This window comes from Psittacula echo (assembly GCF_963264785.1).
Source record: "Psittacula echo genome assembly, chromosome: 4".
Classification (NCBI taxonomy): domain Eukaryota; kingdom Metazoa; phylum Chordata; class Aves; order Psittaciformes; family Psittacidae; genus Psittacula; species Psittacula echo.
Window position 1 is genome coordinate 70423031 of NC_137738.1, and position 107318 is coordinate 70530348.

The following is a 107318-nucleotide window of genomic DNA, read 5'->3' on the forward strand; positions in this document are numbered from 1 at the left end:
CTACTCGCTGGTGGAGCGGTGTGAGAAGCAAAAAAGGCCTTGACTCTGTGTAAGCACTGCTCAGCAGTAACTAAAACATCCCTGAATTATCAAAACTGTTTCCAGCCCAAATCCCAAATGGAGCCCCTTACTAACTGCTCTGAAGAAAATTAACTCTATCCCAGCCAAACCCAGCACAAGATGTAAAAAATTCAGTTCCACCATAAATTTGCTGTTGCCATCTTCTATTACAAAACAACTGCAAGGACCTCCTGGGTCACTCAAGATAGTCTCATGCCACTGAGAGCAACTATACCATACAATACTTCTTAAAATATTAAGCCTTATTTAAAGACCATCTAAACCTCATCTAAAGATTTGGGGTTGATTTTGTTGATTTTCACCTATACTATTGCTACTAGAAGAGTGCTCTTGAAACACATTCCTTTGGTAGTTATAAATTTTCCTCTTATTTCCAGTTTGGGTCAGGTAACTGACAGTTCCTGTATCAACACAGTCTGCATTGCTAAAATGGATCTTAAAAATCTCCTGAACTTATCTCCTTGCACTTTAAGAGAAAAATCATAGACTTCAACAGTTATTTGATTGGGCCAATCACCTTTAATGATCCTTTAACTTCTTGTAATAGGTAAATTTTCCATTTCTATTCTCCTAATCAGTTCAGTTACCTTTTTCTAGACATGTTTTGGTTTTAATTAATCTTTCCTGAATATATATGAGTGGAAGTATACACAGTATTTGAGAGGAAATAGGTGTTTCGAATGTCTCTTGTACTGGCAAATATACTTCTGTACTTCTGCTGGAAATAGCTTAGGCCTACAAAACATATATGTCCTATTGAAGGTCACTGTATTTTGCAGGTTCAGATCAAAATTTTTCATACAGTTTACCAGCGTAAGTCAGCACCTGGAGAAGCAGAGCTGACCTTCACTGACCTCTGCCTTTCTTTTCTCTTCTGTGTACCTCTCCCTTTTGCCAGTACTACTATACAATTTGCTTTGTATAGCAAAGCAGATTGAAAAAATTATTCCATTTTTCTTTTGGGTGATTTTCCCACCTTACAATTCCTGCTCTAACCTCTATTTTTTCAACATAAAGAATCCTTTTTCACTTGGCACCACACAAACGCTTCACTGACACCCTCACAGATAACCTCTACTGCATTTTGACCTCAAAATCTGCAACCACAATGTGCACCTGATACATTGGTAAGAAATCTTCAGCATGCACGGCCAAATTCAAGTGGAAAGACACTTTAGTGACTTTCGCTCACTTGGGATGAGGTGAAACAAGCCTAGAAAACAGTTAAGCTCTAGTGGTCCCATTTTGGCAAGCACAATTTGTTAATGAGAAATGAGCCACTGTGTGACGTGGGAGGAATATGGTTAGATGGCACAAAAGAAAAGGATTGTGATGTGGACCCTGCACCAAATGAGTAGGATGTCTCAAGGAAAAGGAAGAGGAAACAGAGTCAAGATGGTAGAGAAAGAGAATGAGGGGAAGACATAAAAAAAACAAAAAACAAAAAAACAAAAAACAATGGGGAAATGGAGCAATGGCAGGAGGAAAAGGAAGAAAAGAGAATGCATAAAGACTAACCTTCAGTCAACTGGGACATTTCCATCACAGCAACACACATCCCAAAGCAACACACTGAAAGGGTTGCTTTCTCACCCCATTAACAGCCGTACAGAGGTTAAAATGGTGCTCTATGTCCGGACTTGTCTTTTTAACAGGTGTCATGCTTGAAGTGCAGATCTAATGAAAACTAGCATGATACCAGTTATAAGTTCTCCCATTCCCAGTATTAATAAAATTTGTGGATACTATTTATTTTAAAAATATGCTTATAATATATAATTTCAATGGCACCCCACATAGCACATAATGGGACACTGCAAATTGGTTATATAATAACTAAGTGGAAGAAAGAACAATATAAACAGTGGTTTGCAGCCTTGACCTTATGGTGTTTCCTGCCACAATGAAAGTAAAAACACATGCTCCCCAAGAACCATCAAGCAGTTTGTCACTCCTGTTGGACACATGAATGCCTTTGGGCTTGTCTACATGCAAGGCTACATTGGTTTAGCTGGGTCTAATTTGCTGCAAAGGGCTGTGTGAAATCTTCATTTGACTTAAATCAGTTTAACTCAACAAATTAAAGGTCCGATAAAGCCTGAGTAACTGTTGATTAGGACAATTGTGGTTCTAATCAATTGCTTACAATTATAGTGCTGCGTGAGCTGGCAAAATCTTCTTTTCTAGTAGCTTATCTTGATGAAGTTTTGCCCGATTCCTCAGACTGTTTTAATCAACTTAAATTGTGCCTGAATACTCCTTAGGATCTGGTGTCACATGAGTTAACATAACCGAATTTTCTCTGCTGCTGAAAGCAGAATATATATAGATATAAAATACTAAGTTCAGCAGGACAAATATTAAGTTCAGTGAGAAAGCGCTGGTTATTCTAAAATTTAGTACCTTTTTTTTTTATATTGCACCCGAACGCAGGCACTTCTCAGCTTACAGACGATGGCAGAAGTGGCTGTCTCCATCCTGTGTGGGCACATGGCATTCCAAACTAAACAAGTGCATCATACGCATGCTGAGAGAAACACCCATGGTTTCCTTACTTCAAAGCCTACAAGAACAATTTTGCCTCAGTCTTCCTGGGTGAAGTGCTTGGTAAGAATACTTAAGACTGTTGCATGAACACTTATCTGCTTAGGGAAATGTCATGGAAATGAAGAATTAAATGAATGGAAAACCAGCCATCATTATTCCACAGAAGAATGTCCACAGAAGGAATTATACCAGTATAGTAATAGTAAGACAATTATAACATTTTAATAACACCAGCACATTTCCTGAGCCTTGTTATGGAGAACCAGAACTTGTCTTAGTTTTAGAAAGGCTTGTCAGCATCCTCCTTACCAGGGAAACACTCCAAGCTCTTCCTCTACAGAGGAAAAGGCAACAGCAGAGGATTCATTTTGCTATTTTCTGTAACTGGTTTTAGACTAAGGAAAGTCAGGCAAACCTAGGTGAATTTCACTTAATTGTTCTGACATTGTCAGGAGCACCTAATTGTTCCGACATTGTCAGAAAGCAAATAATATATTAATTACTATTTCTACTTTTGTTGGGCAGAAAGGCTCAGCTAGGTTTAGCTAACTCCACCACCCAAAACCCCAGTTACGCTAAGAGTATCATAACCATATTGCCAGCACAAACATCAGGTTAGTGTTTAGACTGACAGGGTGCTGTTGTTACAGCTTATTTAACAATGCACACCACAAACCGAACACATGAAGTAAAAACTTGCTTCCAAATGATAGAAACGTTTATTTTTGGTTTAGCTGTCATTTGAGAAAGGCTAGCTTCTATTTCACAAGACAATTAAAAAAAAAAAATCACTGAAGTGTTAAAATTTTATGAGGGCATATTTCTTTTTATCCTCCAAAGACAACCTGTCTTTATGTTCATAGTTAACAGGATTTGATACAGAAAAGCTTGAAAGATACAGATATTTCAGGGCCTATTGACATCTGTTAACTTTTCCACTGGGGTGAACTGCGACCCAGTTTATTTCAATCCAGAAGCTGAACAGGAAAGAGTTCCGCTCTTCCCAGAAGCAGCTGTGGCACTTTGAACCTCTTCCCCCGCCGCCCTCCTTAAAGCAAGAAAGCCCTTTACACAACTGCGAGGAAACCGGCTGGTTAGAGAGACACAACTTTCGACACCACGAGCCCTTCTCTCGCATGTCCTTAGCTGCCACCTCCACCCACTTCATATCTCTGACTCCTGGCTGCTCCTCGCACTGCCCTCCCTTAGCACGGAAGCCACTGAACGCACTTTGCCCTTATTTCACAGCCAGCCAGTCTCCCGGCGTACACACAGCCGGCGGCAGACCCACTCAGCACCGCGGTCACAGGAGGCCCCACGCCACAGGGCCTAGCACAGGCGGCTGGGTTTCGCTAGCCCCCTTTGTGCATCCGGGACCGGACGGTAACCCTCCCGCACTTCCCCAGGGCCGCGCCGGCCCCCCAGGACGATGACGGCGGCAGCCGCCCCGCAGGCTGAATCCTGCGCCCCACCGCCCGCAGCCGTCACCACATCACCCCGTCCTTTAACCCACACCACAACCTCCGAAGGGGGATTTAAATCAGACCCCGGAAGCCGAGGCGGCCGGCGCAGAGCGCGCCGGGATTTGTAGTCCCCAGGCCCCTCTGGGCGCTCAGGCCTTGAGCGCGAGGAAGGGGCGGAGAAACCACAACTCCCCTGAGCCTCCGCGACCGCCACCGCCCCAGCAACGCAGGCGCAGTGGGGAGGGCTGGTTTTTGAATCCGCGGCGTTGTTATTGACGCCATATTGCTGGTGTGGGAGTCACGGAGGGAAGCACCGCTGCCGCCCGGGCCCTACCGCCATCGCTCGTCATCGGCGGCCCCGGACCTGGTAACAGGACCCGGCCCCGCGCCCCTCGGCCCAGCTTCTAGCCCGCTACCAGCTGCGGGCGGAATTGGCCTGGCTAGGGCAGAGAAGGCGGCGAGAGCGGGGATCCAGCCAGTCGAGCCGGAGCCGCTGGCGGAGCTGGGACCGCTCCCCAGAGAGAGGCCGACAGGGAGGCGGTGGAGGCCCTGACGCAGCTGCCCCCTCCTTTCCCTGCCGCCCTCCTTTCCCTCCCCCCCCTGCCCGCCCCAGACAGCGGGGAAGGCGCGTCTGGGCAGGGCCGGCTGCTGCCACCGCCGTTGCCGTCGTCTCCCTTGCCTCTCGCTCTGAGCCCCCTTCCTCCGCCCCGCCGCCGCCCTGCGCCATGGCTTGCGGCGCCACTTTGAAAAGGACTCTGGATTTCGACCCGCTGCTGAGCCCGGCGTCTCCGAAGCGGAGGCGATGTGCGCCATTGTCAGCCCCGGCCTCGGCCGCTGCCTCCTCCTCTTTCGCCGCCGCCTCCCCGCAGAAATACCTGCGCATGGAACCCTCGCCCTTCGGAGAGGTGTCGTCCCGGCTCACCACAGGTGAGGGACGCGGCCCCGCTGTACGCGGCAGCCACCCGGGGCGGTGGGTGGTGAAGGGCTGAGGATGAGGGAGCGATGGGGAGGGGGGCGGCGGGTGCGCAGGGCAGGGGGCCGGGAAGGCGACCGGGATGGGGGGGAAGTGGAAGAAGAAGAAAAGGCGAAGGTTGGGTGGGTCTCGCGTTCCTCTCCAGCCATTTTCTGTCGGGTTACACGGCTGGCAGCGGCGGGGGCAGGGGCGATCCCCACTCTGCTTGGCACCGCCGCGACGGAGACACAATAGAAATGGCCGTTTGCAGCAGGAGAGGGGGAGGAGGGACTTGGAGGAAGGAGGGGGGGGCGGGTTGAGCCGATGCGGGCGGGTGGCCATAGGAAAGGGGTCGGGGGGGGGGAAAGACTAGAGAAAGGGACCGGAGCAGAAGAAGGGGGGGGATCGTTGGGGGGGGGGGCTTGATCCAGTGCCTGGAAAGTGGGGGCTAGCCTTTCTCGCGTCGGGGACGGGCACGGAGGATTTTTTTCCTCTTTATCACGAGTGCCTGGATGTGGCAAGGAGAGCCGCAGGGGCGAGTCAGGCTGCGGAAACGCTGGGGGTGGCGGGGGAGCAGATGACCGTGGTGTCGGCGCGGCTGAGGCTCGCTTCCAGGAGGCGCCCGGAGCCCCTCTCGGTGGGGCCCCCATCGATCCGTTGCAGCCATTATCGGTGGGTCGAACGTTGCCCGAGCCGAGGCGGCGGCACCTCCTCCCGTTGCTCAGACATCGGGGGGGTGAGGGAGGAGGGAAGCGGGGGGAGGGCGGGGAGCGCGGCCTGTCATCAATCACCCGCAAAACGCCAGTGGGAAAAAGCAAAAGCAGATAAAACAAAGGGGTAATTCCGCTTCCAGTCCCTTAATGCGTGCCTCCGTCCCGGATCACCCATTCTGTGGCATCCTTAAAGTTTGGTAGGAAAACCGAGAGATGAAAGCGATTGTGTGCAAGGGTGAGAGTTGCCTTCGGGGCAGATAAAATGGAATCGGGCAGTCTCCTCGTCCCGGAGACGTCCGGCGAGAGCAGAATCTTCTTACATTCTTAACGAGTGAGAGATGAGTCTACCAGTGCCCCTAAAAGCTCTGTGTCTGCTTGTGTAAGTGTTGTCAAGCAAAGAATTATCCGAGTTTGTTTTACCAGCGAGCAGAGAGAGAAGAAAGGAATGAATCTTGGCCGGGCACGCAGGATTGATTGGCCCTTCCTTGCGATTAGTCTAGTGGGTAGCTTCCAGTAATGCACTTAAGAACGGCTAAGCTCGCAGCCATGAGTGGCTGTGGCGCTGAGGTATGGATCTGTGTCCTTTGTGTGCAGGAAAAAAAAGCCCTCTGCGGTTGTTGCAGCTGAATTCCTCCTGCTGCTGCTGCGTTTGGTACTCCCTTTAAACAAAAGTTAGCTCCGGATTACTGCTGGTTATTACTGAGTTTGAATTAAGTTTGAATATGTTTTCAAATTACCACCTCCTCCCTGTAGGACAGTGCCTTGTTTTGATATTCTCGATTCAGAAAACTATACAGTAGAATATGTTTTTTACAGGTTTTAATCAAATAATAAATTGCTATGGAAGAAACACATAGAAGGCATACAGACTACTTAAACTTGGCATCAGTGCCTCGGTATTTTTTTGAACCTCTAGGAAAAGATCTTGAATGAGTCAGCAGTCTGAGCTGTGATGGATGGCACTCCCTGGTACAGTGAGGCATTACATGTACTTTGAGATAGATGCTTAAAATGACAATTGATTTGATTCTTTTTAGAAGGTAAGTGTGGCTTCATTGCAAGGTTTACTTTTGGCTTGTTTCCTTGGGATTTGGAGAGCTTAGGTTTTGAATATTTAATATAAATATTGTCTGGCCAGTAAATGTGTATTGCTGAAAGGAGATAATAAAATTTTCCGTAGAGATAACCCACAGCAGTATTTGAGGCAATACCTAAACTTGTGTGTTAATGATTCTAAAGGCCTTGTAACTGAAAATGTTACTGAAGTTAAGCAAATACAGGCTTCATCTTACCTTGAGAAAATCAGAGGTGCAGGTGGTAATTCATGTGAGAAGGTGATTCTGTACTGACAAGGGTTATTTCATGTAAGCCATTTGTATAATACAATGAAAAGTGAAGGACAGTAAATCATAATGTCTTTTACAGCACTTGAATGCTCCTGAGCAAAACTTGAAACATTTAGAAATTGCTTGCGTTTACACATTTTGCTTAAAAGCTCCCTCTGTGGGGTCTGTTACAAGGAGAAATATCTTTGTATGGTGGGAGTGCAAATGTGACTGTTAAGCAGCTTGCTTAGGTTTTACTTGCAGTTGAATTCATAGGTATTACCACATTGTGTGGGGTTAATTTCGACCAGCAAACAAAACAGAGCTTGTAATTTTAAAGGGGCTACTTGAAAGATTGTGTGGAATTCATCTCATCCAATTTTGTAAATGTACATATGTCCTAATAATTTGTAGCTTTCATGATAGTAGGAAGAAACAGCCCATTTATTCTAAAGCTCTGGCTTAGGATGAGGCAGAGTTTGCTATAGAAAAATGTGTTGCTTTCCATTGACTGCACAATGAATTTACATGACCATTTCTGATGTAGATGTCTACATTTGAATCAGATAAATCTTGCTCTGTGCGTGAAAGGAGTTCCAGCCTGACTTCAAAAAGTGCTGCCAGCTGAGTCACTGTTTAGTTCAGTTTTTATATTGGGAAATTTAGTAACAATAGCCAGAATTCAGTTGACTTCAGTTATGGTTTTCTCAGTGTGTTACTGCAATGATTAGGGTTCCAGCACTTAAAAAGTGTCTGTTTGAATTTTATTTAATGAAGGTTAATGGTTATACAAAATCAGAGCTCTGGATATAAAACCTGAGGCTGCCACTTCATTTTAAGTTCACACTTCAGCATTTTTCTTCTGTCTGGTACTCTGTCCTGGTAGTGTTTAACTGTACCCAGTGGAGACTATATCAGCACCAGAACTTCTTACCACATAGTGAATCGTTTAGAACGATGAATTATTTGGAAGCAGCATATGGGTTGGTGGAAAGTGGTGGTGAGAACTAAGGGTACAGTGTGGTAGTCAGATGAGAAAACAGCTGTCTTCAGAGTGGTCATAGACAAATAAACGTTATGTCTGTTTGAGAGAGGGCAGGCTTATTCAAGATAAAATTTATCTCTAACAAGAGTGTTTCAATATTTTGTGATTATTTGAACAGCTGTTAGGTTTCTTCCAGTTTCTCAGTGAATTTGGCAGCTAGACTGCAGTTGTGGCTTTACCTTCTGTGGAACTGTGCTTACTGGCTTCAGCATGCTCGTGTGTGTGCTGGCTAATTTTTGGATACCATTGTTTGCATCTAGAACGAACATTTTTAGAACAGTGTTCACTGTAAGTGGTGCAGACCATACCTGCCTGGCATAAGACAGGTTCGATTTTGAAAAAGTGGCTCTAAGAAGTTTTCTACTGCTTGAATACTACAGTTGAGTTTTATTTTCATGTAAGTTCTAGCTATAAATGAATCTGTTGTGTATGATCAGAGTAACTGCACTTCAGTCTGGATGCCTGCTTGTAATGCACTGTACATGTTTGATTTCCTCTGAAGCCCTAAGTGCTGTTCTGTTTCAAAGCTGTTAAATGAATTCTAGAGAGTGAAAGGAGGAAGCAGTGGCAGTATTATTTTTCTGTTTTGCTGGATGTTTTAGAACCATTATTTTCAGCTTTACCCTGATGAAAGATTATGTTGGGGTGGGAGAGGAGAAGAGAGAAAGAAAGAAAAGGAAGAATAAATTATCCTGAAGTTTTTTAAATTCAGAGGCAGGTCAGTGTAGAAAGCCTGAATGTCTGAGTATTCCTGAGTCTGAAACAGCAGTGGGAAATACAGTCCGAAGAAATGGAAGGGTGGGAAGAAGGGAGATGGAATGTTGACCGTAGGGATTTAAATCTAATTCGTGCTACATAGTAACTGAGAAGACACACTGAGACCAGCAGCTTGCTTCCATACTCCTTGTCTGAAATCTGGGGTTAACTTGCAGCTAGAACTTTGTGGAATCAGAATGTTACATTTAAAAACAGTTTGTGAAATTATTTAAAAATCCACAAACTTTTGCATTTGTACATGCAGTTTTTCCTCCATCTGAAATATTCATTTGCCTTCCCCAGCAGCTAATTAATGTTGCAAACCAAAAATTGTATTGGGTTGAGTTACTGAGAACAGTCTTTCGACTCAGAACACTGGTTGAAATCCAAGCAGAGATAATGTCAAATGTTTGAGGGAATATGGAAACTACAAAATTTATGCAGTATTTAGTAATGAGTGTGCATAAGTGCGTATTTGTGCATATTTGCTGCTCAAACACAGTCATAAGGCAAATGTCTGGTTAAAGACGGCAAATGGAGTTGTTTCTAAGAGTCCTTCACGAGGGACTCTTTACAAACAGAAGGGAGCTAAATTTCTCTTTAATGTATACCTTGTTCTTTCACAGAATAATCTGAGGGAAAAAAACCCAGGATCTAATTAACACAAATTTTCAAAATTACTGCAAGAAAATGACCTTTCTGAATAGGAAGAACTGTTAGTCTTCCCATCAGGCTGTCCTCCTGTGACCTTTCAGTTGCCCTGTTGAGCAAACTGACTGTTTCTGACTGAAACTTGGTCAGACAATGGCCAAGTGCAGGTTTGGCTTTAAAATGAACATATTTAGCAGCTTAGGAATGTGACATATTAGTAGTGCTGTATCTCCTTCTGCTTAATTTCTGTTTTGTTAACATTTATCTGCATGTGTATTTATTGCTAAATTACCCTGGCAAGATGCCAAGTTTCTCATTGTGCTCCAGTATTGCAGAAATCATTGGGATTTAAAAAACAAAATGTTCCCACCCCTTAAAAAAAAAAAAAAGGCAGTAAAGAATGTCTGCGTCTGGAGTTGATAATTTAATTTTTATGAGAAATTTCTATAGGTGCCTGTGGTACCTATAAATGTTAAATACCCTTGGTTGTAGATGTCATAAAACGTTGAAACAGTTTTTTGTTTCAGTGGCAAGTCTGATAAATGCAATGTGACATACTTTTTTTTATGTGAAGAGAAAGATCTAATTGCTGTGTCTAATACATTTTGCATTGCTTGATTTATTTTTCATTCCTCAACCCCTTGATCAGGAGAACTGGGATTTCCTGAAATAACACATTGACAGAATGAGCTAATGCATATGTGAGCATCCAGCTTGTTGTGGAGGAACCAGAACTTTCATTAGCCTTAGACCTTGAGTAATTGGATCTGGTGGGGTGGCCAGCTCTGTGCCACAGAGTCCCATTACAAGCTCCTTCTGGCCATTTGTTAGCTATAGACACTGGCTGTGAAGTGTCAGCATGTTATCAGTGTGCTCTCTGGCTTAGAGCATGCTCCTCTGAGGTGAGCATTTTTTTCCAGAAGTATACATTCTATTACTGAAGTCTAACAGTCCATGCCTAATTAAGAAACATAACTGGAACAGTTGATGTCTGTGACCAGAACAGAAGAATAAGAGGAGTATCTGGATTATTTTAGTTTCTGTCTGTGCCTGTGGATACCCTGGTTAAGTAGACGGATACCCTGGTTAGGTAGATAGAAAAGTGAAGAATAGTTACCCATTGCCATGTTGCAGTGCTGCCCTTAGTGAAAGCTAGCTGCTTAAAATTAATATTGTCAGTACTCTGGTGGGAAGACCAAAGCTAGGAATGTGGTAGCATCAACTAGATGTTGAGTAAGTGTGATGGCCTAATGGAAAAGTTATAAATTTGAACTAGGACAGTGAAACAGTTTTGCTTTGACAGGAGCTGAAGTCCCAGAAAATATATGCGATTGACGTCAGGATAGCATTTGCTTGATTCGCTTAGAAGAAATCTCAGGCATGGTTCAAGTTTGAATGCATATGTTGAATGGTGACATTGCAGACTGAAACCTGAGCTTTAAGTTCCATTTCAGGCCAGGAAAACTGCTACTCTGATTTCAGCCTATTGAGTCACCTTCCTATGTATTTTGCCAAAGTTTCCTTCAGCTAAAAGGGAGAAGCCAGGAACTAAGATGAGAGATTGCTGGTTTAAAAATCAAGGCAAAAGAAAAAAAATCCTTCAGGGGAAGCAATCAGCACTTTCATAGTTGATAAGCAGTTATTAAACTGGGGAAGAAAATTGTTGCCTTGTTACATTTTCAAGTTGAACTGCCGTTTCTCTTGTACATAATTTCTAGGTAATTACAGGTCAGGATGAAGTAATTAGATGACAGAACTTTGAAAAAAGAACAACTTGCCTTCTGTCATGTATTAAAGGAAGTTAGAAGACAACATCACTCCTTGGAAATGAATATTTGGCTTTGTAATCCATTAGTATGACGTATCATATTGTGATTTGCCCTTTCACGTTTTATTCTCTCCTCATTGAGCGTTAAAGCAGCTGAGATATGAAACATTGTTTCCCCAAGTCACATCTCTTATTCTGTAAGAAGACTGGTGTGAATGTTGTACTTCATCTAGTGTGATCTCTCATGAACCTGTGTACTCAACTTTATGCTCTACATTGTGCTCTAGATAAAACAAAGAGTGTATCAGTGTATTTCATTATTTTCAGGTGTATTTGACTGAATCCTCTATACCTTTAGTGGTCATGGTGAGAAAATAGCAGTCTTTGTTTGCCATTCTTTATCTTAGCCTTGAGCTTGGAGGAGAAAGGGCAATATAATACAGGCTTGCATAACAGGCTGGGATTCATAATCATCCTGAAATTGTAACATCATTTATGAAGTACTAATTCATTTCAGTATGTTAGCAGTGTGGCTTTTTCTTGCTACTACCTTGAGATAGAGGTATCCTTAACCAGTAAGGAACACTGAGCAAAAAGGGTAACGTGAAATTAGAAAGAAACTGAGGGTGGGCCTCAGTGATACATGCTTTATCATATTAAATATATTCCTTTTGTAATCTCATAAATTAAATTATTGCCTGACGTACAATGTCTCATTTGAACTTCAGCACGCATGAGATGTCATTGTTGAAAAAGGCAATTTGGGCCTCCACATTGAGGAGCACACAAAAAAAACGCTCTCCTGTGCTTGACGCCAGTTAAATGCACATTTTAATTCAGTTGTTAGCTGCAGAGTTAATAGCTAATTGGAAGTAAGAAAGGTTAAGAAAATGATCTTGAAAAGGCAGGAGGGTTTTCTGGAAATAAAACTAGGTTGGAGAATGAGATCTACTAATGCTAAGCTTTGTTTAACTGGGCCAGAGGTTTAGAGGGCTTTCCAGTTAGCTGTCTGTCATATAAGTATTGTTCAAAAGTTGTCTGGTTTGAGCTGCCTTAATATTTCATGGTTTCGTTCAAGTGTTGAGATGTTATAGAAATTGTTTTGAACAGAATCTGCCTGTTCATCAAATAGTTTTGTGGATTTATTAAGCAAAACTGTAAATGCCAGAACTTGGGTGAACTTGAACAGCTTATTCTGTTAGATTGTTTAAAAAAAAAAAAAAAAAAAGACAAAATAATTCAATTTGACATTCAGATTTTCATTTAAAATGAGTCATAAATATTTGCAAGCTTACATTTCACTTCACAGTGAAGTAGTTGTTTAAAGTCAGAGATTTTATGCCACTGTATGTTAATTAAAGTGCCTGTTCAGTTTTTGCTGCTGCAAAAATGTGCTTGCTTAGTTTGAAGCATTACTAGTCTGATCATTCATGTGTGAAGTTTTTGAACAGTTTGGTGCCACATTAAACTTGTGTTTCTTGATTATTAATCTTCATTTTACCAGTGGTGGAAGTTGGGAAGTAGGAGGTGAGTAATTTTTATAGTCATCTTGCCTACGAACAGCATAGAACTGAGCAGAGCTTGTGCTCTAGTTCTCTGTGCTGAGCCGTAGTACCTTAAGTCTCATAAATTAGATTAAGTAGAGGAATACCGTTTACCAGAGCAAGTTATGTACATGTTCTGCAAGTATGTTCAGTTAGGACTTCATGCTTTTCTCTTCCTGCCAGTGGTTGTTTGCAGTGTGGACAGTGTATTGTCACGTTTAAATAGTCCCCTGCTCTGTTCCACTTTGCTTAGTTTTATTCCTTTACCTGAAGTTATAGTAAAGCAGACTATCAAAGTGGTTTTCTCAGGACTGGGAACTCCCAGTGGTGTATCTTGAGATTTTTTTTTTTTTATTTTCAGAGCAAGATTTGAAGATGGCAAGTTTAAAAGTGTTGTCAAATTAGAAGTAGATTAGAAATTACTGCAATATCATTGAGACTTCTGTGTTCACCATTCAGTATAATTGGGATTAGAACCATGTATCGTTGGTGTAAAGATCTTAATTTTCTATCCATATTCTTCCCCCACCCCCCAGTTGCTCTCACTCCTTCTATTCTGGCTGCTGTTTTATCATCGTCTCTGAATTACTCCATATTTAATTTGCAGGAGTTGATAGGACTGGAGGAAACCTGGCTGATGATTGTTATTTTAACTCTTGCAGTTTTATCCATTGACCAGAGTCTGTTTGGGTTTTGGGTTTTTGTTTGTTTGTTTGTTTGTTTGTTTTTTAATGATTTTGGTGGTTAATGTGGTTTGAGAATGTGTCTGCAAAAAGGTAATAGAAAGGGGAGCTGTAGAGAAGATTATTATCAAAGTTGTTGTGCCCAAAACTTGGCTGATGCTGTTGCAGTTCATATGAAATTTGGAAAGTATGTCCAAGACCAGGTAGTCATAGTGAAGGTTGCAGATGGTCCATTACATTTTTCTGTTGACCTGAATACAGTGTGAATGTTTCTCATAGTGTAGACACTTCAGGACAGATGTTCTCTTACGAGCTAATTCGGTTTCCACTCAAAATTATGCACTATCACTTTAGCTAGAACAGCATTTGATTCTGAGGAAAAGTATTGTTTTATAACCATAATGCCGTTGAGTAGAGCTGTTGCAGGGCCATTTTCCCACCGCTGCAGTGCGTATGCATGTGACTAATTCTACATGGGATTCTGCTAAATTTTGGAAGCCTGACTGCATCTTCATTTAACCTGATTTTTTATTTTTGTACCATGCTGGAGTATAGTATGTATCTTGTCCTACAAAAAGTATGAATCCTCCAGGTATCCTTGAGTGCTTCCCCCCCCCCTTCTAGTTTCCTTCTCTTCATTTCTCTACTGAGCTGCTTTATTGTGTCTTCTGCATTTGCTTCTGCTTTGAACCGAGTTATTGATCTCCGTTTACAGAGTTGGAAATTGTACAAGCGCTGTAGGCATGGGACTGAAAAGGTGTAAACTTTAATCAGAGAACAAAATCCAAGGAAGAAGCTCTTTCACTGACAAAAGCTGGTATTCCTGTTGACTATGGAAACAGTTTCCTCTTTTTTTATATATTGGGAGCTCCTGGACTGACTTACAGAGTTGAAACACCACAACAGTTAAACCTCTGAAATAGAAATTGGCAAATGTTTGCTTCTGCTTGGCCTAGCATAGGCTTACTTCACTGACTGACCAAGCTTGTAGCTGAAGTTACTTGTTCACATCACATGGTTGCTTACTAGAAAATGTCCAGATAAGGAAACTCAATAGCATACTGTTAACAAACCTGAAAACTAGTTGAAGAATTTTTCATGGTATTGTGTTGGCAAAATGCTGAGCAGAAGTAGGAAGGTACCGAGTGGAGTGCTTTGCAGCTCTGGCATGATCACATGGATTTATATGTACCTGAGTTTCGGAAAGCTGACTTTGCCAAAAGTCTGGAAGTGTCAGTGGAAGCTGATTCTGTAGGAAATTTTTCAGAAAAGGCATGCAGGATTGATAATTTTACTGCAAGGATTACCTCTCTCTTGTAATTCTACAGTGAAAATGAGATTATTAAAAACACTTGCTGTATTCAGTGTGATCAAATGCTGAGCTACATTGTTGTACTCCTTTAAAAGAGGATATTGAGTCATCCATTGTCTTTATTTGGATAGATCTGAGGTTGTCAGAAATGTTGTGGAATGCTTTTGTATTTTGCCTGTGGGTTTGCCATTTTTTTGAGATTTTAAGCAGTAGTTGCTTTGTGCATGGTACTTCATGTACATATTTTATTCTGGAGTCTTTTGTTACCCATAACAGTATGAATGATAAATGCTGTCTGGGGGAGAAAGATGACTGCAAATTAAATGCATGAAGGGAAGATTATAAATACCAGTAGAAGTTCTACAGACTATTTTTCATCCATGTATGTTGTATTGTTGATAGTTCCTAAATTTTAACCTTATGCTGTTTATTTTTGTTAGCAGCACTCTGGCACTGATACCTGACCTTAACTAACAGCATTTTTGTTAGTGTTCTGGTGCAAACAGTCTGGAGTTACTTTCAGTTAGAGTCATTCTTTGTGTCTTGGGTAGAACATGGTGGGTTTTGCAGGCCATGTTTGAAGAATCTATCATCTGTTAATTACCTGCAGTGTTTGGTACTTGACTGGAAACCAAGTCAAGTGAAACCTTGGATTGTAATTATTTTAGGCTTATTTTTTGTATTGTTTTTCTTTCTAGAACAAATTCTGTACAACATAAAACAGGAGTACAAACGCATGCAGAAGAGGAGACACTTAGAAAATAGCTTCCAGCAGACAGATCCTTGTTGTTCTACTGATGCACAGCCACATGCATTTCTCCTTACTGGACCAGCTTTGCCAGGTACCTGGAAAATTCTTTGTAATTCTGCTTTGTCTTTTTAGACTCTGTTATGTAAATAATTTTTCCTAGTTATCTTTATAGGACCTTCTCTCCAGGTACTGTTGCTTTTTTTTGGCAATGAATGCTGTGTAATTCTGCTATATGCTGTTAGACTCCTGCTTGAGTAAATAATTTTCCCCAGTTATCTGGTGTTTTATGGCACATTCTCACCAGTTACTGTTGGTTTTTTTGGCAATATTAGCATTGATGTGGAGGATTGTAGCTTCTTGTTTTAAGAACCAGTAGGACACAAAGCTTGCATTGTTTTCAAGAGATCATCCTGCATACCATGCCACTGATACTGTAATAGGCTTTTGCAAAGCGTCTGTCTTTGCACAGATGTACTGTACTGCCAGTTTTACATGAAATAGAAGCTTAAATTTGTAAATGGCATTCACGGTGTTTGTGTAAGATGCCTGTGCATATTGCTCATTGTAGACTTCTTCCTTTTGAGGGTCCAGTTTTAATAGTAACTAGAAGCTTTCAAATGGCAGAGAAAGACTTCTCCAAATTCTTTGTAAAGCTCGTAATACCACAGTTATGAAGAAAATTGATTTTAAAGTGGTTCTGAACTACTTTTAAGTGTAAATTTGTGTGCCTGAATATTTAATCTTAGGTACTTCATCTGCAGCCTCATCACCATTGAAAAAAGAACAGCCCCTGTTTACTCTCAGACAAGTTGGAATGATCTGTGAACGCTTGCTGAAAGAACGTGAAGAGAAAATCCGTGAAGAGTATGAAGAAATTCTGACCACAAAACTTGCAGGTATATTATAGTTCAAAATAATGTGTTAGGATGAGTTTGAAAGCTTAAAACTTTTCATTTTGTTTGTTACGCTGTACTTTTTTTCTGACCTAACATGATCAAGATTGCATACAGGACAGAAAAAATGGTGTGTAGTCTCTTTGATAGGTTTTTTTCTTCTATGCTGTTTTGGGGAGAAACTGACTGCTGGGTATTACTAATCAATTGAAACAGTGGATTTATTTCACATGGAAATTTTTCTTGCTATGATGTCTGAATTGATGATTTCCTCCTTTTTTTTTTTGTTTTTAGTGGTTTGGTTTTGTTTTGTTTGCTAGAAAGCCCTTCTCTTCTACTGGCTTAAGAGACCTTTGTGAAGGGGCTTTATTTTTTTCTTCCTGCTTAGGAACTGACTTCCTTTTTCTGGAATTTGGCAAGATGACAGCACCTAAGATTTCCCTTTCTCTTCTCAGTACTTGCCATTACATTGCTGCCAGCAGCGTTTGCTTTCTGTCCGAGTGTCAGTCATTCAGCTGATGCTCTTTGTTGAATTGTATTTCACACCATTTAGCTCATATTTTTGGTGCCTGATGCCAACTTACCTTTCTGTAAGGGTCATGTTAATGTCAGCATTATAAATAGGACCTTTCTTTACTTGAAGTCCTCTACTTTCTAAGAATTTTGCTAGCATTTGAGCATCTAAATTATGGTGCATTCAGAGGTAGGTGCCTTCACAGTATGATTCAGTGTCTAATTTAATATTTATAGTGATTATAACGGACATCTGAGTGCACTTTTGGGCAGCAAACCTGCTTTTGAATCCCTGCAGCTGTTCTGCCTCCCACCTCAAAACACATCAGAATTAAAGTTTGCAGATCTCTTCTGGTGTGGTAGGAGTGGTGTGGCCATGCAGAGTGTCAGCAGACTTGAGTAACCCTTGTGGCTTGCCTTTGACAGTGTGGTCTCTGCACCTGAGCCTGTGTTCACTTTCTGTATTGCTGACGTGCCATTGCTGTGTAAGAAATAGCTACAGTTCTGAGTCCCTCTTAAATCTACATCTATTTACAACTGGAACTAGAGCTCTAAATACTTTTGTTGCTTTGGATCTAACACTCCATTTCTGTGCTTATAACCTGCTTCAGACTGATGAATTATGACCCTTTAGAGTGTTATTCTTCTAATTTGTGTATGTTAGGAATTGGGTCTCTTCTTGCGTTCTCTTAAATACATTTCGGTTAGCAGTGATCATAATAACCATTTGAAGACCAGATACATTTACATTTGTTCCAGACACTTTCTGAGTACAAACTTGTAGTTCTTTACAAGCAGGAAACCCTCTGGCAGGTTCCTTATGTGTGCTCCATCTGTTAGTCCCAAAGGGAACATTTTCTTTTGCCTTTTTTTTTGGAAGGGAGGGGGCTTCTTTACAGTGAGATGGGTTAGGTTAGGTTCTTGTTGTTAGGATGGCGGTCATCAAAAGAGTGAGAAAGATCATGTTACTGCATGCCGTATATCAGTCCAGTATTACATTTTCAGCATTACATGGAGATTTTAGAAAGAGACTGCCAAAAGAATTTAGAAATTCGTTACGTAGGCCAGTCATATTTTTCTGACAAGAGATGATTATATCCTTTTCTAAACTTCATACTGTAAGCTGATACTCATTCTTACAATCTAGTGAAGTCAATGGAAATGTAACTGGGAATTCTGTAGTAAATCTCAATTGAATAGCTTCTCTCAAATGACTTAACTAAATGTTTGGATCTGGGATATTTTCCTGATTCCTTTCTGAATCACGATTTTCTTGTAGGTAGGTAACCAGATGCTTAATTTTTTTTTTCTTCTCCCATGTTCTTTGTGAGCGGAGTTGTCTTTCACACAGAGTGAGTGTTTGATAAATGGAAAACTCAGATCGTGCTAATGCCCCGATTTCCCTTCCTGCCTGTTACCTGAAACTGTTGTGTTAGCGTAAACTTGGGTTTGCAAGATCCTGTGCAGATTTTAAAACCAGAGGAGTTCAAGGGACTAAGTGAAGCTTTCGCTTGAAAGGTTTTCTAGAATCCAGTTGTGAAAAACAGCTTTTTGTACCAAAGGTCAGGTCGCATAGTAATCGTGTTTGTACTTGTGTTTTCAGCCTCCTTCTGATTGAAAACAGATAGTTAGAACATATATGATACAGAATGCCAGTGGTGTGTCTTTACAAGTATTTTCACTTAAATTTTCAAACAGCTCATTGTAGGTTGCTTAACTTTCCATATCTGAATGTCACGAGAAAAGGGATTTTTAGTAACACTGGATTCTTTAAATTTCCAAAGTCATAGTTTTTAACAAAGATGATGCTAAAAGGCAGCTGTATATGTTGACTTAAACCTTTAAACAAGAAAGCTTGCAAGTTAGTTTCTGGCCTTTAATACATACTTTGAGGAAAAGTTCTAGTTGCTGTTATTTTTGGAAGTGGTTTCTGGGCAACAGATCCTTCAATCTGCTCTTTGTGCTATTTTGTTGTTTGGCTAAGATCCTCGCATGGCTGCTGAAAAGCCGTCAGTCAGAACTGCAGTGAACAGAGGTCCTGCTTGTGGGCAGAGGGGAACTGGCTGCCATGGCCCTGGGCCCCTTTAGGCAGGGATGGATGTCCTTAGGTCTTGGGGTCAGATCCAAACTTTGGGCTGCTGCTGAAGTACTTGCTGATTACTGATACCCTGTTTACTTCAAAGGTGAAGCTCACCCCTGCAAGAGGATGGGGACTTTAAGGGGGCAAACCTGTGGGACTAGGAACCACTACAAATCTTAACTGCATTTTTGGTTGAAGATTGCCTTCTTTGACCTTGACCCTTTCTCAGAACACCCCACATTGCTGCACATGTATTTTTCCACAAGGGAGGAAGGGGAATGGAGAGGAGCGGCATCTGGTAGATATTACTCTCCTTGTTCAATTTCCTAACTCTGAAAGGTGATATCCTGCTGATGAGTGCAATATTAAACTGAATAAAATACTGCAAATGTATTTGTGTGTATGTGCATAGAAAGAATAATCTTTCAGGAAAATAGCAATACTTAGTTCAAAGTCAAATTGATACAGTTGAAACTAAATTTCATTTCGGATTGCACAGTAGCTGTTTTCATGAAGTGCACAGTCAACTACATGTCTCTATTGTGGCTACTGTGATTGGAGTTAGTCAAGTGCTAGTCACTTGGTGTTTCCTTCTTTTAGTTTGTTACTTGCTTTTGATTTTCTGGTGGTCAACAAAAAGAATTTCTTAATTCCATAGCAAGTGCCTTTCCTCTACTTTTGTGTTTCCATTTCATTAAATAGACTGACTTGCTTCTGGTACTGATAAAAGCAGAGAGAGATTGCATTTCCAGCCCTAGCACTGACTTTAATGCTATGTTTGCTTAACTACTCTGCCCCCATTATGGATTTGTGAAATGAATACTTTCCATTACTTCAAAATACAGTGTCTGATGCTTAGCACAGGCAGTAGGTATGTTGAGATCTGTGTGTGTGTGCAGCACAGTTCTCCTTGAGCATACTACCATCGTTCCCATTACAGATGTTTATATGGGAAAGTTTCTTAATTACGGGGACGTTGTTTTGGGGATGGTCAGGAATGGGGATTTTGGACATTGCTGCATTGTTATTCTGGGGGGTGAAAAGGTATGAACTGTGTGAAGTCACTTAAAACTACTGTTAATGGATGTGCGTTTAACTTGTATGTATAAAAAGGTAGCCTTCAGTATGTTCCAGCTTGAGTTAATGTACTCACATTTCTGCTTCATGCTTGCAGAACAATACGACGCATTTGTGAAGTTCACGCATGATCAAATCATGCGACGATATGGAGAACAGCCTGCCAGTTGTGAGTATTGATTCCTTTGGGTTCCTCTTGCACCATTACATTACCGAATATTCAGGAATTGAAATGGCCAGACTTTGTTGTTAAGCTACAGCTAGGCCCCAAGTTAAAGTATCTTAAATTGATAATAAGAAAGGCCAACCAAGGTCGAAAGGAAGACATGGGATAAAATGCAGCTTTTGTTTAAAAAATCTGGGACTGTCTCCCATAACAGGCTGGTGTTGTATTTCTGAAGCAGAGTTTGATGTAGCCATGGCAGATTTGTGATGGAGCTGGCATGTATTAACTCCATTATTAACTCCTGCTTTTTTTTCTCTTTCCAGACGTTTCATGAATCACACTTTCTGCATATGTGGGCTGCCCTATACACCCCGTTTTATTGTTGCAAGCTGTCCCAGTAAAGACTTGCAGCAATGCCATATTTTTTCCCCCTGTGAACACAGGTTATTTCAAGCTTTTGTCAGTGGCAACCACTCTTATGCAGCAACTGGTTTTGGAGTGCTCCCTGATGTCAGTACCACCTGGATGTGGACCTTTGCTACCTGTAATAATACCAGTGGCCTCATTTGCTGTATCATTACAATTTGGCTTCTTATGTTAATAAGTTTGAAAAAGTTAAAGGATTAAAGCTGGTGTTCTAGAAGTTGCCCTTCACTGGTTGTGTAAATAAAATTGTAGAATGACACTTCTGACTGAAGTTAGTGTGATTTTCATAACTGTGCACTACAACAAAGCTGTAATCACAGTTAAGTTAGAATGTAATCCCAGGACAATTTTAAGCAAATAGCCCACAGTACTGCCTGTGAAATAGTGAAGGAGGGCATTTCTGTATTCCATGACTTTTTTGGGGGTTAAGAATGGGTTTATATGATTTCTCATTTTTGTAGTTTTTATTTATTCTATCAGTCTTTAACAAATGTTTATTGCTGCAATTTTTCAGTGTATCATTGTTTTACTGCCCTTGTAGTACTGGAATTTAGTTGGAAGAATAAAACATTTACTTCTAATCTGTTTGTTTTTAATATGCAGGTGGAACTTTTGCTGTGTATGAATAAACTTAAATCTGAGTGTTTAAATGAAAACTTTATTCACTGGCAGTAACGGGTGGGTCAGAGTTTTAGATCAGGAGAAGGAGGTGGGTGAAAATCTTTGGTAATTCTTCAGAGGCAAAGTCTTTCTTAGATTGGCTGTGGTGTTTTCCTGTTGTGGAAGCATGTTTGGTACAGAACTGATAAGAAACTGTTGATTTAACTTGCTGCATCTTACTCAAACCAGCTGTGTTTGTCCTCCTTCAGATTGAAATGACGCACTAAAGGAAGTCTGTTTGTAAGATAGGGCAGGCGCTTGACACCACAAGCTGCAACTGTGTAGGTATTGGAAGAGCTAAAGGTGTGTAATCTCTGTGTTCAGGGTCGAGGAGTTTGTTGTTGGATGCATTCGCCTTTTTCCAGACTGCTGTATCAGTGCTGGCTGCTGCTGTCTGTGCAGTTCTGAGTCCCAGAGTGAATTGCTGCAAAGTTACTACATGGCAAGTCCAGATCTGTGTGCTGTGGGGTAGAGGTATTGCTTACCAAAGGACTCGGGGTATCTGCTTTGGGAACTTGAAAGCAATTCCAAAGTAATCCTTCAATTATAAACTGTCTTCTCTAACTTGCTTCCAGCTTCTGGTTAAGTGCAAGTCTGTTGTGTAATAGGTCTTTGTACCATTTGAAATTAACAGGAGAGTTTTAGTTGAAATGGAATTGAAACCTCGGTAGATGCAGGCATTTATTGGCTCATGCTGATGCTTTTGGTATCATAGAAGCCCATGTGATGAATTCTGGTTCTTTGTGAAGGGTTATACACTCAGTAGGGAGGTTGCAGGTTCAGAATTGGGCACATTGCCACTGTATCACAGTATTTTCTGCTCACTTTCCTGAGACTCGGCTTACCTAAATATTTGGATTCTTACTGTATTTTCAAAGTCTCAGAAGTGGGAAATGTATCCTAGGCTCCCTTCTCAGGTTCTATCTGAAGGTAAACCCAAGATTTTCAAGGGCTGTAATTCCTGGGTGTCTGCTTTGGAGTTCTCAGTCCCTCTCCTTCCTGCTCCTCATTTTTTGCCCTCTTTTTATTGTTAACTTGCCCAGGGTAGGAAAGCCACTACTTCTAGGTGGACCACTACTCAAGCTCCAACGTCCTGATACATCTCCTCTATCTCCTGTGTTCTTATCTTTTCCTTTGGGATATTAAGAGTTATAAATAAGAAGTGATGTCATGTTAGCACCCAGCCACTCCTGTGCTGCTCCAAATTAATGCATAATGAGCAGTCTTCTGGCAGGTGAAATACAATGCCACCATGGGTGCTCGTGCATCACAGTTGTGGTATGCTTAATTTCTGCCTGGTTTGGAAATGAGGTTGCATTCTTTGAAATACTCCGTATTTACTTAACCTGCTGCTTGTTCTGTCATGGACCTGAAACTGGCTCCTTTTCCTAATCTCGGTGCCAGTGTCTGATGGTGAATTTCACGTGAAAGGCTTGTTCTAACTGGTGACTTACTCTGTTGTAGGAAAAGTATTTGGTGCTTGGTTACTTTTGAACAAATCAGGAAAGTTGGGGTGCTGTGGGGAGCAGGCTGGTGCTTAGAAAGAAACCTGCTTTCAAGTCAAGTAGAAATGGGTGAGATTCTGTAACTGCTCGATTCGTGGTGCTACATTTTTGTGGTGGCCACATGGAGAGTATTTGTGTGTAACTGCAGTCTGCCCAAAAGCCAGGCAAGCTGAGGACAGTTAATGGCAACCTCACAGAGTGAAACCGAAGATCTGGGTTAACCTGTTTCTAAGACAATAGTATGTAAATTCTTTTCAAGCAACTATCTGTTACTGTCTACTTAAAAAGCGGCATGTACATCCTGACTGTTGTTTTTTGTGCCTAGATGTGAAAGCATGTAACCATAAGATGATTCAGCATTTTTCAAGGTTGAAAAGGAAAATTGCTTCAATCTTGTGTGCTGATGCTTGCAGTCTGCATGTGTACCCTTGAACAGCAAGGCCATTAGTACAGTCTGGTTAGAAGCTGTGTTTTGTGAAAGCTCTCTCCCTTCCCCAGCTGGGAATTGGGAAGGATTTAGCTCTGTGATTGCAAAGTGGGGAGGAAAAAAGGGAGTATTAAAGAGTTTATGCTCTTGTTGTGAACCAGTGCTCATGGCCTTTGTACTGGAAGCCAGATGAAAAATGTGGGGATGAATGTTTGTCTCATACGGGCACCTGGCTGATTGTTGTATTTTACTGCTGTTGTGGCCTTCAAGATAAAAGTTACCAAGTTTGTGTTTGAAACCACAGTGTGGTAGTGGTGTCGGAGAACAGCATCTGCAGTGGTAAAGAAAAATGGCAAACTATTCAAACGAATTAACTTACTTTGAGGTCTGAGTTTTGGCAGTAGCACTGTTGAACGGTGTGGCTACTGTAGAACACGGTATTGGTTATCCATCCTGAGGTGAGGCTTTACACTGTGTCACGGTTTGAGAGCCAGTACCGCAATACAAACAGTGGCTTTTTTTTGGGTGTGTGTATATCCTCTTTGCGGACAGGTTCCCTGGAGTACCAGCAGAACGTGGTGTTACTATGCAGGCAGTTGTGGAAACGAACATTTTAAAATTGCATGGTATTTGCAGTTGAAGTCTGTATGTATTTCAGCTGGGGTATGTGTGGGTGAGTTTGCAGTATTTGCAGCAAAAAGTAGTAAAATAAATTACATGAAAGGAGCCAAATGTAAAATTGATACTGTATTGCCACATAAAACCCTGGTATTACTAGACCCCCTAGTAGTAACCACAAGGTGCTTTTTCATGGCTGGAGTGTCTCATCTATTCCTGATGGGTGCTGGTTCAGAATGCAGTGATGTTAAGCTCTTTTCCAGGCAGGTGGGACTGCAAAGAAAGGCAAACTAAATTAAATTTATGACCAGTTTTGTTCCGTTTGTAACTGTCCAACCTTCCTACCCTCCTTGCTGAAGACAAGTCACACAGTAATTCTAGTTGTTTCTCCTTTATACATCTTAGGGTCAGAAGTGCCAAGTACTGAAATTAAAACTTTGATCCTGAGAAACCATTATCTAGCATAGCAAACGTGACTGTAAGCTTCAAGATTGATTAGTAGCTTAAGAGAAGAAACAAGCATTATTAATTTTTCTGTTTTAATGTCATCTTGCTTATGCATTTGGGGATTAAAAGCACACACTGTTGAGGCTGGCTTCTCTTTATTTCCAAATACTTTGCCCTCCAGAGGTGTGAGTTAGATGATGTGGGCTTATTTTGCATAGGGTGATGTGAAGGGAGGGGGATGCAGTAGTTGGCTCTGTCCTCATGCAGATAGGTGAGAAGTTTGTTCTGCTGCTCCCTTTCATTTGTCAGGTGCGTTTGCAAGATAAATAGGTGCAGTTCAGGATGGAGCTGATCAGCATTTCCCTCCTGAAATTCCTCCCTTTCCACTGTTTGAAAGCCTTGCATACAAAGGCCACTAGGATACAGGGCCTCTGGGTTGCCCTCAGAAGTGAGGAACAGCGGAATTTGTTTACCCCTGAGACTTGGTGGAGCAGCTGCAAAAGCTGTTCTGCCGAGATCCTTGTTCTTGCTGATCATGATGTTTCCCATGTTGTATGTTTAGGCAGCATAAAGGCAGATAAACTACTTGTCATCCTGATTGCCTGGCAACGTTTAGAACCAGGCCCTCCCTTAAGTACAGCAGGAGGTGTGACTGTGGCTCTGCGATTAGAGCAATTGGAAAATGCATGACTCTACCCTCTCTGAGGGTATTTAAAGCAAGCCTAACCCATCCTGTGCACATTCCTGGGTAACAGCCTGGTAAGTTACAGGTTCCTGTAATAGCACTTCTCTCCTAGTAGGGATCTGGTTTATGCAAGTGATTTAATCTCCAGTGCCCCAGGCTGTCCTTTTCAGTTGTTTGTGTAGGCTGAAGTGCCAGTGCAACCAAGTGGGAGCATCTGGATTCTACTGACAGGTCAAAGAACAGGAAAGTGAAGCCTGTAATCCTCTCTAAGGAACCTGAGGAAGGCTGGAAGTTTTCTGAGGTAAATACAGTCTCTTTTTCCACAAACTTAAGTAATCACCATTCAACTTTTAAGTGGGCTGGGAGGGACAACACTTTTCTCTAACTGCAGCCTCTTTCTAGGTGGTAGAACTGACCTGAAGTCTCCACTGAAACTGCTGAAATGCATGTGTCAGGGCCCTCAGGAGAGTTTACCAAGGCATGGTAGGCATGCATGCTCTCCTGCAGGGAAACACGACTTTCTCCCTTTGGTTTATAAGACTTTTTCCACAGTTGGAAAACATGGGGTGCTGACATTAGCATGAACACATTTGTTCCCCAGCGTCCGAGGGAAGTTGATGCTTAATGCTGTAAGAACTGCAGTGTGTCTTTTGAGTTCCAAAGACTGGTCTGGTTAGACACCCCCATGCTGCTCTGGTATCTGGCATTGGGTGTAGGTTTTTCTTAAACCTCTGCTTCCTTGGGGACCACAATTCCAGCACTGACCATGGTTTCCCAGTGCTTCAGCACAGCACTTATGGCTTTTGTTACAGTATCAGGCACTGATCTGCAGCTTACTCTAGGCAGAGAACATCAGCTCTCTTGTCTCCCTTGACCAAATCATCAGCAGATTTGAGCTACTCCAGTCCTGTTCCACAAAGGGGGCAGCATTAGCAACCCATACCCTGCTGTAGGCTCTGCTCTGTGTGGGCAGAAGCTCAGAGGGGGCATCTTGGGCTTGATACTGCACAGGGCCTAGTGGCTGGGAAAGTTCTTTGAAGATCAGTTGGATTAGCAGTGCTTTCACACTCTCAGCCAATAGCTGTTATTTTTCATATAGCTGTTTCCTTTGCCTTCCTACAGTACACATCCTCAGCAAAGGGACATGTTACACCATGTAGTTCAGGTGTGGATTTTACTACCTTCCTCTGAGGTGCATGAGTGCCGTGGTCTCATTTAGTCTGTGCTGACACGCGCTTCCCTTACAGCAAGTCACCCATTACGAATCAACTTCAGTAGAAGAAGGGAATGGTTCAGACAGTTTGCTTTTGATATTCTCAAAGAGCAAAAACTTATACCTTCAAAATAATTCCATCCCTTTCTCCTCATGAAGGAGCTTTCCGGGTGTTATAAGCAGTTGTGATTTGACGAACATGCAGCAGAACATGGAAGGCTACTGTCTTTTTAGCATACTGGCTTTATTTATTTTTGAATGTGTAGTTCAAGGATCTGGAAGGCATTTTATAATGACAACTCAATTCCTATCAGCTTATGAGCAAATTACTTAATACTGCTTCATCAGTTCTGGAGCTTACACAGCCAGTGTTGTCCTTTTGGCTTGCTAGCCCAAATTACATCAGTATAGCGTTAAATATCAGACATCAAAGATGAAAACTGGCACAGCAACAGTATTTGGAACATGAGCATTATGAGAGCAGTACATCACACAGGGAGGGTGAGCGTTAAAAACCAACAGTGCTATTCAAGCCTACCCAGGCACTCAGAATGTATCTCACAACATTCGCTCATCACTGACTCGGTATCCAAAGTTACAAGGACTGGGTTAGTGGGAACGCAGCTGTTGCACGGTGGGAGAAAGAACAGGTTTACTAAGATCCTCGTGGCACATTAACAGCCACCCCATGTCAGCCGTGCCACGTGGTCTGTTTTCTGCTTGCTGGGCTTTATGAAGCCCAAGAGTTCCAGTTCAGAAACAGCACGAATAAAACGAGCGCTGGATGTTTCAGTTAAGGAAATTGCACTTTTTATGACATGTATTGATGGAGACAGCACTCGCTGTAGGAGGGCAAGATCTCTTAAGTCATGGTAAGCACCAATTACACTAAAATTGTTGGGGAAAAGGACAAAGCAGGATTTGCCTACAGAAGCACAGATCTTCAATCTGGTCAGTACTTCTTTTGCTACGTGCACACTGTGGCAACAAAGGGAGAGAGTTCCTTTCCCCACTGTTGAAACACATTTAAAGCCTACAAAGATAGTAATTTTGTAGTCTCTGAGAAGAAGAAAGAATTTTTATTTCTATGTCTCCTGACAAAAGAATGGGAAGTTAGATAATTACAGAGAGATTTTTTGAGTTTCATAAAACAGCGCCACCTTTTCTATACTCTTTGCTATACCTTTCTTGCTGCCTTCCTGACATGCAACTATATATCCTTCAGTTAAACACAGAATTTAGTTTTGTGTTCATTATCAGCAGAACTGTAAAAAAAGGAAAGGCCTTATACTAAAGGAAAGCTTGGTGAAGTTTTACAGCATAGAAGTATTCTTCCTGTAGTTAAACCTCCTTTTGTACAGCTAGGGTTTAAATTTTGGTTCTAATGCTCATCCTTTCGACATTTTTCAGATCTCAGTTAAGAATCAGTACAAAGTGAGAAGCAAAATGTGTGTTTTGAGGGAACTAAAATTTTTAAGTCTCAGGTGCTAGAACTCATGGCTTCTACTGAGGACACTACTTGTGTAAGCATTTCTTCTGCTAAGGTTCCATCTTCCTCATCATAAACTCCCACCTCTGTTTCTCCATCTGCTCTCTAGGTCACAGCTATCTTACCCTCTGTTCCCCAGCAATGCTCCCTCCCATATAGCAGCTGTACCAACTGTTAGATGATTTAATCAACTAGGACAGCTTCAACTTGGTTTACAGTCTGCTGGTTCTGTTTCAGACCCAAACAGCTCCTATGGTCAGAAGCTGCTCTCTTTACCTCGACCCACCCAGCCCAACTGCTGATCAGCTGATGTAATTCTGTGACATTTCCAGTACATTAAGGCTGCTTAAACCAGCCTTATTTTTCTGGAATTAGTTATCAGCAAACATGAAGCTGAATTTTGAAAATACTGGTTCATTAATCCTGTGATTAACAAATGTCAAGCTTGAGAGCAATGAGAAAGGATACTGGATGATATCATCCACCTGGTCTGAGGAAGCTGCATCTGCATTTGGTTCGTCAACTGCTGTCACCACTGTTGAGAAAGCCTGGAAAGGGAAAAGCAGCACAGATTTAACACGTTTCATAAACAGAGCTACGTAAAACAATGAGCTCTGAGTTGATGACTATCACTCAGGAGGAATGAGATCTTGGAATGGCAATTCCATGAGAATGTCAGTTCAGCAGCCATCAAAAGAGCAAGCAAGGTTACACATTAGCATGGCAGGAATACAGAATGAAAGACCTCATTCTCTGACCTTACGTGCCTGCATTTTAAATCCCAGTGCAATTCTGGTCCCTGGCCTGTTCTCAGAAACAATACAGAACTGAAAAACATTCTCAAAGCGAGACTGCTTAAACATGGAAAAATGAAGGAGATAGATACCTTAGCTATGAAGAAACTTGTGAGTGAGGGACAGCAAGAGGCTTCTATCCATTTGTATTTCTAGTACACAAACAAGGCAGCAGCAAACAAAACAGATAAAGGAATGTCCTCAGCACTGCCTGTAGTTAAGCTACAGCATTTCTTGCCAGAGGATGCTGTGGTGTCTAAAAATGTACATTGGTAATATAATCCAGATAGGCTTATGAAATACAGTCTAGGAAACATCAGAACTAAAACACAGAATCACAGAATGGTTTAGGTTGGAAGGGACCTTAAAGCTCATTCAGTTCCAACCCCCTGCCATGCGCAGGGGCACTTTCCACTAGGCCAGGTTGCTCAAAGCTCCATCCAACCTGGCCTTGAACTCTGCCAGGGATGGGGCAGCCACAGCTGCTCTGGGCAACCTGTGCCAGTGCCTCAGCACCCTCACAGGGAAGAACTTCTTCCTTACCCTTTCAGCTTAAAGCCATTCCCCCTTGTCCTGTCAGTACATGCCCTTGTAAAAACTGCCTCTCTAGCTTTCATGTAGGCCCCTTTTAGGTACTGGAAGGCTGCTGTAAGGTCTCCCCCAAAAATGACTATTATTAATGTATGTTCTCGTTATACTCCACCCCGCTCTTGGTCACACCACAGATGGGATATCAGGCTAGAAGGACCTTTGCTCTCCCTTAGCACAAGCATTCTCTCTAAGAGCCCCACACTTGGCAAGCAGCAGCATTTGCCTGAAAGTTTCCACAGAAGCATCACAGAAGACTTAAAAGGGAATAATAATAATAAAAAAGGTAACTTTGTGAAGCATAAGATCTGATCTGTGCCGCGCATAAAACAGAAGCAGAACATTTTCAGCACAATCTGTAAATAAGTGATTCACAGTAGTCAGAGGAAGTCTGTGGGCTGGCGATTGGATTCTTGCACAGGAGGAACTGAGGTGTGCAATGATTTAAGCTGTCAAAAAAGGCACTGAAAAAAGCAGACATGCAGCCAAAGGATAAATCAGAACACTGAGAGCAGGTGAAGACCCTGTTTGCGCTGTCACATACCTCTAACCAATCAACAAGGTTAATCAATCTGCCACACTCCAAATGAAGCTTATACACGATGCATATGTCAGGGGCTTTATTAGAAATGCTGCCGCCGTCACTCTTCAAAGCTTGATTCTGATGAAAAGAATGCAGTAACTTTGATCAGTTCTGAATCCTGGAACAGTTCTAAGGGCTACGTAGAACATTATTTGAGGAAATTCACATGGTAGGTATTCTAATCAAATGTTTACTGTTTGTGTGGTTAATGGCAAGTGGAGGGTACAAAGAAATAAAGAACAAATCAGGAAAGTAAGCAAGCACACCATTAAAAACAAACACCAATAAAAAACCACGCAGCTACTTCACTCCTGGCGTTCCTTCTATAGTTTGTACACTTAGAGAGTTTCTAATGAGCGATTATCTGATTAGGCTTTTCCCCCAATTCTTCTGCAAGTTCTATTTACATATCAGAGGGAAATACTCTGTTCTATGGATTCAGGAAAAGAAACTAGTCAGGATTTGCCTCAGAATGTAGTATGTAGAAAAGTGTCTCCTCCTCCCCACCCCACTAAAGGAAAAAGGAAATCTTAGTATAGATCTATCAGATATACTAGAAAGCAAAATCACTTATCTCAAGACTTTTGTCCTTGAAATGTAATGATCATTTCTCTCTGGCTTGAAACTCAGCTGCCATAAAGGCAAAAGTCTCATTGCTCACAAACTGTTCTGTATGTCAGGAAATTTACGTCATCAGCAGTGAACCATTTACTTGAGAAGTGAAAAAGCCCTTTGAGCCAGAAGCAGGAGCTGCAGCAACATTTTGTTATCAGTTCATGGGGTTCATTCCAGTTTTCAGTTTCATGCACTCTTAAGAACGAAAACACCCACTGACCATTCCTGTCAGTTCACAGAAATTTTGGCTAAAATGCTTTTACATGCTAGTAAAATATGGAAGTTGCTTTTGGGAAGCCTGTGAAGCCATAGCAAGATGCCTCCATAAATAAATGCTTTTCATGATAGAAAAGAAGGTTGAGCAAAGAATGTGACTTTGCTCAAGAATCTCTGGCTTACCTTTCACAGCTGTCAAACCCTGCAATTTGTGAGACTCAGGTTCAGCTTGCACTCCAGCACTTAGGAGGCATCTCACTATATCCAGAAAGCCTGACAACTGTCAAACTCAGTTATTCTGTACAAGGACCACAAAAGCTGCAGAGCTCAGGTTAACATGTGTCAGTTCAGTCTGAATGGTCTCCAGATAATTCACAGTCACATGGCTGAGCCCTCAAAATGTGACAATCCAGACAGTAATTTACCAGACTGTAATTTGTGAGTGTACCGTAGTAGTTTCAAATACTACTGTGTTAGTAACCAGCACAGGTGAAGTTACACCTTCTGATTGATCTAGTGGCCCAGAAGGATAACCCCAGGCCCTTCTCTTTTCCCTTCTGCTACTTCAACATAAGTCACTGGCTTCCTGCCACTCACCTTGTGCCAATGCTGGCATTGCTGGGCACTTTGCACTGATTATCACTATCATGAAAGGATGCAACTTCTAAAGTAGCTGCACTCTCCTGGAACAGGTTCACCTATAGAAATTAGTATCTAACTGGACCACACGTAAGTGCTGAGAACGATCCAGGAAAGGTAGTATTTTGGCACTGCAGAGGCTCTGCCAGCACCTGGAAGAGTTCAGCCTCACTCATGGTAACAAGGCCAAGTCTTTACAGCATCGCGCAAGGGACTGCATGCAGGGAAACCTCAGCTTCCTGAGGTGGCAGCAGCACAGGCGCTGTGCTGAGAGGAAATAACTACACACACAGGCAGGAAGCTGCCCCAGAATGAGCAGCAGTTGTGAAACCACCAGTACAGCACCACAGAGGGGCTGCTTCAGAAAGAGTGAGGCAGTGGGCACAACCCAGAATGCTGTTGATGAAGGGCTCCTCTTGCTTGACCCTGTGCCCAGAACCCAGAAGCCAGACAGAGGACAGATGCATCCCTTGCTCTGGAATTAGTGTTACTCTCTTTCCAAAGCATCAAATGCATATGGTATCTCCTTTCCCCGATAAGAGAGCTTAATTGCAACTTGAGGATTTTCATTTCATAGCAATCAAAGTGCTATGAATTAGTGGGTAACAGGGCTCATTCCTTGAGATCAGTGTGAAAATTGCCCTTCCTACCCAAGGTCATGATCAAAACTTGCATGACTATCTAAACTCCAGGAAGATCCAAGATCAGATTTCCACATGCAGTGCCATGCTGCTATTCCAAGTTACAACTTGCTGCATTTTCAAGGGGTCAGTGAAAACAGAATTGCACTTATTTTTGGTTTGGGGTTTTTTTGGCAGTGTTTTTTGTTTGTTTCTGGATAAGCATGATTCTTGGCTCATGTTTTGCTAAATAAATAACTGGACTGGATTCCTGTAAGAATGGCATCACATATTAATCATTTGCTGGTACTCCACTCAAGCAGATCCTTTTCTGTCAGTGCCCCACGGAAGGAACAGCTCTAGAGAACTTTGCTCTCATTATGGCCTAGGAAAGTACAAGCCATGCAGAAGTCATGGATACAAACAAGAAAACATATTTCTTTTAGTCACATGGATTAAAATGCAAAGCAAGATACTCAGCCAGTACTGCTGCTGTTAGAAACTATGCCAAACCTTCACAATCTACTCGGAAAACATTCAGAAATATGTTAAGGCATGTCAAATAACAAAGTACAGGATGACAGAAGGCTTTAAACCCTGTCAACTCATCAAAGAGAATACTTATTAAACACATCTGTAGGCAGATTTTGCTAGCTTTCCTGATCTGTACTTTTACAGGTTTTCAAAAACTATAAATGACTGAGGTTCACATTAGGTCTCTTTAATGGTACCCACTTGCTAACTACTGTTTTCACAAATAAGCTCTTAAGTGGTTTTAGAAATAGCTCCTGCACACAGCAAAACTGACAGCCATCGTTCCAATAGAGGCACGGTGCCAACAAACCCAGTATGAATCGGGTTGTAGATTTCAAAGACTGATCTTTATCAAGTATGACTCCCTGTAAGTGCTGGCTTCGATTCAAGTAACATATAATCACTCAGCTCCAGCTACAACCAATTGTTTTCATTTCAAAATTGTGATCACATTTTTAAGTGAAATATTAGGGCACAAGGATAACTCCAGTAGTATCTATAATTAAGGACAAAACAAAGAAATGTATGGTGTCCTGGGTTCAGCAGTAGCAGTCATTTTTCTCCTTCTTAGTAGCTGGTGCAGTGCTGTGTTTTTGACTTTCAGCCTGGGAACAGCGCTGATAACACTGATGTTTTTAGTTGCTGCTCAGTAATGTTTACTCTGACCAAGGACTTTGTGAGTCTCATGCTCTGCCAGGGAGGAGGGGAAGCAGTACATAAACTGGGGGCAGTTACCCAGAAGGGCTAGATCAGTGCTTGGGTTGGGCTGGGTATCGGTCGGCGGGTGGTGAGCGGTTGTATTCTCTTCCCTTATTATTTCCCTTATCATTATTGTTATTGGTGGTAGCAGTAATGATTTGTGTTACACCTTAGTTACTGGACTGTTCTTATCTCAACCCATGGGAGTTACATTCTTTTGATTCTCCTCCCTATGCCTCCGGGAGCTGGGGTGGGGGGAGGAAGAGGGGAGGAGTGAGGGAACAGGCTGCTTACTCGGCTTAAACCACAACATATGGTCACTCCTTTTCTAAACCCTGCTCTAGTTCTTTCTTTTGGTCATCCTGGGAATTTGATTTCAGAAAGAAATGGAAAAAGGGCTGGTTTTCTTCTCTAGAAAAGGGCAGGGTTAAGTAACAGAACCAATGACAATCCTTTTCTTGGATTTTGAAAAGACATAATGCCAATACTCAATAGATATTATAGTAAATAGAAAATCAACATACTCCTTTAAATATGCTCTATTTAAGCTATTATTAATGTCATCACTGCACCTGAACAAAGCCTTCACCTTACACCGAGTCTACACAGTGGGGACTAAGCACCAGCCCTCTAAAGGAAGTCCCTGGAAAGAGCTGCAGACACTGTATTTTTCCCCATGGACAGTCATCCCATTTATAATGGGGTACAAAATGACTTTTCTGCTACATCAACAGGAGAAAGAAAAGATCATGACTAGAACAGGCTCTGGAAAAGTGGATTCCCCACATAGAACCCTTTCCATAACTGGTGCTTTATTTCAGCCAGCCAGATTCCCCAGCTCTTTGCAAACTCCCCAGTTGCTTATCAACACTAACTTGCTGCTTCTCTGCAAAACAGCTGAATGTGTGCCAAGCTTCATGAAACAGCAAAACTCAGCCTTACACATCATCCTTCCGTGTAGCCTTCAGAAACCACTCCAGCACCACAAACAACTCACTTGTTTCTTACCTTCAGGTAGTTGTATGGGTTATTTAAAGCTGTATGAAGTGCAATCCTCGGGGCAGCATTCAAGTGCCCACGGAGAACACTGGCTGTGTTGAAATACACTATCTCATGCAAAGTTTTGTGGTCTGCTGGAACAAGGTAATTCCTGAAAAAACAACATGAGGTATGGGGGAAGGAAGGAGATACAAAGCTTTACGTTATGGGAAACAACAGAAGTCTACTGTAGTTAGAGACTACAACAATGTATGTTTCCCAACCAGTACTGACAAATCTCTGAAAAACCAACGAACAGCACTGAAATCAACTTTTTAGCAGGGAAGTTTGTTTTTAGCAACTCTACATCTAATGGATTTAGCATAGCTGGGCCACTGAAGGGCAGCAGCTGAAATGCTAACATCAGTCATGTACTCCACAGATCTTGCTTAGCCATCTCAAAGCTTTGTGCTGAGTCTCTGCTCATCATTGTCTTTATATGTGAAGCTTTTCTCTCAGCACAGTCATACTTCTGTTAACTTCTCTGCCCCCTCCCCCCCCAGCTCTATAATTAACAAGTGCCTTCATCTCTTCCCCCATGCCAAGCCTTTCACATTTTCTGCTACCGAGCTGTCTCCAAACCCCTCTCTGCTTTGCCTTGCTCCCGAAATGCACAGGATATCTCACTTGACATCTATAATTTTGTAAGTAGAACATATCAGCAAAGATCAGGGTAAAACCTCTCAACTCTACTTTGCCACATACACTCAGTCCTCCCTCAGCTTTCTTCTGTAGCCAATTACTTCTACTGATCTATGGAAAAGAGATTATATCTTTTTTTAATTATTATTTTTAGAACCCTCAACAAAGAAAGAAGAGGAAGGGGAAAAAACACATGTTTCACGCTGCAGGGACCAAACCACAGTTCTGGCAAGGTTAACATGTTAGCAAGATTTCTGTTGCAAGTTATGGTGCAAGCTAATGCAGGAATATAAACCAGGAAGGCTCACCTTACAAGACTGTCTATATAGTCAACAACTTCAAAACGAAGCATTTCAAACTTTGTCAGTTTCTTAGATCGCCTTGAATCCTTCAACTCCAACAAGGTCTTTAAAAAAAGAGTGGTGCATAAAACTACATGGGAGGTAGTTATTCTCTGCAGAACACAATCTATATGCTTAACACGTATAATTAATCTTTGCTGGCATGTCTTCACTGGTGATGTCTGAAAGTGTGATCGTGCAGTTATTTTTATTTAGGCCAGTGTATTCAGTTCCCAAAGTGGTAGGAGTTTGGAAAATTCAAAGAAATACGTGTTAGGCAGAAAGTGTCATTTACAAGTTAAATAAGAAGAAACCCCCTAATTTGCACTTTAAAACCCTAGTTTATGACAGATATTTTCTATAATTGTCTTTGTGCCAGGTGGGCCTGACATACACAGTTGGTACTTATTCATTCATTTTTAAGAAGAGTTACTTATACAAAACCTCCACTCAGAGCTCCAGCAAGCTGGGAAGAACTAACCATGGACAAGTACATCTCAAAAGATTTAGTTAAGGAACTAGTCAGTAAAGCCTACACAGGCCTAACCTTCTGAAGATGATAAAGGTCTGTCTTCTTCTGGAGCTCCTTTTGTGACGATACGGACACATCTTGTTCTTGGAAAGCTTCTGCTACTAGAACAAAACTAATGTTTGATATGTGGGGTAAACTTTTCCTGACTACGTATATAGCCCCCTTGCCCCTAGAAGCAATCTGAGAAGTGTTCAGCTAACACAGACCCGAACACAGGCAGCTTTTGAGTCTTGCACCTTGTAACAGATAGTTAAACAAGGACTCTGCAGTGCAGCTTAATCAATGGTAAGTAACTGAAGCAATTCAGCCCTGAGCAAAGATCCAGCACAAGCCTTGCACAGCACTTGAATTCTGCTTATGTCATCCTAGGTCATACTCTTAATATCTGTAAATTGAGCAGATTAGTACTAGATACCACTGATGCTTTAGGAGTGTTCAAAAACCCAATCACTGCATACATATCTCTTCTCATGCACAAAAAACACAATGTCAGAAATGAGTTCTCTGTACTTAACCCAGAAACTGCAACCAGAGCAGCAAACCAAAATCATGCTAAGGTATTTCATTGTTCAGTGTTATTCTCATCTTAATTTATAACAAAGCTTTGTTTTCACAGCCATGTAGTTTGTTGATCGACTGCACCAACAAGTAGTAATTTTTAGGTAAAAACAAAGAAGCAAAAACTCCGGAATCACAATCAATAGCAGGATGAGTGATAACCAGAATCAAAATAAAAGGTAACTAGATTTCTTGTCTTACTTATGAAGATGGTAATAACATGGAGATTCCACCTACAGATCACAGGTAGAGCTCCAGTCAGCTGTGACAGTCATTATATATAAAAGCTTTCTGGTGACCTACATAAAATGAGTTGGTATTTTCCAGTGCCCTGTGGACATTTGCATTTGTGTTGAAGACTCCAAAACAGAGAAATTCCTCTCTCCACTACTGTACCAATACATTTTAAGATACTTTTTATCAAATCCTTCAGCTCAAAATAGACTGAGCACAAAGGTATTTTGTTTCCTCAAGCTTCATGTTTTCATTTTTTTCCAGTTCACGAGGCAGTTGGGAAGATGGACTTTGTTGTTAACAATGGAAAAGAAAGAATTTTGGACTATCCTTTCACTCCAAGAGCTCTGTGGGAGATGTGGGTATATAACATTTTTGGCAGACTTCTGAAAACTCCCGCTAAAGATCAACACAGTCACAGAAACGTATTAGAAGTCACCTAACTCAGCAACCTTTTAATGTAGAGTTTATCCGAACTTCCCCTTTTCACTTTTTCATTACAGCTGAAGTCCATTTTGAAAACGAAGACCCTTCATGGATTCATTAGATCATCTCTGCTTTAAAAATATCTTCAAATCCTACGTGAAAATAAATACTGCCTTTTTTTATTTTATAGTTCTGCATGTCCCTGAATTCCCAGAGTTGTTCTCTTTTATTTATTGCCCCAATGTAAATCAAGCTACTTAAAAGCCTTTTGCTTCAATTCTTTTTTCTAAACTAGACCAAACTTTAGGTTTTCCATCATAGTTCAGATCCTTCAGTGCTGCTGTCCTCAGTGACATACACAGCTTTTTCAAAGTGATCACCTGTATCCTGTACCACAGCCCTGCTGTCACTACATCTATTCAAAAATACATGGTACAGACAAGAGCAAATTCTTCTAAACAAGCCTCAGTTAACCCCAGAGCACTACATGACTACTTCGATTAATATTAGACTGCACTTCGTGGGGCTTATTGCCTGCTTGTCCAAATGCTGGGTAGCAAGCAATCACCCTGATAATGAACTTGATAAGCATAAAGTAGAACAAATAACCACTTCACCTTTAAAAGGGAATCACAGAGGAGCACTCCTGTAGTTCAGGGGAAGCAATGAAATTCCTATACCAGAAGAATGCTGGAATATGTCATACTCCTATTTCAGAAACAATATGGCACTAATCTGCCTCTGAAAGATGGAAGGCGGCTACTCATTTGCCTTACTAAACTTTCAGATACCATGAACAATATGAACAATCAAATATATGGGCCTGACAAGTTACACCCTGTCAGCAGAGCCCTGACAACTGGCACTTGGTGTCCTGGCTCTTATATCAATCTAACTGAACATGCAGGTGAAAAAAACTTTATATATATTTGGACTAAATACCGTGTCGTAAGGAAGTCTGCTCCTATATATCTCTCAATATCTGGTTTTATTTGTTAAATGTTTTAAACAATTGCAACATCTGGTAAAATGCTCAAGATCTACATATGACAGATTTAGTGAGTAATGTGTGCTGATCTGTCCAATTTCTTACCTCACATTGCTTTTCTGTATTACAAAAAGCATGAACCACATACCAATAAAGAATCTAAGCACTTCCTAATTTTGTGCATATGTTTAAAACAATCCTGAAAACTCCAATGGTTTAATATGATGACAGGATATCACCAGGTAAAATTACACCCATTGGTCAGATTATAAACCAGCTTTTCCTATAATCTGCAATGGAATGTTTGATGGTACACACCCACCTTCCAGTTTCTGAAACTGGGTCAAGAACTCCTTCAACTTCTCCACTGCCTTATCAAACTCGTTTCCAGAAGATGACACAAGTATCTCCACACATTGTTGAAGCATGGTTTCCAAATCAGACTTATTCAGCATCCTAAAAGACACAATCGTTGGCTGAAGTTGAAACACAGAATGATGAAACAGCTTTCAATGTTCTTAGCTGGAAAAATGCTAAAAAATAATTGGGGAAACTCCTTTCAAAAGAGAAAACTTTCAAGATTTCAAGCATTCAGTCTTTCTTCCCAGTCTTTCTTTAGTTATTTCGTTCCTTGCTGTCATCAACAGAAGGAAGCAAAGCAACTTGGACAGATGCCCTTTACAGTTTCCTGCAGAACTGACAATGAAAACTTTTCTGATATGCTACCTAAAAACACTCCCTGCATACAGAGTTAAATGTTTGAGACTGTGACTCTGATTAAAAGGAAGTATGGTGGGGTTTGTAACCCATTCCCAATATGGTTCATGAAATGGTAGAAAATCAGGTAAGTATGTGTTCACACAGCCCCAAAATTCATTACTCTGTATCCAAAATGACTGGCAAGCAAAACCCTATTTGCAGTTTTCTGTATTTGGTCACTATAAACCTAAAGCCTAACCACCACTAGAATCATTAAGGTTGGAAGTGACCCCTTGAGATTATCTAGCCCAACATCCAGCCATTTACTTATATTTAATTATGCATTTTATAAGTGTCACCAAGCACTGCTCAGTCTCAAAATCTTCATTTAAAAGATACCAAAGCAAGTCCTTGCAAACATCCATAAATTAAATCCAGAATTGCAACCATTGCATCAAGCCAGTACCATTACACAGGCATGGAACTTTCTTCACATAGCGTGAGAGGCTCCCATTGCTAAACACTCTGGTTCTGAACAACCACACATCTGTAATATCCGCTGTCACTAGAAGCCTTTCCCAGCCTTATTCTTGTGGTTTTGCTTTGTCTTATTGAAAGCAAAGGTGCTAATATAAAAATACAAACCAAAGCTGCTAATGGTCTGAAGACTTTAGTTTAGAAGATACAAAACCCACAGCTACGCAAAAGAGGGAGCCTGACAAAAGAATGAAGTGATGGTGATCAGTGCGTCAGAGAGTTCGTCTTCATTATCAGTCACCTAAACATTGACTAAGAGAGATTTAAGGAAGAATTTAGAAGAGGCTGGGGAAGCTTTATGGATGTCTGGAAGAGCAATTGCAAACTGATCTCTAGTTTCTAACTGGCAGTTGATGCTAAATGCTTGTAAAAGCTGGAATTTGAAACTTCAGTTTATCTGATTCAGGGTTATGGATTTTTGCAAGTCTGGTGGTGCCTTCGGATACACTTATCGTGTACAGAAAAGCCTTAGGAGTTAACAACAGAAGGAGTGACCCTGAGCACACAAAAGGCTAGAAAACATTTTGAAACTGTCTTGTAAAAACTAATGGGTAAACAAGATAGCCTTTTTCCAGGCCAGACAAAACACTGCAATAATTAAACACCTCAGATGAGGAGAGGTTAACCAGATTTGGAGATCTGTGAATGGAAAGAACAGATTCATTTTAGTAACATTATTCAAAAAGAAGCTTCAAGTTCTAGCAAAATAAGTATTTACAACAACAATGGGATTACAGGGTCCAAAGAGCAAGCAAGAGGATGGTTATCGCCTATCAGAAACAGGAAAGGATCCTTTTAAACCTTTTGGTCTTGAGGTTACTGCAAGGTATGCCAGGTATCAGAGAGTGGGGTTAAGATTTTAGTTCAGTTAGCAGACAGGCTTAAAGCAGAAAGGAAGATCTCAGATGATCCAAAGACAGTAAATAAATCTGTCTCTGATTATTCAGATATGAGTTACGAAAGAGAAGAAAGGAAGACAGGATGAAGTCCATAGAAACTCTTTCTGAATGCTGAAGTGGGCAATCATCTGAAGAAGTGGTTACAGAGATTGGTCAACAACAAAATGACAACAGTCATAGAAGTGCAGGACTGTGATAAGCAGTATGTGATGAATGGCCTCGATGACTGACATACAAAAGCATCAGTACAGTATCTAGACAGAATAGGTCAGACACTCCTCAAAGTTTTGCCACCTAAAAGCTTGCCCAGATGTTGCAGCCAGTCAGCTCCCCATAACCAGGTGAGACAGGTGTTGGAGAGTGTCAGGTGAGATACTTTCCAACATCTCCTAATGTTATCTGATTAGATTAATCCAATGTGAACTACTGTTCACACACACTCTCTGTCTCCCCATTATATATTTTAAGACTCTAGACAACTGAAGTAGAATAACTATTGTCTAGATTGCTAAACTTCGATAACCTGAAACACCAGCTTTGGAGAGAGCACTTTTAGCAGAAAGGATAAAATCCAGTCCAAGGAAAGGCTGTAGTATAAACCAACCAAACAACCACAAAAGGAAGTCAATGCAACAACTGAAAACCCCACATTCAAACATAATTCATGAAGGGTGAAAGAGAGACTTTGTTAGAAATTCAGAAATAAGCTGATCAAAAGCTTCTCTGTTTTTTCCTTTCTAAATACATGGGAAAAAAGATGGACTCCAGAAAAACACTGACAAGAAGAATAAGGGATGGGAAAAGGCAATCATAAGGATATCAACAGGTGATGCGTCCTCTCAGAAGACAGAGATATTAAGGAACCATGACTAACTTCCATACCTGAGCAAAGGAGAGAAAAAAGAAGATTGTTAGTAGAAAGGGAAAGATCACATTTTATCATTTTCTTATAAAAGACAACAGCAAGATTCTATGCAGAAAAAGCAGAGACAAGTATGTGTAAAATGGAAAAGAGAGTTAAAGCTGAAAGAAGAAAAAGTAATAATCACAGCATCCCAAGTATTTGAAGAAATTGGGTTGAAGCAGTTTTGCTGAAAAAAAAAAAGAAGAAATGAAAGAGTACCTGGATTTAAAAAAAAAAAAAAATGAATTAAACAGATAAGAATAAATGAGGAGCAAGCCAGAACCTGACGGCACCATCAACTCTGAGATAGGAGAAGAGACAGATGAATTAAAAGTGCAAGAAAGCAAACTAAACATAGGGGAGAAAAAGGAGAGGAAAAAATGGCAGAGTTACTAGACATTACAGAACAGACTACAGGAAAGCAAAATGACACACCGGTGGGCAAGGGTTGATAGGTGATTGAGTGTTGTCAATATTCAGTGAGTCAGAGAAGGATTAAGGAGGAAATACTGTAGAAATGACAAATCAAGAATGTAATCCTTTCAAAGAGATGAAGGCAAACAATATGGCACAGTGGTAATGTATAAGAGTATGTTTCCTTCTGTATATGAGCCCAGATATATTCTTCCATGCAATTTTAGTGTCAGACACATAAAACCTCGCAAGCCTGGAGGCTCTGGAAGAAGCAGTTAAAGTAACGGTGTTGCATCAGAACTGATGTATTACTGGAATGAATGCAGCTATCAGGAAACAGCCCTTTGCTATAATAAAGCACATTTAAAAGTCTGTAGATGCAGCATTGCAATTGAATGATCTTCTATTAAGAAAAATGGCTTGGACAACTTCTCCATTTTCAACACTGACAGCCAGACAACACAGGTGTAAGCTCTCCTGAAGTCCTAAGCTTACAATAAACACAAAAATTTAACTGAGCCCCTGTACAAACTGTCAGACAAAGGAGGCAGGAAGAAAGCAGTAAATTAAAGAGATAAGAAAGGCCTCAGCTATTAATTTGGAAGAGATTCTAATTTTCACAACAGATTAAAATTTAGGCCAACTAAAAGTAATAGTAATAAGAGACTAAACCCAACTGATGTTCTCATTCACACACAGTAATTTCTGTGGTTTCAGCATAATCACTCAGGGCAGAAGAGATACTAGAAGCTGGTTGAGTTTCACGGAAAACAGTTGAAAGACAAAATGAAAACAGCACACAATTATACTTGCAAACAATCCTACAAGTAGCTGCGAACAGGTAACATCCTCAGCTTCAAGTTCCAGAATAACTGATGACTGATATTCTCCATGTGCACAACGGTATTGAAACAAAATGGAAAGAGAAAAACTCACCTTGCTAGCTGAAGAGATGACTCATAATCTTCTGTCTCCCACACTTGGTTTTCCAAACATGCACAATGCAGCTCCCTGATCTGTTATGCAGAAGGTGAAGAAAAGATAAAGTGTTTTACAAACAAAGTAATGCGAAACTCTGACAAGAAGCTGGTCAAAGCGCTAGGTAATTCCTTTGGAGCTTGTTTTTGCAAAGATGCAGAAAGAATGCAAAAGAAATCAAAGCATTTAGTATCTTGGAATCTATGTGTTGCTATGTACCACGTTTCAAACATCTAACATTCAGATTAAGATAACTGCAGAGAACAGAGAGGAACTCCAACCAAATGCCACAGCTAAAACACATTTTTATTTTCAAATACTAGGGCAGTTCATGCTGATATTGTAGTTAGGAACAAATTCTAATAACTGTGTGTAATACATTGAGAACAAAGAGATGTGCCTGGCAAACTCTTGGAGCAGATTCTCCTGGAAGGCATGCTAAGGCACATGAAAAACAAGGAGGTGGTTGGTGACAGCCAGCATGGCTTCACTAAGGGGAAATCCTGCCTGACCAATTTGGTGGCCTTCTATGATGGGGCTACGAAACTGTTGAACAGGGGCAGAGCAGTTGACGTCATCTACCTGGACTTGTGCAAAGCCTTTGACACTGTCCCACATGACATCCTTGTCTCTAAATTGGAGAGACATCAATTTGATGGGTGGACCACTCGGTGGATAAAGAACTGGCTGGATGGCCGCATGCAAAGAGTTGTGGTCAATGGCTCGATGTCCGGCTGGAGACTGGTAATGAGTGGTGTCCCTCAGGGATCGGTGTTGGGACTGGTCTTGTTCAACATCTTTGTCGGTGACATGGACAGGGGGATTGAGTGCGCCCTCAGCAAGTTTGCCGATGACACCAAGCTGTGTGGTTTGGTTGATACGCTGGAGGGAAGGGATGCCATCCAGAGGGACCTCGACACGCTTGTGAGGTGGGCTGATGCCAACCTGATGAAGTTTAACCATGCCAAGTGCAAGGTCCTACACCTGGGTTGGAGCAATCCCAGGCACAGCTACAGGTTGGGCAGAGAAGAGATTCAGAGCAGCCCTGCAGAGAAGGACTTGGGGGTGTTGGTCGATGAAAAAATGAACATGAGCCAGCAGTGTGCACCCACAGCCCAGAAAGCCAACCGTATCCTGGTCTGCATCAAGAGGAGCGTGACCAGCAGGTCAAAGGAGGTGATCCTGCCCCTCTACTCTGCTCTCATGAGACCTCACTTGGAGTATTGTGTGCAGTTCTGGTGTCCTCAACATAAAAAGGACATGGAATTGTTGGAACAAGTCCAGAGGAGGGCCACGAAGATGATCAGGGGACTGGAGCACCTCCCGTATGGAGACAGGCTGAGAAAGTTGGGGCTGTTCAGCCTGGAGAAGAGAAGGCTGCGTGGAGACCTCATAGCAGCCTTCCTGTATCTGAAGGGGGCCTACAAGGATGCTGGGGAGGGACTCTTCATCAGGGACTGTAGTGACAGGACAAGGGGTAACGGGTTCAAACTTAAACAGGGGAAGTTTAGATTGGATCTAAGGAAGAAATTCTTTACTGTGAGGGTGGTGAGGCACTGGAATGGGTTGCCCAGGGAAGTTGTGAATGCTCCATCCTTGGCGGTGTTCAAGGCCAGGCTGGATGAGGCCTTGGGTGATATGGTTTAGTGTGGGGTGTCCCTGCCCATGGCAGGGAGGTTGGAACTAGATGATCTCAAGGTCCTTTCCAACCCTAACTATTCTATGATTCTATGAACATGCACAGAATAGATTGCTCTATTAGTGGAAGAAGAAATTGCTTAGCATGAGAATGTGTATTTAATGACATTAGAGCAATATGGCTATTAAGAGCCATTATCATTGTTCCCTTACTATCATTTTATTCTGTACAGAACGTTGCTAAAACTCAGTCTCTCCAAGTAATTTTGACTAGTGAGCTAATAGGTGGCAGAAGCGTGTACATTGTCTGCAGTGCATACAGATAATCCCAGATGTGGGAAAGTCCATGTGTGCATTCTATTGCTGATCTGCACATCTGCCTCTTCCTGGAAACTCCTTCATTTTGATTGACAAGGTATCATCCACGCCACTAAAGACATCACATGCTGTTGTCCTCTGCCCATAGCAAGAAAGCATCTGTCTCCATTTTAAGCAGGGAGCAAAGCAGCAGAATAGTAAGCAAAAAGAAAGAAAAAATACTTATTCAGATGCCATACAAACAAACAAACAAAACATATTTCACTGAAATGGAATAACAGTACATCACCTGCTTGCCCAAAGGATACTTTGGAAGAGAACATGTGAAAACATGAAGACATCTCAGAACTGAAACGTAATTTTCATGGTAAACATGCAAGTCCTCCAGCAACTTCTGTGTTGTTTCCTACAGTGACAAAATAATTGCTTTGTAAGTCATTCTGACATACAGATATTTAAAACTCTCACAAAGTACTACAAATAACTTTGAAGATTTGACATTGTGGTGTGCTATGATTTAAAACACCAGTGTTAAATTAGGACCACTATGCAAAAAAGCTGTATTTCAACAGATCACTGCAATCACATTGCATGTTGGTAAATCTCATTTTCTTCCTCCATCTCACTGGAGATTTTTCATTGATTAGCATTATTATTTTACCATTTTCAACGACATTTCACTTTAGATTTGGTATGTCATCTAGCATAAAGGAGACTGTACACTATATCTTTAGCAGGCAATGAGAAAGTATACAGCTACTTTTACTCAAATCCTTATCTGCATTTTTATTCTACAAATAATTTACAATAATTGTAAATTAAACATATTTATAAATATATTATAATATATATTATAAATTTATTATTAAGAAATAATTATAAATAATTTAAATAATTAATAATTAATACAAATGCATTTAAAATTTTATTTCTTATATTGCAGGTGGCTGCTGTTTTATTAGTTAGGTATATGTAAAATGACCAGTTCACAGAAAATAAATATGCAGTTGCTGTTCCTATATGCTCTTAATTTGACTTCCATTTATTCATAGAGAACTGGAAGGAAAAAGAAATCATGCATTCAGAAAAAGAAATTATTAACTGTTGCTACTGAATTTACTGGATGGTATCTCATTATCACCAGCCTCCCACAGAAGCATATGTAACACTTCTGAAAATTTCTGGTAGCTGTATTAAAGTACTTCGAGCTCATTCCATTTAAGTCTGTGAATCAGATCTTCTCTCATCTGTCCTTAGTCAGATAAAAGAGGAAAAAAGACCCAACAGAATTTGTTTTTCCTTTTATCTTTGGGTTTTCCAACAGGATTCTCTATATATTTTATTGCCATTTTGCTCAACTCTGAGAAAACTATTCCAAATGGAAAGGGAAAACCAAAACAAGCCACTGAAGTTCTGTACAGTTAAACTGAAACAAAGGGGATCAAAGATTAATAAAAAAAAAAAAAAGCAAAACCTTATCTGTAGACAATATGAGGAAGTACTAACACGTGTAAAGATTAAGTATCATACTTCAAAGACTGAAAGTAACAGACAGTGCTGCACAGAGCTTTCTGATGTTACAATAAGTTTGAGATGATTAAGAACATTAAAGACATTTCTCCCCACAGAGTTTTATCTATTAAAGTTTGAGTGTCACTGATACAACAATTGTTTAAATGTCTTCTAAGATCTTAGGGGAGTTTGTATTGTAATTCTAAGCAGGATCATTAAAAAAAACATATCCTCACCACAAAAAAAAAGCTGAGAAAACAAGTTCTCTTTAATGCTGCTACATCAGTCTTACTCCCCCAAACCCAGAGCATTACAGCACCTATTAGAGCATCAGAGCACCTACTAGAGCAGCTATATTTCCTCATCTTGTTTCCCAGATCAACTTTGAAAACACGTCCTGGTTATTAGAAGACTATGCATTATTATTTCAATAAATATAGCTTGCCACATTTACATAATTTCAAATTAAATTTGCCATGAAAACTTTCAGAGTTGTAAGTAATCAGGATGTACGATTGCTTTTTAAACCGATTATTCTAAATAGGTGGAACTCTACCCATAGTTATTAAACAAAAAGCAGCAACAACATGGAATATAAACTGCAGCTGACAAAGAGTATTGCAGGTTTAGGTGCTAAGCTTGAAAGGCAAGTTCACCTGGTCCTGAACATGAACAGTCACCATAGTGACTTTGAAAGCATTTCCAAAGCTCAGAACGATACTGTAGATTACTACGATATATAGAATAACCAGCACCTCATTAATACAGCAGTAGGGCCTTGTGTCCTCAAGCAGACTACATTGCCAGCTTGGCAGTACAGTGATAGTCCTAACCCTGCTGCAGAGATTAGCACGTCAGAAGCATCACACACACATAAGCAAAAAATTCTGGCTTCCTTCCCAAACTCACAGGGTGAGGCTTGTGATATAAGAGGTATATATTATTAAACATATAAAGTTTAATACATACAAAGTTTAAGCTGGTAAGTATTAAACTTTCAAAGTAGCAGCACATTACATGGTCTTTGAACTTGAAACAGAGTCTCAGCTGCCCATTCCCACTCCTTCCCTCCTGTTATTTCAACAGAAGTGAAATAATTCTGCAGAAACAACCCAGCAAAAACACTATGTCTTGTCATTTTTTTTTTTGTCAGGTTACTTCAACTGGGTTGTTTCTCTGATGATATTAACTACATAGTCACATGAGGAATTGTGCTGGCATATTTGCTCAGGTGTGAATAAACAGCAAGGGAACAGCTGTAGCTTAATCTATTTTTGCCACTGAAGACTAAGTATCAAAAAATCATGTACAAATCATGTCTAGCCATGATGACTGTAATTGCACTGCAGTTGCGAACTTGTGTGCTACCAACCTCTCTTTCAGCCATTACCGTTGTTCTTCACACTTGAAAAGTCCTTGTGGACCAGGAAGATCTGCTAGGACAAATTAATTGCTTTATCTCTGGTAATACTATTTGCCTGACAGGTTAGCTATACTTGAGATGAAGAGTTAGGAGAAACCCTTTACCCTGAGCAATCCTTCTGGGAGGGGTTCAGCTGGTGAAAATAACCAGCAGAGCTTTGTTGGTGAACTCCAGAAGGGCTCACAATAGTAGTAACCTGACTTTAATCACTTGATAAACCTTCAGATAAATATGTAACATAAAGTTTTAATCCTGTATGACATCTAGTGTGAATGTGTGCCTCAGGACCCAGACTGCCCCACTGAGATCAATCAAGAAACTACACAGAGGGTATGGAGGATTAAAAGCTTATGAAATAACCTCCAAGATTAGTTACTCATTCTTCAAACAGTTCACTGACTTTCCAAGAAAGTCAATCTGAGTACGCATTAAGAGACCAGGCCATAAATAAAGCTTATAACCTTCTTTTTAAGCAGTTGTATTTCTAGACATAGCTAAAAGTTGATGTAAGAAAAGTTGTGCAGTTTTGTATAACTGTACACGTGGCAGCCCTAGAGATTTGGAATTCTGACCTCCCAATCCCAATTCTCTGTTACTGGACATGAAGCACAGTATGTACTGTACAAAAGATATTACACAGAACTATACATCTTAGTCTTGTATTTTATTACTCTCCACAAAGTAATATATTGGGAAAGTTATTTGTGCTTTCCGAAGACATTCTTGAAATTTTACCTTTAAGAAGCTGTCTGCTGTGAGCAGTGCAATCTGTTTCTCTGCTTCTTGCCTTTCTACATATCTGATGGCAAGAAAAAAAACAAGAACATAAAAAATATACTGTAAAGTGTGATTAAAGATTACAGAGTTAAAAGTTTCAAATAGTTTATGCTGCTATAGGGATATCTTTGGAAAGATTCAAAAAGGGACAGTCAAATCCAGCAAGTTGAAAGGCCACTCCAAAACCCTAGAGATCACGCTCCAAGCCAGCTTAACAAGTTAAAAAGTGATTAATGGTTATTTGTCATAATAGCTTGTTTCTGCATTAAGAAAAAGAGGGGGGAAAAAAAAGTTCAAGTGATTACACATCACAGAAGCTGAACTCTCTACACCAGAGGATTAAGGCTTCATGGAAATATTTAGAACTGACCTCTTTTTGACCGATTTCCCTTTGCAATAGAAACACATGCACAAATGATCTAGTTTTCACAGAGCTACATTTACATATTCTTTTAATTTTTTAAAAAAGCTGACTAAATACAAGATTGTCCAGAATTTATTTAGCCTTTTACCTTCTAAAAGAGGGTAGTCTTCGAATGTTTTCACATTGATCGTGTGATAAAGAATTTACTCTCTTCTTAGCATCTGTCAGTTGGCAACACAGTACACTAAGAGGCTGGGAATAGAAATGTTCAACAATACAGAGCTGAAAGACAAAGCAAGAAACAGTGAAGTTAATAAAATTCATCCTCCCTGCTATATCTACCTTTTAATGCTTTCTTATAACTACAGTGCATATATTACAATGGTAGTAATGGTATTCCTTTAAAAAAGAATTCATTACAGTTCATAAATATTCCATAGGTCACTACAGGAGACATCATTCACTTCTAAATACAGTCACATAATTACCTTTATTGCTGTATGCCCTATTCATTTTCAATACCTCATCCTTCCCTCCTCTTACATGATGATAACTCTTGCTTGTCAAATATTTTCTATTCACTTCTATGAATTACTGCATTCTTCAGGTTATATATTCAGCTCCAATGCTCACAAATAACAAAGAGTATATTTAGAGATACGGAAAACAACTACTGTACAGAAGCAAACTTATTGCATGTCCTAATTTCAATTTCTGTTTCATGTACCATTTCAAATACACTGCTAAGCTCTTACTGTGCATATACGCAAATGCGCTTTATCACTGACTTCAGCTGCACTGAAAGTAGCATCAGGGCCTTACAGGATAGTAGCGTATACTCCACACATCTATTCTTAAAAACAAACCAAAACCCCAATCAGGCTACCTCACTAAAAACTTCTAAAACATAAAAACTGTCAAAGAGGAAAGACACTTCCTGTCAGAAAACTTAACATCACTGCTAGACATAACGAGATGATGGTGGTTCCTTGTACCTATCACTTACAAAGGCACAGACATATCCTGTCAGAGACAGGACTTGTATTTTCGTATCAGGCCAACATGGGCTCACTAAAACCTGGTGACTCGTTCAAATAAGAGGAGTTGAAACCTATCAAAGGCCAGGCAGGTCTGTCTGCAGGAAAAGGTGCTAGAGCCAGGATATTTCTCTTGGCCATGTGTAATCACTGAATCTTAGATATCAAACAATCTGAAACACTCTAAAGGTATATGACACTAAAAGGGCATGTTTTACTAACAGGTTCACACATGGAACCAGGCAAGAAAGAAACAATTTCACAATCCTGCATTAGAACAGATTACAGGGACTACAAATTCTTTGCAGGAACTCTTGTCAATGATCCACAAAGGCCTGAAAGAGACCCAGACACAGAGATACATCTAGAGATGAAGATCTATATAAGCCAGTAAGCTCTTATTACCATTGCCTACCTGAAATCCTTTGATAAAATTCCATACAGAAAAATCATGGTACAAGAATATGTTGATGAGAACCTGCAGAACTTTCTCACCCAGTTTAAAGGGAAACTGGGATGTCAGAAGCAGCTAAGGGAGACAAAAAGGAAAAGTAGCTACAACAGAAATTCTTTCCTGAATTCAACTCATCAAAATTTACATACACAATTTGACACAACTCTTATTATGTGTTAGCATTCAACTAAACAAGATACTAAATACACCGCTAACTTCTAAAAACAATTCTTCTACTAAAATATCCATGCAAAAATTGATTTTCAGTTTATCATTTCACCACATTTTTGTGAATACCTTTTGCTAACATGCAACACTTGAAGTTAGTTTTGCTTAATGCTATTTTTGTCTTTATTTTTAGAATTACAAACAGAAGAGAGGGTGCTTTAACCACCATGGAGACCACTACTTTCAGCATGTGTAATAGGGATTTTGGAAACCTGCACAAAGTGGTGTACCAAGAATAGTACAGGCACAGCATCTACATGGCTTCATCATTTGGAAAACTGCTAATTTCTGACAAGCAGCAAAATTCAAGCTGAACGATATTTTTCTATGTTTAAAGCTATGTTTTTCTGGAACAAAGTAAAAGTTCTGTCCTAAAGCAGAAAAGGAAATTAAATTGTATTTTAGGATTCAAATTTCAGGAAATGGCATAAAAAGTCAAAGTACTGCCTTAATGAAGAGGTGGGAATGTCAATGTGTAATTGACCAAGCACGCGTGGGCAGGTGTCAGTGCAAATGAAAGATGAAAGCAGGTATGCGAGTGTGTCTCAATGTGAGAAAGAAGATACCAATATTAAGCTACTTTGTAGCTATGAGTAGAAATATCCCAAATCCACAGCTCTCAGGAACAGATTTCATTTCAAAAGCTTCAGACAAACCTAAAGGCCACATGCATTATACTGTGTTCGAATACACAAACACTCCTATTCAGAAAGGGAATTACCTTGTCAATTATAGTAGACAGGTGCTCCTTACAGGAAAGGGACTGGAAAAGCTCTATGCACAGCAGAGAGGAAACAGAATGAGGAAGTAAGCTGTGGATAATCATTGGAGATGTAGCGATTCCAAAAATCAGTACTAGAGGTAATTCATGGATATGCTGACTAGATCATGGGGAAAAGGAGAAAAAACCACAATAGTTACATTTTAGAAAATCATGAAACAAGTGTATTATGCTCCTACTACAGCAGTAAGCTAAGATGCAGAAATGGGTAAATTAAAAGATTTGTTGCCAGTAAACTAAAAGAGTTTTGATGTAGAGTAAAATGAAAAAGAATGGAAGCTAAAGTCCTAAAGCAGAAAAGAAAATTAAATTATATTTTAGGATTCAAATTTCAGGAAATGGTATAAAAAGCATCTTTTCAGTCAGAGTATCGTACTGCTCCTATCTGCCCCCAAAGTTACATTCAGATAACTGAATCCTCTTTTTTTTTTTACCAAAGAAATAAAGAAGAGAGACATAAAACAGCTAACAGTGTCCAGAAAATGTACAGATTTTGCACCACTTAATACATGTAAAATTAATATGAAAAACCTCTAATGTTCTGTGCTCTCATTAGACTTAGAAAATAAAGAATTCCAGCTTCTTCAGATTCAGTCTTCCTCTTCAGATTTTTTTAGTATATGCTTTGAGAACTGATAACCAGGATTGAATTTCTTGTATTCCTTGTGAATAGCATCAAATTATTCAAAATGCAGTGCTTTCAGTATTATTTAATCATCATTTTCCCCTTTTTTAAAAATATCAGTGTTAAGGAGATACAAATTCTGCTATCTTAAATATCTTCTAGGCTAAAATTGTCAATTTATTCCAGTTTTCTGGTTTCACCACAGCAACTTTTTGACCTTGGTGTTTTAATTGTTGTCCCACAGTTATTTCATTTCTAGAACTCCTCATAAGTCATTGCTAGAGACTTAAACATAAAACGGATAAACTTCATCTATTACTGTCCACTGTTGACAACCTAAGAATATAGGAGAGAAACTGAATCTTGTGATGAACCAATCAGAAGAACCTCTCACATTCACCCAACTTCACCCTTTATTAAACACATTTCAGACTGAAATGGAGAGAATAAATCCAACCTCTACCAACACCCAGAGGCCTATTTTCAAACTATTATGCAACTCTGCCAAGCTTCTATTTTTCTCATCTTCTGTTTACTATAATCAAGACTATATTTAGTTATAAGCTCATTTGAATCCTCTAAACCTTTCCTTCTGAAGGGACACACAATCAGTTAAAAAACTGTATTTGCCAATAGTAGACTGATAGACTTGAACAGCAATTCATCTACATTCCATATACTCAGTTATTTATCCTTGACACAAAAATCAAAATAAACACAACACTTCACAATTAAAACCTCATTCCCCCCTGCTTTACCCCCTAATTATTTCCAGCTTATTGTGCATTTCTGATTTTACTTCTTCAAATGTTCCCTAGAGAGTCCATCTGCCAGATCTGAAGTAGAAAAATGGTTTTTTTGTGGGTGGCTAAGCAAGAGAAATTGCCTAGCCTTATCAAAAGGTAATGTAAGGCGTGAATGCTACAGCTGTATCGTACAACTGCAGCCACAATTTTGCTGCACCTGTATTTTCAAGCTGGGAACTAAATGTAAGATGTCCTTTTTGGTTAGAATGCATGAGATTATATTAAGGAAGTCAGGTTAAAGAAGCACAGAAGCACAGGAGCACCTGAAGTAGTCAGCTACTCATTATAGATCCTGGCTAACACAAAAATTCTCTGGGTAAGTTTTATATCCTCCCATTAGTAAGCTAGTGACCTTTAAACAGCGTTAAGTCAGTAGTCATACAATTGTAAAAGTCTACAGAAGAAAGATCTAGGCATCTTGAAAAATTAGTTTCACAATCACTAATTCTACAACCACTAGTACCAATAAATATTCTTATGTAAAGACTTAAATCAGCCACCCAGTATCTCAACCCAGCCCTTTGGCACGCTGCTTCAGAGCCCCAGGTTAGCCTTAGGATAACTCATCCCCAAACCTGAACAAATAGGTTTTTGCACAATCACCGCAGCAAAGACGCAGCATCAATATTTGAGTCCAATTCTCCACTGGACTCATTGTTACACTTCAAAACAGCTGCAAATAGAAAATGGGTAAAAGAGTGGAAGAACTAAACTTCAGCTCACATTACCTGCTGACGACTATGAAGTCTTGAAGTACTTTTGTAGTGAAACTTTCCATGTCTTTGAATATAACTACAACTGGAGGAGACTGCTGGTGTTTTGAAGAGGAAGTTCTTTTTTTGCTCAGAGTTTCAGAATCCATTTTCTTTAAAGCCATTTGTTATGCGTTAATAAACAGAAGACGATAAAATAAAAAGATTGAATCACATCTACAATATTATAATGTCTGAAAGTGACATGAGGTGACTTTTTGCTACAGCTGTATTTATTATTAGCATCTAGAATCGCAATTTTTCTTCCTTCTGTTTGGCACAGTATGAAGTACAAAGCATAAACAAATCTTAAAATCCCACATTCCAACAAAGGCAAGAATAGCTCTGTGGGACAGAACTGATGAAATTCATACATTGCATACATGAGACATTGCTCATTTCTTACAGCTTTATCCAGTAATAAAAATGTGGTCACTAAACTTTTGTTTAAACACACTGCTTGTGAAGAAGTCATCATAAAATCAGTTTTAACTTCACAACAGAAGCGAAACTTTAAATTTCATTAGCTTTATTAAACACAAAGATGCAAAAACATTTTGAAAGTTACTTTCTCACTGATTGCCAATGTACTGTGGGCTGCAGATGACAGAATGGGACATTATCACTAATAGGGTGTCTTTACCCTGGATGGCTGTCCTTGTATAAAGTGTTGTTTTAATAAACAAACATCTCAGCATTCCTGGGAGAAAAGCACTCCTGGCATGAAGTTGATACTGCATGTTAAACTTCTTGCTCCCAATTAAACCCCAAAACATACCTTTGTTACACTCTCATACCAGTTGACAACAGATTTCATTGAACAACGTATTCTATTCTGGGAAACCTGCACATAGTCCTCATCTTCCAATGAGATCAGATCAGTAGAGCAGTTCATCAGCTGCCCCATCAGCTTCTGCATCAGATTTTTTATGCCTTCACATTTTTAGACACACAGTAAAGACATTTGGTTATTCAACTCATACTCTAAAATATCACCCCGTTATTCCTTATTATTTGCTCACTTTTCTGATTATGTGTCTTCTTTATCCAGAAGGCACATCTCATGCTACAGAAAGCTTGAAAATATTCATGATACACACGCTAATGCAATAAAAATTATGCTATTAATTTGCCTAGATAGCAATAATTCAGGTCAAGGTCCTGGCCCTACATCTTTCCTGAACTCCAGCCACATGCTATTGCAGTGACCTAGAAAACCCCAAACAAACCAATGCAGCCAATCCATGGATCTGGGGATGCTGCTGGAAGTGATTCTGGTCTTTTTACTTAAAAAAATTAAAAAAGGAACAGGGAGAGTGGGACAAAATTTTATTCTACCCATTCCCCACTTTAATAACATGACTGTAAGCATTCAAAATGTGGAATGCATACATACACTATCCAATTAAACAAGAGAAAAGTCAACCTACAACATCAATGTGCAAGGGACTAAGCAGCATGCTCTTGATGCTTATGCTACAACCAAGCAGTATTTCAATCTTCATTGCTTTAAACAGAACTGGACACCTCTTAAAATACAGTAGTAGGCATTACTGCTATGTTAACATGGGATTGAGCACATCTTTAGAAAGTCTCCAAGATCCCTCTCACTGTGAGGGTGATGAGGCACTGGCTCAGGCTGCCCAGAGAACATGTGGCTGCTCCATCCCCGGCAGTGTTCAAGGACAGGTTGGACCGAGCCTTGGGCAACTTGGTCTAGTGTGAGGCGTCCCTGCCCACGGGAACAGGGTTGGAACTAGATGATCTTGAAGTCCTTTCCAACCCAAACCATTCTGTAATTTTAAAATTATTCTTACATTTGGGTGCACAAGCTAGAATTTCTAGGTAGTTGTTGGCTTATTCAGAAGAAGCAGCAAAGCTATTGCAGTATTTACCTGGGCAATCTTTGGCTTCCAGCAAGGCTATGTAAGGAGTAATATTACTCTGAAGGGCTTCTGAGAGATTTCTAAAAGTCAAGTCATGATCTGTAACATTTACACCTAGAAAAAGACAAATTTTTAAGGGCATTTTTTCCTGTGATTTGTGACCACCATGATTTAATAATAAACCGAACAGCAGACAAACCCCAGAAGATACTTCAAATATTTAAAGAAGGAATGAAAAGCATTGCATCATCTATGATGAAAGATGAAAAACTAGCACAAGATTAGACACACTTGTTAATACGACCCTACTACAATGAACAGGGAACCTCTGCAAAAACCCCTCACGGTTTGTTGGGGGGTTTTTTGGTTGGTTGAGTGTTCTTAAGAAATATTTCTCTGGGGTACAAACGTGCAAGGTGCAGGATTGGTTTTCTATCTTCCCTGCTACTCATACCCTCAAAAGCCATCCACAGTCATCTAAGGCCTGCGGACCAGAAAACAAAAGTTCACCTTCTGTTAAAGAACAACACTGCATACACCTGAGACCTGGATGCTCACATGGCTTATGTAAGGAGGAAAATATTAATATCCTGAGTCAATAACAACAAAAAAAAGCCTCTCCAGAAGGCAATTCACAGCTTCTTCTACAGAGCAGGAGCTTCTCATTTTCTACAGCCCACAAAAGTAGACTACCTTTCACACTTAGTGCCCACATAGTAAACTTGAAGCACAGGCCTGATTTTAGGTTCCCTAAAATGATCCACTGAAAATGCAGTCAGGTTGCCTTGAACGAGGTTCAGGATTACAGTTACAACCCTTTGAAAGGGGCGGGGGGAGGGGAAGAAAAGCACCAAACAAACAATTCCAAACTTCACCAACTTCAGTAATATGATCTTCCACTATTTTCTTAACCTTCTTTTCCTTTTCCAAGATAATGACACTGCTCTCCTACAGGTAAAGATGCACTGCAAGAACATGTATCAGAAATACAGAAGCTATGTAATTCCACCGTTAGCCAACAGTGTGTGTTTGTGGCACAAACAGAAACAAAATCAAACCAACTCCAGAGCCTCAGGAAAAAAAATCCCTCTAAATCACTAGCAGCTGCCTAAGACAAACCTTTAGGGAAGATGCTAACTTACTATGCATATGCTATTATGCATAAAAGGGGAAAGAGGTGTTATCCTGCTTCCTTCTCCTAGCCCAGCCTCTTCTGTTAACATTTCTTATGCCTATATTGCTCACAATAATTGCTAGAAGTCACCACTGTATTTTTCCTTGATCTTTGTGCCAGTTTTAAGAGTATGTACACAACAAAATACACCTTAAAAAAATTACCTAAGACAAGAGCTGCAGTGGGGATTTCTCTAGACTTCATCCGACAAGCCCAGTCTGTTGTCTTTCCTTGGAACTCAGAATGAGATTGCCTCAAAAAACTTCCCAGATTATCAAGTAACTGCTTATTCAAGTCTTCCTGTATTTGCTGTAAACAAATACAGAGAGGTTTTATTTATGAAGACGCGGAAACATCAGAGTATCTTCCTGTTCCTACCCATTCCCTGCATAATTTTTAGTCCTCAAAACTCCAGGGTGAAGTTTTAAGTAACACTAAGTTTTCCTGTGAGCTATAAACATGTTAATTTATTCACTGTGTGGCAAACACAGCCATTTCCAATCTTGGAACTTCTGGTCAAATGCCTCAACTTGGAAAGAAACTGAGCTTAACTGTGTTGTCATTCCACAAGCTTCGAAGGAGGAGACAAAAAACCAACATTTGACAAAATGTAAGTGACATAGGAGGAATAAAACAATATAATTAGTTTATGGAAGAACGTTCATGAAAATTGCTATTATTGTCTTTTGGCTTACAAAACATTTTTTTGAGAGATTTACATGAGAGCAAACATTCAGTCTCTCCAAATCTAATTCAGGATGAAAGGAGAACAAACAAAACAAAAGAAAAAGGAAAGTATTAAGTATGTTTTATAGGGAAAAATACATAACTGCTACATTTGCTACACTGTCTTTTGCCCTTCAGGATAATTTTCATATGAGAATATGTATATGTAGGAATATATAGAAAGATGAGAGAAAACAGGGAAAGATAAAACTTTTAAGAGCAGACACAGTGGCAGCATTATGTATTTCTTGAATTATGTATGTGCCTTTGAAAATCTGTCTCTAATCCAAGGTATTCCTTCTGCTAGAACACACAAAAAAACCATCCCTGTACTCTTAAGTTCAGCATATCAGTATATACTCTAGAACACAGATGTTAAAAACTGGATTAAACCCCTGCCCCCCAATAAAATCATCAAGGAAGAGACATACACAGCAGTGAACCTGAATTTAAACTAAGTGGTAAAGGCCATTCCTAGCAGCATTGATGAGACAGCTATCAAAGGAGTTAAGGGGACATCTCCAGGAGACTGCACATGATGCCTGCTCAAAAACTTGAGCTTCATTTCCATTATACAGAGGAGTTCCTGTTGCTCTCCTGATAAAACTGTACACAAAGTAATCTTAGTCTTTTCACCTTCTGCTTATTATAAAATATTCTTCTGGCCTTTCTGATGCTGATTGTGCACCTCTGAGCTCCCACATGGTAAATTCTATGGCAACTCAGAAGAAACTGTAATATGGCACTTTAAAAAGAAGAATTTACACCGTCAGCTTTATAACAGCATCTTAACACCTCCTGTATTACCACGCCTCCTCTGAGCTGCTTCTTCAAAAGTCATCAGACCTTGAGCTTCTTCTGATCATTACTGTACATGTTTTCACTAAGCTGTACTAAAAAATAACCCGAATCCTTACTAAACATGGTTACATTATATATTATTTCTTCCAATGCATACTTATGAAGATGGAATTCAGGCTGCCACAGCATTACACATTTACTAAGTTTTCTTAAAATCCACCAGTCTTTTCTCGTCAAAACAAACTTGCTGCTGACACTACTTTGGTAGTGTTGCAGAAAGCATGCCAGGCTGCTCTGCATCTCAAGGGACCAGCTCATTTACTTGCATGACACTGCTTACTCTGGCAAAGTCATACTGAAAGTTCAGTTCCTGCTGCTGCACTAGGTTTGGTCAAGATTATCTATTGTGTGGTCTGAAAACCATTATCGGCACATTAGAGCTAAAATTACCATATTATAAGCCCTGTACTTAGGCTTTTGTTTCTAACCTGGATCGAGGTAGGTTGGCAATTGGAATTCCCCACCTTACAGGAAAGGAATGTTTGTGAAAGCCTTTGATGAGACAGATCATAATAAGAACATTTGCAAGACCACTGGTGACAGCAAGGGTCAAAACTGGTTTACCTTGCAATACTGAAAACAGAAAAGGTCCAAAATCCACCTTCCAAAAAATTAAGGACGGTTTCAGGAAGTACTTTTGTCAACTTTTCATGTTGTGAGAAGCCTGAAGGAATGTCATGAGCAGATGACAGATGGTGCTGCTACAATCAGCGCAGTTTATGATGGGCATACAAAGGTCAAAAGTGCTCCATAACAAAGTGCCTGGAGGTGAAATCCTCTTCACTCTTCAACACCTCAAGTAGATATCAAAGACAGTGAAAACACTAGCACAAGCACATCGTCTGCCAACAAGTTGTCACCTAACAGTGCCCTCGCAAAAACTTCCTAGAACATCTTCTAAGCTCCCTTAGCACACTACCAGAACCCCTAGAATAAAAGTCCAAACCAGTAAGCCATCCGCTTCCCAAGTATTCTGCCACAGCTCAGGCTTACTACACCAGTTTGAAAGTGTATAAGAAAGAAAATCCTGACTGGATAAAGCTCCCACCTACCTGGTCTGACCTCACAGATGATGCTGTTATGAGCAGGAGTTCAGACTAGAGACTTTACAGTATCACAGTATGTTAGAGATTGGAAGGGACCTCAAAAGATCATCTAGTCCAATCCCCCTGCCAGAGCAGGAACACCTAGATAAGGTTACATAGGAATGTGTCCAGGCGGGTTTTGAATGTCTCCAGAGAAGGAGACTCCACAACCCCCCTGGGCAGCCTGTTCCAATGTTCTGTCACCCTCACTGAGAAGAAGTTTCTTCTCAAGTTTAAGTGGAACCTCTTGTGTTCCAGTTTATACCCATTACCCCTTGTCCTGTCATTGTTTGCCACTGAGAAGAGCCTGGCTCCATCCTCGTGACACTCACCCTTCATATATTTATATATAACTAATAAGGTCCCCCCGCAGTCTCCTCTTCTCCAAACTATAGCGACCCAGCTCCCTCAGCCTTTCCTCATAAGGGAGATGCTCCACTCTCTTAATCATCTTTGTCGCCCTGCGCTGGACTCTCTCCAGCAGGTCCCTGTCCTTCTTGAACTGAGGGGCCCAGAACTGGACACAATATTCCAGGTGCGGTCTCACCAGGGCAGAGTAGAGGGGGAGGAGAACCTCTCTCGACCTACTGACCACCCCCCTTCTAATACACCCCAGGATGCCATTGGACTTCTTGGCCACAAGGGCACAGTGTTGGCTCATGGTCATCCTGCCATCCACTAGGACTCCCAGGTCCCTCTCCCCTACACTACTCTCTAACAGCTCGTTCCCCAACCTATATTGGAACCTGGGGTTGTTCCTGCCCAGATGCAGGACTCTACACTTTCCCTTGTTATATTTCATCAAGTTTCTCCCTGCCCAACTCTCCAGCCTGTCCAGGTCCCGCTGGATGGCAGCACAGCCTTCTGGCGTGTCAGCCACTCCTCCCAGCTTAGTGTCATCAGCAAACTTGCTGACAGTACACTCAATTCCCTCATCTAAATCACTGATGAATATATTAAATAATACTGGTCCCAATACTGACCCTTGAGGCACTCCACTAGATACAGGCCTCCAACTAGACTCCACCCCATAGACTACAACTCTCTGGCTTCTGTCCTTCAGCCAGTTCTCAGTCCACCTCACTACCTGATCATCCAGACCACACTTCCTCAATTTAGCTATGAGGATGCTGTGGGAGACTGTGTCAAATGCTTTGCTGAAGTCAAGGTAGACCACATCCACCACTCTGCCATCATCCATCCACAATGTTATTTCCTCATAAAAGGCTATGAGGTTGGTCAAGCATGACTTCCCCTTGGTAAAGCCATGTTGACTGCCCCTCATAACCCTCTTATCCTTGACATGCCTTAAGATGGCATCAAGGATAAGGTGTTCCATCACTTTCCCAGGGATGGAGGTGAGGCTGACCGGTCTATAGTTACCCGCGTCCTCCTTCTTGCCCTTTTTGAAGACTGGAGTGACATTTGCTTTCCTCCAGTCCTCAGGCACCTCTCCCGTTTCCCAAGACTTAGTAAAGATGAAGGAGAGTGGTCTAGCAATGACTTCCGCCAGTTCCCTCAGCACCCGCGCGTGCATCCCATCTGGACCCATGGATTTATGGATGTCCAGATTGCTCAACTGGTCCCTAACCCATTCCTCATCGACTAAGGCAAACTGCTCCAGTGACCTGACTTCATCTGAGGTCTCAGGAGTACAGGGCTCTTCAGGACTGCCTCCGACAGAGTAGACAGAGACAAAGAAGGCATTCAATAACTCTGCCATCTCTGTATCTTTTGTCACCAGGGCACCCATCCCGTTCACCAGTGGGCCAACCTTGCCTCTGGTGTTAGTTTTATCAGCCATGTATTTGAAAAAGCTCTTTCTGTTGTCCTTGACCCCTCTCGCCAGATTTAATTCTAAGGAGGCCTTAGCCATCCTGGCTGCCTTCCTACATCCTCTAGCAGCAGCCTTATATTCCTCCCGAGTGGCCAGCCCCTCCTTCCATGACCTGTAAACTGTCCTCTTCCACTTGAGCATACCCAGCAGTTCCTTTAAACCTGAATTATCACACTATTTTAGATGTAAGAACAACCATCACCCCCAAGTTTGCCAACAGCAGAAAAAAAGGATGGTAACTCAAAACTTGAGAGAAAAAATATCAGAGATACCCCCATAGCTCGATAAAGAAAATTCTAGGTATAGCAGGCAATCCGCCTTTAGGCAAATGAAACTCTAAGGCAAAGCCCCTATCAATTTGTCAATGTAGGATGAACTGTTTTCCATCAGGAGGAGGAATAGTAGAAGAAAGTATCTGGCAAACTCCTAGTAGCCTCAGAGAAAAAAAGAGTAAGAGATTTAGAACAAGAAAGAACAATGATTTTCCAGATGGCAATGACTCTGTGCTTCTGAGTGATGAAGGGAGTCTTCCACTATGATGGGATGTGCCTGCTGCTCTGGAAAAAATCCCAACACTTCTCCAACCTCAAAATCCTGTAGCCACTGTTCGTAGTGTAGAAGCATTATCTCAAAAGCCTTGACAACACTGTGCCAAAGAAAGAAGACCCAAGGAAAGGTCTTCCAGAAGTAGCTACAGAATGTAGCTACTTCCCTGTAGTCCACTTTGTAGTTGACAAGGCAGTTTCTAGTGCAGCTGTCTACATTATAGGCAATGCTGGCAGCTAACCTGTCAAGCTGAAGCAGTTGCCAGAAATTTACCAAATATACCTTCACAAATTTCTGTTCATTCTCTGTAAGCAGCATTGCAGTTTAGTGCACTGTTTTGCACAGCCTGGCTAGTTATGGTTTGAAAAGGGTGCTGACTAGTCAAAGGGAGCTGGATCATGGAATAGTAGGAACAGAATTAAAAGTATTTATGAGTTTAGCCCAAGGGTCCAGATTTTAAGCTACATCCAGCTGGCTTCTACTTTCCATCCCAAAACAAACTTTGGAAAAAAAAATTCTCATAGTGTCTAGAGGATGGAATACTTGCCCAGAATCCTTGACACTGAATAGAGGAGGAAATCCCTGCTGTACGGAAGCAACTACTCATACCATAATGCAAGCCAGCTGGCTATACGGACACAACAGCAACATGCCACCTAACACGCAACACTTAGGAGGCTGCAGTTCAGCATGAAACTAACTCCGATCCCCATCAGACAATCCCACTGACACTATCTGTACTAATTCAACAGACTATACTTGCAGCTGTGTCATTCAGTATTTGACATCGGTGCAACCGTAAGTCACATAAATCCACTGTGAATTCTAGGCTGCTATGAACTCTGTAACACTGAGCTCAAGAACAGCCTAAAATCCTCAGAGGTTTGGCAAGCATGTAACTGAACTGAAGGTAGAGAACAGCAGTATGCCAGGAATTAATAAAAAGGACTATTAATAAGAAGAGATTAGAAGGAGCAGCTTGAAGCATTAAAAGCATGTAGTTCAGTGGCTAAAAGTAATGTTTAACTGATGGATTTATTATTACTCTTTTATATTCTGGACAGCAATTTCAGTCTCAGTCAGTACTTCTGGCTTTTTTACTGCTTTAGCTAATTGCCCTTTTAAGTGTGTAAAAAAAGATCTCTCGAAGCAAAGAAGCATTGTTAGAAATGCAAAACACCACTTTAGTCTGTGGTGTAAGACTCACCTCTGTTTCCAATTTGATCTGATTCCATAACGACTGACAAGTATCAAACCGCAACTCACTGTCCTCCAAATCATTTTTTCCTTCTCTGAAATGGATAGCTAGAAAGAGAAATCAAGGGTAAGCACAAATGAGATTATTGAAACAAAACATTTTTCGCTAACAAGAAAATGAAGCACTAACTGAAACAAGAACATCTTAAAATACATATATATCTGAAGGAGATAACTTTTCTCTTAACCAGTTAATTAACTGCTGGTATCTGACAGAATAAGCATGGGAACAAGCAGAATTTGTTACCCAGATATGCAAGCAAAAGGTAAACTGGCTTCCATCTCAAGTCCCACATGAGCTAAAGGCTAAATCAGAGCAAACAGCCTTTATTATTAAAATAAAAATTAAAAAGAAATCTTTCCCTTGCTTCCAAAAGTTTTGCGGATCTCTTTCACCTATTAAATATTCAGTCCTCCTTTACTGTTACAGTCAGATATGAATCATAAAGGCATGCAAGAATAGTTACATGAAAACTCTTTCTGTTCCCCAGGAAAGATGCAGATAACACCAATTTCCTGAAAATAATAAGGTATACTGGGAAAGGACTGTCAGCTTACATGAAATACAGATTTATTTGTTTTTAAACAACTATGCCAACAAAACTTTTAAGCACAAACTAGGCCTACATTTCTAGCTCACCTCAAAATTGCCTCTCACTTCTGTACACGCTCTTTATGAAAAAGAAAAGGAGAATCAGATCCTTTTTGATAAAACAGTGTCTTGGCGCATTTTCTGAATACATCTGGCTTCCCAGATGCTGCTCGGCCTCACAGATGTGAGTACAGAAATTCTCTACCAGCTTCTAACCAAGGAGAAACAACAGAGCTGGGAGTAGAATTGGAGACTGAATGGAAACTTGCATAACTGAGTGAGCTTTTTCTTGTCATTTCTCCTCCCATACTCACATAGTCTGCATTTCCCTTAAAAAAAAAAAAAAAAAGCTATTGGTTTGCAACCATTCTTCTCTTCCCAGCATACATTTAGCAGGCCTGGGGTAGGTTTAAGGCCTCACTAATACCACCTGGAAGCACGCAAAAACTGAAGGTGAAGTAAAATAGCCTGTTAACTGTTGCTATGTGGCAACACCAAATATAACCGTTACTTTTTCTAAGCATATGCATATAAAAAAAAAATAATTTGCTATCCACTACTGTCCATTTGGTGGCCATTCAATGGAGCATCAGCAGCAGACTGATCTTCAGCAAAGAACCAGTTGATGGGCACCTTCAGTCTCCCAAAGCATTAAAATCACCCCAAACAGCTCTGTAAATGAAGAACAAGAGGCACTCCTTACCCTCTATTTCCATTGTCTCCCCTGACACCTCATTTGTATCCCTAAGGAAAAAAATCACTTAAAATACATAACCCACTCTGATTACACAGGTCGTAGGCTTTTCAGCTGAAGGAAATCACATTATAGGTAATATACCAAGTCATACTGGTATATTAGCATATTGGCAAATACATATATATTATCAAAACTCAAGCTATAGGTGCAAATGTGCACAGAAGGCCTTTTGTGGGGTGCAAGAGCACTATCAACTAGTGATGCTGTGAAGTTTTACAACTGAAACCTCACACTCCAAACCTTTGGGCTTCCAAACCTTTAATGACACACATCAGAGCACAGACTATTTAGAACACCATTCTAACCAACTGCTGTGAGCAGCCAAACTAGTTCACCTCTGCCTTTCATTTAGGGGCAGCTCAGTCAAATTTATTATTCTATCTTAAAGCATTTGCTAACAACATGTTTAGCAGGATTTACCCAAGCATTGCTACCCTTGCAAAAATTAAAACATAATATCCAGTAAGGGGTAAAATTTCAATATGGTTTAAGTACATAGGTCTTGGTTGTTGGTTATCTTGTTATCTTGCAATAACTTGGAGTGACAGCCTGGATTGTATTTTCCTGCCACTCATTCCCTGAGCTACAGACGTGTCAACTCTCACAGAAAATAATTTGAGACTACTTTTAAAGCAGGTGGTATAGTAAGTAATGAATGAGCCTGTGGTGATGTCCACAAAAATCTGGCCTTATGACTTTCCTCTCCACTTTTTTTATACAAGTTGTTGCACCTTTTGACAGCTCTACTTATGCCAGAAGTTTAACCTGGGAATAAGAAGGGTAAGTTTCCTAACTGAGTCTTTAACAGCAACTATTTACGCAGCATTATGACAAGAGACCTGTATATGCTGCATATAGGCTGGAGAAAATATATATAACAAATACTACCGGACAGCAGCCGATCTTCACAAATGGCTTTTCTTTCTTCTTTTCTTAAGAAACTCAGGCAAACCACCCAGCATATGATGGGACTCAGGAACAGGGTATCATTTCTAACTCCTATAGCTTAAAGGTGGCTCATTCAGATAAACAATTTGCCAGTAAACAATTCATGGTCACATGGAAAGGAGTTCTCTTGTTAAAAAAAAGTGCAGAGACAAAGACAACTATTCAATCTTTATTGCCAAAGATAAAAAAAACTTTTACACTAGCCAACAGTTTGCTGGGGTTCCTCAGAAGAAATGAGTTTTCAGCAATATTGACATTAAAGAGCAACGAAAATCCTCAAGCAGCTATGACAGAACCTAATTAGACGTGGTGAACCTGGAAGGTTCACCACAAGCATAGAAATGAATATCAAAATACACTGACCTGTTTTCTGAGACACCCTTCTCTTCTTGGGACTTGGTTTGAAAACAAAGCAGCCCTAGAGAATAGCAAAAAAATATAAACTTCAATATGAACATCAATCTGACTGGTTCCTCAGGCCACTTTATTCTCCTTTAATTTCAGTGCTCCATTAAACCAACAATTGGAACTGAACTACCAGCATCTTAAGGATATTGATTTGCATGTTGCCCCTTTATATTCCTGCTTCACACTGAAAGCCCTACGGAAACAGCATCCCAGCTTATTTGGGAGGAACTTTTTCATCTTCCCATTATGTTCTTCTATTCAATCATCAACTAGAACAGCAGCAGAGTCTTTAAATGTCTCATAACCTCCAACAGATTTAGAATTAAGAGGAAATGATTCCCTGGGGACACATCAATAGAGTTTTCTCCGTTCAGTTTCAGTTGAAAACAACAACAAGAAAAAAGGCAAGAGACTGAGATGCATAGAAAAGGTGATCCAGAATAATGCAATGAGTATTAATAAGTCACTTACAGAAGCCAATGACACACCCTAGCTACAGAGGACAAGGGCATCCCAAATTGAAAAAGTAAAGACAGTTAGAAGCAGAATGACAAATGGTTTGGAAAAGGTTCAGATAAATAAGAACCTTGGCTCCAAGGAAGCCCTCCAGAGAGAATTCATCTCCCAGTTAGATCCATCTCATCACAAAGGAGAAGGATATAAAGCACAAGAATTAAGCTTTGAATTCTGGAAGACTTTTTTTAATTTTCTTCTAGAAAATCTGAAATTTCTCTCCCCATCTTCTTAAAAATTCATCTCTTTTGAAGGGTTATAATGATTTCTTATGTATCAGAAAACATGCATTTCCCAACTCTTGTTGTACAGCAAGAGGGAATGAAACACACAAGTATTCAAGAGAGATGAACAGACTGACTGAATCCTCCGTTTCTCAATCAAGATGCTTATACAAGCAACGATTGCAGAACTCAGCCCAGGATAGTTCAGTAACTAGCATAATAATTGATCTGGTGAAACTAAAACTCCAGAGGTATATTTAATTTTGATCACAGGCACTACTTTGTTGGGTGACTTTGAAGATATTTTCTTTCTTATGCAAATAAGAGATTGCAATGAAACACTAATCAGAATATTAGCTTCCTCTGAAAAACAGCCTTATGAATTGCAGATGCCTTCAGATAATTTACATGCTACACTTTATATTAACAACCATCTAAAACCAGCTGGACAGAAGTTGTGGCTGGTCTACAGATCCTAAACACTCTGGAACAACTTCACTACACACAATGTATCAGAACAGTAAGTTGCGAGTTGGTATAACTGGAGTTGGCGAAAATAACTGTAAATCATATATATAAAAGATTGGTTGGGACCGGTCTCGCTCAGCATCTTAGTTGGTGACATGGATTGAGTGTGTCCTCAGCAAGTCTGCCAATGACACCAAGCTGTGTGGTTCAGTTGATACACCGGAGGGAAGGGATGCCATCCAGAGGGACCTTGACACGCTTGTGAGGCGGGCTGATGCCAACTTGATGAAGTTTAACCATGCCAAGTGCAAGGTCCTACACCTGGGTTGGAGCAATCCCAGGCACAGCTACAGGTTGGGCAGAGAAGAGATTCAGAGCAGCCCTGTGGAGAAGGACTTGGGGGTGTTGGTTGATGAAAAAATGAACGTGAGCCAGAAGTGTGCACCCACAGCCCAGAAAGCCAACCGTATCCTGGGCTGCATCAAGAGGAGCATGACCAGCAGGTCAAAGGAGGTGATCCTGCCCCTCTACTCTGCTCTCATGAGACCTCACTTGGAGTATTGTGTGCAGTTCTGGTGTCCTCAACATAAAAAGGACATGGAACTGTTGGAACAAGTCCAGAGGAGGGCCACGAGGATGATCAGGGGACTGGAGCACCTCCCATATGAAGATAGGCTGAGAAAGTTGGGGCTGTTCAGCCTGGAGAAGAGAAGGCTGCGTGGAAACCTCATAGCAGCCTTCCAATATCTGAAGGGAGCCTATAAAGATGCTGGGGAGGGACTCTTCATCAGGGACTGCAGTGATAGGACAAGGGGTAATGGGTTCAAACTTAAACAGGGGAAGTTTAGATTGGATCTAAGGAAGAAATTCTTTCCTGTGAGGGTAGTGAGGCACTGGAATGGGTTGTCCAGGGAGGTTGTGAATGCTCCATCCTTGGCAATGTTCAAGGCCAGGTTAGATGAGGCCTTGGGTGGCATGGTTTACTGTGAGGTGTCCCTGCCCATGGCAGGGAGGTTGGAACTAGATGATCTTAAGGTCCTTTCCAACCCTGACTATTCTATGATTCTATAAGAAGAAACAATTTATGTCTAATCAAATCAAACACAAATACTATTTAATGTTTTACAGAACTGGACTTCCCTACACAACTCAGTGTAGCAGAGACCACAATATAAAAGGGCAAAGTACTACATACTGCACTCAGCAGCATATTGTGTTCAGCTCTGGGGCCCCCAACATAAGAAGGACGTGGACCTGCTTGAGCGACACCAGAGGAGGCCACAAAGATGATCCAAGTGCTGAAGAACCTCTCCTGCGAACACAGGCTGAGAGAGTTTTGCTTGTTCAGCCTGGAGAAGGCTCAGGGGAGACCATCCAGTACCTAAATGGGGCCTCAGGAAAGCTGGAGAGGGACTTTTTACAAATGCATGTAGGGAAGGCAGAATGGCTTTAAGCTGAAAGAGGACAGACTTAAGATTAGATATTAGGAAGACATTCTTTACTGTGAGGGCAGTTGTCAAGAGAAGTTGTGGCTGCCCCATCCCTGGCACTGTTCATGGCCAAGTTGGATAGAGCTTTGAGCAACCTGGTCTAGTGGAAGGCGTCCCTGCAAGGGGGTTGGAACTAAATGACTTTTAATGTCCCTTTCAACCAAAACCGTTATGTGATTCTATGATATGGTAAGACACAAGCGAAAGGCACTGGGGCACGTTTCACTACCTAGTTAAAGGCAACAGCCATTTTTTTAAGGGAAATCCACCTGTTTTGAATTTTCACTTTGGAAGTACTTCCCTTTACTCCTGAAAGTAATAACTAGCAACTTCCATGCCAAAGGATACAGCTGCACACCACAATTCAGTGCAAAACAATATAAGCGACAGGAGTATTCCAACTATAAAATGCATCCTTCTGCTGCAAACCACTGCTATTGCTCATTATAGCATCAAGTGAGGCAGAACATAAATTAAACATTCCAGTACAGCATTTTCAGTCTCACTACATATTTATACTCTGATGAATGTCCTGTGCCTCCCACCAACCCAACTACAGGCCAGATAAAAGCCTTCAGCTCATAAATATCAAGGCAATAATAGATATTTAACGTTACTTGTGAGTAACAGCACTTCTGCTTTTATTTCTCCATTACATTAGTTCCGAGGAGAGATGCAATGAGTGTTTGTTTCAGAGTGGCAGCAAGCAATGCCAACAGACTTGAGCCAAAAGTGACAATACCTACAGCCACAGCACTGCTCTGAGGTTTACTTCGAGTACGACCGTTTTTAGTGTGCTAACAGGACAGACGAGCAGGGCAGGAGGGCTGTAAGGAGAAAAAAAGGTAAAACGGGACCGAGAGGGCACCAGGGCACGGATGAAGAGCCGTCAAGACTTGACACAGCAGGGTATGGGGCAGACGGGAGCCTGGGCACAAGGAATGAGAGCAGCGGATGAGGACAGGGAGAGGGAACAACCGCAGATCGCGACAGAGACAGGGTAGCTCCTTCAGGACCCGCGCGCCGCGCTTTTCCTCACGGTGCTCGGCCCGGCCCGGTGCAGTGCCAGGACAGGAGCGAACCAGGAGGCCGCCCGGCGCGCCCAGAGGCACGATAGAGAGGGTGCCCCATCTTTCCCTTTCCCCTTTCCTTTCCGCCTTCCCCTCACCTTGGAGACGGAACACGTGCTCATGTCGCCTCTCTCGCGCCACAAACACCCACGATACCGGACGCACCGCCCCACCGCCACCAGGATGCGCACGCGCACTGCGGGAACGCCCCCCCCCCCTTGCGTCCCAGTGGAACGCTGCTCCGGCACAGTGAGACAGCCCCCTCTGTCTCTGCGCACCTCCTCCGCGCAAAGGGGGACCAATGAGCTATCCCTCCCTCTCCCACCCCTGTCCTGAGAATGGTACGACCCAGCCCGCCCCTGGGCGGGCGGAAACGGGTGGGGAACGGGTAGCTGCTGCCTTCCGCCTGGAGGTGCAGTTATGGCGGCTTGTTCCTTTCGGAGGAGCATCGCTTCCCAGGTACGCCACTCCCTCCCGCACCTTGCGCGGAGGAGGGGTGCACCATAACCGAGACGTCCCCTTCACGCCCTTAACCAGACCCCACACACACTCCCTCCCTCCAGGCGTCTTATAGTGGGTCCGGCCCGCTGCCACAGGGACTCAGTGTGGGCGGCCGCTGTACCCTGGCGGCCCCACACTCCGCCAGCCCCTCACCGGGCTGCAGGTTCCACCGCCCCGAGGGTTTAAACTCGTGAGTTCCGGGAACTCGTTCCCTTGGCAAGAAGCCAGCCTTTAGTAGCTTAATTAGTGAGGCCCTTGCATGATCTGGGACTTATTTATATATAAATATATAAAGGGTGAGTGTCACGAGGATGGAGCCAGGCTCTTCTCAGTGGCAAACAATGATAGGACAAGGGGTAATGGGTACAAACTGGAACACAAGAGGTTCCACTTAAACTTGAGAAGAAACTTCTTCTCAGGGAGGGTGACAGAACATTGGAACAGGCTGCCCAGGGGGGTTGTGGAGTCTCCTTCTCTGGAGACATTCAAAACCCGCCTGGACACATTCCTGTGTAACCTTATCTAGGTGTTCCTGCTCTGGCAGGGGGATTGGACTAGATGATCTTTTGAGGTCCCTTCCAATCTCTAACATACTGTGATACTGTGATACTTGTCCCACACTTACTGGGCGCAGGATAAGCCAAGTAAGGAGTAGAGACGAGATACGTTCGTAAAGGGGTTTGTTGGGATCCTTGATGGGGGAGAGTAAATAAACAAGCAAATAGCCATACGTGGTGTTTTGTCTTGCTTCTCTAAGGTTCTTTTAACTTTTATTTGGTCTGTATTGCATATTGTATTGTTTATAATAGTTAACAAGTGTTTGCCAATTTTATTGGGGTTGAAACTTGCTTTCAAACATAAATGATGCATCCCCCATGAGCATTTAAACAGGGAGCAGTGTTTTTCTTGGATCTTGTTTTTGTTTAAGTCATTTTGTTCTTTCTTTCAAATTTAGCTTTCAAAGGTTTTGGATCTGCCACCAGAAAATTTAATAAAGTCCATATCTGCAGTTCCTGTCTCCAAAAAACGGTAGTGTTTACATTTTATCTTACAATGTTATGTTTTATTGTTGTGTTTATTATTGCAAGAGCTTAACAGGACATAGGGGAAAGAAATTCAGAAAAAAACCAAACCTAAGCTAATATGCCAATCCAAATAGAAAAAGATAAATTAGATCTAATAAACTAGCTGTATTTTTTCAAGCAAGCAAGCTTGAAATAAATACAGTTGCTGAAATATGGGCAGTCCTTGAATGGCAAATGTTTCAGCATTAATGATCTGAATGTGAAACTGCTTAGAACCAATGTAAAGTTACAAGGTTTTTTTTTTCAGTCTCCTGCTTGAGAGTTTTAATGATGATAGCAAATAAATTGCATTTATGCACTAGCGTAACTTGTTTATTCTGAGATGATGTTCTCATCATATCTACTTTCTGTTTGTATTGGAGCAGAGGTAATATTTGGCCTTCTATCTCAGCTTTCCAAACATAGTGAACTTTCAGGTCTCTGTGTCTGGCAAGTAGGCTTGGTTCAACAGCGTTTTTTGGTATGTTCTTTTGTTTTTCAGGCATGTTGCTGACTTCCAGCTTTCCATTGCTTCTGTAACAGAAGACAGTTCTAGTGAGAGCATAGCACAAGACCTTCATCTTCAAGCTCAGAAGCTAGCTGAAAGGGTATGCTAATGTATTCAAATCATATATTTATGCAATAATGAACTTACAGGTGTTTACAGGCATCATATGTAAATAGTCTTCTTTCTCCAAAACATCTGTTTGGGTCAAAGTAGTTGAATAGCACCTATTGTAACTGTACACAGAATCTTCACAAGGAATTTGAGAAGTGGTTTCAGTTAAACTTCTTGTGAAATTATTGGTTTCAAACAGTTTGAGAGTAAATAATACTGTTGAAGTCAGGAAGGTATCTAAAGGGTATGCTGTGGTCTATAATGTTGCCCAATGCTTGAGAAGGAAATTGAGTATGCAGTGGCTTAGAAAACTGAAGACTGCAAAATCCAGCACTAGAATGGCAGCGGATAAATATAGCCCCTGTCTGTGGGACAAACAGGCCAGACTTTCAAATCCCAGATTACACAACCAAAAGTTCTAAAACAACTTAGAGATGATCTAGAGCCATAAAATAATTCAGTTTGGAACAGACCTCAGAAAGTTATCTGTTCCCATCTTCTCTTTAGTGAAGGTTGTTGAGGATTTTCGGATGAGGTTGCTGAGGGCTTTTGGAATCCTATCAGGTGTTGAAAGCTTCCAGGGGTTTGACATCTTCCCTAGACAATCTGTTCCAATGACTGTTACCATATGGTCACATTGGTTTTCCCTGTGTCTACTCTGTCACTTTAAAACTGGCTGTTGTTCCCAGTGTTTAGAAAGTTGCAATTTGTCTCTCCTTTATTGTTTGCAGCTCATTAAATAGATCTGGGACGTTTAGCCCTACACCTTTACATGGAAGAGCAATTGTAACAGTAAAGAAGAACATGAGTATAAGCCTATTTGTGATTGGTTCAAACCAATAAATAACATTTAATGTAGTGGATTAAATTAGTTTTTATAGTGGATTGAATTACAGTTTTCCAGTTTACCAGTTTTCATGCCATTTGTTTTGCTTTGTTCCTTTAGCTAAAATGTGATGCTGTAGTGAGTGAAATCAGTACTGGTCCAGGAACAGTGAACTTCACGATAAACAGGGAATTATTAGCAAAGGTGAGTACTGTATTTCAGGTGCATTAAACTTAAAATATATTCCTCAATATAAAACTATAGATATTTACTGTTGTTTTAGAAAGGTATTTTCTATATAAGACTGTCTTGTAAGTTCTCAAGGATCCCTTAGATATCTTGTTATATAGGTCTAGGATTTGGAATGAGGCTTATGAAAGTTTATACTTATGAGAAAACAGTATGTCTGCCATTCACTGATAATCATTTAATGATAATCCATTTAAGTTTTTCATTAGCTATTTATAATCAATCTATCTTGATAAGAACATAACAGCTGCCTATTCCACTGCAAGAGTAGTTTCAGTGGTAAATTTATTCATGGATTTTACAAGGTGCTTTATCTTGTAGGAATTCTAGACAGTTTATTGATTCAAGCAAAACTGTGTGTCTGGCCTAGTGGAGTTTTGCTGGAAAAAGTGTGGAATTAGGACACGTAATTTTGCATTATGTCACTGAGGAGAGAGTAGGATATGAGACCTAGCTGTAACTTTCACTGGTAAGAATAGATCTATGGGTAGATATGATGATTTATGTGTATGTCTAGCTTACCTTCTTTGGTTCAGTAATAAGAACAGAGTTGAAGTTTTTTCTACATGTGCTAATGCTATTCCTATTCCTATTATTTTTTTATTTTTTTTAATGTTCAGTATCTATAAGTAGAAGAATTTTAAAGCTTGGATTTTCACCAAAAACTCTGCCTATAATTTCTCCAACTTTTTTTGCTGATCAGATGCAGCTTTCAAAAGATAGGGACATTTCCATCTGCACAGGTGATCTTGCTTGCTTGGCAGATCAGCCATCTAGTTGCTATTGTGAATAAAGGCTCTGGGATCAGTCTCTTGCATGATTGGGAAACGCTTTTCCTGATAAAGCTTTCTGTTGTTGAAAAATATTTTCTAGATTTAAATGATGATTTTTCAATCTTCCTTGTGGTTTAGACTGTGCTGCAGCAGGTGTTGAAAGATGGCTCAGAGTATGGAGTAAAAAGTGAACTTTTCTCTACAGTGCCTAGACAAAAAGCAGTAATTGAGTTCAGGTAAGGACATGTGATGAGTTCTTTGAGGAAACTGCCTTGTCTGCTGATTGATTTTCATTGCTGTAATGTATGATGCCTATGAAATGAAACCATATTTACAGTGTTATATTCAGCTGTATTTGATACAAGTAGAATATAACTTATATTTAGGAAATCGAGGCTTTTTCCTAGAACACTTTTTTGGTATTTGAAGAGTTCATGTCTCACAGTGTCCTGCACTAAGAATATTCTCATTAAGTGCATAATAGCACTTAGTTTTTCAGTCGATTCCCTTTATTTTGTTATCAAGAAACATGACCTGAATTCTCAGCCACTAACCCATTTCTTTTTTCCCCTTAATACATTCCACCCTGGCTTGGGAAAGCAGCCAGGCATTTGTCCATTTGTCTTGCTAAATCTTCTCAGTTGCTGGCCCCAAAATTACTGTCTAGTGCAGTTTTGTTTACAGTCGCCTGCTCATGGAATGAAAAATGGCTGACTGATCTCTTTATGCAAAAATGTTTTTGTTATACTCCCTTTGCAGATTTCCAAAGTCACAGAAAGTGATCACTTTTTAATTTGGAGGATGGATTTCCATAGCTGAGCTTCCATTTTAGTATCTGGGACAAAAAATTGTGGGTACAGTTGTGGGGTGTTTTTTCTTTGGGATGGAGGCGTTGTTGGTAGAAGATCATGTGATTTTTTAGTTACTGGTTCTTGTACACAATATAATACACAGTACCTGTCCTGATATTAGGTATATCCCTAATAAAGGTGTGGGGAGAATGACCCATATGTCCAAAACATGGAAAAAGTGAGAAGGTAGTGTAAGTCCTTTGTTGCTAGTATAGTTAGGGTTTGGGGGGTTCTTTTGTTATGGGGTTATTTGTGGGTTTTTTTCCCTACAACACTGATTCTTAACTGATACTGGAGGAAAAGCTGGTAGGATAGGTAAATTTGCTATGTAAAGCAGAAGTTAATTAGAGAATTTTAAGGGAAAATTGAAAACGGTGGTTTTATTTCAGTTCTTCTGTTATATGCAGGAGTTGAATTTGACTTGGCTATCTGGCAGTCTTGTGCTTCAAACTAACATTATTTATGAAAATCTATTACAGCTCCCCTAATATTGCCAAAAAGTTTCACATAGGACATTTGCGATCCACAATAATAGGTAGGTATGCATCTAACTGCCTCCTGAAGAGGCTTCTTTGTTTTCCTGTTCCATTTGATGGGGAACACTTCTAACCTTTCATTCTTCTAGTGGAGTGGCTATGTCAGGCTTGAGTTGCTAATTAAAAACCTTTTGCTCATTATGCAGTGAAGAAAAGAGCATAGTGTGGTGCTGGCAGATTTATTAAGTCACACGTAATACAGTTTTATGACTGTGAACATTAAACGAAGTGATTTAAAATTATTCTACAAAGATGCCTGGGGCAGTTTTCATTGAGGTGTTATGACAGTCCTTTGAATTTTGAATTTCCAATTTGCACTGGACTGCAGAGCACTCAGATAGTTATGTCTTGGTGGCTGTCTTGTAAAAAGCTTGCTTTTATATTTTGATTACTTTATGCCAGTGTTACTAACACAGTTGCTGTAATTTGTAATGGAGTAATTAATAAGTTTATGGTGTGCTACTCTAATGGCATATAGAGAACATTGTTTCTTCCTCCTTTCCCTCTCTCACGATAAAAACTAGTAGGTTGGGTTATTATTGTCGTGGTTTAAGCCCAGGCCGTAAATCAGAACCACGCAGTCTACTTCCCCCCCCCCCCCACTCCCCAGAGGGATGGGGAGGAGAATCGAAAGAATGTAACTCCCACGGGTTGAGATAAGAACAGTCCAGTAACTCAGGTATAACACAAATCACTACTGCTGCCACCAATAATAATAATGATAAGAGAAATAACAAGGGAAGAAAATATGATACCGCTCGCCGGAAAAGAGCCCGACCAAAAAAAGGACGTGCCCTTCCGGGTAGCTCCCAGTTACATCCCCGGGCATGACGTGCTGTGGTATGGAATACCTCTTTGGCTAGTTTGGGTCAGGCGTCCTGTCCCTGCTTCCTCCCGGCCCCTCCTCCTCCCTGGCAGAGCATGAGACTCACAAAGTCCTTGGTCAGTCTAAACATCAGTGTTATCAGCTCTGTTCCGAGGCTGAAAGTCAAAAACACAGTGCTGCAACAGCTACTAAGAAGGAGAAAAACTGACTGCTACTGCTGAACCCAGGACAGTATCCACCCCTTATTCCATACCATTCACGTCATGCTCAGATCCCACATTTTCCATATACCCTCACTCTCATTTCAGTGCACCGTTATCTTAGTGCACGGACCAATTCCTATAAAGCTACTGAGTCCTTTCGGTTCATGATGTTGGGCTCCATCTCTTGTAACAGTCTTTCAGAGCAGGAGAAGCTGTGTGCAGTGTTGGATCGTTGTCTGCTGATGCTGATCATTCCTTTACTGTAGAACTCATCCGGTTCTATCAAAGTTCATTCTCTGTTGGGATGATGGTCGGAGGGAAGTCAGGGCCAGTCGCTGGTGCCCTGCAGACTTCTAGTTGATGGCTATAGCAGGCAACAGCGTACAATTGAGTTCATTGTCTGTTTTCCCCTAAAATCAAATCCCCTTGAGGTACGCATCGGACTTCCCCATCTTCCTGCATTACCCACCAAGTATATCCAGGTCCCTGAGCAAAAGCAATCCCACGAGTGGGTTTGCCTTTACCTGAAGCAGGAATAACCCAGACTGTCTTCCCCAGCAAATTCTTCATGTGCACCACAGGAACTTTGTCCCCCTCTACAATATGTAAAAGTTCTGACTGGTCTGGGCCAGCCCTGTTGGCAGATCCTCTGGTGTTGACCAACCAGGTGGCCTTTGGTAAGTGTGTATCCCAATGCTTGAAAGTTCCCCCACCCATTGCTCTCAGTGTAGTTTTTAACAGCCCATTATACCGTTCGATTTTCCCAGAGGCTGGTGCATGGTAGGGGATGTGACATACCCACTCAATGCCATGCTCTTTGGCCCAAGTGTCTATAAGGTTATTCCGGAAATGAGTCCCATTGTCTGATTCAGTTCTTTCTGGGGTGCCATGTCGCCACAAAATCTGGTTCTCAAGGCCCAGGATAGTGTTCCTGGCAGTGGCATGGAGCACAGCGTATGTTTCCAGCCATCCGGTGGTTGCTTCCACCATGGTAAGCACATGGCGCTTGCCGTGGCGGGTTGGTGGGAGTGTGATATAATCAATCTGCCAGGCCTCCCCATATTTGTACTTCAGCCATCGTCCTCCATACCAAAGAGGCTTTAACCGTTTGGCTTGTTTAATTGCAGCACATGTTTCACACTCATGAATAACCTGGGCAATAGTGTCCATTGTTAAGTCCACCCCTCGATCACGGGCCCATCTGTATGTTGCATCTCTGCCCTGATGGCCTGAAGTGTCATGGGCCCACCGAGCCAAAAATAATTCACCTTTATGTTGCCAATCTAAGTCCATCTGAGCCACTTCAATCTTAGCAGCTTTATCCACCTGTTGGTTGTTCTGGTGTTCCTCAGTGGCCCGACTCTTGGGTACATGGGCGTCTACATGGCGTACCTTCACCACCAGGTTCTGCACCCGGGCAGCGATATCTTGCCACAGTGCAGCAGCCCAGATGGGTTTACCTCTGCATTGCCAATTGCTCTGCTTCCATTGCTGCAACCACCCCCACAGGGCATTTGCCACCATCCATGAGTCAGTATAGAGATAAAGTACTGGCCACTTTTCTCGTTCAGCAATGTCCAGGGCCAGCTGGATGGCTTTCACCTCGGCAAACTGACTCGATTCACCCTCCCCTTCAGCAGTTTCTGCAACTTGTCGTTGAGGACTCCATACAGCTGCCTTCCATCTCCGATGCTTTCCCACAATACGGCAGGACCCATCAGTAAACAAGGCATACTGCTTTTCACTTTCTGACAGTTTATTATATGGTGGGGCCTCTTCAGCACGCATCACCTCCTCCTCTGGTGACATTCCAAAATCTTTGCCCTCTGGCCAGTCCATGATGACTTCTAGAATGCCTGGACGACTGGGATTTCCTATTCGAGCTCGTTGTGTAATTAGTGCAGCCCATTTACTCCATGTCGCATCGGTTGCATGATGTGTAGAGGAGACCCTGCCTTTGAACATCCAGCCCAGAACGGGCAACCGGGGTGCCAGGAGGAGCTGTGCTTCAGTGCCAATCACCTCCGAAGCAGCTCGAACCCCTTCATAGGCTGCCAGTATCTCTTTCTCAGTTGGGGTATAGCTAGCCTCAGATCCTTTGTATCCCCGACTCCAAAAGCCGAGGGGTCGACCTCGAGTCTCCCCTGGAGCTTTCTGCCAGAGGCTCCAGGTAGGACCATTCTCCCCGGCTGCGGTGTACAGTACATTTTTTACATCTGGCCCGTTCCGGACTGGTCCAAGGGCTACTGCATGAACTATCTCACGTTTAATTTGCTCAAAGGCTTGTTGTTGCTCAGGGCCCCATTTAAAATCATTCTTCTTCCGGGTCACATGATAGAGAGGGCTTACAATCGAACTGTAATTTGGGATGTGCATTCTCCAGAACCCCACAGCACCCAAGAAAGCTTGTGTTTCTTTCTTATTAGTTGGTGGAGACATTGCTGTTATTTTGTTGATCACATCTGTAGGGATCTGGCGACGTCCATCTTGCCATTTTATTCCCAAAAACTGAATCTCCTGTGCAGGTCCCTTGACCTTACTCCGTTTTATGGCAAAACCAGCTTTCAGCAGGATTTGGATTATTTCCCTCCCTTTCTCAAAGACTTCTTCCACTGTATCACCCCACACAATAATGTCATCAATGTACTGCAGGTGTTCTGGAGCTTGCCCCTGTTCCAGTGCATTCTGGATCAGTCCATGGCAAATGGTAGGGCTGTGTTTCCACCCCTGGGGCAGTCGGTTCCAAGTGTACTGGACGCCCCTCCAAGTAAAAGCAAACTGTGGCCTACACTCTGCTGCCAAAGGAATTGAGAAGAATGCATTGGCAATATCAATCGTGGCATACCACTTGGCTGCCTTTGACTCCAGTTCATACTGAAGGTCTAGCATGTCCGGTACAGCAGCACTCAATGGTGGTGTGACTTCATTCAGGCCACGATAGTCTACTGTTAGTCTCCACTCTCCGTTAGACTTTCGCACTGGCCATATGGGGCTATTAAAGGGTGAGCGGGTCCTGCTGATCACTCCCTGACTCTCCAGACTACGGATCAGCTTATGGATGGGAATCAGGGAGTCTCGATTGGTGCGATATTGCCGCCGGTGCACTGTTGCGGTCGCGATTGGCACTTGTTGTTCTTCGACCTTCAGCAACCCCACAACAGAAGGATCCTCTGAGAGACCAGGCAAGGTGGACAGCTGCTCATTTTCCTCAGTCTCCAAAGCAGCAATACCAAAAGCCCGTCGGTACCCTTTTGGGTCTTTGAAGTACCCTCTCCTGAGGTAATCTATGCCGAGGATGCATGGAGCCTCTGGACCAGTCACAATGGGGTGCTTTTGCCATTTCCTTCCAGTCAGGCTGATCTCAGCCTCCAGTACAGTCAACTCGTGGGATCCTCCTGTCACTCCAGAGATATAGATGGGTTCCACCCCTTGACAGCTTGACGGCATCAGGGTACACTGTGCACCGGTATCTACGAGAGCTTTATACTTCTGTGGGACTGATGTGCCAGGCCATCTGACCCACACAGTCCAGTAAATCCGATTATCCCCTACCTCCACCTGGCTGGAGGCAGGGTCCCTCTAACAGTCATCACAACGTTGGACACCTAAGTTGTATTGAAAGGGATTATTCTTCGTTATCATAGGAGCTGGAGTAAAATCAGCTCTTCCACTCTATCTGGGAACCTGCTCACCAGAGACTGAAGCCGCAGCTCTCATGGGATGATTAGTCTTGACCCTTGTTCCTATTTTCAATTCATGCACCCGTTCCTCCAAAGCTGAAGTAGGTTTTCCATCCCACTTCGTCATGTCTTCTCCATGATCCCGCAGGTAAAACCATAGGGTGGCCCATGGTGTTTGCCTTCTATATCTTCTGTCTCGAACAATAGGACGTCTTTTGTTAACAGCTGAGACGTGTGTTGGTACACGTGAGGAGCTGGATAAATCAGATAGATCGTCCCTCAATTGTTTGACATCCTGGGACAGTTTTTCCACAGCTGAGATGATGGAAGGGGTGAGATTGTCTTCGAACTCTCGGAGTTTATGAATCATTTCATCCACTGTTGGTGTTACTATGTCACCCCAGGTTACTGTTGCCAATGAATGGGCATATGATGAGGGTGCATTCCGTGTAAGTTTTTGCCACATGGGTCGTGTACATTCGACTTCATCTGGGTCTATGGGTATATCTCCGTTATTCGGTTTGATGTGATAAATCATCTCTACGATGGCTGATTCCCTCAGAGACTGGATGCCTTTGTCTAAAGTAGTCCACTTGGCCGAACGACTCGTAACATCGTCCTTGTATGGAAATCTTTCTTTCACAGCTGCCAAGAGCCGATTCCAAAGACTGAGGGACTTTTTCTCTCTTGCAATTGCTTTGTCAATTCCCCCTTCTCTAGCAAGTGATCCCAGCTGCTTGGCTTCCGTACCTCCTAGTTCGTGACCATCGGCCCCATTGTCCCAGCATCGGAGCAACCAGATGATGATGTGCTCCCCTGGTTGACGGGTAAAATCTTTTCGCATATTCCGTAGCTCGGTTGAGGTCCGAGGTCGAGAAGTCACCTCTTCTTCTTCTTCGTCATGTGATGATGACTCCTGACCAGATGCTGTCCTGAGTGGTGAATACATTGTTTCTTCATCTTGCTTCACCCTTCTTGCCTCTTTTTTGCTTTTTCTCTTGCTTATGGGGGCAATCGATATTGGTACGAATTGGTCCTCTGGTTTAGCTGCAGTCATCACTGTGGTTTGAGTAGCAACAGTACTTGTCGCTGGGGGTGGTGTAGCTGCTGTATTTGGAGCTGGGGTAGCTGCACTGTCTGTTGCAGTCGAAGTTTGAGTAGTGGCTGTACTTGTCGCTGGGGGTGGTGTAGCTGCTGTGCTCGGAGCTGGAGAAGCTGCGCTGTCTGTTGCTTCGCCCTCAGATCCAGGGACATTTCTTTCCTTTTGAAGGTGCTGGATAGTGTTGAACGAGGCCCAGTAAGCATAGGCCAAGCCCCAGCACGTTGACATGATTTGTCCCTCTCTGGTATGACCAGGATGACAGCACACCTCATTTAAGTGTTTTACTAATTCTTCTGGATTTTGCAGTTGTTCGGTGGTGAAATTCCAAAACACTGGAGAGGCCCACTGACCTAGATACTTGCCCATACTATCCCACACACCCTGCCACTCATGGCTGTCCAGCCTCGGGGAAAATCTCTCGGTCCCCCTATTTTGTCGTCTAACCCCAGACAAGACCCAAACCCGACTCTGCTTAACTCTTGAGATCAGACGTAATGGTTGTGAACAAAACACACTCTGTATGCGTGCCAACATGGTGACCCCCATCACAATCAGCAAACAGGTCTCAACAATATTAAAAGGCCACTCAAAAATTTCAAAACTCTCAAACGATGCTGTAAACGGTCTGGGAGGGGCACTGGGAGGGTAAAAGAATGTCTCCTTCATAGGTTGACCACCCAGGAAGGAGAAAAAAGATGTATAGTTGCTAAGCATTTGTATTATATACCTCCCAAAGTATAAAGGTGGTGACCACACTGGGAACACAAGCCAGATCAGTTTCATGATCAATCCTTCTATTGTATTACAAGTCATTGCCACAAAATACAACGAGACAACAACCTTAGCCCAAGCCCCACACTTGAAAAACACCAACACAGCAAATACCGGCTCTAAGTAACCTACGGCATATTGAGACTGTGAGATCAAAAACAACAACTTTGAGAGCCAATAAATCAGCATTGTGACGAGTGACTATTAATCCAAAACACTGAATGCTTATCACAAATACTATTAGACACACTCCGGTCAGATCTGTCGTTATCTCAACCCTTCATGCCCCACGTTGGGCGCCAAAAAGAACTGTCGTGGTTTAAGCCCAGGCCGTAAATCAGAACCACGCAGTCTACTTCCCCCCCCCACACACTCCCCAGAGGGATGGGGAGGAGAATCGAAAGAATGTAACTCCCACGGGTTGAGATAAGAACAGTCCAGTAACTCAGGTATAACACAAATCACTACTGCTGCCACCAATAATAATAATGATAAGAGAAATAACAAGGGAAGAAAATATGATACCGCTCGCCGGAAAAGAGCCCGACCAAAAAAAGGACGTGCCCTTCCGGGTAGCTCCCAGTTACATCCCTGGGCATGACGTGCTGTGGTATGGAATACCTCTTTGGCTAGTTTGGGTCAGGTGTCCTGTCCCTGCTTCCTCCCGGCCCCTCCTCCTCCCTGGCAGAGCATGAGACTCACAAAGTCCTTGGTCAGTCTAAACATCAGTGTTATCAGCTCTGTTCCGAGGCTGAAAGTCAAAAACACAGTGCTGCAACAGCTACTAAGAAGGAGAAAAACTGACTGCTACTGCTGAACCCAGGACACAGCTAATAATGTGTTAGGTTTTAATTATATTTAATGTATAATGTATAGTTATTAATTAAATTAAGTTAATAATTCAGCCTCTTCATGGACTGATAGGTGAGTGAAATTACATATTTTGGGCTTTTTGTGTTCCATTCTGGACCCTTCTCTATAGGAAAAAACCCTCTACTTTCAAAAATAGTTCTGTAGATCAATACTGTTGTTCAGTCCAATAGTAAGAGGATGAATTGGCTATAGAGAATGGAATTGAAAGTAATTTCAAGCTACACTATGATGTTATAATAGCAGCAGCAGCAGAGAAAGCTTTCTGCATTCTTTTATATCAGTATTGTAATTAAAGGTACCCTTGAAGAACAGGAAAATAGAGAAAGGGATATAGGTATTTCTTCTTTGTAATTCTATGGTTGTAGCTAATCTTGGGAGAAAGGTGAAGGGGTTTTTTTTTCTAATAACAGAATCAAGATTACATGCTTATGTGATATGGTAAGTTTGGAGCATACCAGACACCCAGTGTGTTAAGTGCAGAGCTCAGTACTGTCCAGCAGTATTTAGAGATTCAGGACTTGATGTTCTCTACTTACTGTCACAGTTAACAGCAGTTGTTGAATTTTGAATACTCGCTTAACTTCCTGGTATGAGGTTACCTGACTGTGATGGGAGTTATGTATACTCGCCAATTATATACTTGTGAGAGTACCAGACGACTTTAAAAAGTGGTTTTTATATTCATATACTTTTCAGTATGTGCATGCACATACATGTGTATGTTTTTATCACTGTTGTATGAGACACTTTATGGCACCTTTCAAATGCTCAGCCTTTCTTTTCCTGCTCAGAATACTACTGCTTTTAGTTGCAAGTAGTTCATCCAATTGCTTTTCCTCTTGCTTTTGAATACAGATCATACAAAACCAGAAAACTGTTTTGTTGGAATGAGAGACTACCTGCAACTGAATACCACCAATTTTGTCTCCTTACTAGGGAATTTTATAGCAAATCTCAAAGTTGCACTGGGACATGAAGTAATCAGAATGAATTACCTTGGTGACTGGGGCATGCAGTTCGGTATGTTTTAATACCTGTTTTCCTGTTCTCTTTTCTACTGTATATTGTGGTCTAGATTTCCAGCCTTGGTTTTTGCAGGTCCATTGAATTCACTCTGGGCTCATATAGAGTAATATTGTGTTTCCTTGCACGTACTGTAGAGTTAATCTCCTTAAAGTAGGAACAGAATAATCCAGACTGATTCATCAGCAGAGTGACCTATACTGCTGTACAAGAAATAACAGGAGGAAATTTGCCCTCTGTCCCTCAGTAGCTCCTCTCTCAGATTACATATATGTAATTTGGGGGTTATTTTTAAAGGGCAGTATAAATATTTTCTGAGTGTGCTGGTTAGACGTTTGGAACTCTCACAGCTCAGCAGACTTCTGTTGCTGCCTCCAGACAAAATGTGTACATATTACCATAGCTGTAGCCTGTCTGCTGTGATACTGTCTTGTTCAGATTTTGCATGTGGAAGAGCTGTAGAAAAGTAAGCTTGCTAACTTACTTATGCCACACCTCTACACACAACAATAGAATAATTGGAACAAAATGTATGGTTTATATTAGGTTGTCTTTGTGTTTGTATGTTTTCTTTATCTGTTTTTCTTTGTTGTTGTTCCCTCTAGAAACTACTTCATTATTCATAGAGCATAATTACCTCCCACAGCAACTGTATTTTGGCAGGTTGAGGCCTGGGGAGTTTGTATCTTTAAAGATACACCAACACTTCCCCCAGGATATTCAGTTTCCCTTTAAAATGTAGCAATAGGTGGATAGGTGGAGAATACGCAAGTGAATAGGCCCTAGAAGACTATCGATCTTGCATGCATATGCATTTGCATGCACACGGATACACACTCCCACCTCTTCTGAAATGTCCATCAAATAAGTGAGGACTGAAAAATCCTCTCGTGTGCAGCCTAATATAGCTTGATATTTATTGCCTGGCCAGAGATCATTTATGTCTGACTGTTGGATCTCTAAATACTCCTCATATATGACAGTTGATTAATCCCTAGAATTTGCAACTTTATTGATTTCTGTTGTTAATCTTGCATTTTGAACTGATCCACAATCTCCTCTCCTTTTCCAATATGCCCCCAAAAGCTGTTTTTGACATATCTGTAGGCATTAAAAAAAGGCTGTTGTGCCCACTTCCTCGTTTTTGAAAGCTGGGACACCTGTGAACACTATAAAACTCCCCCACATCTTTTGCAGTAGGTTCCAAAAACAGTGTCTGTGTGTTTATTTTTAAATAGCAAACACAAAGTGCAGTATATACTAAATGGCCACTTTAGCTCATTCCAGCCCAGTTTCACTGTTACTGCTGTTTATGGGGATATTAATGAATCCATTTTATGGGCAGAGCTGGGTTAAAAATTTAGCATAAATACCCTACATCTACCCTATTTATGTATTCAGGTTTGTCAGCATAGATAACCTAACTGAAATATATTCAGTTCCACCTATTCTCCTTCAAGAGTAAATTCCTTGGGTTTAGACAGTAGAGAATAACATTCTTATGACTGTGAGAGCAGCAACAGAGTATTTTTTCCTTTGTTAATTTATTTCCTCCACAACTCATCCTTTCCAATTCTGTTTCTGATCAAGCAGTAGTTTTTAGCAGAGCTTTGCTTCACTTAGGATTTGTTTCATAGGAATTGAATGCAGAATGAGTTCTTCTAAAATTCAATAAATTTCATCATTGCATATTTCATTCATTTTTGCCCTTGGGACATGATTTTATGGTTATGCTGTTGTATAACGAATGTGGCAATGACAATTAAGCAATGAAATGCAGTGTGGTTAAAGGGCTTTTCAGCTGACCTCATTTATTCTATCTTTGAAAAGTTGTACTCCTAAAATCTGAATATCAGGAATTTCATGTATTTTCATACAAAGTTTCCTGAAGGTATAAAGATCACAATGCCTGCTATTTACATGTGTACCTGTTGTGCAGCACACAACTGTTAGAATAATGCTTTTGACATAGTAGTTCCAAGTGTTTCTTTCACAATGGGTGTTCTTTGTTTGGGCTGGCTCAGCTCACATACATGACAGGTTTTACAACGAATAATACAGTCATGCTTCACAAAATTGTAGCATAGCATTATTGTTATAATGGTCCTTTCCCAGAAGCAGTGCTATAATTAATGATCTGTCAGCACTTCTATTACAACTATTGTCAAAGACTTTAAAATGTAGTAATTGAAAACATATTTTGCTGAAACATGGCAGAGAAGTCCTCAACCTTTAGGAAGTTTTGGGGCAGGTTTCTTAAGGTAACGAATCTTATGCAATCGTGCTATCTGTCCATCTGTCTTCCTGTCACTCGCTCCTAATAGATGTTGAACCCATTGGCCAACTTCAGCCAGATCTGACAAAGAAAAATGTCTCAGAGAACAAATTTCTTCTGGTATTGTGACAGTTGGCAGCTGAGTAGGGGTAGAAATACAATGTAATGCCTTCTGGGAGAGAAAGTTAACTTCTGTGTTTAGCCTGCCGGCTAACCAGTCAGCACATCTAAGTCGGAATCAGTCCCAACACATGCTGCATCTTGCCAATAATTGGCAAGTATAATGAGAGCTGGGGATGGTATGGGGAAGACAGGAACGTGTGGAAGGATGTGTTTGGGTAGAATAAAAACTGTCAGGCTTGGTAGGTGCTGGAGTGTGAAACCAGCACTAAGAAGTGGAATGTGTAGGTATGCTAATATCCAAGAGAGATCATTAGGAAATCAAGCTCTCATTGCTCATAGAACAAGCTGTCCTTAAAGAAACTCCCTTTAAATAGGATTAGACTAATCTTATTTGCTAAACCCTAACATGTTTTTCTTACTCAAGTCTGACACGGCTCCTACTGCACTCAGTGTTTTCAAGAGGGAAGCTCTTGAGACAGTGCTGCTTGTTTAGTTGCAGTGGTTTTCAAAGCATACCTATTCCTCAGATGCTGTTTTCACATCAGTCCTGGTCCTTGTCAGCTCAAAGGAATGAGCTGCTTAAAAGCAGCCTCAGATAATCTTAGGAGGCTGGAGGGTTAATATTGCTAGATTATTGAAGAAGTTAATGAGCTCTTTGGGTTTAGATTATGATTTGGGTTTGTTGCTCTTTCAGATGGCTTTCAGAAAGTGCTGAAGCCAAATTGGATATGTGAAAACAGCTGCATATTCTCGGCATTCAGCAAAAAGTTCCCTTGAAAATACTGTATGTGTGGTATGTGGAATACCATATTGTGTCCCAGTATTGTCCTTGAAATGATAATACTGTTAAGGGAGGAAGCAAAGCAAGGAGTTTTGAGCATGTTCTGCTACTGGACAGTTGCCACTGTATTGCTTCTCACTTATTTACTGTGTAAAACATAGTTTTCTCTGCAAGTCCAGAAACATTAATTCCATTTATGAGGAATTGAAAAATCAACATAGTATTTCTTACTAGTTTCTAGCTATTATAGTTTCAGGGGTTTATCATGCAGTGGAAAAAAGGTTATGCTTTTGATTTGTTGTGGGGTTTTTTGCTGGGTTTTTTTTGTTGTTTTTTTTCTAGCATACACCATCATATTGTTCAAAAAAGGCATTTGTTGTATTATGTACAGTGTTAGGACTAGACTCGAACAAAACAATACTCTGGGCTGTTGTCTAACTCTGTATTTAATTGTTATTCAAGGCTTATTGGGTGTTGGTTTCCAGTGCTTTGGCAACAAAGAAAAGCTAAAATCCAGTCCTTTGCAGCATCTTTTTGAGGTAAGTTCAACTAGGCATTTCAGAGGATGCTCCATTTAACTTGGTTGTCAGTTTTGTATAGAGTGCTCTGCAGGGTCATGATGAGACTCATGTTGGATTTGAACAACCTTACTTGAAGGACCAGTGCTAGCCTGGGCCATGGCAGGAGAGAGTTTTCACTCGGCCATGGCAGGAGAGATAGGGTTCATTAGGCTGAAAAATACCTCCCATAAAGGAGGTAATCATATGGGTACTTAGATTGCATTGATTGCTGCTACTACCAGCTGGCTTGACTGCTATCAGCTGTCTTAACTGGCCGTAGGGGACCACGGAGTTCACTGAGATGACTGCAGTGGATATGGAGTCTCAAATCAGGTGCTGTAGTATGTGGTTACCAAAGTTGCATGTATGGTGTAAAAATCCTCTTCTTGTTAGTGTTTTTAGAATACATAATACTCAATTTCCATTGTTCAGTACACAATTCACTGTCATTGGGCAAAAGGATCTTTGAAGCATTTTGTATCTAATATGGAGCCTTAGCTGGAGAAGAGATTGTCATTCCAGAGTACTGTGCTGGCTCTGCAGAATGCTGTTCTTTCTTCTATCAGTGTGAAAGAGCCAGAAGGATTAGGAGGTGCAGTTTCTGCTGACAAGCATTCAGAGAATGCCTTCCAGCTGTAGGGAGGACTGTTTCATCGCAGGAAGTTGCCGTTTTGGTTGCCCACCATGCCCACCAGCATATATTTCTCAAATATTCCTAACTGTTCAGCTGCATTCCTATTTTGTATAAAAAACCAAGACGTTTCAAAGTGCTGGTTTTTTTCTGCTTTTGTGTGAAATTAATGCTTCCTGTAGTTCATTTGAAAAGAAAATTTCCACACTTTTCATATAAATAAATGTATAGGCAAATGTACCTTTTCAGACATCTTTGCTCCTTTTATTTTGGTTGAGCCAGATGCAAACATGCCTTTTGTGTTATTTTTGCTTTATAACAGCAAAGATTAGAGGCAGGGGGGTGTTAGAACATACGAAGCTACTGAGAAAGGGTTAAATTTCCCCTCTAGATTTCTTTCTTGTGGCAGAACTAAGCAAACGTTAATCTTTGAGGCTTGTCAGCAGAACTGCCTCTAAATTTCTAAAAATCTTGGGGCATAAAAGGAAGGGGAAAAGTTCAAGAGTTTTGTTCTGGAAGCTTTTCCTTTTCTTTCTTTTTTTTCTTTAATATGCGGAACCCACTCAAGCGAGGTATTGTTGGCAAACTCCTTGTCTGAACATTGCAGGAGTGAAGTTTTTAGGATTATTTAGTTTTTATCAAGATTGTAAGGATTTGGGGATCAAAACTCTTACAAAGACTTAAACAGCAGTGAAGTATTTGGGTCAAAATACATGGTGTAACCACTAGTTAATTTAATTGCTTTTACACAGTCCTTTTAAAAACACTTCCATGGGCGTTCAAGATGCTGCATATGGAAAGCAAGGAATTGTTGTCTGGGTGAATATTTGGCCTTTAGATATAAAGGAGTGTATTAATGAACAGCAGAGCCCAAATTACGGTACAGAGGCAAAGTTGGCTAATACAAGAGTTTGTAATGCTTTTAGCAAACTGACAGTGCCTGCATGTGTGTCTGGCCAAATGTTGACATTCATATGCTTGATTTGATCCACTGAATGGCTGAATTTTATATCTATACACACTCTGTGTTCATGAGGTAATAGATAATTTTTAAAGCTGCTGGAAATAATTGTTGCTCATTGATTGAAGTGATTTTACTTTGGGCTGATGTATTTTTGCCTGTTTTTAAACAGTATTTTAATTAGTAAATAATTTTATTGGGTTTTAAGTGGAGCTTAAAGTCTTGTCTCACACGGTGTTATTGCACATTGTTGAAATGTGTTGGTATGGAAATCATAATGTGGACCTGCTTTGATAACATTCTTGCACATCAGACATTAGGGCAAGTACAATGCTTCACCTTGAAGGATGAAACTCGCTTACTCTCTCGATGTCTAATACATTACCGTTATTGTATCTGAAGTAGAGAAATTATAGTAGCAGGGTATATGTACATTTATGAATATGTGGTAGTATGGATATAGAGCACCGTAAGTAAGTGGCTTTTGGATCAGAACTGGGTTTCTAGCTAGGACTTTGCTGCTTCAGCTGCCATCTCACTTTTAGGTAGTGCAGTTGTTATAAATATCAACTTTGTGGTCCTCTGAGGAAAAGTCTCTAATTTAAAAACTGTGATGGTTTCCCTTTCATGCATAAATTAGTTCTTCCATGTTCTGCTGCTGCAGTTGTTTCAAGGTTATGAAGAGGACAACAGCAACAGCAATAAGGAATTTTTATGACAATATTCTTGTTTCATGATAAGCTGCACATTTTCCTATTGGAGTTTGGACTACTCATTTGTCCTTTAAATGGGAAATGTGTTGCTTTAAGATGTCTTTATTTTGACATTACAAATGTCATTTTTAAATGTATTTGTATTGTTCCTGTAGAACTTTGCATATATTTACTGGAGGAGAGGATTATACTTCTTCAACATTTTCAGTGCCATTATATTTTAGGTGTATGTGCAAATTAACAAAGAAGCAGATGATGAAAACGTGAAAAAGCTGGCTAAGGATTTCTTCAGAAAACTAGAAGAACATGATGAGCAGACGTTGTCACTTTGGAAACAATTTAGAGACTTCAGTATTGAGGAATACATCCGAATTTATAAGGTGCAAATCATCCACTGCTTTTTTTGTGTTGGTAAAATGGTCTTTTGTAATCTATTGTTCCATCAATCTACTTGACAGTGCAAAGCACCTTTTCATCCAAGAGGTTGACAAGCAGTGAACTGACTTAGGAACAGAGGCTGCTGTAATGTTGCCAATTCATTGCTTTTCCAGTGAACTTTACAGTGTTGTGGGAAAGATATTTCCCAGTATTCCAGGTTATGCCTCATTCTGTTTGGAAGCACAGTAGTTGATTTAACATCCAAACAGCCCATCACTTTAGTTGCTGACACCCTGGATACATTTTATTGAATGGAGTCCATGTAATTGGCCCTTAGACTAATTCTCCCTTCTTAGAAGCCCTGAAGCTGGGAGTATGGTGCTGAGCAACAGAGTAAATCAGTATTAGATAAATGTTGTTCAGTTTTGCTTTATCTTTGAAGTCAGCAGCAACCCACTAACCCTGTTTCCATGCAGTAAATTTTATTGGGAGATAACTGTTTTCACATTTTTGATCTAATGTTATAATGCAGAGCTGTGTATGTTGCATATTAAATCAAGTGTAAGAAATTATAGCAGCAGGAGTTTACAGTAGTAATCAGTGCATAAATTACCTGCAGGTTGAGTTGAACTAATATACAGCCATCTGTTGCATACTGTAATCTCAAGAATGAAGCCAATGTCCACTGTTTTGTGGGAGATATTTGTGCCACTGCCCACAAAATTAATCTTATGAGAATTTGGGAAACGGGAGTGAGAACACCTGTCACTGAATCCAGTTTCTTAGTATTAATACTATATAGTCTTAATCAAGAACCAACTGAATCTGTCTGAAAACAAGCGCGTGTTTTTCTTTCCCACATTCTTGCAATGAAATTCTGTAATGGGTGCCCAGTTTTAATGGGCTTAGACACTTTTCCTAACTTGCAGCTCCAAAGAACTTGTGACTTGTTTTATACCACTTCTTTCTTTTAGTATTATTCTTCACTTAAAACTGCACTTTTCCATCTCCTTCCTCTTGATATATTTGTGGAAATTGGTCATGTCTTCTTTCATCCTTGATTGTAAAGTTTAGAGAGAGAGGGCCAGCCCCTTCCTCAGTAATCCAGATAACTTGGCTGTGCTTTAATTTCTTCCCTGAAGCATATCACTGAGTTCGTGCCAAGTACTGTAAGTTAAGATCTCCTAAGTGAAAGCTCCTCGGTAATCCTAGTGGAAATCTAACCTGACAGGTTAAGGGGGTACTGGGCTGTGTATGCAGCTGCATCATGATGGTCACTCCTCATTGATCTCATGATGGCTGGCACAGCTGGATCTTTCCCAATTCCGTTCAAACTAGTGAGTATCAAGCTATTGGACTGACAGTTTTGTTGCCCTCAGTTAAGCATCTTGTCTTTTGTACTACTGTATTTCAGGCAGTTTTGACAGTTAAGGTCATCTTATCTCTCCTAGGTGTACCCTCAGCCTTCCTAGTAATGGTGATGTCTGTATGCTCAGCAATGCTTGTGAGCAGCAGCTTCTGCTTTGTAAAATGTCTGTTAGTATCCTTTTAAAATAAGAATGGATTCATGTCTAAGCAGCAACTCTACAGTCCAGTGGTTTGCCTGCAGCACAGCAAGTTAGAGACCTACCTCAGAGTTTTTGCACTAATTGCTGTATCCAGTTTATGCCTAATTTCTCATGAACATTATATCCAACACTGTTTATTCAACTGAGGGAGATTAATTCTAATGCAGAAATGGATTAAATCAAAACCCAAACATCCTTTCCTTTTTGCCAGTGAAGTGACATTTCCTGGAATAAAATTGATCTTTGCACTCTGTGTGACCTGTGACACAAACCTACATCTGACATAATTTGAAGAAATTATTAGCCTCGTTCTTAACAATGTCACCCTTCTTTGATGTTCTTGAAACTTTGCAGCGTCTAGGAGTGCACTTTGATGAATATTCTGGAGAGTCATTTTACCAGGAGAAGTCCCAGGAAGTTCTAAAGATGTTGGAGGATAAAGGACTCCTTCAGAAAACAGTGTATGAACTCGTTATTCCATTTATTGGTGTAGTTTACTTAACGTCTCAGGTGCATTTCAAATGCAATATTGACGAGTGAGGTTTGTACCTAATCTAAGGGGTAGAGTTTTCTTTAGATGGTTTTGGTAGCTGTTCTAGTGGAACACCAATAGGATTTGTGCAGTTAGTGAAAAATTAAGTTTGAATTTTCTGTGGCTAGCACAGAAGCCTGCCCATAATAAAGCAGGTACAAAGACAATGTTCAGCTCCTAATGGCCTTTTAGGCTGTTAATCAGTTTGGTAGCTGCATGTGCCATTTAATAAGCAGAGTTAAGTGAGATTCTTGCCTTGAAGGAGCTGCCTGGCTGAACTAGGACAGAAGCTGTAGTCATGGAATGCACCAGAATGTGGGCAGGCTGCTCTCTGGCATCTGCAGTGGTGACAACAAACACAGAGGAATGATTTTCAAAAACACTTAAAGGAGATGGTCATTCAAAGAGAAAGAATGAGATTGGGGGGGGGTGTTCAATGGCAATAGGCTTTGTTTTGGTTGTCTTACCAGAACTTACCTGCATATTGGATCTGGCTTGCAGTTACTTCTGTGTTTTCTCTTAACTTACAGAAAAGGAACAGGAGTTGTGGATCTTTCAGAAAAGAAAGACCTCTCATTGTTTTCCACTGTCATGCGTAGTGATGGGACATCTCTTTATATCACAAGGCAAGTAAGCCCATCTGTGTTTATTGCCACTTATTTTGCCAGTAAGCTTTTGTATGTGAGTACATTTGTAGCTGATAGTACAGATTTTGAGGCTTTTTATTTCTGGGATGGAACACCTTTGCTAATGAGTAATTGTAACTGGAACTATAAATGCAACTGTGCTGGGATAAAAATGGCTCAGGAAAAACAACTGCTTTTAAATATTTTTCCTCCCCTCAAGCAGTCAGTTAGTAAATCTCCTCTTTCTCCATACTTTGTCCAGCTACTGACATTGAAAACAAAGCTGGGATCTCTTCATCTAATAAATACCTGCCAAATAATAAAGATTTTAGAAAGATCTTTGCTTAAAATGTTTATTGACAGCGCGATGCAGAAGAAAATGGCTCATTCAGCCATGTCTTCATTGATTCAGTGGACCACCAGCAGTGTAACATCAATTTTAGCACTGCCTTCTCATCAGTATCAAAATTCCACTTGGGTATTTTAATATGGAAGCCTTAACAGTGTCTTTGTGCCGGTAATGTAAATAAATCAGATGTCTAGCCCTCGGGGTTAGGTGTGTACAGCTTTTCAGGGCAAGGGTATTATGGAGATGCTGCAGTCAATCTTGAACATTAGGGAGCTGCTGAATCCTGTAGCCTGACAGAGGCAAGGCTGCCACAGATCCATGCCCACAGGTTCAACCAGTAGTAAGGTTGAGCACCTGTTTCCAGTAAGGCACACAAACACACACACGTATACACACACAGCCACCCAAACAGGGCATCAAAGACAAAACCACTCAGCACAGTTGGCCTCATTCTTTCCTCTCTGAGTAGGATGAAGATCTATTAGTGTGAAGAAATACACGTTATTTTTGTGTATGCATATATACACACACCTATGTATGTGATATAGGTTATCTACATAAGTAATACACATATGTATTGTATGTACAGACTACGTATGCACAATGTATATCCCTCCAGTAGCTGAACTTCAACACTCCAGCTGGCCTCTGGATCCTCAGGTCTCCTCAGTTGCTGGCGCCCGGGCATGTGAGCCCCAAGGCCCACATCCCCACTCTAGTTGCTGGTATAGGTGCAGTGTATCTCTCTATTAATTGAGCTTAGACACACAGTCCATCCAGCAGCTGGCCCTGGATCCTCACTCTCTGCTGCTGCCTCATACATATAGACACATGGAAACAGGCAGGTCTCAGTCAACCCCCAGACTCCCCGATGCCGGTAGTTAGACTCCTGCTCATCTTTGAAAGCACACACTTAACCTGGCTGCCAGGTACAGCAGGCTATTTCAGCTTGGCATTTATAAGAGCACGTAGGGACAGGATAAGGGGGAATGGCTTTAAACTGCAAGAGGGTAGATTTAGATCAGATGAAAGGAAATTCCTTACTGTGAGGGTGGTGAGGCACTGGCACAGATTGCCCAGAAAAGCTGTGGCTGCCCTATCTGTGGCAGTGTTCAAGGCCAGGTTGGATGAGGCTTTACGCAACCTGGTCTAGTGGAAGGTGTCCGTGCCCATGGCAGGGGGCTGGAACTAGATGAGCTTTAAGGTCCCTTACAACACGAACCATTCTATGATATTTTAGGGACTCTTCATTAGGGACTGTAGTGACAGGACAAGGGGTAACGGGTTAAAACTTAAACAGGGGAAGTTTAGATTGGATATAAGAAAGAAATTCTTTACTGTGAGGGTGGTGAGGCACTGGAATGGGTTGCCCAGGGAAGCTGTGAATGCTTCATCCCTGGCGGTGTTCAAGGCCAGGTTGGACAGGGCCTTGGGTGACATGGTTTAGTGGGAGGTGTCTCTGCCCATGGCAGGGGGGTTGGAACTAGAAGATCTTAAGGTCTTTTCCAATCCTAGCTATTCTATGATTCTATGATTTGCTGTCCATCACATGTGGGTATGTGTTCCCTCACTCCAGTTGTTGGTAGCAGAGACACTTTGGTCCCTGTAACTGACCCATGCTCAGATTTCAGTTGCTATCACCTAATTTCACTTAGCTCCAGTCCTTTCAGTTGCTAGCACCACAGATGCATGGCCTGTACGAGCTATAGTTTGCAACTCCAGTTACTGATACTCAGATCTCCAAACAGGCATGAACACAGAAGAAAGAGCCCCTTGCCCAGGAAAAGTTTGAAATGGAGTTTAATGCAAAGACAGGACAGATTGTGCTCATCGGGTGTGGGGCACAACCAGACAAGCATACTGATGAGCAACTGGTTTACAAACCACTTGTCGTTTTGACATCTTCTCCCTATCTTTTGATATCTCTGGTTACTCCCCTAAGCATCCCATGTAAGTCTTGTGCAATTGCAAAATGCTTTTCCCTTGCATCCCATGTGTCCCATGTCCCTTAGGCAGTAATGTCTCCCAGTCAGAAGGTGGTCTGGGGAGCTGTTCCTGGTAACCTCTGGGGCTGGTTTCAGGCTGGAACATGGGGCTGATGGCTCTCCTGTGACAGTCCTGGGAGGGGCTACAGCAAGGTGTTTTCCTCTCTACTACTTTGTGTCTGTGAAGATTAGCCAGAGAGTTTTCCAAGAGAAGGTTATTTCTCTCAAGTCCTAGTGGATTGATGGTCCCGGTAGACAGACAGAGACCAGACTTAGCTCTGCACATAAATACTTTCTTCGGTAATTTTCATAGCTAGTGGCTTACAAAAAACCTCCACCATTTCAAACACATCATTAAGAAAGTATACATGTCCTCTTTTTTGTGTAATCTGCACAGGGATACCTTTAATCAGGCAGTCCTCTCCCCAGCATAAGAGTAGATTCTTTTCCCAAGAGGCAGATAATGAAGTATGTTTGAGTGAAAGTCCAAATAGTTTTTTGTTACCTCTTTCAGAGATCTGGCTGCTGCTATAGACCGAATGAATAAGCATAGCTGTGATACCATGATTTATGTGGTAAGTAATTCTAGATTTCGAGCTTGACTCTCCAGTAATCCAGGGGGGCTCTTGCTTGCAATGTGACTTCAGCACATGGTATTTTTGGCAGGGAAATAGGTGCCCTCACTGCCCAGCAGCTGTGCCTCAGTGTGGCAGTGTTTCTTGGTTCTGTTTCAGTTCACAATGGATGCACAAAATGGTTTAAAAATCAGCTCTGGAGTTACTGTCTTAAAAAATTCATTGCAATTGCTGTTAAAGAAACTTTCACTCAATTGACACTCTATATAAGATGTTGTAGTTAATATTTAACAAGTGAGGAAAACCTTTTAGTGTTACAAATGGTTGTAAAACATTAATTTAGAAAGTAATGATCTAAAATGAATCTAAATCTAAAGTCCTAATATCTTATCTGAAATGCAAATTTTTATGGCTTTGAACAGTGCCTTGATTTCATTATGTAGAAATTGCACATAAAGTGCAGCTTAATCAATCTGGACAGAGAAGCAGTTGTAGGTAGAGAATCTGGTTATATTTCTCAGTTTGATTTTATTTGCTTTTTAATAATTCCAACAGTTATCAGTAATCATAGAATAGTTACTGTTGGAAAGGACCTTAAGATCATCTAGTTTCAACCCCCCTGCTATGGGCAGGAACACCTCACCCTGTGAATTCACACACAATGTGAATGAATAGCAGGTTTATCTCCTTATTTGTGTGAAACTCTTTTTTGCTGTAGTATTACCAAGGACATATCACAGAATGCTTTTACATCTTCTTTTTCTCAGATTTAGAAAGAAGTCGTATTTTGAAAACCATGTTCTTTTAGGTGAAGTCAGTTACTAACATGGAAAAAAATGCGTGTTGTTTGTGGTGTGTTTGGTAATGCCCATGTATCTTCTCTGGTACAGCTTTTTCAAAGGCAGTATAATGTGGCAAATACCATGATTCAGGGGAGGAGGAGAGATCAGTAACCATAAAATTACATACACGAATAGTTTAACATGTGACTTTCAGTTAAGTTACATTCTTCCTTTTATTTTAGTCTTCAGGAAGATTCCAGTAGCTTACCATTCCCACATGCGGTCATAGAACAGGCATATTTTTTGGGGGGGAGTTGTTTGGGTTTGGTGGGAAGTTTTTTGCTTCTACTGACTGAAATGTTCACTATCATCAGAGAGCAGTGTGGCTGTGAAAGTGCAATGAATTAGGAGTTAAGGAGACCGTTTCCTGTGTAGTTCACAGGGGTAGGTAATTATTTGTATTGGTTATACCATGAGGCAGTAGGGACAAAGGTAGAAGGAACAGTTAGAAAGAAAGAAAATAGTTGGGTAGGTGTTCTGCACAAATGAGGATGTGGGCTGAATGGAGTGAGCCACTGTGGAAGCAATAGTCTTGAGTTGGCTGGTTGCTTATAGTTGAATGCCAGTAACTGTTTACTTCCTTGCCTGGGCCTCTTTGATCTGCCCCCAGTCCAACCAGATATGCAGCAAAATGGGACTGTGATGCAACCAATGTCTGTTACTATCAATGTCTCATTCCAGTTGGGAATGATAAATTAGCCTGTCTAGTCCTGTTTCTCTTAACCTTGCATAGGTTGCAGAGGTGTTTTTATGACACCGTTAGTACTTTTACTAAGTACTTTTTCTGAGGGCTGAGAATGTGGGTCATAAAATGAGAGTGCAATAACATAAACTGTCAGGAGAGTCTGTGGGACAGAACTGTGGAACTGCCACCTGGCTGAGCCTTGCTGCTGTTCTGTGGCACTACTTTGTCCTGAGTTAGGACTTCAGGGGTGTAAATGAGAACACCAGTGATTTTAGTCTTTAATTATTAAATACAAATGCATTTCAGAATCCTAATCTTGTTACAAGGAAATTAGATAGAGGCTCTTGAGTCTTACTTCATAAGATCATCTTATTTTCATCAGATCCACTTGTTTAAAAGAACATCAAACTGGTTTCTGAGTTGTAATGCTGCAAATCAGTGCATTCAGTAATTTATATTAAAAAAAATCTGACTTGTTTCATAAAAATGCAGTGATAAAGCAAAATCCTAAAAACATTTTAAAATGGGTGACATGTATTATTAAAGAGGTACTAAGATTCCATTGAATGTTGCCCTCCAGGCAGATGAAAACACTTAGGTCTATGCGGAATTAAATATAATCCACACTGTCAGACTGCAGACTGCTCCCCTCAATAACAGTTTTGGAAAAAGTAAATTACTTTTCTAACCAGATGCAAAATCCTATTGCCATAGATTCCAGCTCTTGCACTTTCCAAGTCTATCCTGTCTTCATAGGTCTTAATTCTGCTTCCAGTGACTTACTAGCATAGTTTCTGTGGTGTTATGTGTTTGTACGTTGAAAGTTAATCCTTATCAAATTCGAAGTGTTTTCTGATATGCACCTATTCCATTCCTTAGACAGATAAAAGTCAAAGCAATCACTTTCAACACTTGTTCCAAATACTGAAGCTTATGGGTTATGACTGGGCAGAAAGGTATGTACTTACGAGTCTTACTGGTATACCTGTTTTTCTGTTTAAGAATGGGTAATATGTACATTGGAATTCCAGAGTGCTTTTTTGTCCACCTGACACTGAGCTGTAGCACACATCATGTAGGCAATTTGAATGAAACTAAGCTCCAAGGTGTGCTGCTGTTGTGCAGATTATGAACCCTAGAGTACAAGCAGACGTTTGGCCTGTAGGACCCAACTAAAGCAATAAGGAGGAAAAAAAGCCATCAGAAAACAAACCCTCAGAATTGTGTACAGTGTGACACCAGCCTTCTCATTCCGTACCTCTGGTCTGCTTTAACTGTGAAGTTCTGGCTGCGAAAACCAGCCCTGTCTCTCATTTCACAGGTCTTTCTTAACTGGTTGATGTGAAAAAGAGAAACAATCTTTCAGAGACGTTACGGCATAGCTCCTGGGGTATTGTGTGATCATATATTAAATTATTACTTCTTAAGGTATGGTATTTTAGCAGCAATTTGAATCTGAGTTTCAGTCAAGCTTCAGGCTTGAAATATTTACTGCAGAGAAATGTATCCCTGCTGTTACTCACTGTGTTTACTGGCCTTGTTAGCAATCTGAGCAAAGGTCAGTCATGGATCTGCAGACTAAATCATATTCCTCTCTGATAGACTGCATGTTTTTGTGGTTAAATACAGGATTTTAGCTTTCAGGAATATTATTCTGCCTCCTTTCTCAGTGCTTAACCCAGGATAATTTTAGTGCAACTTTATGGATCCAGAGTAATGCTTGGGGTTACTGTGAGCAGGAGCAATGGAAGTTTTATTATTAGCGATGATTAATTACACTTTTAGCTTAATGTTCCCACAATAGAATTATTATCACTCCCTTTCTAATCTTATTAACAGATCTGTGTTGCCGCAGTAATTTGATCTGTCTACATCCTGCCTCTCCTCAGTTTATTGCATGGAGTCCTCTGTACTAAAGCTTAGTAGCAAAAGAGGTTCCCGAGAGCACACAAATGACCAGGTTATCGTAATTCTGATCATAATTTTCCCCTTGTATAGTAAGTATGGAGCTTTGGTTGCTGAAATGCGAGTTACTGATTCTATCACCAAGCTTCCCACGTCACAGCACTATTTATTCAGCTGTTATTGCTATTTCCTGGTAGAGAATCCAGCTCCAAACAAACACACTGCAAACATTTCTCTTGATTAAAATGTAATTTTAGGTCCTGCTGCTTTTCACCACAGGTGCCGGCATGTGTCTTTTGGTCTAGTGCAAGGGATGAAGACTCGGAGAGGAGAAGTAGTTTTCCTCGAAGATGTTTTAAATGAAGTTCGCTCAAGGATGTTACAAAACATGGCTTCTGCAAAAAGTTAGCTACTTCAGGTTTTATTACCTTCTTTCCTGTGTTGATCAAAACTGTGTCTTCTTTTCTACCCTTCACTTTTTCCTGTCTCAAACTAATGGCAGTGATATGCTCTGTGCACTTTCTGTATCTCTCACAATATAAGCAGTGTTAAAATAATCCTTTGCTACTCTCTGAACTTCCCTAAATTACAGAGTTGCAAATTTTAATATCCAGTGGCATTATTCCATCACACTTTTGCACAGTGAAGGAAGTACCTGCCTTTGGGGGACAGCAGTTGCTTTTTTTCTGGAGGGACAAACTAGTCAATATTGTGGTTGGGGCTGGAGTTCAGGGAGCAGTCAGATTTCATCCAAAGGATTTGTAGCTCTGACAGTTTTCTCTGGCAAGACTGACTGTAGCTTGTCTGCAGCTACTGCCTTGTCATCTTCCCAGCTTCTTAGGACTATTTCTGGAGTCCCCAGGAGGTCACTGCTCTGCAGTCCAACCTGCTGAAGGGGATGTTTGCCCACACCTGGGGCTGTGGCTCTAGAGCCCTTTCTTCCTGACACAGTAAAGATTCGAGCGGTTCCCAGTGAAATGCTGCCCCCTCTTGTGCTTTCTGGAGTTACTGAATGTGCTCAATGAACTGAACAGGTTAAGTAGTGTGCATCTTAGTTGTTCTGCCTCCTCTGCTTTTTTAATCCAGATAATTTTGCTTGTAGAGTGGACAGGGGGAAGGCAGGCAGGCAGAATGATACAAAGGTGACCACCCCATATTCAAACCAGTTTTACTGTAGAGAGAAATGGGGCTTAGAACTTCAGTTTAAAGGTTAGTAGCATAGCTGAGTGCAAAGCAAACTTACTTTACTGACATAGTAGAGGTGCAGACCCACATTCCATTGTGCAACTAGTAGGCAGAAGAACAGCTAAAAGAAGTGATGTGTTCAGGTGGCACTGTAGCATTAACCAGAGCTTATCCATTAGCTCCTAAATTCTACCTGTGCTTGTAGAAATTTTCCAATTATATTTGAATTCCTGCCTTACTTCCCATTTGCTAAATTAGAAATGGTAAATCTTGAGGAAAGGCTGAGACAATAGCCAGTCTGAGACTTCTCAGGGGTATGAACTGTCCCCACATATTTTTTCCCTCTACTCTTCTCTCATGAGATCACACCTGAAATCCTGTGTCCAGCTCTGGGGCCAACAATTCAAGAGGGACATGTTGAAGTAAGTCCAGAGGAGGCCACAAAGACAATCAGGGCTGGAGCACCTCTCCTATGGAGACAGGCTGAGAGTTGAGCTTGTTCAAGCCTGGAGAAGAGGAGGCTCTGAGCAGCCTTTCATTATATGAAGGGAGCTTATGAGAAAAATGGAGAAAGACTTTATTACCAGGGCCCATAGTGATAGGACAATGGACAATACTTTCAAACTGAGAGTAGATTTAGACTGGAAGGAAGAAGTTCTTCCCTGTGAGGGTGCTGAGGCACTGGCACAGATTGCCCAGAGAAGCTGTGGCGGCCCCATCCCTGGCAGTGTTCAAGGCCAGGTTGAACAGGACTTCGAGCAACCTGGTCTAGTGGGAGGTGTCCCTGCCTGTGTCAGGAGGTTGGAACCAGATGATCTTTAAGGTCTCTTCCAACACAAACCATTCTATGATTCAGTTCAGATTCTCTGAGTATAAGCAGTTTAAATATCTGTGAATGGTGTGAATACTCCCTAAATGACATCCAAATGCTCCATTAGCCATTTCTTTGACTGTTTATGCCTCCACATCCATTGGAGATGTTTTCTATCAATTTTTAAACAAAATCTGAACTGCCCTGTCATTTTTTTCCTGATGTTAGAGATTGTCTGTCTCAATTGCGAAGAAGAATTCAGTGTAGTCTATCCTGTTGTAATGAACCCTTCCAACATTAAAACATGCATTACACATACTAGGAGAAGTGGAAAAAAGCCTATCTGAAACAGCTGTATCCCAACTTTTAAGAAGGATTTATATCCTGGACTATTTGCTGTATGCATCCTGACAATTTCTAAATTGCTAGTTCACAGTTATGGAAGATCTGCTGTTTTATTGGCATCTCCAATCTGAGCAAGGGAGCCATTATGCTGCTACAGACTTATGATTTCTTTTTCTCTGTTCCTCTTCAGCAACCAAAGAGATAGAAGACCCTATAGAGACAGCAGAGAAAGTTGGCCTTGCAGCACTAATAATTCAGGTGAGTCTGAGTTGCCTCCTGAGGTGTTTGCATCTTCTGTGAAAAGTTCAAAATGGAGATGGAGAGCCATATCCAGGTGATGTTAATTTATTCTCCCAGGACTTCCGGGGCCTTCTGTCATCTGATTATCAGTTTAGCTGGGACCGAGCTCTTCAAAGTCGTGGAGATACAGGTGTGTTCCTGCAGTACACCCATGCCAGACTCCATAGGTAAGAGGAGCATTTGTGTGCAGAAGTACAGTTTGACATACGTTTTAACCTTATTAACTTCTTTGTCAATTGGTAGTGTTAACTCCTTCCCTAAATATGATACATACTGAGACTTTCCAGAAGAGCAAACCAACTAACATGAAATTTCTGCCTCATTTCCACAGGGTTGAGATAAGTGTCCATGTACTTCTTCAGTTCTAGGAACAGCCTCTCTGTGTGCTTGGTGTCAGTGATGAAGAATGGTGGCCCTAGGATTAAGGAAACTGATTTAGAAAACAAAATGCCCCTACTTGTAAGATATACCACATCACAGAACTTAGATGTTTTAGGCTCCTGCTGTAGCTAGTGAGGGTTTTTTTGATCACTCTGTTATTTCTCACTGTTGTAACCAAGTTGTTTTGACTCAGGTCAAACACTTGACGTATTTAATTATTTCTAAAAAGAATTTCAGAAGAGTCCAGTTTGAACAGTTGTATTGATTACAGTGATCTGTCAGAGCATTTCTAATGCAGACATTGATATGGATTTTCATAAAAGCATGTAAGGTACCTTCCTGTATCAGGCCAAAGGCCTGTACCAACCTAGTGTTCTATCTGAGGCACTGGTAACAGAAGATGGTATTCAGGGAGATCCTGCAAGCCTCATCACTCTCTGTGGTCCATTCCTCTTCTACTCCCTTATCGTCTAGGTATTGATGGTACTGAGGTATCGTTACTGGGGTATTGGTGGCCTCCCTAGTCCTTTCAGCATCAGCTTCTGGACCTGTTGTCCATGCAGATCTCTAATCCTGTTGATCCAGAATGGCTAGCGCAAATTTTGTTCTCTTGGTTTGAAATCAGCCAGTCTGTCTCAGTGTTCTATTCAGCTTGAGCAGAAGATGCCTACCCTTTTTACTTTAAAAATACAAATTACTGTTTTTCTTGTCCAGCTTTTCAAACAAGAGCTTTTCATCCAATATTTGTTTTTTTGTTCTTACATTTTAGTTTAGAACAGATGCATGGGAATGAGCAGCTAACTGACATCAACGTGGCGTGCTTGCAAGAGCCAAATGCCATCTCTGTTCTTCAGCATCTTCTCAGGTTTGTCTAGTTTTCTTTCCAAATACCAGGGACAAAATACCATTGTCTCTGAGACAGTGCAGAGGTTCCCCTGATTTTTGTCTCTCACATCTGTAGCACAATGCTGTAAAGGAAGGGATCTTCCCTGTTTCAACAGTGCCCACCTGGGACGTGCTGACCAAGATGAGCTGCTGAACGCACAGGCAAGAGATGTAGCTTACTAACCAAGGGAATGAGGAGTGCTCCCTCCCTGCGGCCATAGCTCTTCCATGACCACTGAGCCCTCACTGTCAGAGCTCACTCCCAGTTTTCCTGCAGCTTGCCTTTAAAGGAGGAGGAGGCTGGGGAAGGGAAGTTCAGCTTGGGTGTGCTGACAGGAACAGAATCATAGAATGGTTTGGGTTGGAAAGGACCTTGATATCATCTAGTTCCAACCTCCCTGCCATGGGCAGGGATGCCTCACACTAAACCATGTCGCCAAAGGCTCTGTCAAGCCTGGCCTTGAGCACTGCCAGGGATGGAGCATTTATCACTTCTTTGGGCAGCCCATTCCAGTGCCTCACCACCCTCACAGTAAAGAACTTCTTCCTTTCGGCTTGTTACCAGTCTCCTGTTGGACATCGAGCCATTGACCACAACTCTTTGCTTGTAGCCATCCAGCCAGTTCTTTATCCACCGAGTGGTCCACCTATCAAATTGATGTCTCTCCAATTTAGAGACAAGGATGTTGTGTGGGACAGTGTCGAACACTTTGCACAAGTCCAGGTAGATGACATCAACTGCTCTGCCCCTGTCCATCAGTTCTGTAGCCCCATCATAGAAGGCCACCATAATTGGTTGGGCAGGATTTCCCCTTAGTGAAGCCATGCTGGCTGTCACCAACCACCTCCTTGTTTTTCATGTGCCTTAGCATGCCTTCCAGGAGAATCTGCTCCAAGAGTTTGCCAGGCACAGAGGTGAGACTGACTGGTCTGTAATTCCCCGGGTCATCCATTTTCCCCTTCTTGAAAATGGGGGTTATATTTCCCTTTTTCCAGTCATTGGGAACTTCACCTGACTGCCATGATTTTTCAAATATGATGGCCAGTGGCTTAGCAACTTCATTCGCCAGCTCCTTCAGGACCCATGGATGGATTTCATCAGGTCCCATGGATAGATTTCATCAGGTCCCATGGACTTGTGCATGTTCAGATTCTTAAGATGATCTCAAACCTGATCCTCCCCTACAGTGGGTCTTCATTCTCACAGGATAGGCCTGAAAGCTGAGCAAAGAAGTCCACTCCTGACTTTTTAATTGGAAATCTATTCAGCCCCAGAAGTGTTGGCAGCTTTTTGCAGGCTGAGAAAAAAGAGGATATGTACAAGTGGACAGCAGAACACATGAATAAGAAAAACGGATCTCCATGACTCTGCCTGTGTAATCCAGTTTAATATCATCTTACAAAAGTTGATTTTATTCCAGGACTATGTAAACCCACTTTGGTTTTGTATTTTCTAATGCTGCAAGCTAAAGGGAATCCTTTAGCTACTTAAAATTCTAATCTGCATTTAGTAAAAGCAGCATCCTCTCAGGGATGATTTTGACTGCCTTGTTTATTTAATAGGTATTTTTTTGCTCCTAGGAACTTACAGTTAGTGTTGAAATGTAAAACCAGACAGAGTGTTCCAGGAGCAAATACAATTCTTGTGTTCTCTTTGCTCTAGCCTGCCTTCTTGAGCTCTGCCATCTACAGTGCTTGCATGATGAGAAGCAGAAGTGATCTCCTTCAATAAGTGAATGAGGAAGAAATAATCAATTCTGGACTAATTACATGGCTTAGGTCTGGTTGGGAAGATTGTTCATGTTGACTCTGCCGTTGCGTTTGTTCTGACTGAAGCTGTCTGATGAACCTTTTATCTGAGTACACCTTCCAATCCCTTTAAGACCAAACAACCCTCTTCTTTCTTCACAGGTATGATGAGGTTCTGTATCAGTCTTCTCAGGATTTGCAACCCAAGCACATTGTCAGCTACCTCCTCACACTTAGGTAAGGTGATTGCTGATACTGGCCATCTATCTCTGGTAGGGACAGATGTTCTTGAGCTGGCTTTGCAACCCTCACATCTGCACTGCTTTGAAGAGCAAAAGCAGTGGGAAGATGTAAATTTGTGGGACAGTTTCTCTGGAGCAGGTAAGGTATGAAGTAGGATAGCAAATAGTGTAACAGATTGAGGCTGGAACCAGCAACAAAGGAGGCAGACACTAAATGCTTTCAACAAAAAAGGATCCCATTGCTGTAACTCAGTGTCTGAACCCCAAATCACAATGAACTAATTCTGTCTTAAAGAGCAGATTTGAGTGATAATAATGCTCTCAAAGGTCAAAATTTCAGCTAGGAAATTCTGTCCAAACCCGTTTAACCACTGATCTCAGCCTATGTGTTGAGATGGACGAAGCATATTACTGTAAGTTATACAGCATATAACTTAGCTCCATAGGGACCTGCCTCTTTTTAACAGCACTGTGAAACACAGGGGAAGACCTGGAACAAGTGGTAGGCATGTGTATGGGGAAAGCTTTAATGAATTAAGGAAAATTGCATAAGGAATCTCACACCTTGGGAATGACAGGGCATGCTTTGGAGGATCTTTCCAGACCAGTTCGGGTTTTTGTGTGGGTGTGGTTGGTTTGTTTTCATTTTGGTTTGGGCTTTGGGGGTTTTTTTGGGGGGAAGGTGTCAGGGATGGATTGGTTTGGGGTTATTTTACAAGCATGAAGGTGTTGATGGCGTGCCCTGATAATATACAGACTTAAGAAAACCATGCCATCCCTCAGCCAGGTGGAGATAAGTCTCTGGCATGCTGCAGTTGTGGCTCTTCCAGTTCTGCTGCTTTTTGTAGCCCATAGCTCTCCTCTTGTCAAGAGACTTGCTTGTTCTCAGCATTCTCCTTGTGTTTTCCATTTCAGCCATCTTGCAGCTGTGGCACATAAAACCCTTCCTGTGAAAGGCAGCGCCCCTAAAGTAGCGCAGGTATGGCACAGCACAGGGCTGTTATGTGGCTGGGGTCTGAGTAGGGTGTCCTTTCCAAGATAATGCTCCCTTGGGCTTTGCCAGCCTAGCTGCGTAATCACTGGGGTGAATACACACCTGCAGGCTAACCATCCAGCAGGCAGGCTCTCCTTTGGGAAGGCAGGGACTGCTGTCACTGCTGGGTCTGCTCTGCCTGATCTTCTGAAAACACAAATCTCCATAAGGACAACTGCTCCAGACCCAGTCAGAAGTAAACATTTGAGCAAGTTAACTCACTGGTGAATTTCTGATGGTTTCCTTTAGTGGTTTTGTAGGAAGACAAGAGAATGAGGAGATAACTGACTCAATCTCCTCCCTCTTGCCACCTACATATCTCAACTATTGGAGTTCCAGCTAAAGCAGAGGCTGACAGCTGTTAATCTGCAGTTCCAAGTATATGAAAATTATTTTCTACTCATCTCCCAGGCAATGTGTGACCCCCTAACAGCTCTGTAAATGATAATACTAATTACGCTGCCTCTTTAATCTATTTCAAAAGCAAGTATGTATCTGATTTTGGTAGAAAATCACATTTAAGTGTTGAGCTGTGTTGTGGGGGGAAAATCTTCAGTTTTTCAGTTCAGTGGAATTGATGGAGCTGTGCTCTGTATTTGAGCTCAGATGCTGTAGGTATTCGTGCCTTTGAAGACAGACTAAGCCAGGCCAAGCTACAAGGAAAATTTCAGTGCCTTACCCTGTAAAAAAATTGTAAACATCTTACAGTGTAACAGCTTTCAAGAACTGTTTTTCTGAAGCAGGATTGATGGAGCCTTTCCCCAACAGCCAGCTGTGTAACAGCTAAGACAGACATTAGATAAGGAGGAGTGAAATTTTCAAAGCAGCTCACAGTTGCTTGACAGCCTCTAACCCAGGCACAGTGAGGGGAGGTTTTCCAGCAGTATCTGCAGGCTGTAACAGCTGCTGGGGCAAAAAAGATTTTCCCTCTCTAGTCATTGCTAGCTCTTCTGCAGGCAGGTCCTCTGGTTACCTTGCCCTGAGGGTACAGGACTGGGCAGAATGCTGCTTTTCAGCTTCACTTCAGAAGCAGCCTGACAGAAATGTCCCTTTGTTGACCCTGCAATGGGCTATCTACAGCTGGTATGAATTCTGCCAGTATTGGTATGTTACTTAGATCATGTGTAGGTCCAACTTCCAGTGCTCTGCATGGGTACAGAAGGATGCACCTCTGACAGGCTGCTCCTAACTACTGTCCTGAGAAGCACATTCTGTTCTGTGCAATACTGTAAGCTGATGGCTCTTCTTGTTTTCCAGGCAAGGTGCTGTCTCTTTCAAGCTGCTCGCTCAGTTCTAGCCAACGGGATGAAACTTCTTGGCATCACACCTGTAACTCAAATGTAATGAGGCTGTATGCCATGTAAAGTCACGTCTCTCAGTAAAAGGGTTTTTTAAGATAGTATAAATACTCTCCTGTGTGTCCCTGCTAATGCAGTCTGGAACCTCTCTCCCTGTCCTTGAAGGTTTGTATGCTCCATCACACTGACTGCCATGTAGGGGAGCCCACGGAGCACAGTCACCTCCCAGGCACTTGGTAGGAGTAGTATACTTAAGACATTCATCTACGTGGTATTTCCCATAAAAGAGAACTGCTCTCTATTTGCCATGCAAATATAACTGCCTTTTGGTGGAGCAAGTGGTGTTAAGTGTGCTGCCCTAAGTGATCAAAGTTCTCCCCTTTTGCAGTTGCTATTGTGTACTTAGACCTACAGAGCTGCAGGTGCTCTGTATATTGGAACAAACTCAGTCAGATCAGGCCAGAGGCTTATTCCGTGTGTGTTGTACTGCACTCTCCCTTCTGTAACTTTAGCCAAGCCCAACTGCCAGCTGTCACCTCCTGTTCCTCACCTATCCCTGTGTCACTGACCTGACAAGAGGGAAGAGGATTTGCTGCCCAACTGATGGAACAGGACCTGCCATATTCCCTTCAGCAACTGTACAAGCAGTTGGACGTGGCACACAGAGCCATCACATCACTGAACATAGGTGAGGCATTACATGTGAGGTAGTGCAGGTGACTTGACAATATCTCCACCACCAAAGCCTTCACTTGTCAGAGCAGCATGGGGGTGGCACACTGTTCCAGCTGCACAGTTGGCAGAAGTCAGAGAGGAGTGTCCTCTCCCACTGCAACAGAATTTAAGTGTTTGTTTTTGCTGTGCTTAATGTACCCCAC

General features: G+C 41.4%; 3 protein-coding genes across 8 annotated transcripts; 2 read left to right on the top strand and 1 right to left on the bottom strand.

Annotated features, from left to right (window-relative positions):
* Positions 1-4339: 4339 nt before the first annotated feature.
* AKIRIN2 (akirin 2) lies at positions 4340-24545 on the top strand. Of its 4 annotated transcripts, none has more exons than XR_013956553.1 (6): positions 4340-5018; positions 15539-15682; positions 16338-16487; positions 19181-19416; positions 20252-20323; positions 20644-24545. XR_013956553.1 is itself a non-coding variant. In XM_080614937.1 (5 exons), the coding sequence occupies exons 1-5, from the start codon at positions 4817-4819 to the stop codon at positions 20652-20654; spliced, it is 564 nt and encodes a 187-aa protein (XP_080471063.1). In that variant the 5' UTR covers positions 4342-4816; the 3' UTR covers positions 20655-24545. The 4 variants fall into 4 exon arrangements, 2 of the variants coding, with proteins under 2 accessions (XP_080471063.1, XP_080471062.1); XR_013956554.1 differs by having other exon boundaries at positions 19181-19375; XM_080614937.1 differs by lacking the exon at positions 19181-19416 and having other exon boundaries at positions 4342-5018; positions 16353-16487.
* A 2082-nt stretch (positions 24546-26627) lies between these two features.
* Positions 26628-68947, bottom strand: ORC3 (origin recognition complex subunit 3; the record flags this gene model as incomplete). Of its 2 annotated transcripts, none has more annotated exons than XM_080614657.1 (20): positions 26628-27081; positions 28259-28338; positions 29717-29833; positions 34087-34228; positions 35067-35164; positions 35647-35726; positions 38160-38293; positions 42227-42306; positions 44514-44630; positions 47895-47958; positions 48449-48582; positions 49753-49866; positions 50741-50900; positions 52960-53096; positions 53762-53916; positions 54879-54983; positions 56208-56352; positions 62306-62403; positions 65016-65070; positions 68924-68947. In XM_080614657.1, 20 exons carry the CDS (start codon positions 68945-68947, stop codon positions 26976-26978), a joined length of 2145 nt encoding a protein of 714 aa, XP_080470783.1. In that variant the 3' UTR covers positions 26628-26975. The 2 variants fall into 2 exon arrangements, with proteins under 2 accessions (XP_080470783.1, XP_080470784.1); XM_080614658.1 differs by having other exon boundaries at positions 35647-35729.
* A 298-nt stretch (positions 68948-69245) lies between these two features.
* Positions 69246-106486, top strand: RARS2 (arginyl-tRNA synthetase 2, mitochondrial; the record flags this gene model as incomplete). 2 transcript variants are annotated; one of them, XM_080616787.1, is made up of 20 exons in its annotated part: positions 69246-69284; positions 70282-70355; positions 70893-70998; positions 71956-72039; positions 72996-73093; positions 74188-74243; positions 82636-82719; positions 86364-86440; positions 88991-89146; positions 91067-91248; positions 91715-91870; positions 94719-94779; positions 97186-97262; positions 98491-98615; positions 100743-100810; positions 100910-101019; positions 102003-102098; positions 104030-104104; positions 105025-105088; positions 106400-106486. In XM_080616787.1, the coding sequence occupies 20 exons, from the start codon at positions 69246-69248 to the stop codon at positions 106484-106486; spliced, it is 1875 nt and encodes a 624-aa protein (XP_080472913.1). The 2 variants fall into 2 exon arrangements, with proteins under 2 accessions (XP_080472913.1, XP_080472914.1); XM_080616788.1 differs by having other exon boundaries at positions 91067-91173; positions 91775-91870.
* Positions 106487-107318: the final 832 nt, after the last annotated feature.

Excerpts from the sequence above, each read along its gene's own strand:
- AKIRIN2 (XM_080614936.1), top strand. The coding sequence starts at position 4,817 with ATGGCTTGCGGCGCCACTTTGAAAAGGACTCTGGATTTCGACCCGCTG. Across the intron at positions 5,019-15,538 it reads GTCGTCCCGGCTCACCACAG|AACAAATTCTGTACAACATA; the intron begins GTGAGGGACGCG and ends TTTTCTTTCTAG. Across the intron at positions 15,683-16,337 it reads TACTGGACCAGCTTTGCCAG|GTACTTCATCTGCAGCCTCA; the intron begins GTACCTGGAAAA and ends ATTTAATCTTAG.